This window comes from Hyla sarda, chromosome 11 (genome assembly GCF_029499605.1).
Source record: "Hyla sarda isolate aHylSar1 chromosome 11, aHylSar1.hap1, whole genome shotgun sequence".
NCBI classification, from domain to species: Eukaryota; Metazoa; Chordata; class Amphibia; order Anura; family Hylidae; genus Hyla; species Hyla sarda.
Window position 1 is genome coordinate 102,104,484 of NC_079199.1, and position 142,873 is coordinate 102,247,356.

At 44.9% G+C, this 142,873-nt stretch overlaps 6 protein-coding genes across 7 annotated transcripts in view; 3 read left to right on the forward strand and 3 right to left on the reverse strand.

Moving 5' to 3' along the window:
• SPINT1 (serine peptidase inhibitor, Kunitz type 1) overlaps positions 1-707 on the reverse strand; it is a 19,919-nt gene extending 19,212 nt beyond the window's left edge. The window contains exon 1 of the mRNA XM_056547088.1: positions 169-707. Coding sequence (XP_056403063.1) covers positions 169-559 — 391 coding nt within the window. The 5' untranslated portion in view covers positions 560-707. The remainder of the gene's footprint in view (positions 1-168) is intronic.
• A 27,347-nt stretch (positions 708-28,054) lies between these two features.
• PPP1R14D (protein phosphatase 1 regulatory inhibitor subunit 14D) lies at positions 28,055-39,457 on the forward strand. Its single transcript, XM_056547090.1, has 4 exons — positions 28,055-28,514; positions 36,953-37,042; positions 38,805-38,837; positions 39,083-39,457. Exons 1-4 carry the CDS (start codon positions 28,332-28,334, stop codon positions 39,149-39,151), a joined length of 375 nt encoding a protein of 124 aa, XP_056403065.1. The 5' UTR covers positions 28,055-28,331; the 3' UTR covers positions 39,152-39,457.
• An 8,685-nt stretch (positions 39,458-48,142) lies between these two features.
• Positions 48,143-65,646, reverse strand: ZFYVE19 (zinc finger FYVE-type containing 19). The gene is made up of 11 exons (XM_056547091.1): positions 65,471-65,646; positions 64,096-64,217; positions 63,509-63,565; positions 62,677-62,837; positions 60,250-60,398; positions 58,079-58,190; positions 56,113-56,331; positions 51,644-51,720; positions 50,918-51,028; positions 49,750-49,886; positions 48,143-48,320 (listed from the first exon to the last, which is right to left on the reverse strand). Exons 1-11 carry the CDS (start codon positions 65,522-65,524, stop codon positions 48,242-48,244), a joined length of 1,278 nt encoding a protein of 425 aa, XP_056403066.1. The 5' UTR covers positions 65,525-65,646; the 3' UTR covers positions 48,143-48,241.
• Positions 65,647-65,786: 140 nt separating this feature from the next.
• DNAJC17 (DnaJ heat shock protein family (Hsp40) member C17) lies at positions 65,787-85,580 on the forward strand. Its single transcript, XM_056547092.1, has 11 exons — positions 65,787-66,028; positions 69,921-69,990; positions 71,475-71,533; positions 73,092-73,179; positions 74,684-74,766; positions 77,595-77,691; positions 79,094-79,140; positions 79,960-80,037; positions 80,192-80,272; positions 81,739-81,873; positions 85,337-85,580. Exons 1-11 carry the CDS (start codon positions 65,936-65,938, stop codon positions 85,460-85,462), a joined length of 957 nt encoding a protein of 318 aa, XP_056403067.1. The 5' UTR covers positions 65,787-65,935; the 3' UTR covers positions 85,463-85,580.
• An 842-nt stretch (positions 85,581-86,422) lies between these two features.
• Positions 86,423-106,473, reverse strand: GCHFR (GTP cyclohydrolase I feedback regulator). Of its 2 annotated transcripts, none has more exons than XM_056547094.1 (3): positions 106,358-106,473; positions 89,439-89,533; positions 86,423-88,920 (listed from the first exon to the last, which is right to left on the reverse strand). In XM_056547094.1, exons 1-3 carry the CDS (start codon positions 106,370-106,372, stop codon positions 88,797-88,799), a joined length of 234 nt encoding a protein of 77 aa, XP_056403069.1. In that variant the 5' UTR covers positions 106,373-106,473; the 3' UTR covers positions 86,423-88,796. The 2 variants fall into 2 exon arrangements, with proteins under 2 accessions (XP_056403069.1, XP_056403068.1); XM_056547093.1 differs by lacking the exon at positions 106,358-106,473 and adding an exon at positions 100,997-101,242 and having other exon boundaries at positions 86,427-88,920.
• An 18,678-nt stretch (positions 106,474-125,151) lies between these two features.
• Positions 125,152-142,873, forward strand: part of RMDN3 (regulator of microtubule dynamics 3) — a 31,993-nt gene continuing 14,271 nt past the window's right edge. Inside the window, exons 1-7 of the mRNA XM_056547104.1 lie at positions 125,152-125,355; positions 128,807-128,999; positions 129,099-129,264; positions 130,905-131,048; positions 133,927-134,194; positions 137,354-137,456; positions 138,601-138,661. Of these exons, the coding sequence (XP_056403079.1) occupies positions 128,816-128,999; positions 129,099-129,264; positions 130,905-131,048; positions 133,927-134,194; positions 137,354-137,456; positions 138,601-138,661 (926 nt within the window). The 5' untranslated portion in view covers positions 125,152-125,355; positions 128,807-128,815. The remainder of the gene's footprint in view (positions 125,356-128,806; positions 129,000-129,098; positions 129,265-130,904; positions 131,049-133,926; positions 134,195-137,353; positions 137,457-138,600; positions 138,662-142,873) is intronic.

Here is a 142,873-nt window from a genome sequence, read left to right on the forward strand (position 1 = left end):
CAGACAAAACCTGTAGACAGGGGTGGCGCTGTTATAGCAAAAGAAGCAGTAGTGTTTATCTAATCCTGGACAACCCTTAAGATATTTGCTATGGGGCCCCCAATCTTCTATGTCCACCGCTGCACTCCATGGGCTATGATGGGCAATGGCTGACTACATAGCACTCACCTTCCTTCTCTTCCCAGCGGTGCAGGTATTTTTGGCTGACGTCCAAGGTGACGTAGTTGACGAATCCCTCCTTCCTGACAAACTCGCACACAAACTCCTGCTTGTAGACGCAGTTGAGGAGGAAACAAGACTTTATGATGTCATCCTGCCCATGATCTCGCTCTACCAGCGCCAAATTACACGCCGGTACCCGACAGCAGGCGGACAGGCAGTCCCTGACCCGGTCCAGGCTGGGTGACTCGAGGAAGGTGGCGCCGCTGCTCACCGAGTCGTTCAGTTCCAGCACGAAGTTGGGCATACCCTTTGTAAAGTTGTCCAGGCAGCTCTGGCCGTGGAGCTCGGAGCAGACGAGGCATATAGAGGCCGCCATGATGGCGAAGAGGAGGCGCATCTTGTAGACGGAACGGAGAGAATGGCGGTGATGCCCAACACGGGAGACAAGACAGGCACACGTTCCCGACAATGCCACACGCAGGGCGAATGGGAATCGGTGACGTTCCCTTATTATAAACCACGAGAAAGAATTCCGCTTCTACAGGGTTAACCCCCCTACAGTGGACACAAAAACAACATGTTTCCTCACAGGAAACCCACAAGCATCCTAAAGGGGAACTTCTCAAGATTTGTGCCATTCCTTTTTAAGGATGTTGTGGGTGGCACCGGGCCGAATAGGGATAGGTGCCACGGACAGCGGGGATGGGGATAGGAAAGGGTTAAGGCAGCCCCCCCCCCTTTTATTCTCTGTTCTGGGTGGCGAGGGGAGCCAGTTAGGAGTATAGGTGTCACATGGGGTGGAGAGGGTGGTCGCCCCCTCCTCTCTCTGTTATAAGGGGTGGTCGCCCCCTCCTCTCTCTGTTTAAGGGGTGGTCGCCCCCTCCTCTCTCTGTTATAAGGGGTGGTCACCCCCTCCTCTCTCTGTTATAAGGGGTGGTCGCCCCCTCCTCTCTCTGTTATAAGGGGTGGTCGCCCCCTCCTCTCTCTGTTATAAGGGGTGGTCGCCCCCTCCTCTCTCTGTTATAAGGGGTGGTCGCCCCCTCCTCTCTCTGTTATAAGGGGTGGCCGCCCCCTCCTCTCTGTTATAAGGGGTGGTCGCCCCCTCCTCTCTCTGTTATAAGGGGTGGTCGCCCCCTCCTCTCTCTGTTATAAGGGGTGGCCGCCCCTCCTCTCTGTTATAAGGGGTGGTCGCCCCTCCTCTCTGTTATAAGGGGTGGTTGCTCCTCTCCCAGATCCTTTTACTGACCGTTTAGTCCAGTGGAGACAGCTCCCCGCCCTCCCGCCTCTTTTGGTTGATTATGTGGTGTTTTTCCCTATTGTTTTATCTTTTTTTAACCCCGTTTATAAGGAAAAAAAATTATGTGGAAACTGTGGGCTTCCCCTGGTTGGGCTGGTTGAACGCGTTTGGTTACCATGTTATAGAGTAATATAACTAAATAAAAGGAACTGTCCAGAGCAGGAGAGGTTTGCTATGGGGATTTTCTCCTACTCTGGAAAGTTCCTGACACGGACAGAGGTGTCAGCAGAGAGCACTGTGGTCAGGCAGAATGGAAATTTAAAAAAAAAAAATAAATTCCTCTGTTTTATACAGCAGCTGATAAGTACTGGAAGGATTAAGATTTTTTTTAATAGAAGTAATTTACAAATCTGTTTAACTTTCTGGCACCAGTTGATTTAAAAGAACATATTTTCCAGTGGAGCACCCCTTTAATAATATATTAAGGAGTAGAGGCAAGAAAGGAGAGGTAGGTCATTGCACAGTGTCTTCTGTAGACGAGGATCTCGTCCGTAGGTTGGTGTTCCTGGTGGGTCCCCACCTGTCTGCACTCTGTAGGTTTCACGTGAACCTGTAAAAGGGCGATGCATACAGGTAGGAATCCACCTTTAACTCTTCACCTGCCAACCAGATGAGAAAAAAAAATAAATCCAACGCAGGAAGTGAAACCGTACACCTGAGTGTCCCCTCCCCCCCATGTGAGTCACGCAGGTAGATGCCATCGCCGCGGGGAGAGAAAGGAGAAAAAAAAAAAAGTGGTGACGTATAGATAGAGCCGAGCCCAGACGGGTAGGAGGCTCTAGTTATGGTCACATGATTGTAAATGTGTCACCGTCTCACGCACTCCAGGTACCAGGCAACAGCGGCGCAGAGGGAACCGGCAGAAATAGTCAAGGTATCACATCTATATAGGATCGTAATAGGCCAGGGTGCCTCCAGCTGTGTCGAAACTACAACTCCCAGCATGCCCGGACAGCCGAAGGCTGTCCGGGCATGCTGAGAGTTGTAGTTTCGCAACAGCTGGAGGCACTTTGGATGGGAAACAGTGTTAGGCAAAGGAGCCAACGCTTGCTCTATAGTGTGCGCTAAAAAAAAGAATCCATTCATAACAATTTCAGGCAGATTTAAAGGGGTACTCCGATGGAAAAAAAAATGTTTTTTATTTTTTAAATCAACTCGTGCCAGATACTTAAAGGGGTATTCCAGGAAAAAAAACTTTTATTTTATATATCAACTGGCTCCAGAAAGTTAAACAGATTTGTAAATTACTTCTATTAAAAAATCTTAATCCTTTCAGTACTTATGAGCTTCTGAAGTTAAGGTTGTTCTTTTCTGTCTAAGTAATCTCTGATGACACCTGTCTCGGGAAAAGCCCAGTTTAGAAGCAAATTCCCATAGCAAACCTCTTCTAAACTGGGCGTTTCCCGAGACACGTGTCATCAGAGATTACTTAGAAAATAACAAGCTAAACTTCAGAAGCTCATAAGTACTGAAAGGATTAAGATTTTTTTTAATAGAAGTAATTTACAAATCTGTTTAACTTTCTGGAGCCAGTTGATTGATATATATATATATATATATATATATATAGATATATATATATATATATATATATATATATATATATATATATATATATATATATGTTTTTTCCTGAATAACCCCTTTAAACTGATTTGTAAATTACTAACTAGGACTAGCGGTGCTACCGTTCGAGTGGTTACCGGTAAAACTACGCCCTGGCGTCACGAACATTTAGGTGTTAATAACATCTGCCCCATACACCTCCCCACATCTCCATTGGCAGCAATTTTTCTGCAGATTCCGCCGCAGCAGGTGGGTGAAATTCCGCCTGGAGATTCTGACCAGGGCCAGCACCACCTCCATCAGCACGTCCCGATAGACTAGACGGCAGCGTATTCCAGGCAGATTCCACTGAAAGAACGAGCTAAATTATTCTATGCGCAGTGGAATTTCAGCGGCGGAACGTCTGTCTGTCTGTGAAATTCAGTGGTGTGCACTGTGCACAGGAATCCCATTGCCAGAAATGGGATTCTGCTGCACTGGAATCTCAGTGGAATTTAAGGGTCTGTTCACACTATGTAATTTAGACGGAAATCCGCAAGTGGAGATTCCGTCTGGCACCCGCCGCCATGATGGCTATGCAGTGCTCGCGGCCTTCCGAGGTGCACAAGTGAGCTGCACAAAGAGAAGAGATTCCTCCATTGACACAGGACAAGAGAGATCGCCAATATATAGTCACATGACTAACCCAGGAGATCGTATCGGTGTCACCCGCTCAGGGTACCAGGCAACCGCAATGTAAAGAAGTGTAAAGTGGTCTCAAACTGTGGGCCCCCAGATGTTGCAAAACTTCAACTCCCAGCATGCTGGGAGTTGAAGTTTAGTAAAAGGGAAGCCTTGATTTACCTTTTGTGCTCAATGTGGATCCTCTGGAGGAGGCAGACAGGTGTTGTCATGTACCCAGCTGCCATTATTCCGCACCAACCACTTCCCTTATCCATACAGGTGATCCCTCGGCACAGTCCCTCATTTCCTGTAAACCAGCGGTCTCAAACTATGGCCCTCCAGATTTTGCAAAACTTCCACTCCCAGCATGCCTGGACAGCCAAACACCTGTCCGCTTCCTCCAGGGGATCCACACTGATCATAAAAAAAGGTAAATCAAGGCTTCCCTTCTGAAAAAAATCCCACTTCCAGCATGCCTGGACAGCCGTTGGCTATCCGGGCATGCAGGGAGTTGAAGTTTTGCAACATCTGGAGGGCCGCAGTTTGAGACCACTGCTTTTTATTTTTTTATTTTTATTTTTTTGTGGGGGGGGGGGGGGGGGAACTTTTACTGAACTTCTACACACTACTCGATCAGCTTTCTGAGGAAACCCAACCAGAAGCAATGGGGCACATTGCTTGGCTAATTCTGCCCTTTTGTTTTACCAAAATTGTTGGTGGTCTCAGCACTCGGACCCCCGACAGATTTAAACTTCTGACCTGGTGGATGAGGACACACAGCCTGCCCATGTACTGAGTTTACACACAGTTCTGCTTGCTTAAAAGGGGTACTCCACTGGAGACACTATTTACTTTTTTTATTTTAAATTTATTTTTTTTTTTTAAATCAACTGGTGCCTTTAATCCTTCCAGTACTTATCAGCTGCTGTATGCTTCACAGGAAGTTCTTTTCTTTTTGATTTTCCTTTCTGTCTGACCACAGTGCTCTCTGCTGACACCTCTGTCCATGTCAGGAACTGTCCAGAGCAGGAGAGGTTTGCTATGGGGATTTGCTCCTGCTCTGGACAGTTCCTAACATGGACAGAGGTGTCAGCAGAGAGCACTGTGGTCAGACTGGAAAGGTCAATTCAAAAAGATAAGAACTTCCTGTGGAGCATACAGCAGCTCGAAGGATTCATATTTTTAAATAGAAGTCATTTACAAATCTATTTAACTTTCTGGCACCAGATAAAAAAAAAAAAAAAAAAAAAAAAAGTTTATAGGGGTACTCCGCTGCCCTGCTTCGGAAGCTCTGCTCCCCAGCGTCCGGAAGTTTATTGTTCCAAACGCTGCGTGTTGTACCGAACAGGCTTCTGTGTATTGCGTATACGCTGCGTATTGTTCCGAACAGGCTGCCGTGTTCAGGACCGCCCCCTCGTGACATCACGCCCGCCCCCCTCAACGAAAGTCTATGGGAAGGGGGCGCGACGGCCGTCGCGCCCCCTTCCCATAGACTTTCGTTGAGGGGGGGCGGGGGCGTGACGTCACGAGGGGCGGTCCTGAACACGGAAGCCCGCACAAAGCGTTCGGAACAATAATCTTCCGGACACTGGGGAGAGGAGCTTCCAAAGCAGGGCAGCGGAGTACCCCTTTAATGACCAAGCTGTATTGACCCAGAGGTGGTCACCCAACCCCCTCCCTGCATTGTACATCTCCCTGAGGCTCCTATAAAGGATGGACAGGCATCGGCCTCTGGTCACTTGCATTGTTTTCTGTCCTGTGCTTTACAGGCACAAATGCACCCGGCACTGAAGGTGTTAAGCGGTGTAGGGTGACATCTCCAAGGAGCTAGTTATCCCCACCAAGACATTCATCCACTGTCTCCTGCCCTGGGGGTATTGACTTGTATAAGGGTCACAAGTCCGGCCAAATCCAGAATCGTCCAGCGAATCATTGGCATTCTAATAATCCCCCAGCCCTATTTAGGTCATGATGAATGAACAAGGAAAGCCATTTTTCCTGATGAAGAGGCATTGTGGCCTCGAAACGCGTTGTTGCACGGCTTAATAAAGAAGTATACCTACCTGAAACAGCTCCTGCAGTGGTTTGCGCTACCAGCACCGTTTTTTTCCCCCCTTATTCATTCATCCTGATATCTATCGGTCGGAGTTCCTCCATACCGATGCCAGGGAAGCAGCACCTTGGTCTTGAGTGACCCATGCGCATATAGTTGTTGCGGCTCTCTCACAACACCACCAGGTGAGCAGTGTTCCTTTGAGTGTATGCTCCCAATACCTGTAACAATACCGTCCTATGGGAAGCTCTGCCTCTCTTTTATTCTAGATATATTTACTATTTAGGTCATGTACTGCCTTAGATCAGTGGTGGTCCCACACCATACAGAGGCCGCACTACTGCGATCACAATGAAGGCCGAGTCACATGGACAGAACGCTCAACAGAGAGCTAGAGCGCAACTGTGAGGCCATGAGACATGTGAACCAGTCGGGCCTAGTGGAGGCCTTAAAGGGATACTCCACTGCCCCAGCGTCCGAACTATTTAGTTCCGAACGCTGGGTGTGGGGGTTGTGACGTCACACCCCCTCAATGCAAGTCTATGGGAGGGGGCGTCACGCCCCCTCCCATAGACTTGCATTGAGGGGGTGTGACGTCACAACCCCTACACCCAGTGTTCTGAACTAAACGTTCTGGACGCTGGGGCAGTGGAGTACCCCTTTAAAGGGGGTATTCCAGTGAAAAACTATATATTTTTTTTTTTTTCATATCAACTGGCTCCAGAAAGTTAAACAGATTGGAGGGGCAAGCTGTGCATAACTGGTGAGCAGTTAAGGGGTTAAGAAATATACAGGCAAGGTTTTTAGCCCCCTCCCCCGTCTGTAAAAACTTGTGGGTAACTATAGTGGTATGTCCCATGGGTGGGGGGAAGGAGTGCACCAATCAGGGGTGTAATAGTTTCCCGGGCTTTCAGGGGCCCTCCCCTGGGTATTTATAGCTGTGGTGTCTCCCTTCCCCCCTCAATCTGCCCAGGACCCAGAGTTTTGCCCTCCCTCCCTCCCTTTTTTGTATCTCTGTTTATTGTAAGTCACAGCTTGGCGGTAAGAAGACGGTGAAAGCGGGGTCAACCCGGGGTAGACCTCCACACAGGACAGTGTGGCAGCACCTCTCGGGTTGGTAAGAAGCCAATCGGTGTCTTTGTTACAGTTAAATTGTTATTTATATAAGTAATTTTATAAATAAAGCTGTGGCCGATCCCCACCCACGGAAAAGTTGAATTGTTGTTGTGTCAGTTATTATTTAATAAATTATTGTAATAAGGGGGAGGGGTAGTTATAGCCTGCTAGGAGCTAATTGGGTCTCAACAGTCTTGTAAATTACTTCTATTAAAAAAATAAATAAAATAAAAAAATCTTAATCCTACCAGTACTTATCAGCAGCTGAAGTTGAGTTGGTCTTTTCAGTCTGACCACAGTGCTCTTTGCCGACACCTCACAGGAACTGTTCAGAGTAGGGGCAAATCCCCACCAGCAAACCTCTCCTGCTCTGGACAGTTGATGAGACAGACAGAGGTGTCAGAAGAGAGCCCTGTGGTCAGACAGAAAAGACTGACTCAACTTCAGCAGCTGATAAGTACTGGTAGGATTAAGATTATTTTTTTTTTTTTAATAGAAGAACGGTAATTTACAAATCTGTTTAACTTTCTGGAGCAAGTTGATATGAAAAAAATTTTTTTTTCACCGGAGTACCCCTTTAACATTGTCTCGGTAAACCATTAAAGGGGATTTCCAAGAAAAGTTAAAAATGTTACTATAATTAAAAAAATAAATAAATAAAATTATGCATACTTACCTCCCTTGCTCCCCTGGCACTGCAGTTGTCTGATGTGGTGTTCTAGTCCACGCTGCACTCCTGATCTGACAGCTTCCAGTGATCTCTCCTGCTCAGTCAATCACAGAGCGGGATGTCATCAGAAGGAAGAAGAAGAAGAACACCACAGGAGTGAGGATCTGACAGCGGTAGCACCATGTGAATGGGAGGAGGTAAGTATGCAGTTTTTTTTCTTTGTATAGTTTTGTTAATGCAAACTAACTTTTGATATTTTCTGGAAAGCCCTTTAATTTTTCTGCCAGTAAGTATGGACCGCTCCAGTGTCACTGTTATGGGTGACAGGGCCTTCTGACTTGTTGTGATGTAACATTCAAGCTGAAGTGCCCTTTTGTGGAGTGACTCAATGTGAACATGTATCTATGTTGTTTGCACGGTAAATGTTTTTGATTCCTGAATTTCACTACATGTGCCCAGCTGCCATTATTCCCCTCCATCCAGAACCAGGCACATCCCTTATCCATACAGGTGGTCCCTCGACACAGTCCCATTCCCTGTAAACCAGTGGTCTCAAACAATGGCTCTCCAGATGTTGCAGAACTTCAACTCCCTCCTCCAGAGGATCCACACTGATCATGAAAGGTAAATCAAGGCTTCCCTTTTGCAAAACCTCCACTCCGAGCATGCCCAGACAGCCAAACACCTTTCTGATTCCTCCAGGGGATCCACACTGATCATGAAAAGGTAAATCAAGGCTTCCCTTTTGCAAAACCTCCACTCCCAGCATGCCCGGACAGCCAAACACCTGTCTGCGTCCTCCAGAGGATCCACACTGATCATGAAAGGTAAATCAAGGCTTCCTTTTTGCAAAACCTCCACTCCCAGCATGCCCGGACAGCCAAACACCTGTCTGCCTCCTCCAGGGGATCCACACTGATCATGAAAGGTAAATCAAGGCTTCCTTTTTGCAAAACTTCCACTCCCAGCATGCCCGGACAGCCGTTGGCTGTCCGGGCATGCTGGGAGTGGAAGTTTTGCACCATCTGAAGGGCCACAGTGTGAGACCACTGGTGTAAACAATGGAGGACCCCCCCACAATAATGGCTTCGGCCCTCCATCATAAGCGATGAGCAATTCATACATGCGTCACGTTTCGCTACGTTCAGTGGTAAATTCCCTTTAAATTACGATATTGTTTTGCCACTACCAATTGGCACGGTTGGGCATTCCAAAGTATGACTATGGAGATGGAGAAGCCGGATTTTTACAGCCTTCGTGGCATAAGCCATCCCACCACATTTATTAGCCGTCTTTAGATGGGTTACGTAGGGTCCGAGTCACCGGTTTATGAACCCAAACATCTTACCGTATAGGTTGTTGTTTCTTGGCACCGAAGGCAACCAATACATCCAACTGTTAACGGCAGTGAAATGTGTACGGCCAGGGCTGGCCCTACAACGGGTCCATTGGACCCAGGCAGCACCTTCACCGGGGCAGCAAATTGCCGCCCTGAGAAGATTTTTGACGCCTTCCCAACTCAACATACCGGTACGTCATGGGTTGGGTGAAGGAAATATGGCGCGGGCCGGCGGGTCTGGTCCGTGACTCCCATGTCGTCATTTCAATGGTTAAATAATCGGTCATCCCTGGTGTCTAGGGGGACCCATTTGCATGGGCTGCAGATTGGTTGCTGGGGAAAAACGGGGACTTACCCGTCCTTTCCGGTGTTCCATGGATCGGCAATTGCTTAAAGGGGTACTGCAGTGAAATTTATTATTATTTTATTTTATATCAACTGGCGCCAAAAGATAAAACAGATTTGTAAATTACTTCTATTAAAAATCTTAACTCTTCCAATACTTAGCTGCTGTATGCTCCACAGGAAGATCTTTCTTTTTGAATTTCTTTTCTGTCTGACCACAGTACTGCGACACTTAAAGGGGTACTCTGGTGGAATTTTTTTTTCCCCCTTAAGTAAACTGGTGCCAGAAAGTAAAACAGATTTATAAATTACTTCTATTAAAAAAAAAAAATAATAATAATCTTAATCCTTCCAGTACTTATCAGCTGCTGTATACTACGGAGTAAGTTCTTCTCTTTTAAAAAAAAATTTATTTTTATCTGACCACAGTGCTCTCTGCTGACACTGACTGTCCATGTCAGGAACTGTCCAGAGTAGGATAGGTTTGGTTTGCTATGGGGATTTGCTGCTACTATGGACAGTTCCTGAAATGGACAGAGGTGTCAGCAGAGAGCACTGTGGTCAGACAGTAAAGAAATTCAAAAAAGTAAGGAACTTCCTGTGGAGCATACAGCAGCTGATAAGTATTGGAAGGATTAAGATAAAAACATTTTAAGTAATTTACAAATCTGTTTAACTTTCTGGCACCAGTTGATTTAAGAAAAAAATAAAAACAAAAATGTTTTCCAGAGGAGTGCTCCTTTAAAGGAGTAGTCCAGTGGTGACTCAGTGGTTTACAACTTATCCCCTATTTTAAGGATGGGGGATAAGTTGCAGATCGCGGGGGGTCCAACCCCTGGGGCCCCCCGCGATCTCCTGTACGGAGCCCCGACAGCCCGCAGGAAGGGGGCGTGTCGACCTCCGCACGAAGCGGCGGCCGACACGCCCCCTCAATACAACTCAATGGCAGAGCCGAAGCGCTGCCTTCGGCAATCTCCGGCTCTGCCATAGAGATGTATTGAGGGGGCGTGTTGGCCGCCGCCTCGTGCGGGGGTTGACACCCGCTATCTCGGCGGAGAGCCGGGGCCCCGTACAGAGAGATCGCAGGGGGCCCCAGGGGTCGGACCCCCCGCGATCTCAAACTTATCCCCTATCCTTAGGATAGGGGATAAGTTTTTCACCACTGGACTACCCCTTTAAGGCAGCCCTTAGCAATTGAGCTCCGAAAACATATATCAAATTAATGCAATAGCATTATGTTGATTAAAGTAGGCCCTTAGGGGGGCCAAAAAAGTTTTTATTATTTTTTTTTTTTATAAAGGAGTCTCTTTTTACCAGTTTGGAATGTACTTTTTTTTTGGGGGGGGGGGGGGGGGGGGGGGGTTGTATCATTTCACTCTTGGACTCCGGCACCACAATGACTTGGGCCGGCCCTGGGTACGGCCTTACTATAACTATGGACAGAGACCTATGGGCAGGTTCTTGTTGTGTTGCTAGGCACGTTGACTTGTGTTGCTAGGCAGCTTTCTGTCTGGTGTTACCTATTAACAAGGGCTACAAACAGTATGTGACCCTGTCAGATCACCATACTCCTGTGTACACCGCCATAATCCCCCATTACAGAAGCCCTGCTGGTACAAGTTGGCTTCAGTAGGCCACCGTTCACATTAGACGATCAGCCGATCCTTCTAAAGTCAAATCTAGGGTAAGTTCACACGAGCGGATCCCCAGCGCGTATTATGCTGCGGATCGGCGGCTGAAGGACCAATGTATGCTGCCTTTACAGGTGCCTGTTCGGAGCGGAAATACGCAGCTACAAGCAGACACACTGAGGCGATGTGCGAGTTGCTGCGCATGCGCGGTGTACTCGCACACATCGCGCCCGCTTCCCCTGCTCTATGAGCTAGGCCAAGAGCTGCCGCGATGTTCGAGAATACTGCGCATGCGCACGGCAACTCGCACATCTCAGTGTGTCTGCTCGTAGCGGCGGATTGCAGCTCCGAGCAGGCACCAGTAAAGGCAGCATGCAGTGGTCCTTCAGTGGCAGATCCGCAACCTAGTACGCGCTGGGGATCCGCTCGTGTGAACGTACCCCTAATGTGCATTACCAACCTAAGCAGATGTCATAGAGGGGAGACTATGACCCAGAGAAGAGAAGAGCGCCTCTACAAAGTGCTACTGCCCCTTAGGCGGACATATTTGAATAGAAAATTTTTAGGGCTATACGGCTACTTTGGCCATGACCAATAATCGGAGTATCGCATCCAATGCCTGGATCACAGCTAAATACCGTGTTTGTAGTCACATCCCCAAAACCACCAGAAATCAACACATGGATGGATTTTCTGGTCACTGTAGGGTCGCAGTAACTTTAATGTAGTCAGTAACGTGACTACATTCACTTTTATTACTTGTGATGCACACAACGCACACTCTCTCGGCGTGCAACGTGTCACAGCTAACATCTCCCTGTAGGCCTAGCCTTAAAGGGGGTCCCCCCTAGACATCTTATCCCCTATCCAAAGGATGATCGTTGGGGTCCCACCGCTAAGGACCCCCACGTTCTCGGCTGTGGCACCCCGGACATCCGGTGCATGGAGGGAACTTTGCTCTGTGCCGGATGACTGGCGATGCGGGAAGGAGGCTCGTGACGTCACAGTCATGCCCCGCTCGTGACGTCACGGCCATGCCCCCTCAATGCAAGTCTATGGGAGGGGGCGTGACGCCGTCACGCCCCCTCCCATAGACTTGCATTGAGGGGGCATGGCCGTGATGTCACGAGCGGGGTGCGGCCGTGATGTCACAAGCCTCTGTCGCTGCCCCCGATGCTCTAAACAAACGTCGGGTGCCGCAGGTGTCCCCATCAGCGGGACCCCCGCGATCAGACATCTTATTCCCTATCCTTTGGACAGGGGATAAGATGTAAAGGGGCGGAGTACCCCTTTAATTTGGCCACACACATTAAATCAAAGTTGACTGAACCTACCAATTTCAGTATGCTTGGCCAACCATCTCATGTGTATGGGGGGGCGCAGCAGCTTTCTTTAGAGGCAGAGCCAAGCGTGCACGTGGGGGCCAGGAGCCATAGCTGCTGGCCAACACAATCTGAAATGTACGGTTAGGACAGGTCCTGTCTGTAAGGAACCACTTGAAATTCTGCTTGCAGCAGCGGATTCCGGTGAAAGAAGGAACATGTTCATTCTTATGGCAAAATCCGGATCAGCCCCTGAACTTCCGTAGTGTGTACAGTGCAGCAGACCCCCATTGGGGATTTCAGTAATAACTGTTGGTCCACTAAATAGGCCATAGCTAGCTTGGTGGGGTCCAACTACTGGGACCCCCCACTAAGCCACCTATAAAAGCGATCAAGTAGGCACACTGCTACCCCATATATGCCACAAATGCCGCACAGCTTTTTGTTTTGTTTTGGTGCTGTGGTGGCCCAGTATGGGAGTTTTTACCCCGTACCCTTGCTGTCCTATCAGGCAGCCTCCCTGCAGTGTCCCGTGGGCGCCCCCTGCATCTGTTCTATTGTAATTGTATATTATCCTCTATGTTATGTATATAAGAATGATGTATCTTTAAGAAAGGTTAACATGTGATTATCAGTTGTCATGTGATTGTTACCCAGGAGGTATCAGTGACCAGGTGACTTAAGGGTGACCAATGGGACCCCACCAAAGTCTCCCCCATAAAAGCCCTGGAAGGAGTCTCTTCTCTCTCATAATTTCCGAGTCTTTGCTGAGGGGCAGTCGAGCCTAAGGCTAGGTTCAGACTACGGAATCTCCGGGCAGAAAATTTCCGCTCGGACATTCCGAGTGCGGCCAGCGCTGACTGAATCAGTCGGCGCTAGGACCGCACGGACACTGCAGTCTCCAATAGACTGCAATGTGATCCGCTTGGAAATTTCCGCCTGAAGAATGGTGTTGCTCTTTCTTCAGGCAGAAATTTCCAAGCAGATTTTCCGTTGACAAATTCGGAAGTGTGAATTTGTCAACGGAAACCCATTCACTACACTATACATTTTAGCAAGCGGAATTTCCGCCTGCAATGTCAAAGCGGAATTGCAGGCGGAAATTCCGTAGTCTGAACCTAGCCTAAGAGTCTGGAGTCATAGGAGCCTCAAGTCAAGTCTGCAGCCACAAGATACAAGTAACTACAGTCACAGCTTAGTCTGTCTCCAGTCAAGTCACTGTCATCTATTGTCAAGTCAACGTGGCCTGCACTAAATTGAAGCCACTGCAAGTCCCAGCAAGCCCTTCAGGTCTCTGAAGTCACTGGTTACCTCAGTGGGCCTGGCTACACTGTATAGAATGTACCATCTGTCACTCAGTAAAGCTACCATTGTCCGTAACTTGGCGTCGGAGTCATTATCGTCCCCGTGCCTAGTCCAGGATCCAGCGGTATATCTTCGGGTGGTATTGAGGATAAACCACACTCTGGCGTCACGAATACAAGGGGTTAATGCCATCTGTCCCTAGGGTAACTCCATCTGCCCTGCATCACACCCCAGTGAAAAAAATTGCAGCAGCCAGATGTTAGCTTAAGGTCAATAGGGATTTATTTTTACCGACACTGCGTTCCTGCACCCCCCTACCCGTTAATTGTATCCTAGTGGACCCCATTACTTTCTATGGCCGAACGGAATCCCCTAGTGACTCCTTTCCGGACGTACGCCCATGTCAAAAGCGCAACAGGCCCTGTTACGTGTCCGATTAAAATAGAGGATACGTCCTGGAAGCAGTCACTGGGGGTGACTGTTAGGCCATAAAAGAAGACGGGGTCCGCTGCTCCCGTTAACAGTATACATCAAGATCCCGTTTTCGGTGAGATGCCGTCGGATACGATTAACTGGGACAGGAACTCTGTTATTGTACCCTATACATTTTGAATGGAGCAGCAGTGTACCAGCTTGACTGACGCTCCCTTCAAATTGGGTACAAGGGACCCTCATTGTGCCGACCAGTGGAGGGGTCTCAGCGGGTTGGTCCACTTACAGTTATCACCAATTCAGCAGATAGGCGATTGTTTGTTCTTACCGGAATACCCCTCTAAAGCAAAGCTAACGATGGTCCCGCCGGCAAGATAGGTTTTCAATTCGCGTCAACCTCTGAGCCTAAGAATTGAGACTATGGCAACCTGGAAGACGTATTTGCCGAGAGCCATGTGTAAGTCTATGGGACTTTCGGCAAACCAGTCACCAGATCGCGATAGTCTAGGGGCAAGTCTCGGGCACCAAATTTTTAAGGGAAATCCTGTCGTCGGGAACATCATTAGGAGGTTCCCCAAGCAACAACAGAAAATGGACATCAGATGATCGCGGGGTGAAGAAGATGCCTAGATGTGAACAACTACGTCGGTGCTTCCGAACTAGGGTGCCGCCAGCTGTTGCAAAACTACAACTCCCAGCATGCCCGGACAGCCGAAGGCTGTCCGGGCATGCTGGAAGTTGTAGTTTAAAACAGCAGGAGAAACTCTGATTTTGGGTACATTCCCACACGGCGTATTTGCTGCGTATTTGCTGCTGCGTATTTTATTTTCTCTGTTGAAGTCAATGGGTAGGAAAATACGCAGCACAAAATACGCAGCAAAATACGCCGTGTGGGAACGTACCCTTACATTGTACGTACTATGTCCAAAGATCACGTGATAAGTACCTTCCGATTTGTGGGGTCTCATTTGTGCAAGTGTCCAAATTGCTTTGCATATATAAAAAGCATAAAACGGTATAACCAGGGGATGGAAAACGCAACTCAACGATACACGACACAAATAGAAATACATTAATAACGAGATGTATCGTGAACATGACTAACCGTGCCGTCCATAGCTCGCCACGTAACACAGTTATGCTTTACAGTTGTGTTTCTGCTATAATAAGACTGGCACATGCCATTTTTGGCACAGCCCGTCATTACCGTCCCCGGTGAAGCACTCACCTTCCTTCTCTTCCCAGCGGTGCAGGTATTTTTGGCTGACGTCCAAGGTGACGTAGTTGACGAATCCCTCCTTCCTGACAAACTTGCACACAAACTCCTGCTTGTAGACGCAGTTGAGGAGAAAACAAGACTTGATGACGTCATCCTGCTCATGCTCTCGCTCTACCAGCGCCAAATTACACGCCGGTACCCGACAGCAGGCGGACAGGCAGTCCCTGACCCGATCCAGGTTGGGCGAGGTGAGGAAGGTGGCGCCGCTGCTCACCGAGTCGTTCAGTTCCAGCACGAAGTTGGGCATACCCTTTGTAAAGTTGTCCAGGCAGCTCTGGCCGTGGAGCTCGGAGCAGACCAGCCATATAGAGGCCGCCATGGCGGCGACGGCAAAGAGGAGGCGCATCTTGTAGACGAAACGGCCACCGAGATGGAAAGCAAAGACTCCGGCTTCTTTAGGGTTAACACCGGCGGCGGTGTCTAACACGGAAGACTAGACAAACACATGTTTTCCGATAATCCCACACGTAGGGCGAACGTGAAGCGGCGATGTTCCCTTATAGGTTCTCCGGTAAGGCGGCGTCTATGAAGGTCAGGAGCTCCTCTACGGTAGACCAAGCTTTGGGGTGCCTTTTCCGGTGGTTCCCAACGTGCAGCCGTCACCCCCCTTTGCCTGCGTCCTCCGAAGGTTTCACATGAAACTGAAATGGGTGTTTCCAGTCGCCAGGTATCCACCTTTAACCCCTCACCTGCCAGCTAGGTAGATGGAGGACACATCTGAAGCTTGTAGCCCAAGGAGGAGCCAGGAAGTGAAACTGTACACCTGAGTGCCCTCCCCCCACCACCATACCTGAGTCACTCAGAGGAGGAAGGTGCGGGGAAGGGGAGAGTTGTTTGTCTTTACTTTCGTGTTGGTCAGCTGACTGCGTCTTCATAGTCATCGCCCAGCAGGAAGGACGACTAACCCATGTGATGGACAGGAGAGGGGGGCGAGGGGTTTGGTTATGAATGGTTAACAGAGGGGGAACTGGTAGGGTACCCTAAAGGCGAATGGGCTAGAGGAGGCTGGCACTGACGGGGTATTGTTTTCAGCCTGCTGCGGTGGGGGTGGGTCTGTGTTGACATTATAAGGGCTCATTCACACTTCGGAATCTCCGCCTCGGAAAATCTGTAGTGTGAATGGGCCCTAAGGGTTAAAAAAAGTATATTTACCAACACTTAGGCCCTGTTCACACTGCGTTTTGTTTACTTTTCACCCGATTCTGTTTAACTCGTCCGCCTACGAAAATGTAATTGTATACGGCGAATAAAATTTTACGTTGCGATTTGGCGTTTTTCTAATATAAGTCAATGGGAAACGGGTTCTGCCCCGTGGCGTACGGCAGCGTTGTTAGCATATACGTTTAAGGGTAGGTTCACACTACGTTACCGCTCCCGTATTAGCTGTTGAAAATCCATAGGTATGTCCACGACCTTGGGACAGTGTTTTCCAACCAGTGTGCCTCCAGCTGTTGCAAAACTACAACTCCCAGCATGCCCGGACAGCCGTTGGCTGTCCGGGCATGCTGGGAGTTGTAGTTTTGCAACAGCTGGAGGCACACTGGTTGAAAAAACGTTGCTTTAAGGCCCCTTCACACGGCGGCAAAAATTTCCAGGTAGATATTGGAACAATCCGGCGCTAGGACCGATCCGAGCTGCGCCGTTTCCATTTTAAAAGCACAACGGCCCCCGCAGTAAGAGTATACGGACCCCGTTTTCGGCGATACGCCAACGGATACAATTAACGGGAGCATCGACGCAGTGTGAACCTACTCTTACCCTCTTTAAGAGCATAAAAACGTATACGCAACGTATTAAATGTAAACACAACGGGGAGATTGATCAAAACCTGTGCAAAGGAAAAGTTGCCCAGTTGCCCATAGCAACCAATCAGATCGCTTCTTTCATTTTCACAGGCCTTGTTAAAAATGAAAGAAGCGATCTGATTGGTTGCTATGGGCAACGAAAGTGGGAACCTTGTGTAGAGAGAGTGGTGCAGTTGCCCATAGCAACCAGATTTTTTTTTTTCACTTTTCACAGGCCTTTTCAAAACTGAAAGCAGCGATCTGATTGGTTGCTATGGGCAACTGAGCAACTTTTCCTCTGGACGGGTTTTGATCAATCTCCCCCAAAATGCCTACTAGTGTGACAGAATGGGGCTGAACCGTAACAACAAAAAACAAACAAAAAATGCAATAAAAAAAAAAATGTCTGCTGCGTAAATGGTGGCGTATTTTTTCGCCAGCAGTAAAATGCCACGTGCACATACCCTAAGGACAAGCTCACTCGTAAAATGTACTGACGAATTTTATGGAAAAATTATTTTTTGCTGGTTATGGACGAAAACACGTGGAAAATTAGTCAGTACATTTTTGCAAAGTGTGGACGTAGCCTATGGGTGCGTTCACACGCTCTTTGTTTTCGCGGGTTTTCCGCTGCGTATTTGAAAGGGTGCGGGCTCTTCTCGGCTATCCGCAGCAGATTTTCCATGGAGGAATTTACGCTGCGGAAAATCCGCCGCAAGCCCCATTAAAGTCAGTAGGGACTGCGGCGAATTTTCCGCAACGTAAATTCCGCCGCGGAAAATCTGCTATGGACAGCCGAGAAGAGCCCGCCCCTTTCAAATATGCAGCGGAAAACCCGCAAAAACAAAGAGCGTGTGAACGCACCCTAAGGGTACGTTCACACAAGCGGACCCACAGTGTATACGCCGCTGAAGGACCCCTGCATGGTGGCTTTGCATGTTCCCGCTCGGAGCGGCAATACGTCGCTACGAGCAGACACACTGCTATGTGCGCATGCGCAGTATACTCGCACATCGCAGCTGCTCTCTGCCTAGCTCATGAAGCAAGGGGAGCGGCCGCGATGTGTGGGAGTACAGCGCGTATGCGTGGCGACTCGCACATCGCTTCAGTGTGTCTGCTCGTAGCGGCGTATTGCCACTCGGAGTAGGCGCATATAAAGCCACCATGCAGCGGTCCCTCAGCGGCGGATCTGCAGCGTAAAATACACTGTGGGTCAGTTCGTGTGAACATACCCTAAGGGCCAGTGCACGCTAAGGGGGAGATTGTTGGTGGCGGGCATGCTGGGAGTTATATTTTTGCAACAGCTGGAGGCACACTGGTTGGAAAACGTTGCTTTAAAGCCCCATTCACACAGCGGCAAAAATTTATAGGTGGATATTCCGAAGCAAACCGCGCTAGGACCGCTCTGAGCTGCGCCGTTTCCATTTTAAAAGCACAACGGTCCCCGCAGTAACAGTATAGGGACCCCGCCTGTATGTCGACGGATATAATTAACGGGAGCACCGACACAGTGTGAACACCTACCCTTACCCTCTTTAAGAGCATAAAAACGTATACGCAACATATTAAATGTAAACACAACGGGGGAGATTTATCAAAACCTGTGCAAAGGAAAAGTTGCCCAGTTGCCCATAGCAACCAATCAGATCGCTTCTTTCATATCTGAAAAGGCCTTTGAAAAATGAAAGAAGCGATCTGATTGGTTGCTATGGGCAACTCAGCAACTTTTCTGCCCTTTCAATTTCCAACATTATTTTCCCAACCAGGGGTGCCTCCAGCTGTTGCAAAACTACAACTCCCAGCATGTTGGACTGTATAGTAATATATAGTATAGGTCAGTGTTTCCCAACCAGGGGTGCCTCCAGCTGTTGCAAAACTACAACTCCCAGCATGTTGGACTGTATAGTAATATATAGTATAGGTCAGTGTTTCCCAACCAGCGAGCCTCCAGCTGTTGCAAAACTACAACTCCTAGCATGCCCGGACAGCCGTTGGCTGTCCGGGCATGCTGGAAGTTGTAGTTTTGCAACAGCTGGAGGCACCCTGGTTGGGAAACACTGCTATACCCTATAGCAAGATAAGGCTGGGCATCTTATGGCAAACGTACCAACCATGATGGAATTCGCCTCCCCATGTCAAACTGAGCAATGGTTGGAAAACGTTGCTTTAAAGCCCCATTCACACAGCGGCAAAAATTTCCAGGTGGATATTCCGGAACAAACCGGCGCTAGGACCGCTCTGAGCTGCGCCGTTTCCATTTTAAAAGCACAACGGTCCCCGCAGTAACAGTATAGGGACTCCTTTTTCGGCAGTATGTCGACGGATATCATTAACGGGAGCATCGACACTACCTTTACCCTCTTTAAGAGCATAAAAACGTATACGCAACGTATTAAATGTAAACACAACGGGGGAGATTTATCAAAACCTGGGCAAAGGAAAAGTTGCCCAGTTGCCCATAGCAACCAATCAGAGCGCTTCTTTCATTTTGCAGAGGCCTTAGCGGTGTATTGCCACTCCGAGTAGGCGCATGTAAAGCCACCATGCAGCGGTCCTTCAGCGGCGGATCTGCAGCGTAACATACGCTGTGGGTCCGCTCGTGTGAACGTACCCTAAGGGCCGTGCACCCTAAGGGGGAGATTTATCTAGACCTGTGCAAAAGAAAAGATGCCTATAGCAACCAATCACATCGCTTCTTTCATTTTTAAAAAGGCCTCTGAAAATGAAAGAAACAATCTGATTGGTTGCTATGGGCAACTGCCCCACTCTTCCTCTACACAGGTTTTGATAAATCTCCCCCTAAGTGAGTTGGGAGCAGATTATGGGGGAGATTTATCAAAACCTGTGTAGAGGAAGAGTGGGGCAGTTGCCCATAGCAACCAATCAGATTGTATCTTTCATTTTCAGAGGCCTTTTTAAAAATGAAAGAAGCGATCTGATTGGTTGCTATGGGCAACTGCACCACTCTTCCTCTATACAGGTGTTGATAAATTTTCCCTGTTGTACCTCAAAATTTGCCTGAATTACATCTGAAATAATAGACAAACCAAAGGGACGAACAGGCGTCCTGCACTCACCTCATAAGATCCGGCTATTCAGCTCCCATCTCGGGCCGCTTCTCCGGCAGGGACGTCAAAAACAATGTGGAGCGCTCAGAGGCGACTGCCGGCGGTTTCACACATAGGAATGCGCCTCATCCTGCTTCAGACAGTTCCTGACATGGACAGAGGTGGCAGCAGAGAGCACTGTGGTCAGACTGGAAAGAACTACACAACTTTCTCTGGAACATACAGCAGCTGATAAGTACTGGAAAGACTATATGACTTCCGCCAGGACATACAGCAGCAGATAAGTACTAGAAAGATTACAAGACTTCCTCCAGGACATACAGCAGCTGATAAGTACTGGAAAGACTACCTGACTTCCTCTAGGGCATACAGCAGCTGATAAGTACTGGAAAAACTATATGACTTCCTTCAGGACATACAGCAGCAGATAAGTACTAGAAAGATTACATGACTTCCTCCAGGACATACAGCAGCTGATAAGTATTGGAAAGACTACATGACTTCCTCCAGGACATACAGCAGCTGGTAAGTACTAGAAAGACTACATGACTTCCTCCAGGACATACAGCAGCTGATAAGTACTGGAAAGACTACATGACTTCCTCTAGGGCATACAGCAGCTGATATAGAACTGGTACTACATGACTTCCTCCAGGACATACAGCAGCTGATAAGTATTGGAAAGACTACATGACTTCCTCCAGGACATACAGCAGCTGATAAGTATTGGAAAGACTACCTGACTTCCTCTAGGGCATACAGCAGCTGATAAGTACTGGAAAAACTATATGACTTCCTTCAGGACATACAGCAGCTGATAAGTACTTGAAAGACTACATGACTTCCTCCAGGACATACAGCAGCTGATAAGTATTGGAAAGACTACATGACTTCCTCCAGGACATACAGCAGCTGATAAGTACTGGAAAGACTACATGACTTCCTCCAGGACATACAACAGCTGGTAAGTACTGGTACTACATGACTTCCTCCAGGACATACAGCAGCTGATAAGTACTGGAAAGACTACATGACTTCCTCCTGGGCATACAGCAGCTGATAAGTACTGGAAATACTACATGACTTCCTCTAGGGCATACAGCAGCTGATAAGTACTGAAAAGACTACATGACTTCCTCTAGGGCATACAGCAGCTGATATAGAACTGGTACTACATGACTTCCTCCAGGACATACAGCAGCTGATAAGTACTGGTACTACATGACTTCCTCCAGGACATACAGCAGCTGATAAGTACTGGAAAGACTACATGACTTCCTCCAGGACATACAGCAGCTGATAAGTATTGGAAAGAACTACATGACTTCCTCCAGGACATACAGCAGCTGATAAGTACTGGAAAGACTACATGACTTCCTCCAGGACATACAGCAGCTGATAAGTACTGGTACTACATGACTTCCTCCAGGACATACAGCAGCTGATAAGTACTGGTACTACATGACTTCCTCCAGGACATACAGCAGCTGATAAGTACTGGAAAGACTACATGACTTCCTCCAGGACATACAGCAGCTGATAAGTACTGGAAAGACTACATGACTTCCTCCAGGACATACAGAAGCTGATACGTACTAGAAAGACTACATGACTTCCTCCAGGACATACAGCAGCTGATAAGTACTGGAAAGACTACATGACTTCCTCCAGGACATACAGCAGCTGATAAGTACTAGAAAGACTACATGACTTCCTCCAGGACATACAGCAGCTGATAAGTACTGGAAAGATTACATGATTTCCTCCAGGACATACAGCAGCTGGTAAGTACTGGAAAGACTACATGACTTCCTCCAGGACATACAGCAGCTGATAAGTACTAGAAAGACTACATGACTTCCTCCAGGACATACAGCAGCTGATAAGTACTGGAAAGACTACATGACTTCCTCCAGGACATACAGAAAGACTGGAAAAACGACAGGACTTCCTCTGAGAGAAGCTGGCTGGAGTTTACTGTGAGCCGGGGGAGTGAAGCGCACTGCTGCATGCTTCTCCCCACTCCTTCTACCAATCAAAACACGTCAAAATGTTTTATAAAACAATAGGGACACTAAAAAGACAGGCCAGCACAGGATTTGGTTACAGAACATTTCTCAAGGTACAAGCTGGTTGGAACTTGGTAAGTTTGGACGATCTGACCTATGACCTCAATCCCTGTGACCTCCCCCTCCCCCGCCCTCCATATAGTCAGGTCTGTATTGATCTGTTAACGACCTGTCGTACTACTGATAGGAAACAATAATACACATTAGACCAGTGTTTCCCAACCAGGGTGCCTCCAGCTGTTGCAAAACTACAACTTCCAGCATGCCCGGACAGCCAACGGCTATCCGGGCATGCTGGGAGTTGTAGTTTTGCAACAGCTGGAGGCGCACCGAATGGAAAACACTGGGTTAGGGGTGTCTTGTGGAGGCCTCTGCCGGTCTTGTGAGTAAAACTAGTCAGATTCCTGCCTAAGGGGATCAGTCACAGATAGTCGGAATTCTTGTAAGTCCTCATCCCCCTAAACCATTGGGTGTTGTTCAGTGACCTCCCCCTCCCAAACATGGCGACATTCCTCTACTGTCCGGCTCCATAATGTCCTCTGCCGGGCTCTTCTGCAGATCCAGACGAAAATCACTAGGACACCAGGATCACACATTTGTATTATATATATATATATATATATATATATATATATATATATATATATATATATATGTATATGTGTGTGTATATATGTGTATATATATATATATATATATATATATATATATATATATATACTGTATATTTACATATATATATCGAGGATAGTAAATCATGTACAGAATTCATGTACATGTTGTCCCATTCATCGACTAATCCAGACACGAAGAGGGGTATTTATGAAGCATTTTACCTTTGTTTTCTTGGGTAAAATTGTTCGCAAGATTTTGGCGCAGTGTGTTTCTTTGCGACTTTTCATATACACGCATACACGTATTTGAGTCGGGTTTTTGCAGTGGTCAGAAATTAAAAGTGCAACTTTAAAAATTAAAAAAAAAAAAAAAAAGCTAAATTTGCCCCAACCCTTTTAAAAGGGCGCAAATCATCACCATTAAAAAGTGGCTTAAAAGACACACATTACATAAATCAGTTTACACTACTTTAATTACATTAATATAAGCAAAAAAAATATATAAATAATAATATTATTTTTTTCTTCCCTAAAAAAAAACAAAAAAAACTTTTTTTTATTAATTAATTTATTTTAATTAGTTTTAATTATTATTATTATTATTATTATTTGTAGACATTTTTCAATATGGTTAGAATAAACATGTTTAAAAGTCTGGATATTTGGTACAATTAAGTTTACAAACCATTACTTGTTTATATGTTTATGCAAATTATTACTTTTTAAATTAAGATTACTAAGATTTTACGGATGCAAATTAGACATCTTTTGTAGTATGTTTGTCTCACAGTTTATCAAGAAAACAGCTCATCAGAATCCAACCACTAGGGGTCGCCATACCTACTGGGACACTTATCAGTTCTGCAGCAGCCTCAGGTTTGTCCATGAGTCAAGGACAAGAGATGACTCCTGGACAAGGCTTGCTGAGCAGGTTCACCAATCACATTCCACCACCACAAGGTGGGACACGCCCCCTCCCACCCCCACAAGGTAGGGACACCCCCCCTCCCCCCCCCCCCCCGTAGGATTTATAACTCTGTGAGCTAAAGAAAAGACGTAAAATGAAATGTAAAATAAAGGATATTCACAATGAAGCTGGTAACCTGCCCTGCAGTAACACACGAGGAATCACCTCACATTCACACATTCTGAAATTGCGCCAAATTTATAGCCTGACTTGCGCCTTTGTGTAAATTTGGTGCAGTGAGTGAAAAAGCCACCCATGAAAAAAAGGAGTAAAAAAAACACAAACCGAAAATCCCATTATAGTCTATGGGATTTTTCTAATATCCATTTTAATCCGTTATTGATAACGGACGTCATTTTGTTACGGAAGAAATAGTTCATGAACGATTTCTTCCGTACTATCTTCCGTCACAATATAATGTCCGTTATCAATAATGGTTTAAAATGGATATTAGAAAAATCCCATAGACTATAATGGGATTTTCTAACGGACGTATAGGATTTGGTTACTGCTGGTGACGGCTGATTTTAGGACGAAAATAGCGACGGAACTTGCAAAACGGAGTAATTTGCTAGTGTGAAAGAAGCCTAAATCCTTGAAGAAGCCGGTGGTGGGAATCTACTCCAAACCTTGTCCTCAGAATGTTCTTCCAACCAAGATCCGGCGCACACTGCTCGCACCGATCTGTGTGCCGGATCTTGGTTGGAAGAACATTGGATCTTGGGTCTTTCTGAGGACCAGGACCCCCTCCCATAGACTTGCATTGAGGGGGCGGGGCATGAAGTCACACTGGGCGGAGTCGTGACGTCACGATACTCCGTCCCCGTGGTCGGGAGGCATAACACAGAGCCTCCAGCGCTTCCTGCAGTGATAACAAGTGGCTGCTGCATGCTAGATTGCGGGGGTCCCCAGCGGTGGGACCCCCGCAATCAGACATCATATCCCCTATCCTTTGGATAGGGGATAAGATGTCTTGGGATGGAGTACCCCTTTAAGTGTAACACAGCAACACAGTTTCTTAGGTCAATACATAGACATCCAGCAAACCTGTAGCGTTTTCAATAGGTAGCAGCTGAGACTGGATGATACTGTTATAGCCCATGCATAGTACCCGGCCCCGTCTTATAATAGCGCATTATCCTCTATTACACACAACCTCCCGCTCCGCAGAATGTGCAGGCGCTGGGACTTGTTCTCCATTTACAGGCGGACCTTGGTTGATCTTTTACTCTCTATTCCTAAAATGATTAAACTCGGCTTGTCTATTAAGTCAGGCATTGTCCTATAAAGCAGTGTTGTCCAAACAGGGTGCCTCCAGCTGTTGTAAAACTACAACTCCCATCATGCCCGGACAGCCAACGGAAAACACTGTTATAAATGAACATGCCTCCTGTAAGAAACAGCCCTGGTATATACCCATGAAGGAATCATCAGTTATTGGATATACTTATGTATAGCCTCCTGCTAGGTAAAGTGCTGCACTGGAAATCCAAAGAGGAAAATGTGCAACGAATCCACAGTGAAAAATTTACAACACTGAAAATCCATGGTGGAAAATCCACAACAAATCCACAGTGCTGCACTGAAAATCCACAAAAAATCCACAACAAATCCACAGTGCTGCACTGAAAATCCACAACAAATCCACAGTGCTGCACTGAAAATCCACAACAAATCCACAGTACTGCACTGAAAATCCACAACAAATCCACAGTGCTGCAGTGAAAATCCACAACAAATCCACAGTACTGCACTGAAAATCCACAACAAATCCACAGTGCTGCAGTGAAAATCCACAACAAATCTACAGTGCTGCACTGAAAATCCACAACAAATCCACAGTGCTGCACTGAAAATCCACAACAAATCTACAGTGCTGCACTGAAAATCCACAACAAATCCCCAGTGCTGCACTGAAAATCCAAAACAAATCCACAGTGCTGCACTGAAAATCCACAACAAATCCACAGTGCTGGAGTGAAAATCCACAACAAATCCACAGTGCTGCAGTGAAAATCCACAACAAATCTACAGTGCTGCACTGAAACTTTACAATAGAAAATCCACAACAAATCCACAGTGCTGTACTGAAACTTTACAATCGAAAATTAGCAACAAATCCACAGTGCTGAGCTGAAACTCCACAACAAATCCACAGTGCTGCACTGAAACTTTACAATGGAAAATCCACAACAAATCCACAGTGCTGCTCTGAAAATCCACAACAAATCCACAGTGCTGCGCTGAAACTTTACAATGGAAAATCAGCAACAAATCCACAGTGCTGCGCCGAAAATCCACAGCAGAAAATCCACAGTGCTGCACTGAAAAACTGCAACAAATCCACAACAAATCCACAGTGCTGCGCCGAAAATCCACAGCAGAAAATCCACAGTGCTGCACTGAAAAACTGCAACAAATCCACAACAAATCCACAGTGCTGCACTGAAAATCCACAATAAATCCACAACAAATCCACAGTGCTGCACTGAAACTTTACAATGGAAAATCCACAACAAATCCACAGTGTGGCACTGAAAATCCATAGCAGAAAATCTGCAACAAATCCACAATGCTGCGCTGAAAATCCACTGTGGAAAATCCATAACAAATCAACAGTGCTGCACTGAAAATCCGCAACAAATCCAAAACAAATCCACAGTGCTGCACTGAAAATCCACAGCAAATCCACAACAAATCCACAGTGCTGCACTGAAACTTTACAATGGAAAGTCCACAACAAATCCACAGTGATGCGCTGAAACTTTACAATCGAAAATCAGCAACAAATCCACAGTGCTGCGCTGAAACTTTACAATGGAAAATCCACAACAAATCTACAGTGCTGTACTGAAAATCCACAACAAAATTCACACCCCTACCCCTTAATTCCCTGGTTGAACTTGATGGACATATGTCTTTTTTCGACCGTAATAACTATGTAACTATGTAACAAATCCACAGTGCTGCATTGAAAATCCACAACAAATCCACAGTGCTGCACTGAAAATCTACAACAAATCCACAACAAATCCACAGTGCTGCACTGAAAATCTACAACAAATCCACAACAAATCCACAGTGCTGCACTGAAAATCCACAACAAAACCACAGTGCTACACTGAAAATCCACAACAAATCCACAGTGCTGCGCTGAAACTTTACAATCGAAAATCCACAACAAATTCACAGTGCTGCACTGAAAATCTACAACAAATCCACAACAAATCCACAGTGCTGCACTGAAAATCCACAATCAAAACCACAGTGCTACACTGAAAATCCACAACAAATCCACAGTGCTGCGTTGAAACTTTACAATCGAAAATCCACAACAAATTCACAGTGCTGCACTGAAACTTTACAATCGAAAATCAGCAACAAATCCACAGTGCTGCGCTGAAACTTTACAATGGAAAATCCACAACAAATCCACAGTGCTGCACTGAAAATCCTCAACAAATCCACAATGCTGCGCTGAAACTTTACAATCGAAAATCAGCAACAAATCCACAGTGCTGCTCTGAAAATCCACAACAAATCCACAATGCTGCACTGAAACTTTACAATGGAAAGTCCACAACAAATCCACAGTGCTGCACTGAAAATCCACAACAAATCCACAGTGCTGCACTGAAACTTTACAATGGAAAATCCACAACAAATCCACAGTGCTGCACTGAAAATCCACAACAAATCCACAACAAATACCCAGTGCTGCACTGAAAATCCACAACAAAGCCACAGTGCTGCGCTGAAACTTTACAATCAAAAATCCGCAACAAATCCACAGTGCTGCACTAAAAATCCACAACAAACCCACAGTGCTGCACTGAAATTCCACAACAAACCCACAGTGCTGCACTGAAAATCCACAACAAACCCACAGTGCTGCACTGAAAATCCACAACAAATCCCCAGTGCTGCACTAAAAATCCACAACAAATCCACAGTGCTGCACTGAAACTTTACAATGGAAAGTCCACAACAAATCCCCAGTGCTGCACTAAAAATCCACAACAAATCCACAGTGCTGCGCTGAAACTTTACAATCAAAAATCCACAACAAATCCACAGTGCTGCACTGAAAATCCACAACAAATCCACAACGCTGCACTAAAAATCCACAACAAAACCACAGTGCTGCACTAAAAATCCACAACAAAACCACAGTGCTGCACTAAAAATCCACAACAAAACCTGTATAATTTCAAATTGAAATTTGAGAATCCCTTATGGGAGCCTAGGTGTCCATCCTGCGGCACCCGAGCTGTTGAAAAACTACAACTCCCAGTATGCCCGGACAGCCAACGGCTGTCCGGGTATGCTGGGAGTTGTAGTTTTGCAACAGCTGTGGGGCCAGAGGATGGACACCTAGGCTGCAGACCTCTCCTTTCTTTCTCCATGAATGAGAGTAGCGAAGAACCAATCGCTGACCTTCCCTCTATCTGGTGACGCGTCTCCGATGCGATAAGATAATCCGTGGACATTTGATCTCTATCCGCGGCCGGGATAGTGAAACCGGAGAAGCCGGCAGGCACTTTGCCTCCTGGCCGCCGCTCCTCTTGTACTTTCGCACCGGCTTTTTCACGCCCATCCTGATCCTCACCGAGATCTGGAGAACTCGTAGGGGCTCACCGGGGGCGACCATGGCTACCGGCGATGGCCGTCCGGCTCAGGTCACCTTCCTGGCTGTGGAAAAACAAGATGACAACGTGACACCCAAGAAGCTGGGGAAACTAACCGTGAAATACAACCGCAAAGAACTGCAGCGCAGGATCAAGCTGGAGGAGTGGATGGACGCGCAAATCCAAGAGCTCTACCGGAGCCAGGTGAGTGTGACCGCCGGATGTGCCGTCCCGGTGAACCTTACCAAGACAATGTTATGCCCGATAGGCAATGTTTACGGATACATAGCGTTCAGACGACACCTATCTCTCCTGATTGCCGCTATATACACGTGTGCATGGGGTCTGAATGGGGAAAGGGGGGGGGGGGGGTAAGCCGCTGCCAGACACCTCTAGAGGATGTCCCCCCACCCCCAAGAGCAAAAGGGTAGGTAAAAAAAACAACATGTCCGACCCATCTCTTCTCTGACATCTGCAGTCAGGAGGCCACCATGCACATTAGGTTATGTTCACACAGCGGGTAAATTTACGGCGGAACGTTCCGCCGTCAGCGGGGGGGTAGAGTATGGTGGCGCTAGGATCACTGGGAAATGGGCCGCCTCCATAAATGGCAGAGGATTTCCGACGGGATTTCATAGAAAGAATTGCCATGTCATGAATGGGCCATGTTTGCATGGCGGAATTTTTTGCGTGCAGAATTCCGTTAGAAATTCCGCCAAAATTTACTGTTCGTTCACGTCAATGGGATTCCGCTGTCCCAGTGACACGGTGGAAATTCCGCAAAAATATTAGACCAGTCAGATTTTTTACATAATTCCGTGGCGGAATCCCATTGAGGTCAAAGGAGCCTGAATTTCGACGGAATTCCCCGAAAATTCTGCCGGAAGTCCGCGATTGCGTTCAGCAACCTTAGTGGAACAGAATTTGTGCAGAATTTTGGAAATTCCGCCGTCTAAACATCAGCCTGTGGAGGCCCGGAATCAGAATTTCCGCAGCGGATATTCCGTCGTGTGCACGGTGCAGAAGAACCCCATTGAGAACAATAGGACCCTTCTGCAACGGAATTATCCGAGTGGAATTTTTTCTGCCGGATTTCGCTTGGAAATTCCGCAGTGTGAACGTTTCTCATTTCTATAGTATTTTCATGTTTAAAAGGGGTACTCCGCCGGAAAACATCGTATCGGGGATAAGATGTCTAATCTGGGGGGGGAGGGGGGGTTGCCACTGGGGACCGGACAATCTCTGCTGCGGGACCCCAGTCATCCGATGCACGAAGCGAACTCTGCTCCGTGCCAGATGACTGGCGACTACAGCCGCCACGCCCCCTCCATTCATGCCTATGGGAGGAGGCGTGACAGCTACGTAGTAGCTGTCACACCTCCTCCCATAGACATGAATGGAGGGGGCGTGGCATAGCGTCACAAACACTGAAGCTCCCTGCTACCAGCCCAGAGATCGCGGGGGGTCCCGCGACTTCCTTGATCAGACTACTTATCCCCTATCCAAAGGATGTTTTCCGGCAGAGTACCCCTTTAACCCCTTAAAGGGGTACTCCGCTGCCCTGCTTCGGAACTTTGCTCCCCAGCGTCCGGAAGTTCATTATTCCGAACGCTGCGTGCGGGCTTCCGTGTTCAGGGCCGCCCCTCGTGACGTCACGCCTGCCCCCTAGTGACGTCACGCCCACCCCCTCAACGAAAATCTATGGGAAGGGGCGCGACAGCCGTCACGCCCCCTTCCCATAGACTTTCGTTGAGGGGGCGGGCGTGACGTTATGAGGGGCGGCCCTGAATAAGGAAGCCCACACGCAGCGTTCGGAACAATAAACTTCCGGACGCCGGGGAGCGGAGCTTCCGAAGCAGGGCAGGGGTTAAAGGGGTACTCCGCCGGAAAACATTGTATTGGGGATAAGATGTCTAATCTGGGGGGGGGGGGGGGAGGGTTGTCCCCAGCATCCGGAAGTTCATTATTCCGAACGCTGCGTGCGGGCTTCCGTGTTCTGGGCCGCCCCTCATGACGTCACACCCACCCCCTCAACGAAAGTCTATGGGAAGGGGGCGCAGAAAACACTGGTAAATCCTGTTGTCCTTAAAGGGGTACTCCGCTGCCCTGCTTCGGAAGCTCTGCTCCCCAGCGTCCGGAAGTTTATTGTTCCGAACGCTGCGTGCGGGCTTCCGTATTCAGGCCTGCCCCGCATGACATCACGCCCGTCCCCTCAACGAAAGTCTATGGGAAGGGGGCGGGCGTGACGTCACGAGGGGGCGGGCGTGACGTCACGAGGGGGAGGGCGTGAAGTCACGAGGGGCAGCCCTGAACACGGAAGCTCGCACGCAGCGTTCGGAACAATAAACTTCCAGACGCTGGGGAGCAGAGCTTCCTAAGCAGGGCAGCGGAGTACCCCTTTAAGGACAACAGGATTTACCAGTGTTTTCCACGCTCCATTACTACAGGCTTCGGAGGTTTCCTGCACAAACGGAACGCCAATTGGATGGGACGTAGAACAATAAGGGACCTCGGCCCTTCCTCTCGCCTGATCAGGACCCCGCGATTCCTTTGCAGTGGTCCCCATCGGCTCCCTGAGCTAACCAGCTAACCTTAGATGCCGCATTCTACCTTGATCGCGGCATCTAAAGGGTTTATTACAGACAGTCCACCCCACGGAGGGCTTCTCCAGTTTCCGAAGGGTCACCGGGATACCTGGTGACCTGATTGAAGCGGGAAGTCACTTTTCCTAATGGCGTAGACCAAAACAACCGGAATCGGAAGCACAACTAAGCGATCGGTGAGGGTCTCAGCGGGACCTGATGGATCACAGCGCCCGACCTGTCAGAAGTTTTTATAAATCTTCAGGTCTCCTTAAAGTGGTATTCCAGGAAAAAACTTTTTTTATATATATCAACTGGATCCAGAAAGTTAAACAGATTTCTAAATTACTTCTATTAAAAAATCTTAATCCTTCCAATAATTATCAGCTGCTGAAGTTGAGTTGTTGTTTTCTGTCTGGCAACAGTGCTCTCTGCTGACATCTCTGCTTGTCTCAGGAACTGCACAGAGTAGAAGAGGTTTACTATGGGGATTTGCTTCTACTCTGGACGGTTCCCGAGACACGTGTCATCAGAGAGCACTTAGACAGAAAAGAACAACTCAACTTCAGCAGCTCATAAGTACTGAAAGGATTAAGATTTTTTTTATTAGAAGTAATTTACAAATCTGTTTAACTTTCTGGAGCCAGTTGATGTATAAAAAAAAGTTTTTCCTGGATAACCCCCTTTTAGGCTAAGTTTCTACTTGGTGCTTTGTCCTGCGTTTTTTTGGTTTGAAAAAAAAAACGCAAGAAAAAACGCCAAAGTTAAAACCACATATCGTTTTTCTTGGCGTTTTTTCACTCCCATAGACTTCTATGGGAGAATAACGCCACGATTTTGACTAAAAAATCGCCAGTGGCTCAACATGCTGCGATTTTAGAGCTGAAAAACGCCAAAAAAGAGTGAAAAAACACCAAAAGGATAAAAAAATAAAAAACGCCAAAGTGAAAAACACCAAGTGGAATAAGAATTTTGCGATTTCATATTGATTTACAGCTAACATCTGGCCGCAGTGTTTTTTGGCAAAAAAAAAAAAAGCCATAAAAAAAAAAAAAAAAAAAAAGTACAAACTTAGCCTTAAAGGGGTAATCCAGTGGTGAAAAACTTATCCCCTATCCTAAGGATAAGTTTGAGATTGCGGGGGGTCCGACCGCTGGGGCCCCCTGCGATCTCTCTGTACGGGGCCCCCGGCTCTCCGGCCAGATAGCGAGTGTCGACCCCCGCACGAAGCGGCGACTGACGCGCCCCCTCAATACATCTCTATGGCAGAGCCGGAGATTGCCGAAGGCAGCGCTTCGGCTCTGCCATAGAGTTGTATTGAGGGGGCGTGTCGGCCGCCGCTTCGTGCGGAGGTCGACACGCCCCCTTCCCGCGGGCTGTCGGGGCTCCGTACAGGAGATCGCAGGGGGCCCCAGCGGTCGGACCCCCGCGATCTCAAACTTATCCCCTATCCTTAGGATAGGGGATAAGTTGCTCACCACTGGGTCACCACTGGACTACTCCTTTAAGAGATCCGTGTCACCTGATCTACTCGTTATACTTTGATCTCTCTTTATCTAAAAATAATTTGTGTTTTTTTTCTTTTTTACTTCCTCGTAGTTTCTCAAAGAAATAAAACTGTTGTCGCGTGGTGGTATAGAGCAGCGGTCTCCAAACTGCGGACCTCCAGATGTTGCAAAACTACAACTCCCAGCATGCCCGGACAGCCAACGGCTGTCCGGGCATGCTGGGAATTGTAGTTTTGCAGCATGCTGGATATTGTAGTTTTTGCAACAGCTGGAGGCACCCTGGTTGGGAAACTTTGTCATAGCCAGTAAACCTAAAGCTGAGACGAGTGGCCAGACCACGCAACCGGAACGTGTACAGGTGGACATGTTCTCATGGGTCCCCCCAACATCCAGTAATGCCTTTAAAGGGGTACTCCGGTGGAAAACATTTTATTTTTTATTTTTTTTAAATCAACTGGTTCCAGAAAGTTATACAGATTTGTAAATTACTTCTATAAAAAAAAATCGTCATTCTTCCAGTACTTATCAGCTGCTGAATGCTCCACAGGAAGTTGTGTAGTTTTTTTCCAGTCTGACCACAGTGCTCTCTGCTGACACCTCTGTCCAGAGCAGGAGAGGGTTGCTATGGGGATTTGCTTCTGCTCCGGACAGTTCCTGAAACGGACAGAGGTGTCAGCAGCGAGTAGAGATGAGCGAACTTACAGTAAATTCGATTCGTCACGAACTTCTCGGCTCGGCAGTTGATGACTTTTCCTGCGTAAATTAGTTCAGCTTTCAGGTGCTCCGGTGGGCTGGAAAAGTTGGATACAGTCCTAGGAAAGAGTCTCCTAGGACTGTATCCATCTTTTCCAGCCCACGGGAGCACCTGAAAGCTGAACTAATTTATGCAGGAAAAGTCATCAACTGCCGAGCCGAGAAGTTCGTGACGAATTGAATTTACTGTAAGTTCGCTCATCTCTAGCAGCGAGCACTGTGGTCAGACAAAAAAAAAAAAAGAGCTACACAACTTTCTCTGGAACATACAGCAGGTGATAAGTACTGGAAGGATAAAGATATTTATAAATCTGTTTACGTTTCTGGAGCCAGTTGATATGGAAATAAATGTTTTTTACCGGAGTACCCACCTGGCGTATACGCAGCGTATTTCATGCTGCGTAAAATTTGCGGCAGCAGCGGGAAATACGCTGCGTACTCCTCGCTCACTATACACTCAGGGCTTTCCGGCGGCAGCCCTATGCGTGCAGTGAGTTTTAGAGGCGGAGCCGTGTGCCGGCGTGACAGTGACGCGCGGCTCCGCCTCCAAGTGAGTGAGAAATACGCAGCGTATTTCCCGCTGCTGACGCAAATTTTGCGCAGCGCGCCAGGTGGGAACGCACCCTTAAAGCTCACACTACGGAATCTCCACCCGGAATATCTCCATCTTCCATTCCATCTACAGCAGGTGGCAGCTTTAGGACCGCTCGGAAATGTGCCGTCTCCATAGAGATTCCTGAGCGCATTCCACCAGAGGAACGAACATTTTCATTCTTTCAGCGGAGAATGGGGTCTGGAATTTCCATGGTAGAAATTCTGTAGTGTGAATGGTGCGCTCAGAATCCTATTGAAAGTGATGGGAGGCTGCTGCACGGTATTTTCTGCCGCTGAGCTCTGGAGTGGAGTTCCACTCAGAAAATACGTAGGGGGGAGATTTATCAAGACCTTTCAAGAGGAAAAGTTGCGGAGTTGCCCATAGCAACCAATCAGATCACTTCTTTCAGTTTTGAAAAGGCCTCTGAGAAATGAAAGCAGCGATCTGATTGGTTGCTATGGGCAACTCCGCAACTTTTCCTCTGGACGGTTTTGGTAAATCTCCCCCGTAGTGTGAATGGGCCCTAAAGGTATGCACACTTTTGCAACTAAGGCCTGGTTGGTTTTGCCCATGACAACCAATCACAGCTCAGCTTTCATATCTGACCGAGCTCTGGTAAAGTGAAAGTTGAGCTGTGATTGGTTGCTATGGGCAACACCAGACAGTTTTGGCTGCAGGCAGATTGATAAATATGGGCCTAAGTATTTTATTACCCAAAGGCAGCTAAAAAACAAAAAACAAAACAAAAAACAACAACAACCTATACAAATAGAATGAGATTTATCAAAACCTGTTCAGAGGAAAAGTTGCTGAGTTGCCCATAGCAACCAATCAGATCGCTGCTTTCATTTTGCAAAGGCCTTTTCAAAAATGAAAGAAGCGATCTGATTGGTTGCTATGGGCAACTCGGCAACTTTTCCTCTGGACGGGTTTTGATAAATCTCCCGCCATAGTCTTTATTAAAAAAAATAAAACGTAATAAAAACGTAAACGTAATAGTTTACCGCTCCTGCACAGACTCATGTGTCTCCATGGTTACAGACTACAAACAGCCTTTGGCTGTCCGGGCATGCTGGGAGTTGTAGTTTGACCACAGCTGGTGGCCCCCTGGTTGGGAAACACTGCCCCACAGTAGATGTTTGTTATCTGTAACCATAGTGATGTGCAGGTCCGTATACAATATGGTAGGGGTAGCACGCAGGTGATCAGCTGTTTGAAGGGGCCGCAATCCTCTCGCCAGTGTTGCCGCCTCAGGTTGTACTTACAATCACCATACTGCATGTAGCGGCGGTGCAAGGTACTTTTCTGTCGAGTGCAAGGATTTTTGCCACCATAGGTGAAAGCTAATTTTGCCGCCCCTTGACATTGCCCACTGGCTCCTCCCGATGTATAGAGGTGCGCGATGTCAGGATGTTAGATGGACCTGATCTTAGTGATCGCCCCGCGCTCCTCCAGCAGATTATTATAGTACAGGTGGGGTGGGGGTAGCGTGGTGGGGTTTTGCTTGATTGGACGGTTCTTCGGATGGGCGGATGCTTCGGATGCTGGCTAACTGTATTGCAGCAGACAGAGCTGTGCCCCCATCATTACTACTGGGGTGACACACTGTAACAAACCTACTCCTCATGTAATCTCCTTACTACTGGGGTGACACACTGTAACAAACCTACTCCTCATGTAATCTCCTTACTACTGGGGTGACACACTGTAACAAACCTCCTCCTCATGTAATATCCTTACTACTGGGGTGACACACTGTAACAAACCTCCTCCTCATGTCATCACCTTACTACTGGGGTGACACATTGTAACAAACCCCCTCCTCATGTAATCTCCTTACTACTGGGGTGACACACTGTAACAAACCTCCTACTCATGTAATCTCCTTAGTACTGGGGTGACACACTGTAACAAACCTCCTCCTCATGTAATCTCCTTACTACTGGGGTGACACACTGTAACAAACCTCCTCCTCATGTAATCTCCTTACTACTGGGGTGACACACTGTAACAAACCTCCTCCTCATGTAATCTCCTTACTACTGGGGTGACACACTGTAACAAACCTCCTCCTCATGTAATTTCCTTACTACTGGGATGACACACTGTAACAAACCTCCTCCTCATGTAATCTCTTTACTACTGGGGTGACACACTGTAACAAACCTCCTCCTCATGTAATCTCCTTACTACTGGGGTGACACAGTGTAACAAACCCCCTCCTCGTGTAATCTCCTTACTACTGGGGTGACACACTGTAACAAACCTCCTCCTCATGTAATGTCCTTACTACTGGGGTGACACACTGTAACAAACCTCCTCCTCATGTAATCTCCTTACAACTGGGGTGACACACTGTAACAAACCTCCTCCTCATGTAATCTCCTTACTACTGGGGTGACACACTGTAACAAACCTCCTCCTCATGTAATCTCCTTACTACTGGGGTGACACACTGTAACAAACCTCCTCCTCATGTAATGTCCTTACTACTGGGGTGACACAGTGTAACAAACTCCCTCCTCGTGTAATCTCCTTACTACTGGGGTGACACACTGTAACAAACCCCCTCCTCGTGTAATCTCCTTACTACTGGGGTGACACACTGTAACATACCCTCTCCTTATGTAATTACTTATTACTGCACACACCAGAGGGGGGGGGGGGGGGTTACGGTGGTGCTGCTGGCTGAGCGAGTGGTTCAGATAGTGGCTGTCTAACTTTCTTGTGGCATCATGAGGGCGCTCTAGGCGGATGCCTATTTGGCCTATAGGCAGAGCGGTTCTGCTACACGTAGAGGATAGGTCATCAAACAGGAACAAAAGAAGATAAATTCCTCAGAAAGTTCCGTAAAATAAGAATTTTCTTTATTTAAAATAAAGAAAATTCAATGTATCATACCAACGCATTTCGAGCAGCTAAGTGCTCTTAGTCATAGTCTCGAAGCACTTGGCTGCTCAAAACGCGTCGGTCTGATGCGGTGTGCTACCATGATGCCCTGTACTTGCTGCACTATTCTGCTGAATTATTCTCTGAAATACAAATAAGTTACTACACCGCCGGAGGGGTGAGAAAACTTGGATTTTTTCGATAGGTCATCGAAGGCTGCCGATCCCTTTAATGCCCATAATAGCCTTAGACATCACATAGCGGTTCTATTCATGGTTTCCTGATCTATAACTTAAATAAAATGTTCTATAATAGGAGGAACTCCGGGACGAAGCTGCTGAGCCGGACGTAGAGATCGATGATCTACTGGATCTTTCATACGAGGAGCAGAAATCTCGACTGGAGGTACCTGATCTGTAGTTTCTGTCATAAGTCAGATTTCTCAAAGGGAAGACCCTAAATAGTGTTTCCGTTCCTAGGGAACCCCTTAGGGTCTATTCACATGCCAGAATTTCCGCATCAAATTGAGGCCCATCAACTTCTATGGGATTCCGCACTCCCATTCCCACTTCTGAATTTCCGCTTGCGGAAATTCAGAAGTGTGAATGGGAGTGCGGAATCCCATAGAGCTCTATGGGCTCTAATTTGAGACGAAATTCCCCAAGCGGAAATTCAGAAGTGTGAATGGAAGTGGGGAATACCATAGAAGTCTATGCCCAAGCGGAAATTAAGAAGTGTAAGGCTAGGTTCACACTGCAGAATCTCTGGGCAGAATTTCTGCCTGAGTTAGAGCTGGCGGCACTAGGACCGCGTGGACTACATTGCCGTCCGTGGCAATGCATTTCTGAGCGGATCTCCCAAAAGATCCACCCAGAAATGCATTGCAGTCTATGGGGGCAGCAATGCAGTCTGCTCGGTCCTAGCGCCGCCAGCTTGATCTCTGGCAGAAATTTGGCCCAGAAATTCTGCAGTGTGAACCCATCCTAATGGGAGTGCGGAATCCCATAGAAGTCATTAGGCTTTAATTTGAGGAGGAATTCCGCAAGCGGAAATTCTGCCGTGTGAATAGACCTTGCTCTTATTCCTATTATTCCCCATCATGATAAACCACCCCCTGCCTTTATTTTTAGAATTTTTTTAGTTTTCTACCTTGATATTACTCAGTATTTCCTGCTCAGTCTCAGTCAGATTCACAGACTGGGAAGGGGCGTTCCCCAGCAGGCGTGACATCATCTGAAGCCATACAGGGGAGAACTTCCTCCCTCACTCTGCTACACACAACCCAGAGCAGTTCAGTGATGAGCTATGATTGCCTAAGGCTGCACACACACCCTCAGCACTCCAGACTGCATTTCCAGATTTTGGACTTCTGCCAGGCCAGCAGGAGTCCAAAGTCTGTTCACGAGATGGGGGGGAAATGTGCTCTGGACAAGTAGGGAGACACCTAGTGGCAGCTTTTTTAAACACAAATAAAACATAGAAAACTTCTTTATTTTTTTTTATTTTTTTCACAAAGTACAATAGAAAGATTTTTTATTTGCCTCAAGGAGTGTATAGCAAAAACTAGTTTTAATGAGAGTGCCCATTTAACTCTTGTGCTGCAGTTAGTGCTTTGTGGCTATCATGACATGATCAACTTTAGCCTGCACCTTGCGATAGGGAATCGTGCCACACTTAACCGCAAGTTCTTCTCAACTATCTACACCACAAACATCCAACCTAGCTGGACTGTGTATACACCACCACCTGCAACACCAAAGTCCTGTGCCTGGAGTATTCCAGTTGACCAAAACCATCCCAAACAACCCCTCCTCCCCAAGTGTCAAGGACTTCCTATGTCGTGCAGACCCCCCACCCCCACTACACCCATTGACAGAAGTTTCAAGGGTTCACGGCAGACCCGATAGGGTTAACAAACCACAAAGTCATCCGTGACATTACCATAGAAACTACTACCCTCAGCTGCTTTGGATTACTCCACCCATCCTCCTTGTGGGCATCACAGGGCCCCTTTTCTGTGAAGCCTCACCCCTTTTTCAGCAAGGCATAAAAAGTGACAAAAACACTTTAATAAATATGACGCGTACATAAATGCCAATTGTTATACAATTTGATAAATCCTGTTCTCCATTATATTTGGATCACTGGTTTATGTTTCTATTCTCAGGAAATCCTTCAGGAGTGTCCGAGACCGACGGAGGTAAGTGCGAGAATAAGAAAGGTTTTCACAACTCTGTAGTTTGCCGTAGCGGTTCCATGGAGAGCCGGGAGGAGCACGCCCCCTTTCAAAACCCGCAAATAAATCCACCTGTGTGAATGTACCCTTATGGGAGGCTGCTGCACTGTATTTTCCAAGTGGAATTACACTCTGCAAACCCATAGTGTGAATGGCCCCTTAGAGAATCCGCATGGTGAGGATGCTGAATATGGCGCTTTGTATTGCAGGAATTTCTGACAGAGCTGCTGGAGCGTCTGAAAGGATTGCGGAAAATCTCGGATTTGCAGCACAAATGACATCAGACTGGGCTCAGAAGTGTGGACGGGAGGATCGCTAGATAGATTACTAGATCCAAGATGTATGAAAGAATCAACGAGATTCAGCTGGCTACACCGGATCACTGTTTGTTTCACTTTCACTTTCAGTTATTACCGGCCCTCACACCACCGGCAGTTTAACCGGCAAAACCATGACGCCATTATCCACCAGGAGAGGGCGCGGTGTCATCCACAGTGTGGCTAGGTTTCCACTTGTTTTTTTTAGGGCAAAAAAATGCCCCCCAAAAAACGCCACAATAGCCACATCGCCTTTTTCTGTTGAAATTTTGTCTGAAATAAAAAAAGGTTCAGCCAGATATGAGCTGGAAGTCAGTAGAGAATTAGGAAACGCCAAAACCCCGACATTTTTACCTTTGGCTTTCTTTATTACTTTTTTATTTTTTTTCCATTTTTGTTAGGTTTTTGGGCTCAGCAGCAGTTTTCTAAAATGGCAGCGGGTTGAGACTATGATGTTTTGTGTTTTTTTTTGGGCTGAAATCTTTGCCTTTCTCTTTCATAGAAGTCTAAGGTTAGGTTCACACGTAACACATCCACAGCGTATTTCACACTGTGGATGCGCCAATGACTGTCCCTAGAGTGAGCTCCCTGTTGTGCCCGCATGTCCTGAGTGTCTGCTCGTAGCAGCAATCCGCTGATACGAGCAGACACACAGGGATCTGCGAGTCTGTAGTAAACTGCCCGCACGTGCGCAGTTTACTCACATACATTCGCGGTCACGCCCCCTGCTCCCTGAGCTAGGCCGAGAGCGCCCGCGATCTAAACAGTGAAGTCGCAGTTTTACTACAGACGCGCAGATACCTGTGTGTCCCTACGTGTGACCCAACCCAACGTGTCCACTTTTTTTTGTCCTGAAAAAAACGTCACAAAAAATTGCCCTGTCCTTTTGCGTTTTTTTTCTTTGCCGCTTTTTTCTTCTGCATTTCGCTAACGACAGGTCATATGATTCTTTCATCATGTGACTTAAGGAATTCTATAGAAAAAATAGGGGGGGAAAAACACTGGAAAAAAAGCCAATGCTAAACCTACATGGCGTTTTTTATGCCTTTTTTATGCCCATAGACTGCTTTGGGAGAGAAACGTCAATATTTTGTCCCAAAAAAACCCACAAAAAAACGATAGTCTCAACACACTGTGATATTGGAAAACTGGCACTGAGCCAAAAACCGAGCCTAAAACCACAGAAAAACACCAAGTGGGTTTGGTGTTTTATAAATCCCTATTGACTTTCAGCTAACATCTGGGGTTTTTTTCCCTACAAAAAATGCAATGCAGCATTTGTGGCGTTTAAAAAAATAAAATTAAATTGGAAACCTAACTTAAAATTGCAGCATATTGAGACTATTACGTTTTTTTGGCTGAAATTTTGGCGTTTCATCTTGCGAGCACAAAATGACAGAGCGTTTTTTTATTTAAAAAAAAAAAGGCGCTTTCACACGGAATGTTTACGCGCAGAAATTTCAGGATATTCTGTGTATTCCGAGCAGAAATCTGTAGTGTGAATGCTCCCAAAAAAAACACTCATTTTATTGATGCTCAGATTTCAGACGCAATTTCAGCTGTCTTTGTGCCCATGTAGTCCCCTCTATATGGTAGGCTAATAAACTGTTTACAGATAACACAGATGAGTGTTTCCCAACGATGGTGCCTCCAGCTGTTACTAAACTACAAATCCCAGCATGTAGTAAACTCTAAAAGCTACAGCAGCATGAAAGACATTATAGAGCAGTACTTAGCAGTGTAAGCTGTGAATCCAGCTCTGGGGTCGAGATATAAAGCATACTAGAGCAGTGTTTCCCAAGCAGGGGGCCTCCTGCTGTTGCAAAACGACAACTCCCAGCATGCCCAGACAGCAGTGGAAATAATTCAGAGCATGCTGGGAGTTGTAATTTTGCCACATCTGGAGGTCCACATTTTCTAGACCACTGCACTAGAGGGACGTTGGTCATAATTCGGGAGGTGGAGAGTCGCTATATTCTTGCCAATACGTTTTCGGCCATATCTAGTTCTGTGTATACCGTAGATATAGCGCTATAATACATTCTATCTTTATTGTGATTTATATATATAATGTAATAAACGGAAACGACCGAATTGTTCCAAGTGTCGCCATCCAATCTGTCCTTCCCCCGCCATCAGGATGCCTTCGCAAGTCACCCAGGTTTAAGATTTTGCTTTATCTGTTGCCAAGTGGGTGGAGCCTGGCGTCGCGTGTGCACCAAATTTATTACAATTTACGCCTTAATTGTAGCTGACCTGATGCAACGTAAAGGGGAGATTACATTTGTGCCCCAAGTCGTCATGTGAACAGGGCTTAAATACATACACATTAGATCAATGTTTCCCAACCGGGGAGCCTCCAGCTGTTGCAAAACTACAACTGCCAGCATGCCCAGACAGCCGTTGGCGGCCATCATGTCATATATATAACTTGTTCATGTCTCATGTACTGTATGACTGATGAAGATCCCAGTTCTGCATCGAAACGCGTTGCGATATAATTAAATATTAACCACACATCTACTGGGAGAAGCGCCTTCATACAGAGGAACCACTTTCTACAAGATCGTATCAACTTTATGTAATGTCCTTAAAACAAGTCCCAATGAGGCTCAGTAGTGTGTGTGGCCTCCACGTGCCCGTATGACCTCCCTACAATGCCTGGACATGCTCCTGATGAGGTGGAGGATGGTCTCCTGAGGGATGTCCTCCCAGACCTGGACTAAAGCATCCGCCAACTCCTGGACAGTCTGTGGTGGATGGAGCGAGACGTCCCAGATGTGCTCAATCGGATTCAGGGGAACGGGCGGCCAGTCCATAGCATCAATGTCTTCCTCTTACAGGAACTGCTGACACACTCCAGACACATGAGGTCTAACATTGTCTTGTATTAGGAGGAACCCAGGGACAACTGCACCAGCATATGGTCTCACAAGGGGTCTGAGGATCTCGGTATCTAATGGCAGTAAGGCTACCTCTGGCAAGCACATGGAGGGCTGTGCAGCCCCCCCAAAGAAATGCCACCCCACACCATTACTGACCCACCGCCAAATCGGTCATACTAGAGAATGTTTCAGGCAGCAGAACATTCTCCACGGCGTCTCCAGACTCTGTCACATGTGCTCAGTGTGAACCTGCTTTCATCTGTGAAGAATTTGCCAATCTTGGTTCTCTAGCAAATGCCAAACGTCCTGCATGGTGTTGGGCTGTAAGCACAACCCCCACCTGTGGACGTCGGGCCCTCATACCACCCTCATGGAGTCGGTTTCTGCCCGTTTGAGTGGACACATGCACATTTGTGGCCTGCTGGAGGTCATTTTGCAGGGCTCTGGCAGTGCTCCTCCTTGCACAAAGGCGGAGGTAGCGGTCCTGCTGCTGGGTTGTTGCCTCCTACGACCTCCTCCACGTCTCCTGATGTACTGGCCTGTCTCCTGGTAGCGCCTCCATGCTCTGGACACTACGCTGACAGACACAGCAAACCTTCTTGCCACAGCTCGCATTGATGTGCCATCCTGGATGAGCTTCACTACCTGAGCCACTTGTGGGTTGTAGACTCCGTCTCATGCTACCACTAGAGTGAAAGCACCGCCAGCATTAAAAAGTGACCAACATCAGCTAGGAAGACTAGGAGCTGAGAAGTGGTCTGTGGTTATCACCTGCAGAACCACTCCTTTATTGGGGGTGTCTTGCTAATTGCCTATAATTTCCACCTGTTGTCTGTTCCATTTGCACAACAGCATGTGAAATTGAGTGGACAGTGGGATTTCACAGAAGTGTCATTGACTTGGAGTTACATTGTGTTGTTTGAGTCTTCCCTTTATGTTTTTGAGCAGTGTATATAGGTGTCTAGTAGAGGCTTTCCACTCCCCCATTCAGAATACATGCACGCTCAGCCGAACTGAGTGTTCATGTATATGTTGGCTGATAGTCTGCCATTAAGCTGGCCAAGCAATCGTATGATCGGCGGTGAATCACGTCTTTTATAAGATCTCTGCGGTTTCTATCCAGTTAAAGGAGGAGTGATTGGGAAATGCTTTGTCTGGGAGAGGAATATCCATAGACAGACGGCAGCGGCCGGAATAATGAAGGATTTTATCTCTGTGACCTGCGCCGTGACTAATGTCTATACAGAATGACTGACTAAGCGCTCCGGCCTGCCAAACAAGTCCCCACGCCAATATTGTATCAAGGGAGAGACGACACGTCCGGACAGGTAAAGAATCTCCTCATCGGTGTCCTGAGTGTCTATACCATGTCATATGGGGGAACTCTACCTCCCTGCCAAAATAATAAGAACAAGGCCGGCAGCGCGCAAAGATGGCGATTCGATACAAATCACCCAAAAGTGTGTCCTCCACACATCTCCCCCCCCCATAACAGTGTCATCTATAGATCCCCCATAACAGTGTGTCATCCACAGATCCCCCCCATAACAGTGTGTCATCTACAGATCCCCATAACAGTGTGTCATCTACAGATCCCCCCCCCATAACAGTGTCATCTACAGATCCCCCATAACAGTGTATACTCTACAGACTCCTTCCCACATAATGTGTCCTCTACAGACTCCCCCATAACATTATATCCTCCACACATCTCCCCCCCCCATAACAGTGTCATCTATAGATCCCCCATAACAGTGTGTCATCCACAGATCCCCCCCATAACAGTGTGTCATCTACAGATCCCCATAACAGTGTGTCATCTACAGATCCCCCCCCCATAACAGTGTCATCTACAGATCCCCCATAACAGTGTATACTCTACAGACTCCTTCCCACATAATGTGTCCTCTACAGACTCCCCCATAACATTATATCCTCCACACATCTCCCCCCCCATAACAGTGTCATCTATAGATCCCCCATAACAGTGTGTCCTCTACAGACCCCCCAATAACATTGTGTCCTCTACAGATCCCTCATAACAGTGTGTCATCCACAGATCCCCCCCCATAACAGTGTGTCATCCACAGATCCCCCCCCATAACAGTGTGTCATCCACAGATCCCCCCCATAACAGTGTATACTCTACAGACTCCTTCCCACATAAGGAGTCCTCTACAGACTCCCCCATAACATTATATCCTCCACACATCTCCCCCCCCCATAACAGTGTCATCTATAGATCCCCCATAACAGTGTGTCCTCTACAGACCCCCCAATAACAGTGTCCTCTACAGATCCCTCATAACAGTGTGTCATCCACAGATCCCCCCCATAACAAGTGTATACTCTACAGACTCCTTCCCACATGTGTCATCTACAGATCCCCCATAACAGTGTGTCCTCTACAGATCCCCCATAACAGTGTATATTCTACAGATCCCCCATAACAGTGTGTCCTCTACAGATCCCCCATAACAGTGTGTCCTCTACAGACCCCCCCCCCCCCCCCATAACAGTGTGTCCTCTATAGATCTCCACATTACAACTCTGATCTTTACAGTGTAGAAATATTGTTCGGCCCGTATCATCTGAAAAAATATGGTATTTAGGGCTGGTTCACACTGCGGACATTCCATTGGCAGAACTGAACCGCGCAAATCCGCTTGCAGCAGAGTCCCATTATTTTTGATGAGTCTGCTGCTCAGTTCAGACTGTGGATTTGCTGCCTGTGGAAAGTACATCCAACCTAACAATAAACATGTCCATTTTTCGGGTGAAATTGAACCGGACTGCATTGCCATCTACGAGACAGACATTCAGCCAGTGCAACTCCGACGGCTACATGTCCGCAATAAGGATAAGCCCTTATACACAGTAAGACTATCTTCTATACCGTTTCTCTCTCCTCCCCCCCCCAAACCTCATAAGTTGCAGCAGCATGGAAGACATAATAAAGCAGTACTGAGCAGTGGAAGCTGTGAATCCAGCTCTGGTGGAGAGATATAAAACATATTAGGGTAGTATTTCCCAACCTGGGATACAAAACTACAACTCCCAGCAAACCCAGCCAGCCTTTGGCTCTGCAGGCATACTGAAACACTCTGCAGCCTGACACTGAGCGCTCATACAGCTATATAAACCCCAGCCAAATACCACAAAATAAACCAAAAACGACGCTCCCCGCAGGTGTCACGCATTTTATTGTGCCTTCTGTATCCGCCCTCGTAGTGTCACAGCTGGTAAAGCTGGGTGGTGCCAGGAGGCATTCTTTGATGTAAATCTCTATACGCTCTGTGCAGTCTCACGGACGTCAATTATACATAGACAGTAATTAAAACATCGCTGAAACATTGTACCAACACCGCAGCATTAAAAGGTACTCCGGTGGAAAACCTTTTTTTTTTTTTTTTAGCAACTGGTGCCAGAAAGTTAAACAGATTTGTAAATTTCTTCTATTTAAAAATCTTAATCCTTCCAGTACTTATTAGCTGCTGAATACTACAGAGGAAATTCTTTTCTTTTTGGAACACAGAGCTCGCTGCTGACATCATGACCACAGTGCTCTCTGCTGACATCTCTGTCCATTTTAAGAACTGTCCAGAGTAGGGGAAAATCCCCATAGCAATCATATGCTGCTCTGGACAGTTCCTAAAATGGACAGAGATGTCAGCAGAGAGCTCTGTGTTCCAAAAAGAAAAGAATTTCATCTGTAGTATTCAGCAGCTAATAAGTACTGGAAGGATTAAGATTTTTAAATAGAAGAAATTTACAAAATCTGTTTAACTTTCTGGCACCAGTTGATTTAAAAAAAATATATAAATTAATAAATAAAGTTTTCCACCGGAGTACCCCTTCAAACAATACAAATATGGAGAGAACGGACCTACTGTAGTGATAGCATCGAACCACACGGCTTAACTTCCTTCCAGCAGTGCAATGTTTCCCCATCCAGGGTGCCTCCAGCTGTTGCAAAACTACAACTCCCAGCATGAGTTGTAGTTTTGCAACAGCTGGAGGCACCCTGGTTGAGGAAACACTGCTCTAGTAAAATAGTACGGGCATTGTTTCGAACCGGTCTTCTTTAGCTGTTACAAAACGAGACCGATAGCTGACATTGCATGCTGGGATTTGTAGTTTTGCCAGAGCTAAAGTGCCACAAGTTTAAAGGGGTACTCCGGTGGAAAACAATTTTTTTTTTTTACTCAACTGGTGCCAGAAAATTAAACAGATTTGTAAATTACTTCTATTAAAACATCTTTACCCTTCCAGTACTTTTTAGCAGCTGTATGCTACAGAGGAAATTCTATTCTTTTTGAATTTCTTTTTTGTCTTGTCCACAGTGCTCTGTGCTGACACCTCTGTCCGTATCAGGAACTGTCCAGAGCAGCGTAGGTTTGCAATGGGGGTTTTCATCTGCTCTGGACAGTTTCTGACACGGACAGAGGTGTCAGCAGAGAGCACTGTGGACAAGACAAAAAATAAATTCAAAAAGAATAGAATTTCCTCTGTAGCATACAGCTGCTAAAAAGTACTGGAAGGGTAAAGATGTTTTAACTTTCTGGCACCAGTTGATTTAAAAAAAAAAAAAATAGTTTTCCACCGGAGTACCCCTTTTAGGCAACTAGTTTAAAGAAGCACTATGTATTTATATATTTTTTCCCACATCATGCACACTTGCCATCACTAGTCCTACCGCACCATCTGTTTCATTCCAGCACAGCTGCATCTATAGGGTTTATTACTGTAACTGGGTCATGTAATCACCAGTCTGACTCACAGAAAATCAGTGTTTAATGTATCAGATGAAGTGGTGAATTCTGGGTTAGCTGACTTCCTGTAAACTATGGGATGAAATCATCACCTATCTGATCCCTTGTGACTACTCAGACCCTTCCAGCTCTATCTGTATACTGCTATGGCTGCTGCTCTATCTATGGGATCAGGATATATAGTAGTTATACACCTTCCCTCCCAGCTCTATCTGTATACTGCTGCTGCTCTCTCTTTGGATGAGGATATTAGTTATACACCTCCCCTCCAGCTCTATCTGTATACTGCTACTATCTCTAAGGGATCATGATATACAGTAGTTGTTGACCTCCTTTGAAGCGGTGATCATGTATTATTTTTTAATTTTTTTTAGTATTTGCCTTCAATAAGGCCGGGCTCACACCACGTTTTTGCAATACAGTTCCCGTATCAGGTTTTAGATTAAAAAAAAAAAAAAATGGATTCCTCAAAACCGGACTAAACTGTATCAAAACGTGTGTACAAATTTTAATCCGTATACGGTTTGAACAATGATGTCCGGTTGCATCTGTTTTTTTTAAGAAAAAAAAATGTATACGTTTTTATCTTTTCATTCCATTATGAATAAAGTTTCACTTGTTTGATTGAAATTCCAAGAAAAAAAAAAAAACTGTGCAAAGTAAAAAAAACCTTATGGTGAAAACCGGATGGAACCGTAGGCACATACCGTTCTGTACGGTTCACATTGACTCCCATGTTAAAAAAATAAATAAACACATGCGGTTTAATAAGGCTTTTCACCCGGACCAAAAACTATGGTAGGCTGCGGTTTTGGGTACGGGAAAAAAAACTGACACAACCTGATGCATCTTTTGGCAGACGGTTTTCAATGGAGAGTCAATGCATACGGTTTTCAATACGGTTCCGTACGGTTTTCACATAGATAACATATACGGGAACTGTATTGCAAAAACGTGGTGTGAACCTGGCCTAAGAAAAAGCATCAAAACTGCATGTAGTGTAAACTGACTTCAACTTACTTATGATCCACCTGGCTGAACCCCAGCAACATTATCAGACAACCAGGTGCAGTGATCAGACTCCACACCCTCTCTCTGCAAAGCCAAAAAGGATTCATATGAAAATTAAGGCAGCATTTGAAAATCATTACAGTGATCATATTGAAATCAGTATGGCTGCAAATTTCTGCATCAGCTAAAACAGGTAAGCACAAGGTAAGCACAAGAACCTCTATATTCTTCAATAACAGTCTATGCTGCACTATATAAGCACAATATATTAAAATTCTTGGGAGTGCTTCTTCAAGTAATCCTAAACTATACAATTTACTTCAATAAGAAGCAAGGCATGTGTGTCCTGCGTCAAGTGAACAGGTCTTTAAGCATTAACCCCTTTATCTCCCTTTCTTTTTCGGAGGGGGGCGATATACAGAGGTCTGATGCTCCTTCCGGTCAAATTCATCATGTCCTTCCCTAAAACAGAAAGAGAACAATCTATCACATAGGTGCAGGCAGCAGGACGACCATAAGCAAAGGCTAAAAGGTTTATTAAGAGATTACAACTTATCTATCCACAGGATAGATGAGCCAAGTGTCAAGAAGGCGGAGCCAAGCTGCTTAAGTGCCACATCCTGACACACCTACAAGCTCACCCTCACCTCTCAGACCTTGCTTGACTAGTGTACAGGGCTCTGAGTGTCAGTCAAGGAGGGGCTGGTATGTAAGGGCATGGGAGGAGGCGTGTCAGGCTGTGGCACCTAAGCAGCTTAGCTCCACCTTCTTGACACTTGACTGAGAAATAAAAAAAGACAATTTTATAAGTTTGGCCACCATTATCATCATTTCCAGAAAAGGTAGAGTTTGAGGGTTTTGCATTGGCATTTTTTATTTACATTTTTTTTATTAAGAATTCCGACAATTTCCGTTCTATTGTTTTCAATGGGTCCCATTCAGACAGTAGAATTACCACAGCGCAAATTCTGCATTCCACAAAAATATAGGACTAGTCTTCCCCCCTCCCCCTTATGCCAACTTTTCGGAGCAGATCTATGGCATTGTCTGTGGGATGGCGTTAGGGATTTATTATTGTCAATCTGGGGCTGCTCTGTACCACTCTCTCCACAACCGTATGTGTTTCATTCTGTACGAGAATCAGATCCCCCCGATCGTGGAAAGCTGTCTAAAGGGATTCATTTGTTATTACTGGTTGTGAAACAATGATTACTACGGCGCTGGCTGGTATCATCGGTTCCAAATAGAGATGAGCGAACTTACAGTAAATTCGATTCGTCACAAACTTCTCGGCTCGGCAGTTGAGGACTTATCCTGCATAAATTAGTTCAGCTTTCAGGTGCTCCGGTGGGCTGGAAAAGGTGGATACAGTCCTAGGAGACTCTTTCCTAGCTCTGTATCCACCTTTTCCAGCCCACCGGAGCACCTGAAGGCTGAACTAATTTACGCATTATAAGCCATCAACTGCCGAGCCGAGAAGTTCGTGACGAATCGAATTTACTGTAAGTTCGCTCATCTCTAAATAAAAAAAAAAAAAAAAAAAATTATATTATATATATATATATATATATATATATATATATATATATATATATATATATATATATATATATATATATATATGACTAGTCTTATAATTTTGTGGATTTCTGGGGCAGGAATCTCATTGAAGTAAATGGGGCACGAATTTCGGTGGAATGGGGGGGGGGGGGGCGTGACGTCATTAGGGGGGGGGGCGTGGCTATGACGTCACGAGTTCCCGGTGCCGAGAAATCCACTGCCAAACACAGCTGGTGGTGTTATAAATCTATCAGGCACTGGCCCGGACCATCCAAGTATAAGTCAGTCCTGATCGCGGACCATTCCAGGACACGGGATATGGAGACAGTACCTGAAGCATCTCTTGCAGTACAGATCATCATCGCAGTCGTGACACCGTATGGCGGCGTCCTCATTGCAGATACAGCACCAGGGCAGCTCCTCCTCATCACTGTCCGGCTCCTTCACTGGCTGGATCTGGGCTGCCGGCTTATAAAGCAAGATTAGGATATATTATTAACCAGAAAATCCTTGGATCTTAATTATTATGACAATTTCCTTTAATTAGATCAGCGTTTCCCAACCAGGGTGCCTCCAGCTGTTGCAATTACTCTCTCTTATATATCTATATCTATCAAGATGAAATAAAGTTATTAACGAGCCCAAAGTGGTAACAATAAATACTTAAATAATACTTCATTGCATGGGCTCTGAATGACGAGAAGGGTCTAAGCCGCTGCCAGATACCTCTGGTAGCGGTTAATTTCAAGGACAGAGGATGAAATACAATGTGTAAGACCCTTCTTTCTGCCCCTAATTTCTAAGGGCTCATTCACACTACTGAATCTCCGTTTTGAGATATTCTGGGCGGAGATTGCATCTGTGCCGCACGCGGGGAAAACAAGACAGCGCTAGGACCTCTTGGAAATGCGCCATCTCCATAGACGGCAATGAATTTGTAGTGAAATTTCGTAGTGTGAACGGTGCAGCAAAATCCCATTGAAAGCGATGGGAGGCTGCTGCACTGGAGATCTGCTTGGAAAATACATAATGTGAATGGGCCCTAACACCGCCAAAAGCTGTCTAGGCATGCTGAGAGTTGTAGTTTTGCAACAGCTGGAGGCACCCTAGTTGGAAAACACTGCTCTAGTATGCTTTATATCATCTTACCCCCAGAGCTGGATTCACAGCTTACACTGCTCAGTACTGCTCTATAATGTCTTCCACGCTGCTGCAGTTACTGAGGGTTTAATACACGCTGGGAGTTGTGGAAAAAAAAAAAATCTGAAAAAAGAATGCCCCCTAAAAATAAATAAATTGTGCCTTTCTTTTGCAGATTTTAAGACAACTTCCAAAATCTGCAACAAATCCGAGACATCTGAATGTGAAATGTTCCGGAATTGCTTTGTCCGCTTCCATAACTGACTTCCATGGAACACAGCCTTTTGCAATTACTTTTTTTTTTATTTTTTTTCTTATATCAATATCTGATCCCAAATAATACGATATTTTTCACCTACCCTTTGCGCTGGCGGTATATTTCCCGGCTTCACCTCTTTAGGGAGCGTTCTCTTTGGATCGGAGAGATCATTGTAACCGCTGGCTTTGTCTAGGAACGCTTCTTCAGAGAGCTGCAAAAAGGGAACAAAGTCACAGGACGGGGTTAATAGATAATGTAGCGATCGCTAAAAACAAGGCGTAAAAACAACGCGATTACAGAGCAAAATTTTGCAAGTGTTATCTTCCAGTTTCTACAAGAGATAACTCAGTGCTTCCTAACCAGCCTGTCTGCAGCTGTTGCAAAACTACAACTCCCAGCATGCCCGGACAGCCAACAGCAGTGTTTCTTAACTAGAGGGCCTCCAGCTGTTGCAAAACTACAACTCCCAGCATGCCCGGACAGCCAACAGCAGTGTTTCCTAACTAGAGGGCCTCCAGCTGTTGCAAAACTACAACTCCCAGCATGCCCGGACAGCCAACAGCAGTGTTTCTTAACTAGAGGGCCTCCAGCTGTTGCAAAACTACAACTCCCAGCATGCCCGGACAGCCAACAGCAGTGTTTCTTAACTAGAGGGCCTCCAGCTGTTGCAAAACTACAACTCCCAGCACGCCCGGACAGCCAACGGCTGTCCGGGCATGCTGGGAGTTGTAGTTTTGCAACAGCTGGAGGCACCCTGGTTGGGAAATACTTAGGTAACCTATATATATATCCCCATAAATTGTAAGCATTATTCTTGCAGTCTGACCTGCTTAAGAATCCTCTGGATGGCTTCTCCCTCTGTTTCTTCATCACTGTCAGGCGGCTCCATGTTGTTCATAGTCACTGGAAGTACATTAAAGAAAATACATATTATCCAACTATCAAAAAAAAGAAAAAAAAATTATATAAATATATATAAAAAAATAAAATAATAATAATTATATATTTCACTTTATATACTTCATAAAATATTATATATGAATGTTATATTTCACTGCTTTCATACATACACACATTATGACACACATAGGGGGAGATCAAAACTCTGTACCCCCAACAATTACCGCTTGTTTGTACTTTGTAGATTTTTATTAAAGTTTTTCATAAACAGTTTAAAAAAAACAAGAAAAAAAAAAAAACAAGGCCTCTGCAAAATGAAAGCAGCGATCTGATTGGTTGCTATTAGCAACTGGGCAACTCTGCCTCTCCACAGGTTTTGATAAATCTCCCCCATACACACATAATATAAATAAATATATATATATATATATATATATATATATATATATATATATATATATATATATATATATATATATATATATATATATATATATATATATATATATATATATATATATATATATATATTTCCTATATGGGGGAGATTTATCAAAACCTGTCCAGAGGAAAAGTTGCCCAGTTGCCCATAGCAACCAATCAGATCGCTGCTTTCATTTTGCAGGGGCCTTGTCAAAAATGAAAGAAGCGATCTGATTGGTTGCTATGGGCAACTTTTCCTCTGGACAGGTTTTGATTAATGTTCCCAATTGTGTTAATATAGTGCGTGTATGAAAGTAGTGAAACATTTATATATAATGTATATAAGTTACGAAATATATTATGGATTACCGTATATACTCGAGTATAAGCCGAGTTTTTCAGCCACGTGCTAAAAAACGCCCCCCTCGGCTTATACTGGAGTGAACTCTCCGCCTGTCAATCCCTTCATCAGTGGTCTTCAACCTGCGGACCTCCAGATGTTGCAAAACTACAACTCCCAGCATGCCCGGATCAGCAATCAGCTGTCCGGGCATGCTGGGAGTTGTAGTTTTGCAACATCTGGAGGTCCGCAGGTTGAAGACCACTGATGAAGGGATTGACCGGCAGTGATGATGAAGGGGGGATGATTACATGGGGGTCTGGATGATTACATGGGGGGGGGGGGGGATGATGTATTTCCCACCCTAGGCTTATAGTCGAGTCAATAACTTTTTTTTTTTTTCCCCTCCCTGGGTTTTTGGGGTAAAATTAGGGGCCTCGGCTTATACGGGTATAATATATATATATATATATATAATTTTTTTAAACTTTTATACTAATATATATATATATATATATATTATATATATATATATATATATATATATATATATATATATATATATTTTATAATGTATAAGTACTGAAATATGGTTACATTTTTAATATATATTGAAATAATTCATAATATTTCACTACTTTTATACATTAGAAAACACATATATTATTATATTCTGACACTATATAGCAACAATGACCAATATGATTCCAAACTTCAGCAACACCAAGGGGATCCTGTCCACAGCAGGTGCCAATACGAGGACATGCGCCATCACCATTAGAAGAAACCCAGTCCTCACGGAATTCCGCAACAAGATGACTGAACACGTCCATTATTTCGGGGGGAGAGCGTAATTTGAATTTCGGCAAATTCTGCAGCGTTTCCGCTCAAGAATTCTGTAGTGCGACTGCAGCGTTATACTCTGAAGCGCCACGTCCCTCAGTATGACGGCTCCATTACCGAATACTAACGGGATATTTTATCAAACCATAATAAACGCAAATTCCTCATATTCATATTCGCCGCTAAAAGGACTCTACTCCGGTAATATATCTCCCTATAAAGATCACGTCACCTCCATTTTGGAGACGCGGCTGCAGCTTCTCGCCCGTCACATATAATAAAACTCATTCTGAGCAAAGAAACGGGAACTTGAGACCCAGCGTGAAACCCGAGACTCCCCGATCCCGTGGGCTCCGCAGACCGGCTGTCACTGTAATCGGAGATCTACCTGAGCGACCAGAGGAGGGAGAAACCATGGCGGATACATTTACTACAGAAGAAACAACACATGGATCGCTATAGAAAACAAATACAATTTATTCAGGAAGTTTTCACTTTTTTTTAATTTAGTTATGTTAATTATTTATTTATATATAAATTATATAAATAATTATCCCCTTAAAGGGGTACTCCGCTGCTCAGCGTTTGGAACAAACTGTACCAAATGTTGGAGTCGGGAGCTTGTGACGTCATAGCCCCGCCCCCTCATGATGTCACGCCCTGCCCCCTCAATGCAAGCTCAGACACAGCCCTGCCTATATAAGGTCTCACAGCTGACAATGTATATCAGAGCAAACACCATGAGGGGGAAAGAACTGCCTTTAGAGCTCAGACACAGCCCTGTCTATATAAGGTCTCACAGCTGACAATGTATATCAGAGCAAACACCATGAGAGGGAAAGAACTGCCTGTAGAGATCAGACACAGCCCTGTCTATATAAGGTCTCACAGCTGACAATGTATATCAGAGCAAACACCATGAGGGGGAAAGAACTGCTTGTAGAGCTCAGACACAGCCCTGTCTATGTAAGGTCTCACACAATGTATATCTGAGCAAAAACCGAGCCATGAGGTGGAAATAACTGCCTGTAGAGCTCAGAGACAGGATTGCGTGGTATGCATGATGACTGCAAAATCCATGCATTCTGGGTAATAAATTATTTTGTTCTACTTACCTACTTGTGGATGTCTATTCAGCGCCTATTTGATCTATTTCCTTGGAGGAAAAGTATGTGCGTTGCTAAGTTTTAGTACAGGAAGGCTGCAGAGACGACCACCTTTTTACTATATACTTTGTCCATTATGTATTGGTTATCAGTGTTTCCCAACCAGGGTGTCTCCAGCTGTTGCAAAACTACAACTCCCAGCATGCCCGGACAGCCAAAGGCTGTCCGGGCATGCTGGGAGTTGTAGTTTTGCAACATCTTGAGGCACCCTGGTTGGGAAACATTGGGTTATGTGGACCCACACTCGTGTAGCATAACATCGCGCTGCTGCTCCAACAACACCAGAGGACAGCAATAGCGGAGTACAACAACATCACTAGAGGGAAGTGTCCAAAAGAAGAGACCACGGCTCATAGGAGATCAGTGGGGAAAACCAGGCAACTATGGACGATGATCCATATGGCTGCGCCAAAATGTATGAGCTTCTGTATTCCTGAGTGCAAGATATATAGCTTATCATTGGGTTATATTGGAAACAATGATTGTACAATGCCAACTGGATAGATAGAATATATCTATATCTATATATATATATATATATTCTATATAATCTATATATCTATCTATCTATCTATATATCTCTCTCTATCTATATCTATCTATATATATCTATCTCTCTATCTATCTCTCTATCTATCTCTCTATATCTATATACACACATACATATATACACATACACACACACACACACACACACACACACACACACACACAGTAGTCCCTCAAGTTACAATATTAATTGGTTCCAGGGCGACCATTGTATGTTGAAACCATTGTATGTTGAGGCCATAACTCTATGGAAACCTGGTAATTGGTTCTGAAGCCACCAAAATGTCATCCAAAAAAATAGGAAAAAGTGAGGATTAAAGAAAAATAAGTAGATAACTAATATAGATAAAGCAAATCCTTACATATAAAAGATCTGCTGGGAGCTGTAATCATTGTCTATGTCAGTGTTTCCCAACCAGGGTGCCTCCAGTTGTTGCAAAACTACAACTCCCAGCATGCCCGGACAGCCTTCGGCTGTCCGGGCATGCTGGGAGTTGTAGTTTTGCAACAACTGGAGGCACCCTCTTTGGGAAACACTGGTCTATGTAGAGGAAAGAAGCTTCTTCAGGGTCATGTACAGTACACAGTGTCCTGAAGGAAAATGGAGCCGCCCTCACCTGATGCCCAAAGGAGCAGCTAACCCTGGCAGAGATAAAGAGTACAGAACATGTAACACCTCCCTGTACTGTAGGGGGCGCTACCAGACACCAGTCAGTGCCTGCACTTTAGGAATACAGGGGTTTTACCAGTGAAATGTCCATTCTGATTGGTCGGTTCTTCCAGCCATTGACACGTTTCGCAGATTCCATAGCATTGTATGTTGAGTCTGGTTTCAAGTTACAATGGTCCAGAAAAGACCATTGTATGTTGAAACTATTGTATGTTGAGGCCATTGTAAGTTGAGGGATCACTGTATATGTGTGTGTGTGTGTGACTGAGCTCTACCCAGTATACAGAGTACAGGTGTCAATTCTAATTATTATTATTTTTTTAAATATTTTTATCAGTATGTAGATTTGTCATGCTTTTACGGTAGAGATCCCATATCAGACAGTGGTGGTACTCTGTAGATACCTGTATCCGGATCCCTCCCCTGTAACACAGCCAGCCTCTTCGCTATCTCCAGCGTTTTCTCTTGCCTCGTATTCTCGTCTTGTAGTTCTGCTGCCGCTTCGCTCAGGATTTTATCTTTTTCCTTCTCCAGCTGTGCGGCATCTAGTTCAGGATAAGGGGCGCTCCAGCCATCCGCAGCGTCAGCTGTACTAAGGTCAGTAACCGGCTGAGAAGGGAAATCTGGAAATGACGTACAATACGGGTGATTAAATATTTAGCTGATAATAATAATAATAATAATAATAATAATAATAATAATAATAATAATAATAATAATAATAATAATAATAATAATAATAATAATAATAATAATAATAATAATAATAATAATAATAATAATAATAATAATAATAATAATAATAATAATAATAATAATAATAATAATATTATTATTATTATTATTATTAATAATAATATATGCAAAAAAAAATAAAATAAAAAAATAAAAAAAAGAGGATTGCAGCGCGGAAAATGCAGTGAAAAAAACAGGTGGCAGCTTTATTCCATAGTAAAATACAGATGAGAGAGCGAGAAATCCTAAAGATAGGGGATAAGTTTCAGATCGCGCGGGGGGGGGGGGGGCCCAACCGCTGGGGCCCCTCGTGATCTCCTGTACGGGGCACTGACAGCCCGCTGGAAGGGGGCGTGTTGACCACCGCACGAAGCGGCGGCTGACACGCCCCCTCAATACAACTCTAAGGCAGAGCCGGAGCGCTGCCTTCGGCAATCTCCGGCCCTGCCATAGAGTTGTATTTAGGGGGCGCATCAGCCGCAGCTTAGTGCAGTGGTCAACACCCGCTATCTGGCCGCAGAGCCGGGGCCCCGTATAGAGAGATCGCGGGGGGGCCCCAGCGGTTGGACCCCCCCCCCACGATCTGAAACTTTTCACCACTGGACTACTCCTTTAAAGCGTTATTGTCATTAGAAACAACTTTTTTCCCCATTTAATGCTTCCTTAAAAACGAAGCATTTTCCTAATAATGCTCCAATAAAAAATTTGATTGTTAAAGATGTGTTTTCAATTTTGAAACGAATTCAGAAAATGCAGCCTTTTGTCCAAAAATATAAATAAATATTATCTATCTATCTATCTGAGGGGAGGGGGAGGGAGGTGTTGTTATCTCCATGCTGGGCCTCAGAGCACAGACAAGATCCAGACAGCCTGCAGTCCTTAAGACGAGAAGCATTCACATGCACAGTCACAAGCAATAAAAGGTGCTTTATTATTTATATGCAAAATGGTTTCTCTTTGGTCATTTTATGAACTTATGTCTTGTGTATGTGAACCATATAGGTATCACATGACTGCTTTAGGGTTATAAAAAGCATGCACTTTGGTTACAAAACTGTGAAAATGTAAAAACATTAATTTTTTGGCACAAAATTATTTTTTTTTTCCCCCTCTCCTTGCACCATATAGTTTCACATGGCTGCATTAGAGTTATATAGAATATGCATGGCTGCATTAGAGTAATATAGAGCATGCATTCAGGCAATGTTAAAAATGTTTGTGCAGACCTCATGACAGGGGAGAGGGGAGGAGAGGAGCTCATCATGCTCCAGGGGAGACACCCCCAGCCTCTGAGAGGAATTCAGAAGACTGATCACAGATATACATAGATCAATTGGTATTTTAGATATTCATACATGCATAGTTTTATGCATACAGGTCTTAGGGCACATTACATCACTGATTAAAAAAAAAAAAAAAAAAAAGGGTTCTTACTAATGACAGTAACTCTTTAAACCCCGATCAGTTTCTTAGACTCCATAACTGGAGCTAAAGCTGGTGTCCAGGGAATGTGATGAGCTGCTTTGCATATTCCCTTTCCCAGAAAGCCGATGGAGGCCTAATGGATTTTCCTGAATCTCCACACACCAGAAGTGGTGCCTCTCCCCAAGAGGAATAGGTGTTTCTTTTTAATACCTTGAGGGGAATCAGGATGACACTGTTGGTCTATGGCCACCTCCTCCTTCAGCTGGGATAGCAGGTCATTGACTTTTTGTGTCTGACTTCTGGTATCGGGGGGTTGATGTTGCTGCAAAGAAAGAAAAAAAAATCCATAAAAAAAAAATTAAAAATAGTAGTAAAGAGAGTGCAAAACTTAAAGTGGTACTCCGGCGCTAAGACATCTTATCCCCTATCCAAAGGATAGGGGATAAGATGCCTGATTGCGGGGGTCCCGCCGCTGGGGACCCCCCGTGATCTTCCACGCCGCACCCCGTTAGAATCAGTCCCCTGAGCGTGTTCGCTCCGGGTCCGATTACTGGCGATCACGGGGATAGAGCATAGTGACGTCACGGCCCCGCCCCCGTGTGACGTCATGCTCCGCCCCCTCAATGCAAGCCTATGGGAGGGGGTGCGGCAGCTGTCACGCCCCTCCAATAGACTTGCATTGTGGGGGCGGAGCGTGACGTCACACGGGGCGGAGCCGTGATATCACTATGCTCCGCCCTCGTGGTCGAGATGGACTCAGCATGAGGACCTGCAGCGGTTCCGGAAGCCTCTAAAGGTGGATGCTGCATGGTAGATCTCAGGGGTCCCCAGCAGCGGGACCACAGCGATCTGGCATCCTATCCCCTAGGGAATAAGGGATAGGGAATAAGATGTCTAGGGGCAGAGTACCCCCTTTAAAGGGGTACTCCGCTGCTCAGCGTTTGGAACAAACTGTTCCAAACGCTGGAGCTGGGAGCTCGTGACGTAATAGCCCCACCTCCTCATGACATCATAGCCCCGCCCCTCGATGCAAGTCTATGGGAGGGGGCGTGACGGCCGTCACGCCCCCTCCCATAGACTTGCATTGAGGGGGCGGGGCTATGAAGTCACAAGCTCCCGGAGCCGGCTTCAGCGTTCGGAACAGTTTGTTCCAAACGCTGAGCAGCGGAGAACCCCTTTAAATTTCCATTAAAGTTTTATATACATTTTTGTATAAATGCAGCACACCAAACAAGTATATCCGTGCGAGGGCGATTTATTCCATAGTGTATAGAAGAAATACAACGTTTCAGCAGTCTTGTTTACAAGACTTGAAAATGGTAGCGAGAGGTTACTGAAACATTGTATTTCTTCTATACACTATGGAATAAATCGCCCTCGCACGGATATACTTGTTTGGCGTGCTGCATTTATCCAACAAATATTGCTTTCTTGATTTTTTTTCATTGGGATATGTAAATTTGAATAAATGTTCATTGTTCTTTAATATTGTCAGTTTCGGTACATGTGACCCATTGTGTGAGATACATAATATACCGTATTTTTCGCCGTATAAGACGCACTTTTTCTTCCCTGGGGGGGGGGAAGTTGGTGCGTCTTATACGGCGAAAACACACACCTATCGCGGCGGTCCCTGCGGCCATCAACGGCCGGGACCCGCGGCTAATACAGGACATCACCGATCGCGGTGATGCCCTGTATTAACCCTTCAGACGCGGCGATCAAAGCTGACCGCCGCGTCTGAAGCGAAAGTGACACTAACCCGGCTGCTCAGTTGGGCTGTTAGGGACCGCCGCGGCGTCCCGAACAGCTTACAGGACACCGGAAGGGACCTTACCTGCCTCCTCGGTGTCTGCTCCGTGCCGGGATCCCCTGCACGGTCGGCACTCTCCTTCGACGTCGCCGCGCACACCGTCCCGTCATCCAATAGGAGCGGCGTGCGTAGCGACGTGATGACGGTGACAGAGAGCGTGGATCTGGGGAAGAAGACGTCCGGAGCGGCGGGGACACCCCTGGGACGCAGCGACAGAGCGACATCCAGGGCAGCAGTGACGGGTCCAGAGCGGCGGGGACAGGTGAGTATAACCTCCTATACCAGTGGTCTTCAACCTGCGGACCTCCAGATGTTGCAAAACTACAACTTCCAGCATGCCCGGACAGCCAACGGCTGTCCGGGCATGCTGGGAGTTGTAGTTTTTGCAACATCTGGAGGTCCGCAGGTTGAAGATCACTGTTGGGTTCAGAATCTTTTTTTTCTAGATTTTGCACCTTTAAAATTGGGTGCGTCTTATATGCCGCTGCGTCCTATAGGGCGCAAAATACGGTATGCTGTGACATTAAACATAAAGATAACCTGATGGTCAAAAGAAAAACATTTATACCGGCTTGGTGGCTCTAGATGGCGGAGGCCTCCCCTGTAACGCAGCCAGCCGATCCTCCATTTCTTGTAAGGACGGGGCAGGCGCTTGTGTGTCCTTAAGTAAAGCCTCTATCCTGGACTCGATTTCAGCCGTGGAGGGGATTGCAGCTTCTGTAAAAGAAATATATTTATCATTAGATCTGCAATTTCTGCTGGACATCACGTGAACGGACTGAACTTTTTATTTTTGACGCCTCTACGCCCTCCTGATGAAGCCTCAGCGAAACGTGCGCCGGTGTTTGTAGGTGCATGGTGATAGACTGCAGACACGGCAGGCATTGTTGTTCTCATATCTTTTTGATTTACGTCTCATTATGTAGGCCATTTTTGCCCATTCGGCTAGGTTAACACTGCGGAATTTCTGCCGGAGATCGAGCCGGCGGCACTAGGACCGCGCGGACTACATTGCCGTCCCCATAGATGGCAATGCATTTCTGAGCAGATCTCCTTAAAGATCCACTTAGAAATGCATTGCAGTCTATGGGGCAGCAGTGTAGTCCGCGCGGTCCTAGCGCCGCCGGCTCAATCTCTGGCAGAAATTCCGTAGTGTGAACCTATCCTTATTGCGTGTCCCACTTTGCCCAAATATTCTTCTGGTTCTCTTTGACATTGCTGTGGCTTTCATGACATTTTTTCCGGTATCTTTTACCTACCTGTTCTCTACTAGAGTTGAGCGAACTTACAGTAAATTGGCTCGTAGCGAACCTCACAGCTCGGCGGTTGATTACTTTAGTCTGCGTAAATTAGTTCAGCTTTCCAAGGGCTCTGGTTGCCTGGAAAAGTCCGGGATGACAGTCTTAGGTCTCCTAGGTCTGTATCCACCTTTCCCAGGCAATCAGAGCCCTTGGAAAGCTGATTTAATTTATGCAGACTAAAGTAATCATGCCCCTCCTGTCACGCCATCCTTTCATAGACTTGCATTGAGGGGGCGGGGCGTGACGTCACGAGGGGGCAGGGCGGTGATGTCAGGAGTAGCGTTGAGTGAATTTACAGTAAATTGACTCGTTACAAACCTTGCAGCTCGGCTGTTGATTACTTTAGTCTGCGTAAATTAGTTCAGCTTTCCAAGGGCTCTGGTTTCCTGGAAAAGTCCGGGATGACAGTCTTAGGTCTCCTAGGTCTGTATACACCTTTTCCAGGCAACTGGAGCCCTTGGAAAGCTGAACTAATTTACACAGACTAAAGTAATCAACAGCCGAGCTGCAAGGTTTGTAACGAGTCAATTTACTGTAAATTCACTCAACGCTACTCCTGACATCACCGCCCTGCCCCCTCGTTATGTCACGCCCCGCCCCCTCAATGCAAGTCTATGAAAGGATGGCGTGACAGGAGGGGCATGATTACTTTAGTCTGCATAAATTAAATCAGCTTTCCAAGGGCTCTGATTGCCTGGGAAAGGTGGATACAGACCTAGGAGACCTAAGACTGTCATTCCGGACTTTTCCAGGCAACCAGAGCCCTTGGAAAGCTGAACTAATTTACGCAGACTAAAGTAATCAACAGCCGAGCTGCGAGGTTCACTACGAGCCAATTTACTGTAAGTTCATTGAACTCTATTCTCTACCATTGTTTGCACTTTTACTGTCTTCGCGTCTTCTGTACCTGTCACCTGAGTGCCTTGTGTTTATATTTGGGGAATTGATCGCGTAGATTAAGTTTATAACGTGGGTGGCAGCGCAGTTCCTAAAATGTGAGAGAACACCCCCCCCCCCCCCTTGAATTATGTAGTTTTCAATTTAATTTATTGCCTCTCGACAATTGATTTGAATTTGAAGTTGTATGTCTCCTTCCTGTCTTTTTCTTGTTTCCTGTATGCATATTGTAATACCAAAAAATATAATAATAATAAATAATAGTATTAATAAATAATAATATAGTATTCATAAATAATAAATCATAAATAATATAGTATTCATAAATAATAATATATTAATAGTAATAAACAATAATAATTATTATTATTATTATTATTAATACTATTATTTATTAATTAATACTATAATATTATTATCATTAGAGATGAGCTTAATTTACTTACAGTAAATTCGATTCGTCACGAACTTCTCGGCTCGGCAGTTGATGACTTTTCCTGCATAAATTATTTCAGCCTTCCGATGCTCCGGTGGCTGGAAAAGGTGGATACATTCCTAGGAAAGAGTCTCCTAGGACTGTATCCACCTTTTCCAGCCCACCGGAGCACCGGAAAGCTGAACTAATTTATGCAGGAAAAGTCCTCAACTGCCGAGCCGAGAAGTTCGTGACGAATCGAATTTACTGTAAGTTCGCTCATCTCTAATTATCATTTAATAATAATAAATCATCATCATAATAATAATAGTCCCAATAAATAAATAAAGTCCCATATATAGATTTATTTGCACCTACTCACTGGGTTTGGTTTCCTGTTTTAGTTTCTCCAGTCTTTCGGCTATAGCTCGATCTTCCGGCGCCAAACCCTGATACCCGGATTTGTTTCCAACCTGCGACGCCCCTTGACCTTGTTGCGTCTCTTTGCGCTGACTTTGCTTGGCTTCCAAGGCCGCCATTCTCCTGTAATAAAGTTTATTATTATTAGAAATATATAAAAGAGCGTCCCAAGGGTTAGTGCTGTGGGGCCTGTAAAATTTATATGGCAAAAAAAAAGTTTATCCCCTTCTCCATTTCTGTGCCTTTATGCAATTTTGTCTCTGAGCTCTACAGGCAGTTCTTTCTCCTCATGGCTTGTTTTTTTTTCCCCTTTGATATTCATTGTCAGCTGTGAGACCTTATATAATTGTTTCCCAACCACCATGACTACAGCTGTTGCAAAACTACAACCCCCACAGCATGCCCGGACAGCCTTTGGCTGTCCGGGCATGCTGGGGGTTGTAGTTTTGCAACAGCTGGGGGCACTCTGTTGGGAAACACTGGCCTATATTGACAGGGCTGTGTGTTTTGAAATCATGTCCAATCAGCTGAATTTTGTCCCCTTCTCCATATCTGAGCATCCACACAATTCTGCCTCTGTTCTCTACAGGCAGTTCTTTCCTCCTCATGGCTTTGAATTTTGCTCTGATATATATTATCAACTGTGATTTCCAACCAGGGTGCCTCCAGCTGTAGAAAAATTACAACTCCCAGCATGCCCGGACATGGGATGTGCAGAAAAAGGAGAGACGGTGGCATCACCGAAACAGATCAACACTGGAGGCCGCACAACACATACACGGGGTCCGACTTACTTCTTGTAATTCTCCGGTGGAGACCATTTAGACGTATCGTTTCTTGGCGCGTTGGCACTAATAAATTTTAAAAAAAAAACAGTAAGAGCCGTTATTCCAGGAGTAAATATCTTTTTTTTTTTTTTTTTTTTTTTTTAAATCACAGCTACACGCTGACCATTAAAGGGGTACTCTGCCCCTAGACATCTTACCCCCTATCCTGCTGATTTCCTTTAAGGCAGCGCTTCCCAATCAGGGTGCCTCCAGCTGTTGCAAAACTACAAATTCCAGCATGTAGTAAACCCTAGGAAGCTGCAGCAGCACGGAAGACATGATAGAGCAGTACTCAGCAGTGTAAGCTGTGAATCAAGCTCTGGGGGTGGGATACAAAACTTACTGGAGCAGAGTTTTCCCAACCAGGGTTCCTCCAGCTGTTGCAAAACTACAACTCCCAGCATGCCCGGACAGTAAAAAGGCTGTCTGGGCATGCTGGGAGTTGTAGTTTTTGCAACAGCTGGGGGCACCCTGGTTGGTAAACAGTGATCTGAAGGATAGGTCATTATTTATAAAAGCCCTGAATAACCCCCGGTCTCTTCCCAAGGACTCACTTGCTGATACTGTCATGACATTTCTTGCAGATCTTCTGCTTGGCGTTACCGTACGCAGGTAAAACCGCGGTGAAGGGCAGGCACCCCGCACAGAACGAGCGCCCGCAGGATTTACAGCCGCACTGCGGAGGAGAGAGAGAGAATAAAATACGTCTTGATCATCACATGGTTAAAAAAAAAAATAAAAAATAAAAAAAAAAAATTAATACAGTTTTTATATTCTTTACATGTCTTTCCTATGTGTCTAGCTTCTGTATTTAGCTCACAAATCCCTCTGATCTGTTGCTCACTCATTCTGACATCCACTGCTCAGAAAGGGGCATGTCTAAGACTGCCCTCACTCACCATGCATTCACTTCCTCCCCGAGTCTGCTGTGCTGTGTCTCTTCATCCAACCACTGCAGGCTGCTCTGTAACCCCCTCCTCTCTGTTTTCATGCTGCAGTCTGATAGGACAGGAGTGAGCACAGGACAGTATTCCATCATTTAGAAAGGTTTTTGAGCCTTTTTCCCCCCAATAAGGGAAATCTCTCAATAACGGACACTTTTTTATTCCCCTATAGGGAGATTACAGCTCTGAAGCCTGCAGAACTGTGAACGCAGCTGTAGCCTAGTTTCTAGTTGTCTAACACCCTCCCGCTGCTGCAAAACTACAACTCCTAGCATGCCCGGACAGCCAACGGCTGTCCGGGCATGCTGGGAGTTGTAGTTTTGCATCAACAACTGTGTGTGTATGCTGGGAATTGAAGCTTGGCAACAACGACTGTGCATGCTGGGAGTTGTAGTTTTGCAGTATAATACACCCCTATAGAGTCATGGCTGTGTGGGCATGCTGGGAATTGTAGTCTTGCAATACATTACACTTCTATACAGTCTTAGCTGTGTGTGCTTGCTGGGAGTTGTAGTCTTGCAATACAATACATCCCTATAGAGTCTTAGCTGTGTGGGCATGCTGGGAGTTGTAGTTTTACAATACAATACACCTCTACAGATTCATGGCTGTGTGGGCATGCTGGGAGTTGTAGTTTAGCAGTACAATACACCCCTATAGAGTCATGGCTGTGTGGGCATGCTGGGAGTTGTAGTTATGCAATACAATACACCCCTATAGAGTCATGGCTGTGTGGGCATGCTGGGAGTTGTAGTTTTGCAGTACAATACACCCCTATAGAGTCATGGCTGTGTGGGCATGCTGGGAGTTGTAGTTTTGCAGTACAATACACCTCTATGGAGTCATGGCTGTGTGGGCATGCTGGGAGTTGTAGTTTTGCAGTATAATACACCTCTATAGAGTCTTAGCTGTGAGTGCATGCTGGGAGTTGTAGTTTTGCAATACAATACACCCCTATGGAGTCATGGCTGACATTCGTACTCACCTCTTTCTTGAATAAAGAAAATTTGGAAGCACAACTGAAGCACCTCCCGTCCATAGCCGGCACAGACACCCATCAGCCCCGCACTATAACTCGCAATACTGACTGTTTCCCTCTCCCCTCCAGCCTCCACAACTATCAGGAAATGTTCTAGCCCCGCGGGACGCTGGGAAATGCAGTCCGCGCGCTGTTCACTCTCTATCAGCTACGCGCATCCTCGGACCACATTTCCCATAGTGCAATGCGCGGCGAGCGTCTCCGTGACCCTGTACGTCCTCCCCGCGTTGCCTCCTGGGAGTTATAGTTTCTTTCACTGACGCCGTGCGCACTCGCTCCTGCAGTTTGAGCCTTATAAGAACTACACATCCCAGCATGCCGCGTATACAGGAAGCGGACCGGAGCTCACAGCGGTGATTTCTTTTTTTCTAGCTCATGGGGTAATATTGTCGTTCAGTAGGATTTACCGGGATGGCTGCGGGGAAGATGGCGGCGTCCAAGGAGCTGATGGATATGGATCTGTACGGACTGCTCGGTGTGGAGGCGGGGGCCACGGAGAAAGAGGTGAGAAACGCAACGGACGTGTGAACAGTGGCCAATGAACCTGGTGCAGGGAGAGGAGCCGTTACCTATAGCAACCCCTCAGCCTACAGCTCCCCTGTACTGACACACGATTAACCCCTTCAGTACCAGCCTCATTTTTGCCCTTCTGGTTTTTCCTCTTCGCCTTCTTATAGCCAAAACGGTTAATTTCCCCCCTTCAGACCCATACGAGGCTTGTTGTCGATGGTTTTTACGCCACTGATCTTACTTAATAATGACATCACTGATATTACCATAAAATCTATGACGGAACAAAAAATATGTGGGGGCGCAATTGAAAAATAAAAAAAAAATGTAATTTTGTAAATTTTTGGGGCCTCTGTTTCAACACCGGGCACTTTGTGGTAAAAATGACATTCTATGTTTATTCTGTAGGTCCATACGATCACAAGGATACCCGATTTATATAGATTTTGCTTTATTTTACAAAAAAAATTCCCAAATTTTTTTACGAAAATTGATATCCATAAGATTGTCTCTTCTGACCCCTATAACTCGCTCTTATTTCTCCTTATATGGGGATGTATAAGGGTCATTTTATGCTCCGTGATCTGTAGTTTTCATCGGTATCATTTTTTTTGTTTTGATAGGAAAACATGTGGAGACGAGGGGACAGTAATGACTGTGACACGGGGAAAGATGAGGGGACACTAATGACTGTGACACAGGGAGAGATGAGGGGACACTAATGACTGTGACACGGGGAGAGATGAGGGGACAGTAATGACTGTGACACAGGGAGAGATGAGGAGGACACTAATGACTGTGACACAGGGAGAGATGAGGGGACACTAATGACTGTGACACAGGGAGAGATGAGGGGACACTAATGACTGTGACACGGGGAGAGGCGAGGGGACACTAATGACTGTGACACGGGGAGAGGCGAGGGGACACTAATGACTGTGACACAGGGAGAGATGAGGGGACACTAATGACTGTGACACAGGGAGAGATGAGGGGACACTAATGACTGACACGGGGAGAGATGAGGGGACAGTAATGACTGTGACACGGGGAGAGATGAGAGGACAGTAATGACTGTGACACAGGGAGAGATGAGGAGGACACTAATGACTGTGACACAGGGAGAGATGAGGGGACACTAATGACTGTGACACAGGGAGAGATGAGGGGACACTAATGACTGTGACACGGGGAGAGGCGAGGGGACACTAATGACTGTGACACAGGGAGAGATGAGGGGACACTAATGACTGTGACACAGGGAGAGATGAGGGGACACTAATGACTGACACGGGGAGAGATGAGGGGACAGTAATGACTGTGACACGGGGAGAGATGAGGGGGACACTAATGACTGTGACACAGGGAGAGACGAGGGGACACTAATGACTGTGACACAGGGAGAGATGAGGGGACACTAATGACTGACACGGGGAGAGATGAGGGGACAGTAATGACTGTGACACGGGGAGAGATGAGGGGGACACTAATGACTGTGACACAGGGAGAGACGAGGGGACACTAATGACTGTGACACAGGGAGAGACAAGGGGACACTAATGACTGTGACACAGGGAGAGACAAGGGGACACTAATGACTGTGACACAGGAATAGATGAGGGGACACTAATGACTGTGACACAGGGAGAGACGAGGGGACACTAATGACTGTGACACAGGGAGAGACGAGGGGACACTAATGACTGTGACACAGGGAGAGACGAGGGGACACTAATGACTGACACGGAGAGACGAGGGGACACTAATGACTGACACGGAGAGACGAGGGGACACTAATGACTGTGACACAGGGAGAGACGAGGGGACACTAATGACTGACACGGAGAGACGAGGGGACACTAATGACTGTGACACAGGGAGAGACGAGGGGACACTAATGACTGTGACACAGGAATAGATGAGGGGACACTAATGACTGTGACACAGGGAGAGATGAGGGGACACTAATGACTGTGACACAGGAATAGATGAGGGGACACTAATGACTGTGACAAAGGGAGAGATGAGGGGACAGTAATGACTGACACCGGGAGAGATGAGGGGACACTATTTACTGTGACACAGGGAGAGACGAGGGGACACTAATGACTGTGAGACAGGGAGAGATGAGGGGACACTAATGACTGTGACACAGGGAGAGATGAGAGGACACTAATGACTGTGAGACAGGGAGAGATGAGGGGACACTAATGACTGTGACACAGGGAGAGATGAGGGGACACTAATGACTGTGACACAGGGAGAGATGAGAGGACACTAATGACTGTGAGACAGGGAGAGATGAGGGGACACTAATGACTGTGACACAGGGAGAGATGAGAGGACACTAATGACTGTGAGACAGGGAGAGATGAGGGGACACTAATGACTGTGACACAGGGAGAGATGAGGGGACACTAATGACTGTGACACAGGGAGAGATGAGGGGACACTAATGACTGTGACACAGGGAGAGATGAGGGGACACTAATGACTGTGACACAGGGAGAGATGAGGGGACAGTAATGACTGTGACACGGGGAGAGATGAGGGGACACTAATGACTGTGACACAGGGAGAGATGAGAGGACACTAATGACTGTGAGACAGGGAGAGATGAGGGGACACTAATGACTGTGACACAGGGAGAGATGAGAGGACACTAATGACTGTGACACAGGGAGAGACGAGGGGACACTAATGACTGTGACACAAGGAGAGATGAGGGGACAGTAATGACTGATCAAAGACGACAGTGACCTGCAGCATTCTGGCTATTAACTTTTTTTTTTCTGGCTTCCATATCCAGGACCTATATCTCCAGCCCCTCCACCACCAGATCTTTCAGGGGGGTCTGATGATTTCTTGTTAATATTGTTTTGAGTGTTTTATTTTTTTAATTTAGGAAAGACATTAAAGGGGTATTCCAGGCCAAAACTTATTATATATAAACTGGCTCCGGAAAGTTAAACAGATTTGTAAATTACTTCTATTAAAAAATCTTAATCCTTCCAATAGTTATTAGCTTCTGAAGTTGAGTTGTTGTTTTCTGTCTAACTGCTCTTTGATGACTCATGTCCCGGGAGCTGTGCAGTTCCTATGGGGATATTTTCCCATCATGCACAGCTCCCGGGACGTGACATCATCATTGAGCAGTTAGACAGAAAACTTCAGAAGCTAATAACTATTGGAAGGATTAAGATTTTTCTAATAGAAGTAATTTACAAATTTGTTTAACTTTCCGGAGCCAGTTGAGAGATAGATAGATAGATAGATAGATAGATAGAGATAGTTTTGTCTGGAATACCCCTTTAATGATAAAAAGTAAATAATAAAGAAATAGAAAAAAAGAATACTGCAGTTCTCATTTTGACCACTAGATGGTAGCATATAACTGACATTTGAATTACTTATTTATTTCCCTATTAAAGTCAATAAGGAAAACCTGCAGTATATCCACAGTGGCCTCGTTATGTAAGTAATTACAGTGCAGTTATATCCAGTGACTACAGGGGGCGTCTGGTCAAAGTAATTCCCTTTCTTTTGCTGCTCAGCGTTTGGAACAAACTGTTCCGAATGCTGGAGCCGGCGCTGGGAGCTTGTGATGTCATAGCCCCGCCGCCTCATGCCGTCACGCCCCACCCCCTCAATGCAAGTCTATGGGAGGGGGGCGTGACAGCCGTCACGCCCCCTCCCATAGACTTGCATTGAGGGGGCGTGATGTCATGAGGGGGCGGGGCTATGCCGTCACGAGCTCCAGGGTTCAGAACAGTGTGTTCCAAACGCTGAGTACCCCTTTAACTATCTGTAATGCTTCTTTTGTAATCACTTTATGTTTTATGCAGATTCAAATATGTATCATTTCTTCCTACTTCTTTTTCTTCAGATTAAGAAGGCGTACAGACAGAAAGCGCTGACCTGTCACCCCGACAAAAACCCCGATAACCCCCGAGCAGGTGAGATCCCTATGGCTGCCATAATACAGACCCCTGAATGGTTGGAGGTGGAGACTGGGTCTGCTATGTATCTGCCGCAGACATTGCACCGTGCGCACCATGAGATCAAGGAGACTTTTTCAGCCAGAATCTGATCTGGATCAGTGGTCTTCAACCTGCGGACCTCCAGATGTTGCAAAACTACAACTCCCAGCATGCCCGGACAGCCAACGGCTGTCCGGGCATGCTGGGAGTTGTAGTTTTGCTACATCTGGAGGTCCGCAGGTTGAAGACCACTGGCCTAGATGCCACGGTTGCCACTAACTGCAGTATTTCACTGGGTAAGATTGTCTACAATCCTGACCTCTGCTGGTGGGTGTCAGCTATAGCACCTGCAGTGTGGGGAGCAGGCTCAGCTATATACATATACATGAATCATAGGCCATTGTTACCCCAGTGTTCTGGTCAATATTTGGAGTAGATCCAACCCAGCCAAGAACTATAATGTTCTGAGTCTTACTGACCAACATCGCTCCGTGTGAGTGTGGCCATTCTTAAAGGGGTACTCCGCCCCTAGACATCTTTTCCCCTATCCAAAGGATAGCGGATAAGATGTCAGATCGCCGCGGTCTCGCTGCTGGGGACCCCGGGGATCGCCGCTGTGGCACCCCACCATCATTACAGCACAGAGCGAGATCGCTCTGCACGTAATGACGGGCAATACGGGGGCCGGAGCATCATTACATCAAGGCTCCGCCCCCTCGTGACGTCACGGCCCGCCCCTGTCAATACAAGTCTGTGGGAGGGGGGCGTGGCAGTCGTCATGCCCCCTGCCATAGACTTGTATTGCCCGTCATTACGCACAGAGCGAACTCGCTCTGTGCAGTAATGATGGTGGGGTGCCACAGCGGCGATCCCCGGGGTCCCCAGCAGCGGGACCGCGGATAAGATGCCAGGGGCGGAGTACCCCTTTAAAGGGGTACTCTGGTGGAAAACAAATGGTTTTTAAATCAGCTGGTGCCAAAAAGTTAAACAGATTTGTAAATTACTTCTATTAAAAAAAATCTTAATCCTTCCAGTACTTATCAGCTGCTGTATGCTCCAGAGGAAGTTGTGTAGTTCTTTCCAGTCTGACTACAGTGCTCTCTGCTGACATCTCTGTACATGTCAGGAACTGTCCAGAGCAGGAGCAAATCCCCATAGCAAACCTATTCTGCTCTGGACAGTTCCTGAAATGGACAAAGATGTCAGCAGAGAGCACTGTGGTCCGACTGGAAAGAACTACACAACTTCCTCTGGAGCATACAGCAGCTGATAAGTACTGGAAGGATTAAGATTTTTTTTATAGAAATCATTTACAAATCTGTTTAACTTTCTGGGGCCAGTTGATTTGAAAAAAAAAACAAAATGTGTTTTATCACCGGAGTACCCCTTTAAACTTAATTGTGTGAGTAAATGTAGTTTCTACCTATTAATTCTCCTGTCTCCTTTGCTTTCTTCCGCAGCCGAGCTCTTTCATCAGTTGTCCCAGGCTCTAGAGGTTCTGACTGATGGAGCGGCCCGGGTAAGTGCATCCTATAATATGAGGGGCGCACAGGGGGCTTCTGCTTCTCCAAAGGAGATCCTTAGGCGAGGTTCAGACTACGGAATTTCCGCCTGCAATTTCAAAGCGAAAATTCCGCTTGCTAAAATGTATAGTTGTAGTGAATGGTTTTCCGTTCACAAATTCTCACTTCGGAATTTGTGAACGGAAAATCCGCTTGGAAATATCCGCCTGAAGAATGGCGTTGCTCTTTCTTCAGGCGGAAATCCTCGCGGAACACATTGCGGTCTATTGGAGACGGCAGTGTCCGTGCGGTCCTAGTGCCGACTGATTCAGTCAGCGCTGGACGCACTCGGAATCTCCGGGAGGAAATTTTCTGCCCGGAGATTCCGTAGTCTGAACCTATCCTTACTGTTGTCCCGATTAGGTCAAAGGAAAATCTGGTTACTGAGACTTTAACCCCATCCTGCCACACTAATTTTCAGCATAACTTATTATTTTTCGTCACAAATTTATTTTTACATTTTTTTTTTAATTTATTTTCTGACACTCATTTATTTATTTATTTATTCCGTCACTTATGTTTTTACATTTTTTTTTATATTAGATTTATTTTCTGTCACAAATTTATTTTGACTTTTTTAAAAAATTTTCTGTCACTACTTTATTTTTATTTTTTTAATTTTATTTATTTATTTTTTCCGTATCTCTTATGTTTACATTTTTTTATATTCTATTTTCTGTCCCTCATTTTTTTTATTTTATTTTTTTATTTTTTTCCCCATCATTTATTTTTCAATTTCTTTTTATATTTTCTGTCACTACTTTACTTTTATTTATTTTATTTTTTTCCGTCACTTATGTTTACATTTTTTTTATATTCTATTTTCTGTCACTCATTTATTTTTATTCTTTTCCATCCATAATTTTTTTTCCCTCGTCATTTATTTTTCAATTTCTTTTTATATTTTCTGTCACTTGTTTATTTTTACATTTTTTATTTTCTTTCACTACTTTGTATTTATTTATTTTATTTATTTATTTTTTCCGTCACTAATGTTTAAATTTTTTTTTTATATTCTATTTATTTTCTGTCACTGATTTATTTTTATTCTTTTCTGTCCCTCATTTTTAAATTTTTATTTTTTTCTCTGTCCTTTATTTTTCCATTTCTTTTATATTATATTTTCTGTCACTAATTTATTTTAAAATTTTCTTTTTTTCGTCACTTATTTATTTTTAAAAAAAATTTTATATTCTTTTTATTTTCTGACACTCGTTTACTTATTTTTTATTTAAAAAAAAAAACAATTCTGTCACTCTATTTTTAGTTCTCCTAGGATACTACAATTCGCTGCAATACGTTCTATTGGTTCTTCCGATGCCAAGTGCTTGGTCGCATCTAGTTGGCTGAATAGATGGGATCAGAGTTATCTCTGATCCCGGTGCTGATGGAAGATACCAGCTGTAGTTAGCAGCCTACACCCGCCGTGTATGTGTCAGATTAAGGTTTTGTACTTTTCACATCAGGACTCTTTTACAATAACACCTCTACTTTGTCTGCTTTGTTTTTCCTCAGGCGGCTTATGACAAACTCAGGAAAGCCAAAGAGGCCGCAGCGAAGAGAACGCAGAAGCTGGACGAGAAAAGGAAGAAGGTGAAACTTGGTGAGGAACTCCGCAGTTGTTCCTCTATTGTTGTGCCCCCACATAAGACTGTGTTCACACCTCCAGACTTCCAGTGTGTACGCTGATCCCATGTGTGCCCCACGATCTGACGTTTTTGCTCTAGTTTTTGATTTTATATCTGAATTATCTGCCATTAAAGGGGTACTCCGGTATCAGAAATGTGTATCTAAATAAAACAATCACCCCAAGATATATAACTTACTAATATAGTGTTCTCACACACTGTACTGGTTTTAGCATGTTTTCGCTTGATTTACCCCTGACAGGAAGTTGTGTAGTCCTCTCATTGTCAGTGTGGTGTTGTCTCAGCAGTGCCTCAACCCCTCCTTCTCACATGTCTCTGAGCTCTAGCCCTGCCCCCCTGATAGATGTCACAACTTCTGACCAGCCCCTAAAGCTGTATTATGCAAACTGTGTGCCTCCTGCTGTGGCAAAACTACAGCTCCCAGCATGCCCGGACAGCCAAAGGAAAATCTCTGATGTCATGACCACAGTGCTCTGTGCTGACCTCTGCTGTCCATTTTAGGAACTGTCCAGAGCAGGAGAAAATCCCCATAGCAAACATATGCTGCTCAGGACAGTTCTTAAAATGGACAGCAGAGGTCAGCAGAGAGCACTGTGGTCATGACATCAGAAAAATCTAAAAAGTAAAGCATTTCCTCTGTAGTATACAGCCCCTAAAAAGTACTGGAAGGATTAAGATTTTTAAAATAGAAGAAATTTACAAATCTGTTTACCTTTCTGGCACCAGTTGATTAAAAGGAAAAAAAAGTTTTCCATGGGAGTACTCCTTTAAGGCCCAAATGGGCTGAGTCCTTAAAGGGGTACTCCGCCCCTAGACATCTTTTCCCCTATCCAAAGGATAGGGGATAAGATGTCAGATCGCCGGGGTCCCGCTGCTGGGGACCCCGGGGATCGCTGCTGCAGCACCGCGCTATCATTACTGCGCAGAGCGAGATCGTTCTGCACGTAATGACGGAGCATCGTGACGTCATGGCTCCTCCCCTCGTGACGTCACGTCCCGCCCCCGTCAATACAAGTCTATGGCAAGGGGGCGTGGCGGTCGTCACGCCCCCTGCTATAGACTTGCATTAAGGGGACGGGCCGTGATGTCATGAGGGGCGGAGCCATGATGTCACGCTGCTCCGGCCCCTGTATTGCCCGTCATTACGCACAGAGCGAACTCGCTCTGCGCAGTAATGATGGCGCGGTGCTGCAACGGCGATCCCTGGGGTCCCCAGCAGCGGGACCCCGGCGATCTGACATCTTATCCCCTATCCTTTGGATAGGGGATAAGATGCCAGGGGCGGAGTACCCCTTTAAGGGGTTAAACTAGTCTGAAAAGTGGCCAAGAAATGTATTCTAGCTGCAGACACAACCCCACATGTACAAGTGCAACAGATGTCACACAGGTATTGTCTGGTATTGTCTGTGCAGGAAAGGAATTATGAAAAAAATGAACATTTTGTATTTTCCACTTAAGATCTTGAAGCCAGAGAGAAGGAGGCGCAGACCCGCGTCACCGAGGAGGAGGAGATTCATGTCGCGCGGACGTTGGAGCAGGAGGTGAAGCTTTTTAATTAATACTTCTATATGTTACTCACTAGGTCAGTGTTTCCCAATCAGGGTGCCCCCAGCTGCTGCAAAACTACAATTCCCAGCATGCCCGGACAGCCTTCGGCTGTCCGGGCATGCTGGGAGTTGTAGTTTGGCAACAACTGGAGGCACCCTGGTTTGGAAACACTACACTAGGTCATGCAAATGCTTTAAATGTCTTTTCTATGTGTCTAGCTTCTTTATTTGGCTCAAAAATCCCTCTGTTCTGCTGCACACTCATTCTGACATCCACTGCTCAGGAAGAGGAGGGCATGTCCGAGGCAAGCACTGAGCCCGCCCTCACTCACCATACATTCACTTCCTCCCTGAGTCTGCTGTGCTGGGTCTCTTTATCCCATCACCACAGGCTGCTCTGTAACCCCTTCCTCTCTGTTTTCATGCTGCAGTCTGATAGGACAGGAGTGAGCACAGAGGAGAGTCCCGCCCTCACTTCCTGGACTTTGTCCCTGCCTGTGCTTCAGCTGGGACAAAGATGATGGTATGGGGACCCCTAGTAATTATATATTTTATTTATATTTGTTTTTTATTTATATATATATATATATAAAAACTAGGATGAGTTGGCCAGCACTATTGATTCCAAACTATTATATGGACCTGGCTTCTGTTGATATATATATCAACATATATATATATCGATATATAGATATAGATATAGATACATATAGATATATATATATTAAATTCGATTCGTCACGAACTTCTCGGCTCGGCAGTTGATGACTTTTCCTGCATAAATTAGTTCAGCTTTCAGGTGCTCCCGTGGGCTGAAAAAGGTGGATACAGTCCTAGGAGACTCTTTCCTAGGACTGTATACACCTTTTCCAGCCCACCGGAGCACCTGAAAGCTGAACTAATTTATGCAGGAAAAGGCATCAACTGCCGAGCCGAGAAGTTGGTGACGAATCGAATTTACTGTAAGTTCGCTCATCTCTAATTATATTATATTTTATATATATATATATATATATATATATATATATATATATATATATATATATATATATATATTTTTTTTTTTTTTATAATATAAAAAAGCAAAAACATTTTTATAAAGTATATTAGAAAGGTTAATATTTCTCCAAGACGTCCAATATATAAAATGTTTTTTTCTAATTTTCCATTTTACTATCTATATTTCAAAATAATCCAGATTATAATAATTCCGGCCACTAGGTATATAACTAAGCTGAGATTTCGTTTTTCCTTTTCAGCTGCTGTCTATTGTCACCTATGTCCACAGCATATCTCTAAATGTTGTTAGAAACAGCTCAGGCAAGATGGCCGCTACACAATCTAAGAAATAACTAAAATTCAAGAAGCGACTACGATATTTTACAATAGAAACAGAATAGAAAAAAAAGGACATGTTTAGGTGATACATTCCCTTTAACTTGATTGACAGCCCCCTGTGCTGCCCTGGGTGGAGATGGAGGAGAGTGGGGACACTTAAAGGGGTACTCTGGCCCTAAGACATCTTATCCCCTATCCAATGGATCCACCGCTGGGGACCCCCGCAATCTCTCATGCAGACACCCACCTGTGGCAACTGCACAGAGCAATGTTCGCTCCGTGTCTGAAGGGTCACGACTACAGGGCTGGAGTTTCGTGACTTCACGACTCCGCCCCTTTGTGATGTCACGTCCCGCCTCCTCAATGTAAGTCTATGGGAGGGGGCGTGGCGAGTCATGACCCCCGCGATCAGATATATTTGGATAGGGGATATGATGTCTTAGGGCCGGAGTACCCCTTTTAGAGGGGTACTCCAGTGGAAGAGATATATATATATATATATATATGTGTATATATATGTATGTATGTATATGTATATGTATATATATATATATATATATATATGTATATATATATATATATGTGTGTATATATGTATATATATATATATGTATATATATATATATATGTATATATGTGTATATATATATATATATATATATATGTATATATGTATATATGTATATATATATATATGTATATGTATACATATATATATATATATATAAATAATTTTTTTTTTTTTTTTTTTTTTTTTAATCAACAGGTGCCAGAAGGTTAAAAAGATTTGTAAATTACTTCTATTTAATAATCTTAATCCTTCCAGTACTTTTCAGCTGCTGTATGCTCCACAGGAAGTTGTGTAGTTCTTTTCAGACTGACCACAGTGCTCTCTGCTGACACCTCAGTCTATTTTAGGAACTGTCCAGAGCAGGATAGGTTTGCTATGAGTATTTTCTCCTGCTCTGGACGGTTCCTAAAATGGACAGAGGTGTCAGCAGAGAGCACAGTGGTCAGGCAGAAAGGAAGTTTAAAAAAGAAAAGAACTTCCTGTGGAGCATACACCAGCTGATAAGTACTGGAAGGATTTAAGGGGTACTCCGGCGCTTAGACATCTTATCCCCTATCCGAAGGATAGGGGATAAGATGCCTGATCGCCGGGGTCCCGCCGCTGGGGACCCCCGTGATCTTGCACGCCGCACCCCGTTAAAATCAGTCTCCGGAGCGCGTTCGCTCCGGGTCTGATTACTGTATATCACGGGGTCGGAGCGTTGTGACGTCAAGGATCCGCCCCGTGTGACGTCACACTCCGCCCCCTCAATGCAAGCCTATGGGAGGGGGCGTGACAGCTTAGCTGAGCATACATGTGTTTGGAGCAGAGGAAGCGGTCTACCCTTTGCTTTGTATGGCCACTTTATGAAGACGCACCAATCTGTCTCTCTTTCACATTTGTAATGATGTCTGGTGTTTTATATGTTTTCTAGATAATACGACTGCGTGAAGAAGGGTCGAGACAATTAGAGGAGCAGCAGAGGTTGGTGCGGGAGCAGGTCAAGATGGAAATGCTGCAGAAGACACAAGGTATTGCTGGGTGTCCTACACTATCTAGCACAGTGAGTGCCTCCAGCTGTTGCAAAACTACAACTCCCAGCATGCGCGGACAGCCTACTGGGGAGTTGTAGCTTTCCAACAGCAGGAGGCACCCTAGTTGGGGAAACACTGCTCTAGTAAGTTTATCTCACCCACAAAGCTGGATTCACTGCTTACACTGCTCAGTTCTGCTCTATAATGTCTTCCATTCTGCTGCAGCTTCTGAGGGTTTGCTACATATTGGGAGTTGTAGTTTTGCAACAGCAGGAGGCCCCCTAGTTGGGAAACACTGATCTAACTTTTATCATCCATCCTGTGGCTAGGCAGTAAGGGCTTCTGGTTGGAATACCCCTTAAGGGCTTTGTTCACATGTAATTAATCGGCTGTGGAATTAGTGCTGAAAATGTAATCAATATAAATAAATAGCTGAAATCTGCAGCATCAAATCCACAGTTGGTTCAGTAAGTGTGAATATACCCTTAATGTGTTTTTGTCTTAAAAAAAAATTAAAAAAATCTACTTTAAATTTTGATTTGGTCCGGGTCTGGATGCTGAGACCGGCACTGATCATGGAACGAGCAGGGAGAACCACACAGCTGCGTGCTTCACTCCCTATTTTTCTCCTAGCTGCAAGAGTTGGATTCCTTGGAAAGTGTATGGAGTTATATGCAGGTAGAGAAGTGCATTTTCCCTTTTTGTTTGAGTGATTGATGGGGGTCTGAGCACCGAAACCCCGACCGATCAGAATGTTTGACATTTTATTTATTTACTTATTTATTTATTTATTTATTTATTATTTATTTTGTAAAGTGTACCTGTTGCTTAAATAAACTGTTTATATGTCCTAGGGTAGTGTTCTCCAAATGCCGGGTCCCCAGCTGTTGCAAAACTACAACTCCTAGCATGCCCGAACAGACTATAGGGGTATTCCAACCAGAAGCCCTTATTGCCTAGCCACAGGATGGATAATAAATGTTAGATTAGTGTTTTCTAACTAAGGCACCTCCAGCTGTGTCAAAACTAAAACTCCCTGCATGTAGCAAACCATCAGAAGCTGCAGCAGAATGGTAGACATTATAGAGCAGAACTGAGCAGTGTAAAGTAAAACTTACTAGAGCAGTGTTTCCCAACTAGGATGCCTCCCGCTGTTGCAAAACTACAACTCCCAGCATGCCTGGACAGCCGAAGGCTGTCCAGGCATGCTGGGAGTTGTAGTTTTGCAACAGCTGGAGACACGCTGTTTGTAAAACACTGTCCCGGAGACATGTCAAAAGTTTTAGGTCGTTCGGGGTCTAAGTGTTCTGTTATAATATTTGGGATACATATCCTTATGACACAAGTAGCTTTCATAAAGTATCGGTGGTAATTCCCGTGGCTGTCTTGTATTTTTCAGGCCACAGAAATAATAACTCGGACACTGCAGGACCTGCGAAGCTGAAGGTACGTGCGTCATGTGCTCCTACCGTCTCATGTTAAAATCCCCTGAGGGTGCATGCACACCATGTTTTCAGCCTCCGGGAGCCGGATCTGGGGGGGCGAATTTGAAAAAACGTCGTCTGCCGGGGCCCTGCGGTACCCAATTCAGTGAGCCGAACAGAGTCCGCTAGTCACTCTGGTTGGATCCTTTTATGACCGTATCAGGCTTTTGGCCCAGACTAAAACCGCAGCAGACCGCCCCTTGAAGACGCAAGACAGGATTAAGAATTTTTTTAATAGAACTAATTTACAAATCTGTTTAACTTTCTGGCACCAGTTAATTAAAAAAAAAATTGTTTTCAAACGGGAGTACCCCTTTAAAGGACAACTGCAGCGGTATGACACTTATCCACAGGGATCAGGGAGCCTGTCTGCTTCAATGGGCGGAGGGATCGCTTGGTGGGAGAGAGATCAATCTGCAATGAATGCACCAGCTGTAGGCACCCTGATTGAAAACCACAGGTCTTTTGAATAGATGCAGCTCATTTATGAGTGGGAGGGAGGACAATGGAATGATGGGATTTGTAGTCAAAAAAAGAAAAAAAATCAAACCGGAAATACCAGTTCACAAAAAGCTAGCCACAGTGTTATGGTAATCTCACAGCATAGCCATTTATCCCCAAGACAAGCGCAGATCCTTCCTAAGCCATGTCCATTACTGTCTGCCAGGTACGTACTAAAATCCCCTTATGGTGGAGGACCCCTTTAAAGTTATCGTCATCTGTTCTGCTATCTTTGGTCTTGGTTGTGCCTGACACATGACTGATCCATTACTCTTCACAGCTGAAATGGAAATGCAAAAAGGACGACGAGACGAGAGGAGGATACTCCGAAGATGTTCTGCAGAGGCTGCTACAAAAGGTTAGAAACCCCCCCAAAAAAATAAAAAAAATATTTAAAATATCTTGTTTTTATATCTGCCTCCAGCTCAGCCTTGGCTCTGTTCACACTGCTGTCAGCGCTTCCATAATGGCTCCCATGACTAATACTGACCGGGCTATCCTTTCTGTTGCAGTATGGAGAAGTGTTGAATGTCATCGTGTCCAGTAAGAAGAGGGGGTCGGCCATTGCTGAATTTGCTACCTTCAGGGCTGCGGTAAGTTTGCATAATTTCTGATCATCCGGGACTGCGGTCATTGAACTGGAAAAGGACAATGCTGGAGAGAAGAAAATCCCTGGATACTGTGTTGAAAAACCCTCTACTGCAGTGTTACCCAACAGGGTGCCTCCAGCGGTTTCAAAACTACAACTCCCAGCTCCAGCAGCATGGGAGACATTATAGAGCAGTGCTAAGCAGTGTAAGCTGTGAATCCATTATAATACTTATTAGAGCAGTGTTTCCCAACCAGTGTACCTCTAGCTGTTACAAAACTACAACTCCCAGCATGCCCGGACAGCCAAAGGCTGTCCGGACATGCTAGAAGTTGTAGTTTTGCAACAGCTTAAAGGGGTACTCCAATGGAAAGCTTATATATATATATATATATATATATATATATATATATATATATATATATATATATATATATATATATATATATATATTTATTTTAATCAACTGGTGCCAGAAAGTTAAACAGATTTATAAATTACTTCTATTAAAAAATCTTAATCCTTCCAGTACTTATTAGCTGCTGAATACTACATAGGAAATTCTTTTCTTTTTGGAACAAAGAGCTCTCTGCTGACATCAACGAGCCCGGTGCTCTCTGCTGACATCTCTGTCCCTTTTAGGAACTGTCCAGAGCAGCATATGTTAAGGGATTTTCTCCTACTCTGGACAGTTCTTAAAATGGACAGAGGTGTCAGCAGAGAGCACTGTACTCTTGATGTCAGCAGAGAGCTCTGTGTTCCAAAAAGAAAATAATTTCCTCTGTAGTATTCAGCAGCTAATAAGTACTGGAAGGATTAAGATTTTTTTTTTATAGAAGTAATTTACAAATCTGTTTAACTTTCTGGCACCAGTTGATTAAAAAAAAAAAAAAAAAAAAAATAATTTCACCGGAGTACCCCTTTAAGGCAACCTGGTTGGGAAACACTGCTCTAATAAGTGTTCTAATGGAGTCACAGCTTACACTGCTTAGCACTGCTTTATAATATCTATCTAGCTGTTGTAGTTTTGAAACAGCTAGAGGCACCCTGGTTGGGAAACACTAAAGGTTATTAATCTGTCAAGTGATGTCTGTGGGTTTTTCTGAGCAGTATCCAGAGATTCCCTTCTCTCCGTTGGGAGGCTTCTGTCGACGCCGACCTGCCATTTTGGTCAGGTGTTATGAACCTAGTCGATAAGTACCATAGGTGGGCAATGTTTCAGTTGCTGTGCCTTCCATCCTATTCCAAATAGTGTCACACTATGAGACGCTCTGCCTTTTTCCTTTTGCCTATATATAGGCAAAAAGAACATTGAGCCAGTGGCTACTATGCACCCAACTGAGTGCCAAGTCAGTACCGGCATCCAGATTACGGTAAGATCAAGTGTACTGGTGGGTCACAATGCCAAATATAGGGTGAGGTCTGTCATATTGTAGATGGTGGGTATAACGTATTGTATGTGTTTTGTAGGAACTCGCTGTGAAAAATGAAGCCGGCTTGTTGAATAATCCCCTACAAATCACCTGGCTCGATGCCCCCCCACCATCTGCTGGGCCGGAGACCCTCAACAAGATGGCCACAAATGTCTCCGGTCACGTGGCTCAGGTAAGGAGGTATTAACCACATCGTCTCTGCAGGGACTGTGTGCACTCGGATTGTGTCCCATACAAAAGGTTTGGTTTAAAGGGATAGTCCCCCCCCCCCCCCAACAAAAGGTTCAGTTTAACCCCTTAAATGGACATTGTCATTCAGGGTACATTCACACACGGCATATTTGCTGCTTATTTGCTGCTGCGTATTTTATTTTCTCTGTTGAAGTCAATGGGTAGGAAAATACGCAGCACCAAATACGCAGCAAATACGTAGCAAAATACGCCGTGTGGGAACGTACCCTAAAACTCATTTTTGCTAATGCACTCCTTATGGTAAAAAAAAAAAAAAAACTTATGTACTTTGTTTAAAAAAATAAAATAAAAATGAAGTTTTATTTGTGGATTGGTCGTCATGGGCCAGTTGAATGGCCCCCAAGGTCTCCCGATCTTTGGGGTCATCTGAAGGCAATTGTCTATGCTGTGAAGATACGAGATGTGCAGCACCTGAAACTCCTGGAAGCCTGTGCTAGCATTTCTCCTGCGGTGTATATAGTAGTATATAGCAGTGTATACAGAGACTGGAAGCCTGTGCTAGCATTTCTCCTGCGGTGTATATAGCGGTGTGTGTATATAGCAGTATATAGCAGTGTATACGGATACTGGAAGCCTGTGCTAGCATTTCTCCTGCGGTGTATATAGTAGTATATAGCAGTGTATACAGATACTGGAAGCCTGTGTTAGCATTTCTCCTGCGGTGTATATAGTAGTATATAGCAGTGTATACGGATACTGGAAGCCTGTGCTAGCATTTCTCCTGCGGTGTATATAGTAGTATATAGCAGTGTATACAGATACTGGAAGTCTGTGCTAGCATTTCTCCTGCGGTGTATATAGCAGTATATAGCAGTGTATACGGATACTGGAAGCCTGTGCTAGCATTTCTCCTGCGGTGTATATAGTAGTATATAGCAGTGTATACAGAGACTGGAAGCCTGTGCTAGCATTTCTCCTGCGGTGTATATAGCAGTATATAGCAGTGTATATGGATACTGGAAGCCTGTGCTAGCATTTCTCCTGCGGTGTATATAGTAGTATATAGCAGTGTATACGGATACTGGAAGCCTGTGCTAGCATTTCTCCTGCGGTGTATATAGTAGTATATACGGATACTGGAAGCCTGTGCTAGCATTTCTCCTGCGGTGTATATAGCGGTGTGTATATAGCAGTGTATACGGATACTGGAAGCCTGTGCTAGCATTTCTCCTGCGGTGTATATAGTAGTATATAGCAGTGTATACGGATACTGGAAGCCTGTGCTAGCATTTCTCCTTCGGTGTATATAGTAGTATATAGCAGTGTATACTGGAAGCCTGTGCTAGCATTTCTCCTGCGGTGTATATAGTAGTATATAGCAGTGTATACGGATACTGGAAGCCTGTGCTAGCATTTCTCCTGCGGTGTATATAGTAGTATATAGCAGTGTATACGGATACTGGAAGCCTGTGCTAGCATTTCTCCTGCGGTGTATATAGTAGTATATAGCAGTGTATATGGATACTGGAAGCCTGTGCTAGCATTTCTCCTGCGGTGTATATAGCGGTGTGTATATAGCAGTATATAGCAGTGTATACGGATACTGGAAGCCTGTGCTAGCATTTCTCCTGCGGTGTATATAGTAGTATATAGCAGTGTATACTGGAAGCCTGTGCTAGCATTTCTCCTGCAGTGTATATAGTAGTATATAGCAGTGTATATGGATACTGGAAGCCTGTGCTAGCATTTCTCCTGCGGTGTATATAGCGGTGTATATAGCAGTGTATACTGGAAGCCTGTGCTAGCATTTCTCCTGCGGTGTATATAGTAGTATATAGCAGTGTATACTGAAAGCCTGTGCTAGCATTTCTCCTGCGGTGTATATAGTAGTATATAGCAGTGTATACGGATACTGGAAGCCTGTGCTAGCATTTCTCCTGCGGTGTATATAGTAGTATATAGCAGTGTATACGGATATTGGAAGCCTGTGCTAGCATTTCTCCTGCGGTGTATATAGTAGTATATAGCAGTGTATACGGATACTGGAAGCCTGTGCTAGCATTTCTCCTGCGGTGTATATAGTAGTATATAGCAGTGTATACGGATACTGGAAGCCTGTGCTAGCATTTCTCCTGCGGTGTATATAGTGGTGTGTATATAGCAGTATATAGCAGTGTATACGGATACTGGAAGCCTGTGCTAGCATTTCTCCTGCGGTGTATATAGTAGTATATAGCAGTGTATACGGATACTGGAAGCCTGTGCTAGCATTTCTCCTGCGGTGTATATAGTAGTATATAGCAGTGTATACTGGAAGCCTGTGCTAGCATTTCTCCTGCGGTGTATATAGTAGTATATAGCAGTGTATACGGATACTGGAAGCCTGTGCTGGCATTTCTCCTGCGGTGTATATAGTAGTATATAGCAGTGTATACGGATACTGGAAGCCTGTGCTAGCATTTTTCCTGCGGTGTATATAGTAGTATATAGCAGTGTATACGGATACTGGAAGCCTGTGCTGGCATTTCTCCTGCGGTGTATATAGTAGTATATAGCAGTGTATACGGATACTGGAAGCCTGTGCTGGCATTTCTCCTGCGGTGTATATAGTAGTATATAGCAGTGTATACGGATACTGGAAGCCTGTGCTAGCATTTCTCCTGCGGTGTATATAGTAGTATATAGCAGTGTATACGGATACTGGAAGCCTGTGCTAGCATTTCTCCTGCGGTGTATATAGTAGTATATAGCAGTGTATACAGATACTGGAAGCCTGTGCTGGCATTTCTCCTGCGGTGTATATAGTAGTATATAGCAGTGTATACGGATACTGGAAGCCTGTGCTAGCCTTTCTCCTGCGGTGTATATAGTAGTATATAGCAGTATATAGAGAAGAGGGTTGCATTGACAATCCAACACAATGGGCAGCACATTGAACACATTTTATAAGTGATCAGACACTTGTAAATAACTCATGAAAGAATAAAGTTACGGTAAAACCAAGCACATCATTGTTTTTCTTGTGAAATTCCCAATAAGTTTGATGTGTCACATGACCCTCTTCCTAATGAAAAAACAAAAGTTGGATTCAAAATGGCCGACTTCAAAATGGCCGCCATGGTCACCACCCATCTTGAAAAGTTTCCCCCCTCACATATACTCATGTGCCACAAACAGGGAGTTATCACCAACCATTCCCATTTTATTACGGTGTATCCATAGAAATGGCCCTCCCTGTATTCATACATTTCCAGGAGGAATAATAGAGGAACAGTACAAGGAGAATTCTCCAGAATTATTATTTATTGGGGATACTAAACTTTACTAAAGCAGATGGGTGAGGAGAGCGGACAGCCCCTACTATTGTTGTATCTCTTTATTATCTCTATTTAGTGTTTCTCCTTGTGATGTTCCTGTTCACACTGATGGGTTTGTCCCCGCAGGACTCCTCCTCCGTGCGATCAGACCGGGACTATGAGAGTTTAGTGCTGATGAAGATGAGGCAGGCGGCAGAGCGTCAGAGGTTAATAGAGCAGCTACAGCGAGAAGATGAAGAGGCCGACACGTAAATTATTATTTTAATAAAATTCTCTGGTTTTTTAGTACCCGGTGTATTAAATTTATTTATGGGCATCACTATGGCTGGCACTACATGGGTGCACTATATGGAAGACGGTTATGGGCATCACTATGGCTGGCACTACATGGGTGCACTATATGGATGACATAGTTATGGGCATCGCTATGGCTGGCACTACACGGGTGCACTATATGGATGACACGGTTATGGGCACTACACGGGTGCACTATATGGATGACACAGTTATGGGCATCACTATGGCGGACACTACAGGGGGTGCAATATATGGATGACACGGTTATGGGCATCACTATGGCTGGCACTACACGGGTGCACTATATGGATGACACTGTTATGGGCATCACTATGGCTGGCACTACATGGGTGCACTATATGGATGACATGGTTATGGGCATCACTATGGCTGGCACTACATGGGTGCACTATATGGATGACACTTATGGGCATCGCTATGGCTGGCACTACATAGGTGCACTATATGGATGACACTGTTATGGGCACTACACGGGTGCACTATATGGATGACATGGTTATGGGCATCACTATGGCTGGCACTACATGGGTGCACTATATGGATGACATAGTTATGGGCATCGCTATGGCTGGCATTACACGGGTGCACTATATGAATGACACTGTTATGGGCACTACACGGGTGCACTATATGGATGACACTGTTATGGGCATCACTATGGCTGGCACTACATGGGTGCACTATATGGATGACACGGTTATGGGCATCACTATGGCTGGCACTACATGGGTGCACTATATGGATGACACAGTTATGGGCATCACTATGGCTGGCACTACATGGGTGCACTATATGGATGACATGGTTATGGGCATCACTATGGCTGGCACTACATGGGTGCACTATATGGATGACATGGTTATGGGCACTACACGGGTTCACTATATGGATGACAGTTATGGGCATCACTATGGCTGGCACTACATGGGTGCACTATATGGATGACATAGTTATGGGCATCGCTATGGCTGGCACTACACGGGTGCACTATATGGATGACACAGTTATGGGCATCACTATGGCTGGCACTACATGGGTGCACTATATGGATGACACGGTTATGGGCATCACTATGGCTGGCACTACATGGGTGCACTATATGGATGACACAGTTATGGGCATCACTATGGCTGGCACTACATGGGTGCACTATATGGATGACACGGTTATGGGCATCACTATGGCTGGCACTACAGGAGTGTGTAATATAGCTGAAAGAGCTATGGGCATCACTGTGCCTGGCACTACATGGGTTCACTATATTAATGACTTAGTTATGGGTATGACTTATGTGGCTGGCACTACATGGGTGACACATTTATGGGTATCACTGTGTGGCTGGCACTACATGGGTGACACATTTATGGGTATGACTTATGTGGCTGGCACTACATGGGTGACACATTTATGGGTATGACTTGTGTGGCTGGCACTACATGGGTGACACATTTATGGGTATCACTGTGTGGCTGGCACTACATGGGTGACACATTTATGGGTATCACTGTGTGGCTGGCACTACATGGGTGACACATTTATGGGTATCACTGTGTGGCTGGCACTTTTATGGGGCCGTATGAGGTTCTTCTTTGTTCCGTGTATCAAGTCAAAACTGTTATTCTGAGTAGAGGCTTGAGGGGGCGACACATAACAGGTATTCTCCTTGGTACTGAGTGCCGCCCTAGACATCTTTAGGGGATGATTAATGGGGGAGTCCGACCTCTGGGTCCTGGACTGATCATGAGAATTAAGGGGATGCAGGCACTTGTAGTACTCGACCACTGCTGATGTAATTTTTTTACCTGCACAGCAGCACTCCCCCATCCATCTGGTTGTGCAGAGAACTGCAACCGGACTCGTCTATGTGCAGTACTCCTCTACACCACCAGATGGCATGGGACAAAACTGTGAGCCCAGCGCCGCATCCCCTTCATATTAGTATTAGACTAGGAGAGGCCGTTCTGTCCCTCAGCTGACTCCTCTTTTCCTGGAAATAATAAAACAGTGACCCAATCGAGAGGTGTCCCTGCCGGAGCACAGGATACAGAGGATACTTAGAACAATGTTTTCCCAAACGGGGTGTCTCCAGCCCTTGCAAAACTACAACTCCCAGCATGCCCTGCTGTAGTTTTGCAAGGGCTGGAGACACACTGTTTGGGCAACCCTACTTTGTACACACAGAGGGAGGAGTAATAGATAGAAACTCTGCCCCCCCAAGAAGCGAGGGGGAGGAGCAGGAGCTGCAAACTCTTCCCCAAAGGAGCCAGAGGGAGGATTTCCTTGAGGGGTGTTGTTTGCCAAATAGTATGCCATGTGGGTTTTGTTTTTTTTTGCTGTTCTGGCACCACAGGGGCTTCCTAAATGCCCCCCAAAAACAATTTCAGCAAAATTTGCTTTCAAAAAGCCAAATGTGACTCCTTCTCTTCTGAGCCCTGTAGTTCGCCCGCAGAGCACTTTACATCCACACATGGGGTATTTCCATACTCAGAAGAAATGGGGTTACAACTTTTGGGGGGCATTTTCTCCGATTACTTCTTGTAAAAAAATAAAATAAAAGTGAAATTTTTTGGGAAAAAAAAAACATAATTTTAGTGATTTTTTTTTTTTTCATTTACACATTTGACTTTACCGAAATCTCGTCAAACATGTGTGGTGTGTTAATGCTCACTGTACTCCTTGTTATGTTCCTTGAGGGGTGGTGTTTCCCAAATAGTATGTCATGTGTTTTTTTTTTTTGTTTGTTTTTTTCTGTTCTGGCACCATAAGGGGTAAATTGAACAGTTCTGTGCCATCTGTAGCGAAGTGCGCCATAGTTCTCATCTTTACCCCTAGAAATAATGTGATATTCCTTGCGCACAGTTGGCGAAATTGTATTTTTTTTTTAATTTTATTTATTTATTTTTATTTGTTTAAATTATTATTTTATAGTTTATTTATTTTTTTTTTTTACGCAAAATGTTCCCACTCTGCCCTGGTGCAGGAAAGGATGCATTTCCCCCTGGGGGGGGGGGGTTCACACGCAGCGGACTTGTTGCCGATACTTTCCGTACTGTCCCGTACACAGTCACAGACCTCAATGCTCCGGCACCGACCACATGTAAATATATGGAAATGATTTTCGGTTGTTTCAGCAACAAATCTTCCCCATGTGAACATCGCCCTATAAGATGTGCGCGGCGCCTCCGTGTAGTCAGGTCCATGGAGTCTCAGCTGTCCAGATCTGTCGCTGATCCGCTGTGATGTAACATGAAGCCGTTCTCGTTGGTTCCTACTCTTTATGGAGACACCAGACCAGTGTTTGCCCTACGCCCGTCATGCTGATCACCCGGAATCCCAGAATTTCAAGTTTGTCCAACGTCACCCGTGGGGGCTCATTCACCACGTATTCTGCACTAAGGAAGGAAAGAGACAGATGGCTGTACATGAGAAAGCAGAATTCCTGCGATTCCTCCCCTCCCAGCTCTGTCTGTATACTGCTGCTATCTCTATGGGATCAGGATATATAGTAGATATATACCTACCCTGCAGCTCTATCCGTATACTGCTGCTATCTCTATGGGATCAGAATATATAGTAGTTATACACCTCCCCTCCAGCTCTATCTGTATACTGCTGCTATCTGTATGGGATCAGGATATATAGTAGTTATAACCCCCCCCCCCCTCCAGCTCTATCTGTATACTGCTGCTATATCTATGGGATCAGGATATATAGTAGTTATACCTCTCCCCTCTAGCTCTATCTGTATACTGCTGCTATCTCTATGGGATCAGGATATATAGTAGTTATCCAGCTCTCTGTATACTGCTGCTATCTCTATGGGATTAGGATATATAGTAGTTATACCTCTCCCCTCCAGCTCTATCTGTATACTGCTGCTTTCTCTATGGGATCAAGAAAAAATCCTTACAAGTTATTCCCCAGCACGGTCCTTTTGACGGCTCCAAGTTGCGCCATTAACTGTGGATCGGAGCCTTCATCGCCGACAATCGTAGGCCCGATTTCCTAGAATAAACAAAAAATCCTTGTCACTTTTGGAATCGTACTACGGCCGAGACATCTCAGTCACATTCTCCTCCATAGGGCGACATGATATGGATGGGAAGAGGAGCTACAGAATTATAGGATGGAACCGAAGACAGGGAGGGGGAGCACGTTACCTACAGGGAGTCGGCCCCACATATGGAGGGGGGGAGCACGTTACCTACAGGGAGTCGGCCCTACATATGGAGGGGGGGAGCACGTTACCTACAGGGAGTCGGCCCCACATATGGAGGGGGGGAGCACGTTACCTACAGGGAGTCGGCCCTACATATGGAGGGGGGGAGCACGTTACCTACAGGGAGTCGGCCCCACATATGGAGGGGGGGAGCACGTTACCTACAGGGAGTCGGCCCTACATATGGAGGGGGGAGCACGTTACCTACAGGGAGTCGGCCCTACATATGGAGGTGGTGAGAACTACCAGCAGGGGGTCGGCCCTATATATGGAGGGGGGGGGGGGGGGGGACTACCAGCAGGGGGTCGGCCCTACATATGGATGGGGGGGGGGGGGGGACTACCAGCAGGGGGTCGGCCCTACATATGGAGGTGGTGAGAACTACCTACAGGGAGTCGGGCCTACATATGGGGGGGGGGGGGGACGACCAGCAGGGGGTCGGCCCTACATATGGAGGTGGTGAGAACTACTAGCAGGGGGTTGGCCCTACATATGGAGGGGGGGGGGGGGGGGGGGCAAACTACCAGCAGGGGCAGCCCTACATATGGAGGGGGGGGGGGGGGGGGGGCAAACTACCAGCAGGGGCAGCCCTACATATGGAGGGGGGGGGGGGGGAGAACTACCAGCAGGGGCAGCCCTACATATGGAGGAGGGGGGGGGGGGGGGGAGAACTATCAGCAGGGGGTCGGCCCTACATATGGAGGGGGGGGGGGGAGAACTATCAGCAGGGGGTCGGCCCTACATATGGAGGGGGGCAAACTACCAGCAGGGGGGGTCAGCCCTACATATGGAGGGAGGGGGGGGGGCAAACTACCAGCAGGTGGTGGGCCCTACATATGGAGGGGGGGGGGGGGGGGAAACCAGCAGGGGGTCGGCCCTACATATGGAGGGGGGGGGGGCAAACTACCAGCAGGGGGTCGGCCCTACATATGGAGGGGGGGGGGGAACTACCAGCAGGGGTCAGCCCTACATATGGATGGAGGGGGGGGGGCAAACTAACAGCATCGGTCGGCCTTCCATATGGAGGGAGGGGGCAAGCTACCAGCAGGGGGTTGGCCCAACATATGGAGGGGGGGGGCAAGCTACCAGCAGGGGGTTGGCCCAACATATGGAGGGGGGGGGCAAGCTACCAGCAGGGGGTCAGCCCTACATATGGAAGGGGGGGGGGGGCAAGCTACCAGCAGGGGGTCAGCCCTACATATGGAAGGGGGGGGGCAAACTACCTGCAGGGGTCGGCCCTACTTATGGAGGGAGGGGGGGGCAATCTTCCAGCAGGGGGTCAGCCCTACATATGGAGGGAAGGGGCAAGCTACCAGCAGGGGGTCGGCCCAACATATGGAAGGGGGGGGGGGGGGCAAGCTACCAGCAGGGGTCGGCCCTACATATTGAATTGAGAGGAGTGAGCTACCTACGGGGGGTTAATCCTACATATTGTTGGGGCAAGCTACCAGTAGTCTCCAAACTAAGGACCTCTGGATGTTGCAAAACTACAACTCCCAGCATGCATGGACAGCCTTCGGCTGTCTGGGCATGCTGGAAGTTGTAGTTTTGCAACAGCTGCATGCACCCTGGTTGGGAAACACTGCCTTAATCCACTTGGAGACGTTCTATACCAGAACAATGTAATGGGAGAATAATGACTTTATTGTTTTTCTAAGTCACAGCTGTGAGCTCGGATACATGAGATACGTGAGACAGTGGGGGACGTTCCTACACACAGATGTTTCAGGCTCGCACCCCCGACGCTGGAGAATTAATAACTGGACGGAGGTGACAACAAGGGACTCGATGTCGTAAGTCACGGACACCATGTTACCGCCGACCAGGTCATAGTACAGTCCACATGGGACGCCGGAGCTGGAAGTGAGCGAGGGTCACCATGGGGGCCCCTATACTAATCTATACGTTATCTGGATATTAACCCATTGACGGACGGCCTGTTTTCTGCTTTTCTCATTGTTTAATTCCAAGAGCCACAACTTTTTTTTTGCCATCTACAAACACATGACGCTTCGGGTAAAGACATTTTTATTTCACGTATTAGGCAGTGACGTACATGTATATAGCGTATCATCGAGTCACCTGACCAGAGACCCTACCAGGCTGCTCCTCTACCTCGTACTACAAGAACAAGGCTGCTCCCCTACCTCTTACCACAAGAACCGGGCTGCTCCTCTATATCTTACCAGAAGAACCAAGCTGCTCCCCTACCTCTTACCACAAGAACCAGGCTGCTCCTCTATATCTTACCACAAGAACCAGGCTGCTCCTCTATATCTTACCAGAACACCAAGCTGCTCCCCTACCTCTTACCACAAGAACCAGGTTGCTCCTCTATATCTTACCACAAGAACCAGGCTGCTCCTCTATATCTTACCAGAACACCAAGCTGCTCCCCTACCTCTTACCACAAGAACCAGGCTGCTCCTCTATATCTTACCGCAAGAACCAGGCTGCTCCCCTATCTCTTACCAGAAGAACAAGGCTGCTCCCCTACCTCTTACCACTAGAACCAGGCTGCTCCTCTATATCTTACCGCAAGAACCAGGCTGCTCCCCTATCTCTTACCAGAAGAACAAGGCTGCTCCCCTACCTCTTACCACTAGAACCAGGCTGCTCCTCTATATCTTACCAGAAGAACCGGGCTGCTCCCCTACCTCTTACCACCAGAACCAGGCTGCTCCTCTATATCTAACCAGAACACCAAGCTGCTCCCCTACCTCTTACCACAAGAACCAGGCTGCTCCTCTTTATCTTAGCAGAAGAACCAGGCTGCTCCCCTAACTCTTTCCAGAAGAACCAGGCTGCTCCCTTACCTTTTACCAGAACACCGGCCGCTCCCCTACCTCTTAACACAAGAACCAGGCTGTTCCTCTATATCTTACTAGAAGAACCAAGCTGCTTCCCTACGTCTTACCAGAAGAACCAGGCTGCTCCTCTATATTTTACTAGAAGAACCAGGCTGCTCCCCTACCTCTTTCCAGAAGAACCAGGCTGCCCATCTATATCTTACCAGATTAACCAGGCTTCTCCCCTACCTCTTTCCAGAAGAACCAGGTTGCTCCTCTATATCTTACCAGATTAACCAGGCTGCTCCCCTACCTCTTTCCAGATTAACCAGGCTGCTCCCCTACCTCTTTCCAGAAGAACCAGGTTGCTCCTCTATATCTTACCAGAAGAACCAGGCTGCCCCCCTACCTCTTACCACCAGAACCAGGCTGCTCCTCTATATCTTACCAGAAGAAACGGGCTGCTTCCCTACCTCTTACCACAAGAACCAGGCTGCTCCTCTTGATCTTACCAGAAGAACCAGGCTGCTCCTCTATATTTTACTAGAAGAACCAGGCTGCTCCCCTACCTCTTTCCAGAAGAACCAGGCTGCCCATCTATATCTTACCAGATTAACCAGGCTTCTCCCCTACCTCTTTCCAGAAGAACCAGGCTGCTCCCCTACCTCTTTCCAGAAGAACCAGGCTGCTCCCCTACCTCTTTCCAGAAGAACCAGGCTGCTCCTCTATATCTTACCAGAAGAACCAGGCTGCTCCCCTAACTCTTTCCAGAAGAACCAGGCTGCCCATCTATATCTTACCAGAAGAACCAGGCTGCCCATCTACATCTTACCAGAAGAACCAGGCTGCCCATCTATATCTTACCAGAAAACTAGGCTGCTCCCCTACCTTTTAGCAGAAGAACCAGACTGTGGTGCTACACATCCAATAAAAAGGTGAATACCTGGAGCACTCGCCATAGGCTTTTCTTTTTATACACAGTATACAGGGAGCACTCGCCATAGGCTTTTCCTTTTATACACAGTATACAGGGAGCACTCGCCATAGGCTTTTTCTTTTATACACAGTATACAGGGAGCACTCGCCATAGGCTTTTCCTTTTATACACAGTATACAGGGAGCACTCGCCATAGGCCTTTCCTTTTATACACTGTATACAGGGAGCACTCGCCATAGGCTTTTCCTTTTATACACAGTATACAGGGAGCACTCGCCATAGGCTTTTCCTTTTATACACAGTATACAGGGAGCACTCGCCATAGGCTTTTCCTTTTATACACAGTATACATGGAGCACTCGCCATAGGCTTTTCCTTTTATACACAGTATACAGGGAGCACTCGCCATAGGCCTTTCCTTTTATACACAGTATACAGGGAGCACTCGCCATAGGCTTTTCCTTTTATACACAGTATACAGGGAGCACTCGCCATAGGCTTTTCCTTTTATACACAGTATACATGGAGCACTCGCCATAGGCTCTTCCTTTTATACACAGTATACAGGGAGCACTCGCCATAGGCCTTTCCTTTTATACACAGTATACAGGGAGCACTCGCCATAGGCCTTTCCTTTTATACACAGTATACAGGGAGCACTCGCCATAGGCTTTTCCTTTTATACACAGTATACAGGGAGCACTCGCCATAGGCTTTTCCTTTTATACACTGTATACAGGGAGCACTCGCCATAGGCTTTTCCTTTTATACACAGTATACAGGGAGCACTCGCCATAGGCTTTTCCTTTTATACACAGTATACAGGGAGCACTCGCCATAGGCTCTTCCTTTTATACACAGTATACAGGGAGCACTCGCCATAGGCCTTTCCTTTTATACACAGTATACAGGGAGCACTCGCCATAGGCTTTTCCTTTTATACACAGTATACAGGGAGCACTCGCCATAGGCTTTTCCTTTTATACACTGTATACAGGGAGCACTCGCCATAGGCTTTTCCTTTTATACACTGTATACAGGGAGCACTCGCCATAGGCTTTTCCTTTTATACACTGTATACAGGGAGCACTCGCCATAGGCTTTTCCTTTTATACACAGTATACAGGGAGCACTCGCCATAGGCTTTTCCTTTTATACACAGTATACAGGGAGCACTCGCCATAGGCTTTTCCTTTTATACACAGTATACAGGGAGCACTCGCCATAGGCTTTTCCTTTTATACACAGTATACAGGGAGCACTCGCCATAGGCTTTTCCTTTTATACACTGTATACAGGGAGCACTCGCCATAGGCTTTTCCTTTTATACACAGTATACAGGGAGCTTCCGGTTCCTGTATTGTCACATTGAAACCTTCTCATATCTATGATCAGCACAGAAAGAAACAACTCTTCTCTGGCCTAGACTACCAGGGATAAAACATTAACCCCTTCTTTGCCGTAGAAAGGCCGACCTTAATCCCTCTTTTGTCCTAGACCACAAGGGAAGCCGACATTAACCCCTCTTCTGCCCTAGACCATTTTTAAAACATTAACTCCTTCTCTGCTGCAGAACACTAAGAATGCCGACATTACTCCCTTTTTTACCCTTGACCACCAGGGATAAAACATGAACCCCTTTTTTTTGGTGTAGAACACCTGAAATGCCGACATTAACCCCTCTTCTGCCCTAGACCACCAGGGATAAAACCATAATCCCTCCTCTGCCCTAGACCACCAGTTTTAAAATGTTAACTCCTTCCCTGCCATAAAACACTACGAATGCCACCATTACTCCCTCTTTTACCCCTAGACCACCAGGGATAAAACATTAACTCCTTCTCTGCCCTAGACCATCAGAGATGTCGACATTAACCCCTCTCCTTCCCTAGACCTCCAGGGATGCAACATTTACCCCTTCTCTGCCTTAGACCACAAGGAAAACCAACATTAACCCCTCTTCTGCCCTAGACCACCAGGGATAAAACCTTAACCCCTCCTCTGCCCCAGACCACCAATTTTAAGATGTTAACTCGGCAATAGAATACTAAGAATGCCGACATTACTCCCTCTTTTACCTTAGATCACCAGGGAGAAAACCTTAACCTCTCCTCTGCCCTAAACCACCAGAGATGTTGACATTAACCCCTCTTCTGCCCTAGACCTCCAGAGATGCCGACATTTACCCCGTCTCTGCCTTAGACCACCAGGGATGCGGACATTGGTCGGGAGAGAGATCACACCTCGTGCATCGGTACAGTTGCCCATAGCAACCAATCAGATTTCATATATATATATTTTTTTTAAACGTGAAGCCTATAATCTGGTTGCTATGGGCAACTGCTCTGCCGATCCTCTGCACAATGATTGACAAATCTCCCCCCATTGACCACTTGTCAATGTCTCTGGTTGTCTAGGACAGCGTTTCCCAACCAGGGTGCCTCCAGCTGTTGCAAAACTACAACTCCCAGCATGCCCGGACAGCCAAAGGCTGTCCGGGCATGCTGGGAGTTGTAGTTTTGCAACAGCTGGAGGCACCCTGGTTGGGAAACGCTGTCATACAGGAAGACAGACCCTTATTCTAACCTCATACACCCCCCCCCCCGGACGGACATCACTGCGGCACACCACCCCCGAGGGGACTGCAGCCGAAATGTAATAAGACGAGATGGTTATAAGATACGGAGCGTCTGGTCCATCCGGGATATGGGGAAGAGGAGTAAATGTCGTTATCAAGGACCCGAGGCCTCTCCTGACCTGGTGTTCTGGAGAATATTCCGTAATAGCTCTGCTTTGTGTTCCTCTGTTATTCCTCTTGGAAATTAATGACTAAATCATATATATATCAGTATATACAGGTATAGATGCCGTATACTGTGTGTAGTGATATATCAGTATATACAGGTATAGATGCCGTATACTGTGTGTAGTGATATATCAGTATATACAGGTATAGATGCCGTATACTATGTGTAGTGATATCAGTATATACAGGTATAGATGCCGTATACTGTGTGTAGTGATATATCAGTATATACAGGTATAGATGCCGCATACTGTGTGTAGTGATATATCAGTATATACAGGTATAGATGCCGTATACTGTGTGTAGTGATATATCAGTATATACAGGTATAGATGCCGTATACTGTGTGTAGTGATATATCAGTATATACAGGTATAGATGCCGTATACTGTGTGTAGTGATATATCAGTATATACAGGTATAGATGCCATATACTGTGTGTAGTGATATCAGTATATACAGGTATAGATGTCGTATACTGTGTGTAGTGATATCAGTATATACAGGTATAGATGCCGTATACTGTGTGTAGTGATATATCAGTATATACAGGTATAGATGCCGTATACTGTGTGTAGTGATATTAGTATATACAGGTATAGATGCCGTATACTGTGTGTAGTGATATTAGTATATACAGGTATAGATGCTGTATACTGTGTGTAGTGATATATCAGTATATACAGGTATAGATGCCGTATACTATGTGTAGTGATATCAGTATATACAGGTATAGATGCTGTATACTGTGTGTAGTGATATATCAGTATATACAGGTATAGATGCCGTATACTGTGTGTAGTGATATATCAGTATATACAGGTATAGATGCCGTATACTGTGTGTAATGATATCAGTATATACAGGTATAGATGCCGTATACTGTGTGTAGTGATATATCAGTATATACAGGTATAGATGCCGTATACTGTGTGTAATGATATCAGTATATACAGGTATAGATGCCGTATACTGTGTGTAGTGATATATCAGTATATACAGGTATAGATGCCGTATACTATGTGTAGTGATATTAGTATATACAGGTATAGATGCCGTATACTGTGTGTAGTGATATATCAGTATATACAGGTATAGATGCCGTATACTATGTGTAGTGATATATCAGTATATACAGGTATAGATGCCGTATACTGTGTGTAATGATATCAGTATATACAGGTATAGATGCCGTATACTATGTGTAATGATATCAGAATATACAGGTATAGATGCCGTATACTATGTGTAATGATATATCAGTATATACAGGTATAGATGCCGTATACTGTGTGTAGTGATATCAGTATATACAGGTATAGATGCTGTATACTGTGTGTAGTGATATCAGTATATACAGGTATAGATGCCGTATACTGTGTGTAGTGATATCAGTATATACAGGTATAGATGCCGTATACTGTGTGTAATGATATTAGTATTTACAGGTATAGATGCTGTATACTGTGTGTAGTGATATATCAGTATATACAGGTATAGATGCCGTATACTGTGTGTAGTGATATATCAGTATATACAGGTATAGATGCCGTATACTATGTGTAGTGATATATCAGTATATACAGGTATAGATGCCGTATACTGTGTGTAGTGATATATCAGTATATACAGGTATAGATGCTGTATACTATGTGTAGTGATATATCAGTATATACAGGTATAGATGCCGTATACTGTGTGTAGTGATATCAGTATATACAGGTATAGATGCCGTATACTGTGTGTAGTGATATTAGTATATACAGGTATAGATGCCGTATACTATGTGTAGTGATATATCAGTATATACAGGTATAGATGCCGTATACTGTGTGTAGTGATATATCAGTATATACAGGTATAGATGCCGTATACTGTGTGTAATGATATATCAGTATATACAGGTATAGATGCCGTATACTGTGTGTAGTGATATCAGTATATACAGGTATAGATGCTGTATACTATGTGTAGTGATATATCAGTATATACAGGTATAGATGCCGTATACTGTGTGTAGTGATATATCAGTATATACAGGTATAGATGGTGTATACTGTGTGTAGTGATATACATCCGGCATGTACACAATACACAGGTCAGGATAATAACGCGGCATGTACACTATACACAGGTCAGGATAATAACGCAGCATGTACACTATACACAGGTCAGGATAATAACGCGGCATGTACACAATACACAGGTCAGGATAATAACGCGGCATGTACACTATACACAGGTCAGGATAATAACGCTGCATGTACACAATACACAGGTCAGGATAATAACGCAGCATGTACACTATACACAGGTCAGGATAATAACGCGGCATGTACACTATACACAGGTCAGGATAATAACGCAGCATGTACACAATACACAGGTCAGGATAATAACGCTGCATGTACACTATACACAGGTCAGGATAATAACGCAGCATGTACACTATACACAGGTCAGGATAATAACGCAGCATGTACACTATACACAGGTCAGGATAATAACGCGGCATGTACACAAGTCAGGATAATAACGCGGCATGTACACAATACACAGGTCAGGATAATAACGCGGCATGTACACAATACACAGGTCAGGATAATAACGCAGCATGTACACAATACACAGCTCAGGATAATAACGCAGCATGTACACTATACACAGGTCAGGATAATAACGCAGCATGTACACAATACACAGGTCAGGATAATAACGCAGCATGTACACAATACACAGGTCAGGATAATAACGCAGCATGTACACTATACACAGGTCAGGATAATAACGCAGCATGTACACTATACACAGGTCAGGATAATAACGCGGCATGTACACTATACACAGGTCAGGATAATAACGCAGCATGTACACTATACACAGGTCAGGATAATAACGCGGCATGTACACAATACACAGGTCAGGATAATAACGCAGCATGTACACAATACACAGGTCAGGATAATAACGCAGCATGTACACAATACACAGGTCAGGATAATAACGCAGCATGTACACTATACACAGGTCAGGATAATAACGCGGCATGTACACTATACACAGGTCAGGATAATAACGCGGCATGTACACTATACACAGGTCAGGATAATAACGCGGCATGTACACTATACACAGGTCAGGATAATAACGCGGCATGTACACTATACACAGGTCAGGATAATAACGCAGCATGTACACTATACACAGGTCAGGATAATAACGCAGCATGTACACTATACACAGGTCAGGATAATAACGCAGCATGTACACTATACACAGGTCAGGATAATAACGCAGCATGTACACTATACACAGGTCAGGATAATAACGCAGCATGTACACAATACACAGGTCAGGATAATAACGCAGCATGTACACTATACACAGGTCAGGATAATAACGCGGCATGTACACAATACACAGGTCAGGATAATAACGCGGCATGTACACTATACACAGGTCAGGATAATAACGCGGCATGTACACTATACACAGGTCAGGATAATAACGCAGCATGTACACTATACACAGGTCAGGATAATAACGCAGCATGTACACTATACACAGGTCAGGATAATAACGCAGCATGTACACAATACACAGGTCAGGATAATAACGCGGCATGTACACTATACACAGGTCAGGATAATAACGCTGCATGTACACAATACACAGGTCAGGATAATAACGCAGCATGTACACTATACACAGGTCAGGATAATAACGCGGCATGTACACTATACACAGGTCAGGATAATAACGCAGCATGTACACAATACACAGGTCAGGATAATAACGCTGCATGTACACTATACACAGGTCAGGATAATAACGCAGCATGTACACTATACACAGGTCAGGATAATAACGCGGCATGTACACTATACACAGGTCAGGATAATAACGCGGCATGTACACTATACACAGGTCAGGATAATAACGCGGCATGTACACTATACACAGGTCAGGATAATAACGCGGCATGTACACAAGTCAGGATAATAACGCGGCATGTACACAATACACAGGTCAGGATAATAACGCAGCATGTACACTATACACAGGTCAGGATAATAACGCAGCATGTACACTATACACAGGTCAGGATAATAACGCAGCATGTACACAATACACAGGTCAGGATAATAACGCAGCATGTACACTATACACAGGTCAGGATAATAACGCAGCATGTACACTATACACAGGTCAGGATAATAACGCAGCATGTACACAATACACAGGTCAGGATAATAACGCAGCATGTACACTATACACAGGTCAGGATAATAACGCAGCATGTACACTATACACAGCTCAGGATAATAACGCGGCATGTACACTATACACAGGTCAGGATAATAACGCAGCATGTACACAATACACAGGTCAGGATAATAACGCAGCATGTACACTATACACAGCTCAGGATAATAACGCGGCATGTACACTATACACAGGTCAGGATAATAACGCAGCATGTACACTATACACAGGTCAGGATAATAACGCAGCATGTACACTATACACAGGTCAGGATAATAACGCAGCATGTACACTATACACAGGTCAGGATAATAACGCAGCATGTACACTATACACAGGTCAGGATAATAACGCAGCATGTACACTATACACAGGTCAGGCTAATAACGCAGCATGTACACTATACACAGGTCAGGATAATAACGCAGCATGTACACAATTGTCCTCTTACCATGCGGATCTGGGTGCTGATCAGTATATAGGGCATATCGGTGCTGATGCCGCTGATCTCCGCTGTCACTGCAGGCACCTGTACACACCGCTGACCTTCGGCATCTAGCCCCGCCCCTCCGCTCCACCAATAGAAGAGCTCCGGCCACAGTGACGTAGGGGGGGCGTCTCCGGAAGTTCCCGGGTGGGCGGGGCATGAGAGCGTGTATCGGAGTCCTCCCGGTGTGAGGTGGAAGTTCTCGGATCTGCAGTAAAATGTCACCGGGCGCGGACGGGAGAGGATAATCCGCTATAGATATTGTACATGACAGTGGTGTGAACAGGACTGCGATATATACGGCGGTAATTCTCTACAACTGATAGAAATACTGGACCGAAACCACTAAATACTGCAAAAACTACAAAACTACCGCTAAACCTACAAGACTACTGCAAAAACTACAAAATCTACTGCAAAAACTACAAACCTACTGCAAAAACTACAAACCTACTGCAAAAACTACAAAACCTACTGCAAAAACTACAAACCTACTGCAAAAACTACAAAACCTACTGCAAAAACTACAAACCTACTGCAAAAACTACAAAACCTACTGCAAAACCTACAAAACTACCGCTAAACCTACAAAACTACCGCTAAACCTACAAGACTACTGCAAAAACTACAAACCTACTGCAAAAACTACAAACCTACTGCAAAAACTACAAAACCTACTGCAAAAACTACAAAACTACCGCTAAACCTACAAAACTACCGCTAAACCTACAAGACTACTGCAAAAACTACAAACCTACTGCAAAAACTACAAACCTACTGCAAAAACTACAAAACCTACTGCAAAAACTACAAAACTACCGCTAAACCTACAAGACTACTGCAAAAACTACAAACCTACTGCAAAAACTACAAAATCTGCAAAAACTACAAACCTACCGCTAAACCTACAAAACCTACTGCTAAACCTACAAAACCTACTGCAAAACCTACAAACCTACTGCAAAAACTACAAAACTACCGCTAAACCTACAAGACTACTGCAAAAACTACAAAACCTACTGCAAAACCTACAAAACTACTGCAAAATCTACCGCTAAACCTACAAAACCTACTGCAAAAACTACAAAACCTACTGCAAAAACTACAAAACCTACTGCAAAAACTACAAAATCTGCAAAAACTACAAACCTACTGCAAAAACTACAAAACTACCGCTAAACCTACAAGACTACTGCAAAAACTACAAAACCTACTGCAAAAACTACAAAACTACCGCTAAACCTACAAAACTACTGCAAAATCTACCGCTAAACCTACAAAACCTACTGCAAAAACTACAAAACCTACTGCAAAAACTACAAAATCTGCAAAAACTACAAACCTACTGCAAAACCTACAAAACTACTGCAAAATCTACCACTAAACCTACAAAAACCTACTGCAAAACCTACAAACCTACTGCAAAAACTACAAAACTACCGCTAAACCTACAAAACTACCGCTAAACCTACAAAACCTACTGCTAAACCTACAAAACTACCGCTAAACCTACAAAACTACCGCTAAACCTACAAGACTACTGCAAAAACTACAAACCTACTGCAAAAACTACAAAACTACCGCTAAACCTACAAGACTATTGCAAAAACTACAAAACCTACTGCAAAAACTACAAACCTACTGCAAAAACTACAAAACTACCGCTAAACCTACAAAACCTACTGCAAAAACTACAAAACCTACTGCAAAAACTACAAACCTACTGCAAAAACTACAAAACTACCGCTAAACCTACAAAACCTACTGCAAAACTACAAAACCTACTGCAAAAACTACAAACCTACTGCAAAAATGACAAAACTACCGCTAAACCTACAAAACTACCGCTAAACCTACAAAACTACTGCTAAACCTACAAAACTACTGCTAAACCTACAAAACCTACAAAACTACTGCTAAACCTACAAAACTACCGCTAAACCTACAAAACTACTGCTAAACCTACAAAACTACTGCTAAACCTACAAAACTACCGCTAAACCTACAAAACTACTGCTAAACCTACAAAACTACCGCTAAACCTACAAAACCTACAAAACTACTGCTAAACCTACAAAACTACCGCTAAACCTACAAAACTACCGCTAAACCTACAAAACTACCACTAAACCTACAAAACTACCGCTAAACCTACAAAACTACCGCTAAACCTACAAAACTACCGCTAAACCTACAAAACTACTGCTAAAACTACAAAACTACCACTAAAACTACAAAACTACCGCTAAACCTACTCCACCTACCGCTAAACCTACAAAAATACAAAACCTACAAAACTACTGCTAAACCTACAAAACTACTGCTAAAACTACAAAACTACTGCTAAAACTACAAAACTACTGCTAAAACTACAAAACCTACTGCTAAACCTACAAAACTACTGCTAAACCTACAAAACTACCGCTAAACCTACAAAACTACTGCTAAACCTACAAAACTACCGCTAAACCTACAAAACTACTGCTAAACCTACAAAACTACTGCTAAACCTACAAAACTACTGCTAAACCTACAAAACTACTGCTAAACCTACAAAACTACTGCTAAACCTACAAAACTACCGCTAAACCTACAAAACTACCGCTAAACCTACAAAACTACTGCTAAACCTACAAAACTACCGCTAAACCTACAAAACTACCGCTAAAACTACAAAACCTACTGCTAAACCTACAAAACTACTGCTAAACCTACAAAACTACTGCTAAACCTACAAAACTACTGCTAAACCTACAAAACTACCGCTAAACCTACAAAACTACCGCTAAAACTACAAAACCTACTGCTAAACCTACAAAACTACTGCTAAACCTACAAAACTACCGCTAAACCTACAAAACTACTGCTAAACTTACAAAACTACCGCTAAACCTACAAGACTACTGCAAAAACTACAAAACTACTGCTAAACCTACAAAACTACCGCTAAACCTACAAAACTACCGCTAAAACTACAAAACCTACTGCTAAACCTACAAAACTACTGCTAAACCTACAAAACTACTGCTAAACCTACAAAACTACTGCTAAACCTACAAAACCTACCACTAAAACTACCGCTAAACCTACCCCACCTACCGCTAAACCTACAAAACTACCGCTAAAAGTACAAAACTACCGCTAAACCTACAAAACTACTGCTAAACCTACAAAACCTACCACTAAAACTACCGCTAAGCCTACCCCACCTACCGCTAAACCTACAAAACTACTGCTAAACCTACAAAACTACTGCTAAACCTACAAAACTACTGCTAAACCTACAAAACTCCCGATAAACCTACAAAACTACCACTAAAACTACCGCTAAATCTGCAAAACTACTGCTAAACCTACAAAACTCCCGATAAACCTACAAAACTACCACTAAAACTACCGCTAAACCTGCAAAACTACCGCTTAACCTCCTGCACCTACTGCTAAACCTTCTCCACCTACCGCTGAACCTACACCTACTGCTAAACCTACTGCACCTACCGCTAAACCTACTGCACCTACCGCTAAACCTCCTACACTTACTGCTAAACCTCCTGCACCTACCGCTAAACCTCCTGCACCTACCGCTAAACCTCCTACACCTACTGCTTAACCTACTCCACCTACTGCTAAACCTACTCCACCTACCGCTAAACCTACTGCACCTACCTCTAAACCTCCTGCACCTACTGCTAAACCAACTGCACCTACCGCTAAACCTACTCCACCTACCGCTAAACCTCCTCCAGCTACTGCTAAACCTACTCCACCTACCTCTAAACCTACTGCACCTACCTCTAAACCTACTGCACCTACCGCTAAACCTACTCCACCTACTGCTAAACCTACTGCACCTACCGCTAAACCTACTCCACCTACCGCTAAACTTACTCCACCTACCGCTAAACCTACTCCACCTACCGCTAAACCTACTGCACCTACCGCTCAACCTACTCCACCTACCGCTAAACCTACTCCACCTACCGCTAAACCTCCTGCACCTACCGCTAAACCTCCTGCACCTACCGCTAAACCTACTCCACCTACTCCACCTACCGCTAAACCTACTGCACCTACCGCTAAACCTACTCCACCTACCGCTAAACCTACTCCACCTACCGCTAAACCTACTGCACCTACCGCTAAACCTACTGCACCTACCGCTAAACCTACTGCACCTACCGCTAAACCTCCTACACCTACCGCTAAACCTCCTACACCTACCGCTAAACCTACTCCACCTACCGCTAAACCTCCTCCACCTACCGCTAAACCTACTGCACCTACCGCTAAACCTCCTACACCTACCGCTAAACCTACTACACCTACCGCTAAACCTACTACACCTACCGCTAAACCTCCTAAACCTCCTCCACCTACCGCTAAACCTCCTCCACCTACCGCTAAACCTCCTACACCTACCGCTAAACCTCCTACACCTACCGCTAAACCTACTACACCTACCGCTAAACCTACTACACCTACCGCTAAACCTCCTAAACCTCCTCCACCTACCGCTAAACCTCCTCCACCTACCGCTAAACCTCCTCCACCTACCGCTAAACCTCCTCCACCTACCGCTAAACCTTCACCTACCGCTAAACCTCCTCCACCTACCGCTAAACCTCCTCCACCTACCGCTAAACCTCCTCCACCTACCGCTAAACCTTCACCTACCGCTAAACCTCCTACACCTACCACTAAACCTCCTCCACCTACCGCTAAACCTCCTCCACCTACCGCTAAACCTCCTCCACCTACCACTAAACCTCCTCCACCTACCGCTAAACCTCCTCCACCTACCGCTAAACCTACTCCACCTACCGCTAAACCTACTCCACCTACCGCTAAACCTACTCCACCTACCGCTAAACCTTCCTCCACCTACCGCTAAACCTCCTCCACCTACCGCTAAACCTCCTCCACCTACTGCTAAAATTAGTTGTCAAGTTGTAATACCGCACACAGCTTGAGGACAGGGGTGGCGCTGTTTCAAATAGAAATTAGCTCTTTTTTTTATTCCTACATAGCCTTTTTTTTAACCCCTTTCATGACATCCGGTGTAACTATGCCCTAGTCCCGCTCCCGTTGTATGAAGGGCGCTCAGGAGCTGAATGTGCTTCATACCGGGTGGGTACCGGTGGCCAGGACCCACAGCCAATACTGGACTGCACCAATCGGGCGGATGATTCGGCATTAACCCTTTAGTTAGCGGTGTCAACAATGGGAAATAAATAACGTTGCTGGCTAGCTCAGTGGAGCTGAATTGGGACCAACGTGAAAAGATCTCGGGGTCCTGATTGAAGAGGGCGGGTGGAGGTCTCTTACCTTCCTCCTGCTCATCCAATCAGAGAGTCCTGCTGGCCCCGCCCACTCTCTGTTCTGACAGCAGGACTCTCACAGTCTCTCTAACGAGTCCTGTCAGGATTTCTACATCGAGGGGAGGAGATTCATCAAAACCCGTCCAGAGGAAAAGTTGCCCATAACAACCAATCAGATCGCTGCTTTCATTTTCCAGAGGCCTTTTCAAAAATGAAAGAAGCGATCGGATTGGTTGCTATGGGCAACTGGTCAACTTTTTCTCTATTCAAGTTTTGATAAATATTCCTGCGGCAGTGGTCATGACATCACGGCCACGACCCCTCATGACTTCACGCCCCCTCCAGTCATGTCTATGGGAGGGGGCGTGTCTACACGCCCCCTCCCATAGACAAGAATGGAGGGGGCGTGGTGTGACATCACAATCCCAGCATCCATTGCTTGGAGCACCGAAGTATCCCTTAAACGATCGGACATGTTTTTAATCCATCGATGGGTTAATAATGTTCTGCGGACATTTTCCCAGCGCCGGAGCTCCTCCTATAAAGCATCTGCCGCTCAGCAGGACGTCGGCGCGGCTGGTTCTCACCAGTCTGACCACCCACCGCCGCCGGCTGCGCTAGACTCTTAGTGTTCCGTAAAAATAATTCCTGACTAATATATAAACCAGCTAAATGGCGTCACGCTGAGTCGGGATCGGACGTGTAGCTCCATATGCCAAATGGGCTGAATGAGGACACAAGTGTAAAGGGAAACTCCACCCAGAAATAAAGATTCCCATATGTTCATTGTTATTATGTGCAGACACAGGATTTATAAATGGCGTAACCCCGGACGTCTGCGGTAGACTTCAGTTTATTATCTTCATTTATTAGGGCTAATCCAATATGGCTTCCACCTCATCACCGATTCCCATTAAGGGGGGACTCTGCCCCTAGACATCTTATCCTCCACCATCGTTTAGAGCGTTGGGTTCAGCGCTGGAAGCTCGTGATGTCACGGCCACGCCCCCTGAATGCAAGTCTATGGGAGGGGGCGTGACGGCCGTCACGCCCCCTCCTATAGACTTGCATTGAGGGGGAGTGGCCGTGACGTCATGAGCCTCCTCCCCACATTGCCAGTCATCCGGCACGGAGCGAAGTTGGGTGCCGCAGCTGAGATCGCGGGTGTCCCAAGCGGCGAGACCCCCGCAATCAGACATGTTATCCCCTATCCTTTGGCTAGAAGATAAGATGTCTAGGGGCGGAGTACCCCTTTAAACACAAAGAGATGCAGTTTTCACATAGATATTAAAGGGGTACTCCGGTGGAAAACTGGTGCCAGAAAGTTACACAGATTTGTGCATTACTTCTATACAAAAATCTTAATCCTTCCAGTACTTATCAGCTGCTGTATGCTCCACAGGAAGTTGTGTAGTTCTTTCCAGTCTGACCACAGTGCTCTCACACATTTGCTGGTGTCAGCAGCACTGTGGCCAGCACTGTGTGAGAGTACTGTGGTCAGACTGGAAAGAACTACACAACTTCCTGTGGAGCATACAGCAGCTGATAAGTACTGGAAGGATTAAGATTTTTGACACCTCTGTCCATATCAGGAACTGTCCAGGGATTTACTCCTGCTCTGGACAGTTCCCGACATGGACAGAGGTGTCAGCAGAGAGCACTGTGGTCAGACATGCAAAAAGAAAAGAACTTCCTGTGGAGCATACAGCAGCTGATAAGTACTGGAAGGATTAAGATTTTTTTAATAGAAGTAATTTACAAATCTGTTTAACTTTCTGGCACCAGTTGATTTAAAAAAAAAATAATAATAATAATAATGTTTTCCAGTGGCGTATCCCTTTAAGATTTTTATATAGAAGTAATTTACAGACCTGTTTAACTTTTTGGCACCAGTTGATTAAAAAAAATTTAGTTTTCCCCCGCAGTACCCCTTTAATCACATAACATAACCCTAAGGAACGCCATGTGCACAGTCTCCTATCTGTCCTTTTTCATCTGCTGCTGATTTTGTTCTACGCTACCCTCTAGGTATGAACCATTATTTTAATCTTTTCATTCATTTCTGATTCTGTTCTTTTGGTTTGACCCTTGCTATCCCTGATGATGCTTCTGATTCTGTTCTTTTGGTTTGACCCTTGCTATCCCTGATGATGCTTCTGATTCTGTTCTTTTGGTTTGACCCTTGCTATCCCTGATGATGCTTCTGATTCTGTTCTTTTGGTTTGACCCTTGCTATCCCTGATGATGCTTCTGATTCTGTTCTTTTGGTTTGACCCTTGCTATCCCTGATGATGCTTCTGATTCTGTCCTTTTGGTTTGACCCTTGCTATCCCTGATGATGCTTCTGATTCTGTTCTTTTGGTTTGACCCTTGCTATCCCTGATGATGCTTCTGATTCTGTTCTTTTGGTTTGACCCTTGCTATCCCTGATGATGCTTCTGATTCTGTTCTTTTGGTTTGACCCTTGCTATCCCTGATGATGCTTCTGATTCTGTTCTTTTGGTTTGACCCTTGCTATCCCTGATGATGCTTCTGATTCTGTTCTTTTGGTTTGACCCTTGCTATCCCTGATGATGCTTCTGATTCTGTTCTTTTGGTTTGACCCTTGCTATCCCTGATGATGCTTCTGATTCTGTTCTTTTGGTTTGACCCTTGCTATCCCTGATGATGCTTCTGATCCTGTTCTTTTGGTTTGACCCTTGCTATCCCTGATGATGCTTCTGATTCTGTTCTTTTGGTTTGACCCTTGTTATCCCTGATGATGCTTCTGATTCTGTTCTTTTGGTTTGACCCTTGTTATCCCTGATGATGCTTCTGATTCTGTTCTTTTGGTTTGACCCTTGCTATCCCTGATGATGCTTCTGATTCTGTTCTTTTGGTTTGACCCTTGTTATCCCTGATGATGCTTCTGATTCTGTTCTTTTGGTTTGACCCTTGCTATCCCTGATGATGCTTCTGATTCTGTTCTTTTGGTTTGACCCTTGCTATCCCTGATGATGCTTCTGATTCTGTTCTTTTGGTTTGACCCTTGCTATCCCTGATGATGCTTCTGATTCTGTTCTTTTGGTTTGACCCTTGCTATCCCTGATGATGCTTCTGATTCTGTTCTTTTGGTTTGACCCTTGCTATCCCTGATGATGCTTCTGATTCTGTTCTTTTGGTTTGACCCTTGCTATCCCTGATGATGCTTCTGATTCTGTTCTTTTGGTTTGACCCTTGCTATCCCTGATGATGCTTCTGATTCTGATTTTGTACCGTGCTGATCTCTCTGACTCACTTTGGATTTAACCCTTGTTTGCTACCTTTGTACCTGTTCTGCCCGTTTGTTACCCACCTGGCCTGTCTGACTTTCCTAATGTCCCTGCACTTTGGGAGTGTTGTTTACTGCGCATTGTCCATATTGGGGCGAGCACTAGTCTGCACTGTTCCCTACTGATGTGACCGTGGTGCCGTGAACAGTACATACAGGAGCAGGGATTTTTTGCAACGTTCTGTGCTGCTCTACAGTAACCATGGTAACTGCGCCCCCTTTGATGATTAACATATCCGTAACAGTCATCAGCAGAACTCATTCGCTATAAGGGTAGGGTCACACCTAGCGCACCTGCTGCGTATTTGATGCTGCAGATCCGCTACTGCCCATCCCTAGAGTGTGCCTCCAGCTGTTTTCCCCGTGTCCTGCTCGCAGTAGCAATCCGCTGCCACGAGCAGTGGGATAAGGGGATAAGATGTCTAAGTGCCGGAGTACCCCTTTAAATACGCAGTAGATTTGTATGCAGTTTAGGATTTGTGTGCAGTTTAGGGTTTGTATGCAGTTTAGGCTTTGTGTGCAGCTTAGGGTTTGTGTGCAGTTTAGGATTTGTGTGCAGTTTAGGATTTGTGTGCAGTTTAGGATTTGTGTGCAGTTTAGGGTTTGTGTGCAGTTTAGGGTTTGTGTGCAGTTTAGGCTTTGTGTGCAGTTTAGGGTTTGTGTGCAGTTTAGGATTTGTGTGCAGTTTAGGGTTTGTGTGCAGTTTAGGGTTTGTGTGCAGTTTAGGATTTGTGTGCAGTTTAGGGTTTGTTTGCAGTTTAGGCTTTGTGTGCAGTTTAGGCTTTGTGTGCAGTTTAGGATTTGTGTGCAGTTTAGGGTTTGTGTGCAGTTTAGGGTTTGTGTGCAGTTTAGGCTTTGTGTGCAGTTTAGGCTTTGTGTGCAGTTTAGGATTTGTGTGCAGTTTAGGATTTGTGTGCAGTTTAGGGTTTGTGTGCAGTTTAGGATTTGTGTGCAGTTTAGGGTTTGTGTGCAGTTTAGGGTTTGTGTGCAGTTTAGGGTTTGTGTGCAGTTTAGGGTTTGTGTGCAGTTTAGGGTTTGTGTGCAGTTTAGGATTTGTGTGCAGTTTAGGATTTGTGTGCAGTTTAGGATTTGTGTGCAGTTTAGGATTTGTATGCAGTTTAGGATTTGTATGCCGGTAGACCCCAGGGATTACACAAAACAGGGAGGCAGGACTTCTATATAACTAACCGATGATGGTTTTGCCGGTATCTCATGGTTTAGAACAATGACATTGGTCACCGTGACCTGGGGTGGGTGGAGAAGATGTGCTCCTTGTTCACAGTGACTGAGGCATACAGTGTACAGGAGCAGGGACTTCTATTTTTTAGACAGGAGTCCTTGCTCCTGTAGGTAGTTTCCATGGTGCTCTCTAAGGGTCTATTCACACATACAGTATTCTGCACAGATTTGATGCGCAGGATTTTCTGCTGCAGATTTCAATGTAAACTAAATGACTGAACACAGCTGGAAATCCTGCGCATAAAATCTGCGCAGAATACTGTACGTGTGAATAGAACCTAAAAGTACAAAAAACTAAAACACCGGGGCACTCCGTAGTGTAGTATTTTAAGGGGGTAGGTGATGGAAGTGTCACCTATGGTGTGGTACTAACCTTTTCTGGTTCTGCAGTAGGGTGGGCACAACACTACGGTAGGCTTACGGTAAAGGGGACTGATACAGTCTGTTGTTCAGTGGTCCCTATCCGTGTCCCCGAGGGTACGGAATGTGAAACAAAGGTAATAAAAAGCTGAAAAATTGGGTCTTGGTAGAGCGTTACTGTTCAAGCAAGAATACTCGAAACGCCACAGGTGCACGGGGCAATTTATTCACAAACAGATACTGAACAACGCGTTTCGGCACTAACTTGGGCCTTCCTCAGGTCCACAAGAGGTTATGGCTTGAGGGTCCTGATGCGGCTCTCTGTGCAGCGGTTGCAGAACATTTCAGTCTACAAATCTTCAGCACTTGCTGTATTCATTGCCTGTCTGCTCTTCTGTCTGTGGCATTACTCAGCACAAGGCAGCATACTGTAGACGCCTCCTTCTTTCCTAAATGTCCCAATAAAGATATATATGTGTAGGATAGTGATGTAGTCTCAGGGGGTGGAGCTAGAGCTCAGAGACAGGATCCAGACACGCCCCCTGAGACAGCAGAGCATGATGCGTTGTCTCAGGAGAGAGGGAGGAGCCGGGGAGCTGCTGAGACAACACCACACTGACAATGAGAGAAGTATATGACTTCCTGTCAGGAGTTAGGGAGGAGCTAATGAGCTGATGAGACAACACCATACAGAAACGAGAGGACTACACAACTTCCTGTTAGGAGAGTGGGAGGAACCAGGAGCTGCTGAGACAACACCATACTGACAATGAGAGAAGTATATGACTTCCTGTCTAGGAAGGGGGAGCAGCTGAGAGCACACCACACTGACAATGAGAGGACTGCACAAAATCCTGTCAGGAGAGAGGGAGGAGCCAAGAGCTAGGGAGACAACACCACACTGACCATAAAAAGATTACACAACTTCCTGTCAGAAGAGAGGGAGGAGCCAGGAGCATCTAAATCTATACCACACTGACTATAAAAGGACTACACAACTTCCTGTCAAGAGAGAGAGAGGGTGGAGCTGGGGAGCTGCTGAGACAACACCACATTGACACTGCAAGGACTACATAACTTCCTGTCTGTAGTAATTCAAACAAGAACATACTGAAGCCAGTACAATTAGTGATAACACCATATAAGTAAGTTATATGTCTTGGTGTAATCCTTTTATTGAAATACATTTTTCAGTATTCCATACTGTATAGCAGTGGTCTCCAACCTGCGGCCCTACAGATGTTGCAAAACAACAACTCCCAGCATGCCCGGACAGTCAAAAGCATGTCTGCCTTCTCAAGAGGATCCATACTGTCCCTTAAAGGTAAATCAAGGCTTCCCTTTCATCTCATCTCTTACCAGTAGTCTCAAATTGTGGGCCTTTGGATGTTGCAAAACTTCAACTCCCAGCATGCCTGGACAGTCAAAAGCATGTCTGCCTTCTCCAGAGGATCCATACTGTCCCTTAAAGGTAAATCAAGGCTTCCCTTTCATCTCATCTCTTACCAGTAGTCTTAAATTGTGGCCCTCCGGATGTTGCAAAACTTCAACTCCCAGCATGCCCGGACAGCCGTTGGCTGTCCGGGCATGCTGGGAGTTGTAGTTTTGCAACATCTGGAGGTCCGCAGGTTGGAGACCACTGCTGTATGGGCTGTAACAATATTGTAGACCAGAGTTATAGTCCAGGATAACGCTGTATATTTGGCAATTTGTTTTCCTGTTCCCGTGCATTACGGTCTATGTCTGCGCTGTAATAGCGTGCGAGCGAGCGGTAACATTTGGAGTAATAAATCTGGGGGTGCAGCTTATCACAGGGATGGGGTCACTTGGCCGGGGCCCCCGGGGGCCTCAGATGGGGCTGACGTGTGAAACAGGACCTCAGGGCTGCTGGGGGGGGGGGGGGGGGGGCTGTTTGCTTTTTGCTCTGTTTTCTTTGTTTCGCAGCGTTCCGAACAAGGGAACAAAGGTTATTTGGCTCTTTATTCTGCTCCATGTCTCCTCTGACTGAGTCCAGAACATCCAAATGTAATGATGGAAGTCACTGGAACTGATGTGCAACGTCTCCTGCCATATCCTGATATCGTGATAACGTCTCCTGCCATATCCTGATATCGTGATAACGTCTCCTGCCATATACTGATAACGTCTCCTGCCATATCCTGATATCGTGATAACGTCTCCTGCCATATCCTGATATCGTGATAACATCTCCTGCCATATACTGATAACGTCTCCTGCCATATCCTGATATCGTGATAACGTCTCCTGCCATATCCTGATATCCTGATAACGTCTCCTGCCATATCCTGATATCGTGATAACGTCTCCTGCCATATCCTGATATCCTGATAACGTCTCCTGCCATATCCTGATATCCTGATAACGTCTCCTGCCATATCCTGATATCGTGATAACGTCTCCTGCCATATCCTGATATCCTGATAACGTCTCCTGCCATATCCTGATATCCTGATAACGTCTCCTGTCATATCCTGATATCGTGATAACGTCTCCTGCCATATCCTGATATTGTGATAACGTCTCCTGCCATATCCTGATAAGTATTAACCCTGTAACCGAGGCCTCATTCATACGTAAGGAAGATGACGACATGAACCAAACTGTGAACCTCCAGCTGTTGCAAAACTACAACTCCCAGCATGCCCGGTGTTGTAGTTTTGAATTAGCTGTAGGTCCTCTCCATTTGCCATATATATATCATTTATACACCTCCCCTCCAGCTCTATCTGTATACTGCTGCTATCCCTGAGATCAGGATATATAGTAGTTATACACCTCCCCTCCAGCTCTATCTGTATACTGCTGCTATCTCTACGGGATCAGGATATATAGTAGTTATATACCTCCCCTCAAGCTCTATCTGTATACTGCTGCTATCTCTATGAGATCAGGATATATAGTAGTTATACACCTCCCCTCCAGCTCTCTCTGTATACTGCTGCTATCTCTATGGGATCAGTATATATAGTAGTTATACACCTACCCTCCAGCTCTATCTGTATACTGCTGCTATCTCTATGGGATCAGTATATATAGTAGTTATACACCTCCCCCTCCAGCTCTATCTGTATACTGCTGCTATCTCTATGGGATCAGTATATATAGTAGTTATACACCTCCCCTCCAGCTCTATCTGTATACTGCTGCTATCTCTATGGGATCAGTATATATAGTAGTTATACACCTCCAGCTCTATCTGTATATTGCTGCTATCTCTATGGGATCAGGATATATAGTAGTTATACACCTCCCCTCCAGCTCTATCTGTATACTGCTGCTATCTATGGTATCAGGATAAAGCCTTATGGTGTAGTCCTCCCCCCCATTACCAAAATGTCCATATTGACCATGCTTCAGGTTCTTCATCTTTGGGAAGCCTCAGGTGACCCCGGGTTCTACAATAGTATTTGGGCTGGGTGCTGTATACAGTGACTTGTGAACTATATTCATTCTCTTTCTTATGTCTTCTTGGAATCCGAAAGCCTAAAGTATTATTGGGTCCCGTCCATTTGGCAGGCGGCTGACCCTTCGCACCACGACGGATCGGGTTGCGGTAGTACGAGCGGATTGTTCCGGCCTGACCGCAGTCGGAGAGCACATCGGGATCCCATAGGCTCACATGGCTCTGAAGTGATTTAGACTCGGTGTAACGTTGCGAGGCCTCGGTGCCTGGATTGTGGTTTCTGTAGTGTCGGGGCCCGGAGTGATTTAGTGCAGATTTTATGAGTTGTCTATAAAGTCCACGGTTATTAATAACATACGTGTTACAGCCCACACGTTAGATGTAACGTGCGCTGCGAGTCCATGGAGCCAACTGTTTCCTGCCAAAAAGTAAGAAGACGCTTCTGGCAGCCGGAACGTTTACTGGGTCTGTGAGCGGAATTTAAGGGAAGAGGCGAAAGATTCGGAACATTTATACCTAGAAATAATCTGCTTTAAAGGGGTACTCCGGTGGAAAACTTATTTTTTCTTTTTTAAATCTACTGGTGCCAGAAAGTTAAACAGATTTGTAAATTACTTCTATTAAAAAAATCTTAATCCTTCCACTACTTATTAGCTGCTGAATATTACAGAGAATATTATTTTCTTTTTGGAGCACAGTGCTCTCTGCTGACATCACGAGCACAGTGCTCTCTGCTGACATCTCTGTCCATTTTAAGAAGTGTCCAGAGTAGGAGAAAATCCCCATAGCAAACATATATGCTGCTCGGGACAGTTACTAAAATGGACAGAGAGCACTGTGTCAGCAGAGAGCACTGTGGTCATGATGTCAGCAGAGAGCTCTGTGTTCCAAAAAGAAAAATAATTTCCTCTGTAGTATTCAGCAGCTAATAAGTACTGGAAGGATTAAGATTTTTTAATAGAATTCATTTACTAATCTGTTTAACTTTCTGGCACCGGTTAATTAAAAAAAAAAAAAAATAAATAAATAAATAAATAAAAAGTGTTCCACCGGAGTACCCCTTTAACAGGACAGCTGCAAAAAACTGCACGAGTGTCAGGCTTCGCAACAAAAATCGGTATTCATGTCGCCGTTATTCAGTCAGATTTTTTAGGCAAAGTCCAGCAAAGTTCTTCAGATCAGGTGTGGAGCGACACAGTGGGCACCTAGGTGACTGTACGATACCCAGAGAGTTCCGTTCACGAGTCCATTTCTTATTACTAGGACCCATGCACAGAACTCACTTTTGTTCTGGCAACGGCACCAGCCAGTGTGAACTGCGTCGTTCCACAACTATACAATACCCAGTGAGTTCCGTGCATGACTCCGTTTCTTATTACTAGGACCCATGCACAGAACTCACTGTTGCCTTGGTGACGGCACCAGCCAGTGTAGACTGTGTCGCTCCGTAACTGTACGACACTCAGTGAGTTCCGTGCATGACCTTATTTCTTACTACTAGGACCAGTGCAGGGAACTCACTATTGTTCTGGCAACTGCACCAGCCAGTGTGAACTGCGTCGTTCCACGACTATACAATACCCAGTGAGTTCCGTGCATGACTCCGTTTCTTATTACTAGGACCCATGCACAGAACTCACTGTTGCCTTGGTGACGGCACCAGCCAGTGTAGACTGTGTCGCTCCGTAACTGTACGACACTCAGTGAGTTCCGTGCATGACCTTATTTCTTACTACTAGGACCAGTGCAGGGAACTCACTTTTGTTCTGGCAACGCACCAGCCAGTGTGAACTGCGTCGTTCCACAACTATACAATACCCAGTGAGTTCCGTGCATGACTCCGTTTCTTATTACTAGGACCCATGCACAGAACTCACTGTTGCCTTGGTGACGGCACCAGCCAGTGTAGACTGTGTCGCTCCGTAACTGTACGACACTCAGTGAGTTCCGTGCATGACCTTATTTCTTACTACTAGGACCAGTGCAGGGAACTCACTTTTGTTCTGGCAACGCACCAGCCAGTGTGAACTGCGTCGTTCCACAACTATACAATACCCAGTGAGTTCCGTGCATGACTCCGTTTCTTATTACTAGGACCCATGCACAGAACTCACTGCTGCCTTGGTGACGGCACCAGCCAGTGTAGACTGTGTCGCTCCGTAACTGTACGACACTCAGTGAGTTCCGTGCATGACCTTATTTCTTACTACTAGGACCAGTGCAGGGAACTCACTTTTGTTCTGGCAACGGCACCAGCCAGTGTGAACTGCGTCGTTCCACAACTATACAATACCCAGTGAGTTCCGTGCATGACTCCGTTTCTTATTACTAGGACCCATGCACAGAACTCACTGTTGCCTTGGTGACGGCACCAGCCAGTGTAGACTGTGTCGCTCTGTAACTGTACGACACTCAGTGAGTTCCGTGCATGACCTTATTTCTTACTACTAGGACCAGTGCAGGGAACTCACTATTGTTCTGGCAACTGCACCAGCCAGTGTGAACTGCGTCGTTCCACGACTATACAATACCCAGTGAGTTCCGTGCATGACTCCGTTTCTTATTACTAGGACCCATGCACAGAACTCACTGTTGCCTTGGTGACGGCACCAGCCAGTGTAGACTGTGTCGCTCCGTAACTGTACGACACTCAGTGAGTTCCGTGCATGACCTTATTTCTTACTACTAGGACCAGTGCAGGGAACTCACTTTTGTTCTGGCAACGCACCAGCCAGTGTGAACTGCGTCGTTCCACAACTATACAATACCCAGTGAGTTCCGTGCATGACTCCGTTTCTTATTACTAGGACCCATGCACAGAACTCACTGTTGCCTTGGTGACGGCACCAGCCAGTGTAGACTGTGTCGCTCCGTAACTGTACGACACTCAGTGAGTTCCGTGCATGACCTTATTTCTTACTACTAGGACCAGTGCAGGGAACTCACTTTTGTTCTGGCAACGCACCAGCCAGTGTGAACTGCGTCGTTCCACAACTATACAATACCCAGTGAGTTCCGTGCATGACTCCGTTTCTTATTACTAGGACCCATGCACAGAACTCACTGCTGCCTTGGTGACGGCACCAGCCAGTGTAGACTGTGTCGCTCCGTAACTGTACGACACTCAGTGAGTTCCGTGCATGACCTTATTTCTTACTACTAGGACCAGTGCAGGGAACTCACTTTTGTTCTGGCAACTGCACCAGCCAGTGTGAACTGCGTCGTTCCACAACTATACAATACCCAGTGAGTTCCGTGCATGACTCCGTTTCTTATTACTAGGACCCATGCACAGAACTCACTGTTGCCTTGGTGACGGCACCAGCCAGTGTAGACTGTGTCGCTCCGTAACTGTACGACACTCAGTGAGTTCCGTGCATGACCTTATTTCTTACTACTAGGACCAGTGCAGGGAACTCACTTTTGTTCTGGCAACTGCACCAGCCAGTGTGAACTGCGTCGTTCCACAACTATACAATACGCAGTGAGTTCCGTGCATGACTCCATTTCTTATTACGAGGACCTGTGCAAGGAATGTGGGAGTCGCCCACAGCTTTTTAGTGGTATCCTCCCTAAGGTTGTAAATTTATAGCATCACATTATGTTCTGCACTTGTACCGCGTGCGGAGGACCCCCGACCACTAACATCCCCAGATACAAAACCTGTGTCTCAAACCTTGTACTTGCCTAATCCTCATCTCCAACACCTCAAACCTCAATATATCCAAAGACCAGTGTTTTCCTAACCAGGGTGCCTCCAGCTGTTGCAAAACTACAACTCACAGCATGTACACATAAAAATATACTTATATAAGACCCCCGACTATACACAGGCAAGTATTTATATAAGACCCCCGACTATACACATACAAGTATTTATATAAGACCCCCGACTATACACATACAAGTATTTATATAAGACCCCCGACTATACACATACAAGTATTTATATAAGACCCCCGACTATACACATACAAGTATTTATATAAGACCCCCGACTATACACATACAAGTAGTTATATAAGACCCCCGACTATACACATACAAGTAGTTATATAAGACCCCCGACTATACACATACAAGTACTTATATAAGACCCCGACTATACACATACAAGTAGTTATATAAGACCCCGACTATACACATACAAGTATTTATATAAGACCCCCGACTATACACATACAAGTATTTATATAAGACCCCCGACTATACACATACAAGTAGTTATATAAGACCCCCGACTATACACATACAAGTATTTATATAAAACCCCGACTATACACATACAAGTAGTTATATAAGACCCCCGACTATACACATGCAAGTATTTATATAAGACCCCCGACTATACACATGCAAGTAGTTATATAAGACCCCCGACTATACACATGCAAGTATTTATATAAGACCCCCGACTATACACATACAAGTATTTATATAAGACCCCGACTATACACATACAAGTATTGATATAAGACCCCCGACTATACACATACAAGTATTTATATAAGACCCCCGACTATACACATACAAGTATTTATATAAGACCCCGACTATACACATACAAGTATTGATATAAGACCCCGACTATACACATACAAGTATTTATATAAGACCCCCGACTATACACATACAAGTAGTTATATAAGACCCCCGACTATACACATACAAGTATTTATATAAGACCCCCGACTATACACATACAAGTATTGATATAAGACCCCCGACTATACACATACAAGTATTTATATAAGACCCCCGACTATACACATACAAGTACTTATATAAGACCCCCGACTATACACATACAAGTATTTATATAAGACCCCCGACTATACACATACAAGTAGTTATATAAGACCCCCGACTATACACATACAAGTAGTTATATAAGACCCCCGACTATACACATACAAGTAGTTATATAAGACCCCGACTATACACATACAAGTATTTATATAAGACCCCCGACTATACACATACAAGTATTGATATAAGACCCCCGACTATACACATACAAGTATTTATATAAGACCCCCGACTATACACATACAAGTACTTATATAAGACCCCCGACTATACACATACAAGTATTTATATAAGACCCCCGACTATACACATACAAGTAGTTATATAAGACCCCCGACTATACACATACAAGTAGTTATATAAGACCCCCGACTATACACATACAAGTATTAATACAAGACCCCCGACTATACACATACAAGTACTTATATAAGACCCCCGACTATACACATACAAGTATTTATATAAGACTCCCGACTATACACATACAAGTATTAATACAAGACCCCCGACTATACACATACAAGTATTTATATAAGACCCCCGACTATACACATACAAGTAGTTATATAAGACCCCCGACTATACACATACAAGTAGTTATATAAGACCCCCGACTATACACATACAAGTATTTATATAAGACCCCCGACTATACACATACAAGTATTAATACAAGACCCCCGACTATACACATACAAGTATTTATATAAGACCCCCGACTATACACATACAAGTAGTTATATAAGACCCCCGACTATACACATACAAGTACTTATATAAGACCCCGACTATACACATACAAGTAGTTATATAAGACCCCGACTATACACATACAAGTATTTATATAAGACCCCCGACTATACACATACAAGTATTTATATAAGACCCCCGACTACACACATACAAGTATTTATATAAGACCCCGGACTATACACATACAAGTATTTATATAAGACCCCCGACTATACACATACAAGTATTTATATAAGACCCCCGACTATACACATACAAGTATTTATATAAGACCCCCGACTATACACATACAAGTAGTTATATAAGACCCCCGACTATACACATACAAGTATTTATATAAGACCCCCGACTACACACATACAAGTATTTATATAAGACCCCGGACTATACACATACAAGTATTTATATAAGACCCCCGACTATACACATACAAGTATTTATATAAGACCCCCGACTATACACATACAAGTATTTATATAAGACCCCCGACTATACACATACAAGTAGTTATATAAGACCCCCGACTATACACATACAAGTATTTATATAAGACCCCCGACTATACACATACAAGTACTTATATAAGACCCCCGACTATACACATACAAGTAGTTATATAAGACCCCCGACTATACACATACAAGTATTTATATAAGACCCCGGACTATACACATACAAGTAGTTATATAAGACCCCCGACTATACACATACAAGTATTTATATAAGACCCCCGAGCTTGTAAACATTTCACCCCAAACATACATTGTCCAGTATTACATAGTTATTCTATAAAATCTATTTTTTTCTAGGAAACAAAGAACAATTTCAGCCACATTAATATTTTTTGTAATATAGTAATAAAGGTTCTGCTCATATATTAGCGGATATTAAAGATCCAATCAGTATCAGTATCAGACCCACAATGTCCTCACTATATAACCCGACGCATCTCATATCCTCAGTGTTATCAGAAAATCTTCAATAAACGAGAGCAGAAAGATTACACATCGCTCCGGAACACAAAGGGTTCTCGTCCTGTAATGGGATCATTATTAATGTAATGTACACAGTGACCTCACCAGCAGAATAGTGAGTGCAGCTCTGGGGTATAATACAGGATATAACTCGGGATCAGTACAGGATAAGTAATGTAATGTATGTACACAGTGACCTCACCAGCAGAATAGTGAGTGCAGCTCTGGGGTATAATACAGGATATAACTCGGGATCAGTATAGGATAAGTAATGTAATGTATGTGCACAGTGACCCCACCAGCAGAATAGTGAGTACAGCTCTGGAGTATAATACAGGATATAACTCAGGATCAGTACAGGATAAGTAATGTAATGTATGTACACAGTGACCTCACCAGCAGAATAGTGAGTACAGCTCTGGGGTATAATACAGGATATAACTCGGGATCAGTACAGGATAAGTAATGTAATGTATGTACACAGTGACCTCACCAGCAGAATAGTGAGTACAGCTCTGGGGTATAATACAGGATATAACTCAGGATCAGTACAGGATAAGTAATGTAATGTATGTACACAGTGACCTCACCAGCAGAATAGTGAGTGCAGCTCTGGGGTATAATACAGGATATAACTCGGGATCAGTACAGGATAAGTAATATAATGTATGTACACAGTGACCTCACCAGCAGAATAGTGAGTACAGCTCTGGAGTATAATACAGGATATAACTCAGGATCAGTACAGGATAAGTAATGTAATGTATGTACACAGTGACCTCACCAGCAGAATAGTGAGTACAGCTCTGGAGTATAATACAGGATATAACTCTGGATCAGTACAGGATAAGTAATGTAATGTATGTACACAGTGACTCTCCCAGCAGAATAGTGAGTACAGCTCTGGAGTATAATACAGGATATAACTCAGGATCAGTACAGGATAAGTAATGTAATGTATGTACACAGTGACCTCACCAGCAGAATAGTGAGTACAGCTCTGGAGTATAATACAGGATATAACTCAGGATCAGTACAGGATAAGTAATGTAATGTATGTACACAGTGACCTCACCAGCAGAATAGTGAGTACAGCTCTGGAGTATAATACAGGATATAACTCAGGATCAGTACAGGATAAGTAATGTAATGTATGTACACAGTGACCTCACCAGCAGAATAGTGAGTGCAGCTCTGGGGTATAATACAGGATATAACTCGGGATCAGTACAGGATAAGTAATATAATGTATGTACACAGTGATCTCACCAGCAGAATAGTGAGTACAGCTCTGGAGTATAATACAGGATATAACTCAGGATCAGTACAGGATAAGTAATGTAATGTATGTACACAGTGACCCCACCAGCAGAATAGTGAGTACAGCTCTGGAGTATAATACAGGATATAACTCAGGATCAGTACAGGATAAGTAATGTAATGTATGTACACAGTGACCTCACCAGCAGAATAGTGAGTGCAGCTCTGGGGTATAATACAGGATATAACTCGGGATCAGTACAGGATAAGTAATGTAATGTATGTACACAGTGATCTCACCAGCAGAATAGTGAGTACAGCTCTGGAGTATAATACAGGATATAACTCAGGATCAGTACAGGATAAGTAATGTAATGTATGTACACAGTGACCCCACCAGCAGAATAGTGAGTACAGCTCTGGAGTATAATACAGGATATAACTCAGGATCAGTACAGGATAAGTAATGTAATGTATGTACACAGTGACCTCACCAGCAGAATAGTGAGTACAGCTCTGGAGTATAATACAGGATATAACTCAGGATCAGTACAGGATAAGTAATGTAATGTATGTACACAGTGACCTCACCAGCAGAATAGTGAGTACAGCTCTGGAGTATAATACAGGATATAACTCTGGATCAGTACAGGATAAGTAATGTAATGTATGTACACAGTGACTCTCCCAGCAGAATAGTGAGTACAGCTCTGGAGTATAATACAGGATATAACTCAGGATCAGTACAGGATAAGTAATGTAATGTATGTACACAGTGACCTCACCAGCAGAATAGTGAGTACAGCTCTGGAGTATAATACAGGATATAACTCAGGATCAGTACAGGATAAGTAATGTAATGTATATACACAGTGACCTCACCAGCAGAATAGTGAGTACAGCTCTGGAGTATAATACAGGATATAACTCAGGATCAGTACAGGATAAGTAATGTAATATATGTACACAGTGATCTCACCAGCAGAATAGTGAGTACAGCTCTGGAGTATAATACAGGATATAACTCAGGATCAGTACAGGATAAGTAATGTAATATATGTACACAGTGATCTCACCAGCAGAATAGTGAGTACAGCTCTGGAGTATAATACAGGATATAACTCAGGATCAGTACAGGATAAGTAATGTAATGTATGTACACAGTGACCTCACCAGCAGAATAGTGAGTACAGCTCTGGAGTATAATACAGGATATAACTCAGGATCAGTACAGGATAAGTAATGTATGTACACAGTGACCTCACCAGCAGAATAGTGAGTGCAGCTCTGGAGTATAATACAGGATATAACTCAGGATCAGTACAGGATAAGTAATGTAATGTATGTACACAGTGACCTCACCAGCAGAATAGTGAGTACAGCTCTGGGGTATAATACAGGATATAACTCAGGATCAGTACAGGATAAGTAATGTAATGTATGTATACAGTGACCCCACCAGCAGAATAGTGAGTACAGCTCTGGAGTATAATACAGGATATAACTCAGGATCAGTACAGGATAAGTAATGTAATGTAATGTACACAGTGACCTCACCAGCAGAATAGTGAGTACAGCTCTGGGGTATAATACAGGATATAACTCAGGATCAGTACAGGATAAGTAATGTAATGTATATACACAGTGACCTCACCAGCAGAATAGTGAGTGCAGCTCTGGAGTATAATACAGGATATAACTCAGGATCAGTACAGGATAAGTAATGTAATGTATGTATACAGTGATCTCACCAGCAGAATAGTGAGTACAGCTCTGGAGTATAATACAGGATATAACTCAGGATCAGTACAGGATAAGTAATGTAATGTATGTACACAGTGACCTCACCAGCAGAATAGTGAGTACAGCTCTGGAGTATAATACAGGATATAACTCAGGATCAGTACAGGATAAGTAATGTAATGTATGTACACAGTGACCTCACCAGCAGAATAGTGAGTACAGCTCTGGGGTATAATACAGGATATAAGTCAGGATCAGTACAGGATAAGTAATGTAATGTATATACACAGTGACCTCACCAGCAGAATAGTGAGTACAGCTCTGGAGTATAATATAGGATATAACTCAGGATCAGTACAGGATAAGTAATGTAATGTATGTACACAGTGACCTCACCAGCAGAATAGTGAGTACAGCTCTGGGGTATAATACAGGATATAACTCAGGATCAGTACAGGATAAGTAATGTAATGTATGTACACAGTGACCCCACCAGCAGAATAGTGAGTACAGCTCTGGAGTATAATACAGGATATAACTCAGGGTCAGTACAGGATCAGTAATGTATGTACACAGTGACCTCACCAGCAGAATAGTGAGTGCAGCTCTGGAGTATAATACAGGATATAACTCAGGATCAGTACAGGATCAGTAATGTAATGTATGTCCACAGTGACCTCACCAGCAGAATAGTGAGTACAGCTCTGGAGTATAATACAGGATATAACTCAGGATCAGTACAGGATCAGTAATGTAATGTATGTCCACAGTGACCTCACCAGCAGAATAGTGAGTACAGCTCTGGGGTATAATACAGGATATAACTCAGGATCAGTACAGGATAAGTAATGTAATGTATGTCCACAGTGACCTCACCAGCAGAATAGTGAGTGCCGCTCTGGAGTAGATAGAGAAGCCTCTACATCACTAGTTCTGAGCAGTAAGCACGAGCCCCTCCACATCCCGCCCATTCTACCGAGTCACGTGACTGGACGGTGTCACGTGTCTGTGTGACGTCAGAAGGTCCTTCCATGCCGTAGTAGTTATCTTTCACCCTCTGCCCTGCTGCCGGGGCCGCCATTCTGGACGGGGTCGCTGTACGGCAGTGACGTGAAGCCGGCTTCTTTCTGGTGAGGATCCTGTATGTCGGTATATAGAGGGGGACAGGGAGGCTGGCGGGCTGTAGGGGGCGCTCCTCTCTGTATAGGACCCACATGGCTGACAATTGTAATGTCAGGTTGGATAACACTGCAGTCACTTCATGTCCTCCATTATGTCCTGTACCTGACACTGCCTAGAACAGTCTTTCACAACCAGGGTGCCTCCAGCTGTTGCAAAACTACAACTCCCGCTGTCCAGCCATGCTGGGAGTTGTAGTTTTGCAACAGCTGGAGGCACCCTGGTTAGGATACACTTGCAAGTCCTTTACCTATAGAGGGCGCTCCCATCTTCATCACTGGGTATTCCCATTATCACATGTGACCCCTTAATTACATTATAGGAGATATATCTACTTGATCACTGGGACCACCACTGATCTACAGGATAGGAGATATCACTGGGACCACCACTGATCTACAGGATAGGAGATATATCTACCTGATCACTGGGACCACCACTGATCTACAGGATAGGAGATATCCCTGGGACCACCACTGATCTACAGGATAGGAGATATCACTGGGACCACCACTGATCTACAGGATAGGAGATATATCTACCTGATCACTGGGACCACCACTGATCTACAGGATAGGAGATATCCCTGGGACCACCACTGATCTACAGGATAGGAGATATCACTGGGACCACCACTGATCTACAGGATAGGAGATATATCTACCTGATCACTGGGACCACCACTGATCTACAGGATAGGAGATATCCCTGGGACCACCACTGATCTACAGGATAGGAGATATATCTACCTGATCACTGGGACCACCACTGAACTACAGGATAGGAGATATCACTGGGACCACCACTGATCTACAGGATAGGAGATATCACTGGGACCACCACTGATCTACAGGATAGGAGATATCACTGGGGCCACCACTGATCTACAGGATAGGAGATATCACTGGGACCACCACTGATCTACAGGATAGGAGAAATCACTGGGACCACCACTGATCCACAGGATAGGAGATATCCCTGGGACCACCACTGATCTACAGGATAGGAGATATATCTACCTGATCACTGGGACCACCACTGATCTACAGGATAGGAGATATCACTGGGACCACCACTGATCTACAGGATAGGAGATATATCTACCTGATCACTGGGACCACCACTGATCTACAGGATAGGAGATATATCTACCTGATCACTGGGACCACCACTGATCTACAGGATAGGAGATATCACTGGGGCCACCACTGATCTACAGGATAGGAGATATCTCTGGGACCACCACTGATCTATAGGATAGGAGATATCGACCTGATCACTGGGACTACCACTGATCTACAGGATAGGAGATATATCTACCTGATCACTGGGACCACCACTGATTTACAGGATAGGATATATCACTGGGACCACCACTGATCTACAGGATAGGAGATATCACTGGGACCACCACTGATCTACAGGATAGGAGATATCACTGGGACCACCACTGATCTACAGGATAGGAGATATCACTGGGACCACCACTGATCTACAGGATAGGAGATATATCTACCTGATCACTGGGACCACCACTGATCTACAGGATAGGAGATATCCCTGGGACCACCACTGATCTACAGGATAGGAGATATCACTGGGACCACCACTGATCTACAGGATAGGAGATATATCTACCTGATCACTGGGACCACCACTGATCTACAGGATAGGAGATATCCCTGGGACCACCACTGATCTACAGGATAGGAGATATCACTGGGACCACCACTGATCTACAGGATAGGAGATATATCTACCTGATCACTGGGACCACCACTGATCTACAGGATAGGAGATATCCCTGGGACCACCACTGATCTACAGGATAGGAGATATATCTACCTGATCACTGGGACCACCACTGAACTACAGGATAGGAGATATCACTGGGACCACCACTGATCTACAGGATAGGAGATATCACTGGGGCCACCACTGATCTACAGGATAGGAGATATCACTGGGACCACCACTGATCTACAGGATAGGAGAAATCACTGGGACCACCACTGATCCACAGGATAGGAGATATCCCTGGGACCACCACTGATCTACAGGATAGGAGATATATCTACCTGATCACTGGGACCACCACTGATCTACAGGATAGGAGATATATCTACCTGATCACTGGGACCACCACTGATCTACAGGATAGGAGATATATCTACCTGATCACTGGGACCACCACTGATCTACAGGATAGGAGATATCACTGGGACCACCACTGATCTACAGGATAGGAGATATATCTACCTGATCACTGGGACCACCACTGATATACAGGATAGGAGATATATCTACCTGATCACTGGGACCACCACTGATCTACAGGATAGGAGATATCACTGGGGCCACCACTGATCTACAGGATAGAAGATATATCTACCTGATCACTGGGACCACCACTGATCTACAGGATAGGAGATATATCTACCTGATCACTGGGACCACCACTGATCTACAGGATAGGAGATATCACTGGGACCACCACTGATCTACAGGATAGGAGATATCACTGGGACCACCACTGATCTACAGGATAGGAGATATCACTGGGACCACCACTGATCTACAGGATAGGAGATATATCTACCTGATCACTGGGACCACCACTGATCTACAGGATAGGAGATATCACTGGGACCACCACTGATCTACAGGATAGGAGATATCACTGGGACCACCACTGATCTACAGGATAGGAGATATCACTGGGACCACCACTGATCTACAGGATAGGAGATATCACTGGGACCACCACTGATTTACAGGATAGGAGATATCACTGGGACCACCACTGATCTACAGGATAGGAGATATCACTGGGACCACCACTGATCTACAGGATAGGAGATATCTCTGGGGCCACCACTGATCTACAGGATAGGAGATATCTCTGGGACCACCACTGATCTATAGGATAGGAGATATCGACCTGATCACTGGGACCACCACTGATATACAGGATAGGAGATATATCTACCTGATCACTGGGACCACCACTGATCTACAGGATAGGAGATATCACTGGGACCACCACTGATCTACAGGATAGGAGATATCACTGGGACCACCACTGATCTACAGGATAGGAGATATCACTGGGACCACCACTGATCTACAGGATAGGAGATATCACTGGGACCACCACTGATCTACAGGATAGGAGATATCACTGGGACCACCACTGATCTACAGGATAGGAGATATCCCTGGGACCACCACTGATCTACAGGATAGGAGATATCCCTGGGACCACCACTGATCTACAGGATAGGAGATAACACTGGGACCACCACTGATCTATAGGATAGTAAATAACTTTCTGATAGCGGGGTCTCTGTGATAAGATATAATATAATGGTTGATTATTATTGCGGTGTCTTTGCGTTCCAGGGCGGAGTCATGTCTAAGCTCATCCTGACCCACCGCGTGGGCTTCGGTCTGGTCGCCGGAGTGACCGCTGGGGTAATAGTTTATATGGTTTACCGGGAACGCCACCGGAATTGTAATAAGAAGGAAACCAAGCAGAATGGGTATCACGTCCATGTGACCTCCGATCGCCCCGTCAGCGCGGCTTATTCACAAGGTTCGTCGTATTCTATCATATTAATCCGGTGTGTATCACCTGAGCTGCTGCAGAACCTCAACTCCTGTCAGAATGTAACATTGTGGCGTTTCGTTTTAGCCGTGTCGGCTGGCGCAGATCTGGTAGCCGCGAGCCGTGGTGAACCGCTGGAGCTACTGAACCGTCTGGACTACGTCCTCGGCAGCATCGTGGAGCTGCGGCAGGAGATCGAGTCTCTGCGGAACAGTCTGCACGGCCTGGCGGAGGACATCGTCGGTGAAGTTCGGTGGGTGAATGTTTGTCCGATGATTTCAAGCAGTTTAAAGGGGTACTCCAGTTTAAATGTTTTTTAAATCAACTGGTGCCAGAAAGTTAAACAAATTTGTAAATTACTTCTATTAAAAAATCTTAATCCTTCCAGTACTTATTAGCTGCTGAATACTACAGAGGAAATTATTATTTTTTTGAAGCACAGAGCTCTCTGCTGACACCTCTGTCCATTTTAGGAAATGTCCAGAACAGCATATGTTTTCTATGGGGATTTTCTCCTACTCTGGACAGTTCCTAAAATGGACAGAGATGTCAGCAGAGAGCACTGTGCATGTGATGTCAGCAGAGAACTCTGTCTCCAGCTGTTGCAAAACTACAACTCTTAGCATGGCAGGACCGCCATCACCCAGCATTTAATAAACCCTCAGAAGCTGCAGCAGCGTGAAGGACATTATTTAGCAGTACTGAGCAGTGTAAGCTGTGAATCCAGTTCTGGGGGTGAGATATCACTTACTAGAGCAGGGTTTCCCATCCAGGCTGCCTCCAGCTGTTGCAAAACTACTTCTCTCAGCATGCCCGGACAGCCTTCACTTAGCATTTATTAAACCTTAAAGGAGTACTCCCCTGGAAAACATTTTTATTTAAATCAATTGGTGTCAGAAATTTAAGTAGATTTTTATATTACTTCTTCTATTTAAAATATCGTAATCCTTCCAGTACTTATCAGTTGCTGTATGCTCCACAGGAAGTTCTTTTCTTTTTGAATTCCCTTTCTGTCTGACCACAGCGCTCTCTCCTGACACCTCTGTCCATTTTAGGAACTGTCCAGAGTAGGAGCAAATTCCCATAGCAAACCTATCCTGCTCTGCACAGTTCCTGACATGGACAGAGGTGTCAGCAGAGAGCACTGTGGTCAGACAGAAAGTAAATTCAAAAATACAAGAACTTCCTCTGGAATATACAGCAGCTGATAAGTACTGTAAAGGTTAAGATTTTTAAATAGAAGTAATTTACAAAAATGTTTAACTTTCTGGCACCAGTTGATTTAAATAAAAATGTTTTCCAGGGGAGTACCCATTTTAAGAAGCTGCAGCAGCATGAAGGACATTATTTAGCAGTACTGAGCAGTGTAAACTGTGAATCCAGTTCTGGGGGGTGAGATATAACTTACTAGAGCAGTGTTTCCCAACCAGGGTGCCTCCAGCTGTTGCAAAACTACAACTCTCAACATGCCAGGACAGCCGTCACTTAGCATTTAATAAACCTTTTAGAAGCTGCTGCAGCAGGAAGGACATTATAGAGCAGTACTGAGTTGTGTAAGCTGTGAATCCAGTTCTGGGGATGAGATATACTCTGGGAGTTCTGGGTGTGAGATATCATTTACTAGAGCAGTGTCTCCCAACCACGGTGACTCCAGCTGTTGCAAAACTACAACTCCCAGCATGCCCGGACAGCCGTTGGCTGTCCGGGCATGCTGGGAGTTGTAGTTTTGCAACAGCTGGAGGGACCATGGTTGTGAAACGCTGAAACAGAGATCAAAGCTGGCTGTAGTTTTGCAACAGCTGGAGGCGCACTGTGTGGAAAACACTACAGTAGTTGAGAATGAATCTATGGCCCCAGGCAGTCCCATGTAATTTGTATTTTTTTTATATCCAGGTCACATTTGGAGGAGAACCAAAGGGCCAATCGACGGCGGAGATTCCTGCCCCCCCGGGAGAGGACGGACTCCACAGGCTCCAGCTCCATTTACTTCACTACTAGTTCTGGTTTTGCTGCAACTGACGTGGAAAGTGAAGGAGGGTGAGTGCCACAAGATGGCGCAATTGTCGTCTTTTTTTTTTTTTTTTCCGATCCCAAATTTTAAAGGATAACCACAATGTGTTTTGCGGCTGGAGACGCAACTACGGAATTCTACATGCATGGGACTTCTTTCAGTTCCGTAGACCGCTCACTTTGGCAGCAGCCTACGCAGTTGCCGGTAGTTCTAAACGTGTCTCCCGACACCGCGGCAACACGGCAGCTTCATTCACTTAACACAATTATGATGAAAGAGGATGGGGGCGTGGCTTGATGTCGCCACCACGGCCGCCTGAAGCCAACGTTCAGAACGCCGGAGTGCCTGCACGGAGATTGCAGGGGGGCCGATGTCTTTTATGGAGTATGTTGAGTAAACCTCTATAGTGCAGGGAGAAAAGGTCATTCCATTCACTTACGTTTTTTTTTTTTTTTGTTTCTCTTACAACCGTACTTGATCTGCTAGAATGTTCTATCATCACCAGTACAATGATCAGCAGCCAGAATCCGATATATGTGTGCAATCAATATGTATATAGTAATGATATAAAACATATTTACATATATATATATATATATATATATATATATATATATATATATATATCAATAATTATGCTTTAATAATAATTATATATAGATGACATAATGGTATGATATATGAAAGATATATATACATATATACACATATATATATATATATATATATATATTTATTATTATTACAAATGACATAATGAAATATATATGAAATTAATAATAATGCTTTAATAATAATTATATATAAAATGATTAACTATTAATATTAATTCAAAATATTATTATTAATAAATGTGTATATGTGTGTATATGTGTATATATATATATATATATATATATATATATATAAATTAGTGGTAAGGCAAAACAATACGTGATATCCAGCTCACCCCTTGTCGCTGTGCCGGCCACACATGACTTGAACCCCCCCAAAAAAATCAAAAAATATCCAGCCGCTCTTGGTTAAGATGCTTCTTTATTTATTCTTTGCAAAATACATAATCACATGATGTGGGTGGCAGACTGGCGCGTTTCGACCGTAAACCCCGTCTGTCGTACAGTACGCCATCCACACCATGTGATTGTGTATCTTGCAATTTATTATTAAAATAAAATAAAAATAACACATTAATAATCAATTTTTTTTATTATTAATAATAAAAATAACTTTTATGTATACATTTTTATAATAATACTAATATATAATAATAAAATTATTTATTATTATTAAAAAGCATATATAAATGATACAAATATTATTTAGGATTATAATAAATATTTTTAATATATATTAATAATAAAAATATTGTTGTTATTAATAATACATAAGAATAATACATAATATATCATTATATATATAATAATAAATATTATTGCTAAATGTATTTAATAATAATACAAATATGATGTATTAATAATAATAATATTTTTAATATATATTTATTAATTAAAATGTTATTATTAATATATAATATATAATTATATATAATAGATTTTATTATTATTAGCAACAATATTTTTATTATAATATTATAATTAATAATTATATTTTTTATTATATATATACTTATTATTAAGTATATATATATATATATATATATATATATATATATATATATATATAGATATATATGATACAAAATGTTATTTATTAAAATACTGTATATATAATAAAAAATTTGTTTCTATTAATAATAATAATATAAATATTATATATAATATATTATGTATCAAAAGCTGTACAGACAATGAGACATTATAGGTCAGTGTTTCCCAACCAAAGTGCCTCCAGCTGTTGCAAAACTACAACTCCCAGCATGCCCGGACAGCCGTTGGCTGTCCGGGCATGCTAGGAGTTGTAGTTTTGCAACAGCTGGAGGCCCCCTGGTTGGTAAACGTTGCCATAGATGATCACAGTAAAAGGTTTGAGAATCGCAGAAAATAATCTAGAAGTTGAGCAAATAACTAAAACCAAACAATTTTAGCAAATATCTTGGCTCCGGAGACGACCAGCGCGAATGTTTTCTTTGGCCGGGGCCGCGGCAGGAGGTCACGTCTTCCCTCCCCTGATTTACATGATGATCCTCAAGGTCCTTTTTGACGGTTTCGTTTTTCAATTTTTTAGCAAAACCAAAAACCCCAGAGATCACATTGTTTGTAGCGTCCAAATCCTGACATGAGCAAAATATATAAAAAACCTGCAAATCAGCAATGAACGGGCCAAGGAACCCACCCCAGACCCCGCGCTATTGTAACTGGACCGCGCGGTCAGCGCTCTGGGTGTCGGGGGTGCAGCCAATACAGGATTTAGGCACCGCGTTTTAGACGTGTTTTTACCATGATTTGCTAAATTGTGGTAAATAGCACAATTTTTGCACAATGTTGCGTCAAGAGAGCCTCAGGAAAGGTGTAAACTACTATATAACCTGATCCCATAGAGAGAGCAGCAGTATACAGATAGAACTGGAGGGGAGGGGAATAACTGCTATATATCCTGATCACACAGAGATAGAGCTGAAGGGGAGGTATATAACTACTATATATCCTGATCCCATAGAGATAGCAGCAGTATACAGATAGAGCTGGAGGGGAGGTGTATAACTACTATATATCCTGATCTCTTAGAGGTGTGTGTGTATGTATATGTGTATATATATATATATATATATATATATATATATAATGTGTGTGTGTGTATATAATGTATGTATATGTCGGGTGTGTGTGTATATGTGTGTATGTATGTATGTATATATATATAATATATATATCTCTATATCTGTGTGTGTATATTTTGATATAAATATTTATATTTCTGGTTATAACCTATTTATTCCTCTTCCAGTTACACCACAGCTAATGCCGAATCGGATTATGACCGGGAAAGCAGTCGGGCGAGTGAGGAAGAGGAGGATGAAGTCAGCTGTGAGACCGTGCGGACCATGCGGAAGGACTCCGATGTGGTGACGGATGATGAGGAGGAGACCATGTTGGCCGCAGAGACAATAGACGAAGAGTTAACGCTTCTGCTCCAGAAGTCTGATACCCTGCACGATGGAGACGACGAGCAGAAACGGGAAGGATTCCAACTGCTGTGTAGTAATAGATTAATGGTAATGTCCATCACTCATACTAATATCCATACCCTCACTCATACTAATATCCATACCCTCACTCATACTAATATCCATACCCTCACTCATACTAATATCCATACCCTCACTCATACTAATATCCATACCATCACTCATACTAATATCCATACCCTCACTCATACTAATATCCATACCCTCACTCATACTAATATCCATACCATCACTCATACTAATATCCATACCCTCACTCATACTAATATCCATACCCTCACTCATACTAATATCCATACCCTCACTCATACTAATATCCATACCCTCACTCATACTAATATCCATACCCTCACTCATACTAATATCCATACCCTCACTCATACTAATATCCATACCCTCACTCATACTAATATCCATACCCTCACTCATACTAATATCCATACCATCACTCATACTAATATCCATACCCTCACTCATACTAATATCCATACCCTCACTCATACTAATATCCATACCATCACTCATACTAATATCCATACCCTCACTCATACTAATATCCATACCCTCACTCATACTAATATCCATACCCTCACTCATACTAATATCCATACCCTCACTCATACTAATATCCATACCCTCACTCATACTAATATCCATACCCTCACTCATACTAATATCCATACCCTCACTCATACTAATATCCATACCCTCACTCATACTAATATCCATACCATCACTCATACTAATATCCATACCCTCACGCATACTAATATCCATACCATCACTCATACTAATATCCATACCATCACTCATACTAATATCCATACCCTCACTCATACTAATATCCATACCCTCACTCATACTAATATCTATACCATCACTCATACTAATATCCATACCATCACTCATACTAATATCCATACCATCACTCATACTAATATCCATACCATCACTCATACTAATATCCATACCATCACTCATACTAATATCCATACCATCACTCATACTAATATCCATACCATCACTCATACTAATATCCATACCGTCACTCGTACTAATATCCATACCGTCACTCGTACTAATATCCATACCCTCACTCATACTAATATCCGTACCCTCACTCATACTAATATCCGTACCCTCACTCATACTAATATCCGTACCATCACTCATACTAATATCCATACCGTCACTCATACTAATATCCATACCGTCACTCATACTAATATCCGTACCCTCACTCATACTAATATTCATACCGTCACTCATACTAATATCCATACCGTCACACATACTAATATCCGTACCCTCACTCATACTAATATCCATACCCTCACTCATACTAATATCCATACCCTCACTCATACTAATATCCATACCCTCACTCATACTAATATCCATACCCTCACTCATACTAATATCCATACCCTCACTCATACTAATATCCATACCCTCACTCATACTAATATCCATACCCTCACTCATACTAATATCCATACCATCACTCATACTAATATCCATACCCTCACTCATACTAATATCCATACCCTCACTCATACTAATATCCATACCATCACTCATACTAATATCCATACCCTCACTCATACTAATATCCATACCGTCACTCATACTAATATCCATACCGTCACTCATACTAATATCCGTACCCTCACTCATACTAATATCCGTACCCTCACTCATACTAATATCCGTACCCTCACTCATACTAATATCCGTACCCTCACTCATACTAATATCCGTACCCTCACTCATACTAATATCCGTACCCTCACTCATACTAATATCCGTACCCTCACTCATACTAATGTCCGTACCCTCACTCATACTAATGTCCATACCCTCACTCATACTATATAGTAATGTCCATACCCTCACTCACACTATATAGTAATGTCCATACCCTCACTCACACTATATAGTAATGTCCATACCCTCACTCACACTATATAGTAATGTCCATACCCTCACTCACACTATATAGTAATGTCCGTACCCTCACTCACACTATATAGTAATGTCCGTACCCTCACTCACACTATATAGTAATGTCCGTACCCTCACTCACACTATATAGTAATGTCCGTACCCTCACTCACACTATATAGTAATGTCCGTACCCTCACTCACACTATATAGTAATGTCCGTACCCTCACTCACACTATATAGTAATGTCCGTACCCTCACTCACACTATATAGTAATGTCCGTACCCTCACTCACACTATATAGTAATGTCCGTACCCTCACTCACACTATATAGTAATGTCCGTACCCTCACTCACACTATATAGTAACGTCCGTACCCTCACTCACACTATATAGTAATGTCCGTACCCTCACTCACACTATATAGTAATGTCCGTACCCTCACTCACACTATATAGTAACGTCCGTACCCTCACTCACACTATATAGTAATGTCCGTACCCTCACTCACGCTATATAGTAATGTCCGTACCCTCACTCACGCTATATAGTAACGTCCGTACCCTCACTCACGCTATATAGTAACGTCCGTACCCTCACTCACGCTATATAGTAATGTCCGTACCCTCACTCACGCTATATAGTAACGTCCGTACCCTCACTCACACTATATAGTAACGTCCGTACCCTCACTCACACTATATAGTAACGTCCGTACCCTCACTCACACTATATAGTAATGTCCGTACCCTCACTCACACTATATAGTAACGTCCGTACCCTCACTCACACTATATAGTAACGTCCGTACCCTCACTCACACTATATAGTAATGTCCGTACCCTCACTCACACTATATAGTAATGTCCGTACCCTCACTCACACTATATAGTAATGTCCGTACCCTCACTCACACTATATAGTAACGTCCGTACCCTCACTCACACTATATAGTAACGTCCGTACCCTCACTCACACTATATAGTAATGTCCGTACCCTCACTCACACTATATAGTAATGTCTGTACCCTCACTCACACTATATAGTAATGTCTGTACCCTCACTCACACTATATAATAATGTCCGTACCCTCACTCACACTATATAGTAATGTCCGTACCCTCACTCACACTATATAGTAATGTCCGTACCCTCACTCACACTATATAGTAATGTCCGTACCCTCACTCACACTATATAGTAATGTCTGTACCCTCATACATATTTTTATTTCTCAGTACGGCGGCCGCCAAGACTTCCTGTGGAGATTAGCGCGATCCTACAGCGATATTTGTGAGATTACTGAAGACCTTCTAGAAAAGAAGTCCTACGCCTTGGAAGGTGCGTTGCAGAAAAGAATGTATTCACTAGCTGTGTTTTTTTTATTTTTATTTTTAGGGTAAAGTTGTGTAGAAAGAAAATTCAGTGAATGGTTTCCCATTAAAGGGGTACTCCGGAGGAGGAGAAAAAATAAAATCAACTGGTGCCAGAAAGTTAAACAAATTTGTAAATGACTTCTATATAAAAATCTTAATCCTTCCAGTACTTCTCAGCTGCTGTATGCTTCAGAGGAAGTTGTGTAGTTCTTTCCAGTCTGACCACAGTGCTCTCTGCTGCCACCTCTGTCCATGTCAAGAACTGTCCAGAGTAGGAACAAATCCCCTTAGAAAAGCACTTGGTGCTTTGAGTTAAAAATTATTTACAAATAAATAAATCTATAAAATAAAAATAAATCCTGGTCACAAAAATAGATGATATTTGAGTCACTGAATGAGAAGAAACATAAAGCGCTTCTAAAACCTTCACAAAATCCACCGTATGGCGCATGTACAGCGCAGCCGCGCTAGAGGTGTATGAAGCGTGCTCAGGAGCCGCGCTCACTTCATAGCTGGTGAATAGTGGCTGCTGTCAGCAGCCTGGAGTCACCACTAATCACACCAATGTCTGGAGTTCACCCTTAAAGGGGTACTCCGCTGCTCAGCATTTGTAACAAACTGTTCCAAACGTTGGAGCCTGCGCCGGGAGTTTGTGATGTCATGCCCCGCCCCCTCATGATGTCACACCCCGCCCCCTCAATGCAAGTCTATAAGAGGGGGCGTGATACTCCCCCTCCCATAGACTTGCATTTAGGGGCGGGGCGTGATGTCATGAGGGGGCAGGGCTAGGACATCACGAGCTCCCGCCTCCAGCGTTCGGAACAGTTTCTCCAAACGCTGAGCAGCGGAGTACCCCTTTTAAGATTCCGCGGTTGAGTCTAAAAGCCTCAAAATAGATTGAAACTACATGTACTACAAAGAAAGTGTCTGACCCTGAAGGGGAAAACTGGGTTAAAAAAAAGTGTCCTCCCCTTTTGGGCCACGGCGGAGATATAGGAGGGATATTTATACTAGATGGCGACCGGCGGGGAATGTATGGACGCAGCAGCGGGAGATTTCTGGCCATTAATTCTATTATCTAAGGAAACATTTTTGCTGTTTTTTTTTAGGGAGAGAAGAAGTCGGAGTTGTGCTTGAAAATGAAGGACAAACTGCGGAGTGTCACAAATGGTATGTGTGGGGGAGGGGCTCGGCGTGACGGCGACATTTATCACCATAGACAGAACACGCAATAGAAGACGTTATCTGTGCCGAAATGTTCCCAGGAGATTATTCCGGATTCTTACACTTTATACACATAAGAGGTGTGTTCTGTTTTCTTTGTTAATACCAAAGCAAGAACTAGAATATAACTCAATGTGTGTGTATATATATGTAATTGTGTGTGTGTGTGTGTGTGTATATATATATATATAATCTCTTTCTGTATCTATCATATATACACACACACACATATATATACACACAATTAGAGCGAGATATAGAAAGAGAGATAGATAAGAGATAGATACAGAAAGATATAATGTATATGTGTGTATATATGTATTTGTGTGTGTGTGTATATATGTATTTGTGTGTGTATATATATGTATTTGTGTGTGTGTATATGTATTTTTTTCCCGCGTCACTTCCAAATGTCTGGAGATATTCTGATGAGACTTGGTCACATGTTACTTATTTGTCAACTAAGAATCTATAGGGGTGGAGATTTGGTCTGAAGTTCTATACAAGTCTAAGGGACTTCTGGTCCATCTCCTGATCACATCTCTGGGGCTGCAGAAATTACCGGGGACCGACATCCTGATGGCAAGTGCAGAAAACAGTTTGTACAATGGATGGGGCATCAGGACGGGGAGGCGAGGACGGGGAGGTGAGGGTGAGGTCGGGGACGTGAGGACGGGGAGGCGAGGACGGGGAGGCGAGGACGGGGAGGTGAGGGTGAGGTCGGGACGTGAGGACGGGGAGGCGAGGACGGGGAGGCGAGGACGGGGAGGCGAGGACGGGGAGGCGAGGACGGGGAGGTGAGGGTGAGGTCCGGGACGTGAGGACGGGGAGGCGAGGACGGGGAGGCGAGGACGGGGAGGCGAGGACGGGGAGGCGAGGACGGGGAGGCGAGGACGGGGAGGTGAGGGTGAGGTCCGGGACGTGAGGACGGGGAGGCGAGGACGGGGAGGCGAGGACGGGGAGGCGAGGACGGGGAGGCGAGGACGGGGAGGTGAGGGTGAGGTCCGGGACGTGAGGACGGGGAGGCGAAGACGGGGAGGCGAGGACGGGGAGGTGAGGACAAGAACGTCGTTGCTTTTCCTCTCCCACAAGGGAGTTGTAGTTTTGCAACAGCTGGAGGCACACTAATTAGGTAACTCTGCCCGAGGACAAGGGTATCCCATACAGCTCTTGGAAAAATCTTGCCAACGGCCTTCCAGGCATGCTGGGAGTTGTAGTTTTGCAACAGCTGGAGGCACCCTGGTTGGGAAACACTGCCCATATATTCAGAGGTGACTTTGTGGAGCTCGTGTGTCGTATTTCGTGTCGTTCACCACAGATATCGTGCGTGCCGCGGATTGTGTGGACACTCCGGGTGATGTCACGGTGCGGTGTGCGATGATCCCGCCCCTCGCCATGCTTTTCCACTTAAGCGCTCGGATTGTTATAAGCCGTAATGTAAACGCTCTCTGCTGCGCATTATACACATTTGGTATTGATGGGAAGCCGGTCCGGAGTGTTACCACAAGTTGGGAGCCCACATCTGTTGTACGTTACGATGCTCTTGTTTTGTGGACTCTTACACACGAGCGGAGCGCAGCGGTCTGGAGTTATCACCGTTCTCTTTCTATGGCTGTGAGAGTATAGACGGCGGATATAACCCCCCATACAGGGGGCAACAAAGGATTTAGTCACCACCAAATGTACAAGTTCTCCCCCTTATAAAGATGAGGCTGTAATTATCATCATAGGTTATAACCTCAACTATGAGACAGAATGAGGGGAAATCCATAAAATCAAAGAAAGAATTTATTTACAAATTATGGTGGAAAATAAGTATTTGGTCAATAAGAAACAAGTAAGAAGAAGATACAGGTCTGTGAGAGTCAGAAATCTTAGTCTCCTCTGTCCTCCTCTCGTTACCTGTATTAATGGCTCCTGTGTGAAATTATCAGTATAAAAGACACCTGTCCACAACCTCAAACAGTCACACTCCAAACTCCACTATGGCCAAGACCAAAGAGCTGTCGAAGGACACCAGAAACAAAATTGTAGACCTGCACCAGGCTGGGAAGACTGAATCTGCAATAGGCAAGCAGCTTGGTGTGAAGAAATCAACTGTGGGGGGCAATTATTAGAAAATGGAAGACATACAAGACCACTGATAATCTCCCTCCATCTGGGGCTCCACACAAGATCTCACCCCGTGGTGTCAAAATGATCACAAGAACGGTGAGCAAAAGTCCCAGAACCACACGGGGGGACCTAATGAATGACCTGCAGAGAGCTGGGACCAAAGTAACAAAGGCTACCATCAGTAACACACTACACCGCCAGGGACTCAAATCATGCAGTGCAGACGTGTCCCCCTGCTTAAGCCAGTACATGTCCGGGCCTGTCTGAAGTTTGCTAGAGAGCATTTGGATGATCCAGAAGAGGATTGGAGAATGTCATATGGTCAGATGAAACCAAAGTAGAACTTTGTGGTAAAAACTCAACTTGTCGTGTTTGGAGGAGAAAGAATGCTGAGTTGCATCCAAAGAACACCATACCTACTGTGAAGTATGGGGGTGGAAACATCATGCTTTGGGGCTGTATTTCTGCCAAGGGTCCAGAACGACTGATCCTTGTAAAGGAAAGAATGAATGGGGCCATGTGTCGTGAGATTTTGTGTGAAAAACTCCTTCCATCAGCAAGGGCATTAAGGATGAAACGTGGCTGGGTCTTTAAGCATAACAATGATCCCAAACACACCGCCCGGACAATGAAGGAGTGGCTTCGTAAGAAGCATTTCAAGGTCCTGGAGTGGCCTAGTCAGTCTCCAGATCTCAACCCCATAGAAAACCTTTGGAGGGAGTTGAAAGTCCGTGTTGCTGTATTAACCCTGTACTGTGACATCACTGTGTATTATCTCTGTACTGTGACATCACTGTGTATTATCCCTGTACTGTGACATCACTGTGTATTATCTCTGTACTGTGACATCACTGTGTATTATCCCTGTACTGTGACATCACTGTGTATTATCTCTGTACTGTGACATCACTGTGTATTATCCCTGTACTGTGACATCACTGTGTGTGTTATCCCTGTACTGTGACGTCACTGTGTGTATTATCCCTGTACTGTGACATCACTGTGTGTATTATCCCTGTACTGTGACATCACTGTGTATTATCTCTGTACTGTGACATCACTGTGTATTATCCCTGTACTGTGACGTCACTGTGTGTGTTATCCCTGTACTGTGACGTCACTGTGTGTGTTATCCCTGTACTGTCACTGTGTGTGTTATCCCTGTACTGTGACGTCACTGTGTGTGTTATCCCTGTACTGTGACGTCACTGTGTGTGTTATCCCTGTACTGTCACTGTGTGTATTATCCCTGTACTGTGACGTCACTGGGTATATTATCCCTGTACTGTGACGTCACTGTGTGTATTATCCCTGTACTGTGACATCACTGTGTGTTATCTATCTTGTCGGATATAGGAGAAGACGCGCGGTTCTCTGTATCACTACCTGGTGACCTCCCCTGACCGGACCTGATTTGGGTTTTTTATCTTCCCCCCCCGTCTGTTGGTATCAGCAGGGGGCGCTCCCGTCACGCTCTCCATCTCTTTAGTAGTAAAGTTTTCTTCTCTGTGAATACATTAGGATTGTTCTATATCCCTGAGCTGCTGTATGTGCAGTAATTGTAGGAGGTGTCAGGACCTGAGTGAGGGTCCCGGTGAGTGCGGAGGGTTTATGGTTACAAGACCAGGACCCCCAGGAATAGTGCGGAGGACGACGTGTTGTTATTTCAGGTTTATTCCTGTCTCATTTACATAAATAGATTCCAGCTCCACGTTCTGTAGAGTTTTTGGCAAAATCCAGTGTATCCGGATAATACTAAAATCTTTATATATCAAAACCGAAAAAGTATCCAGTACCTGCACCCCATGTCATTATAGATAGATAATCTATAAGTGGTCTTCAACCTGCGGACCTCCAGATGTTTCAAAACTACAACTCCCAGCATGACCGGACAGCCAACGGCTGTCCGGGCATGCTGAGAGTTTTAGTTTTGAAACATCTGGAGGTCCACAGGTTGGAGACCACTGATATATATTCTGCAGTATTCTTCCCTCATGTTTCCATTTTTACACACACCTATATACACACACATGGCCGTAAATG

Bases quoted from the DNA above. Each gene is read 5' to 3' on its own strand.
- PPP1R14D (XM_056547090.1), top strand. From the start codon at position 28,332: ATGGCTACCGGCGATGGCCGTCCGGCTCAGGTCACCTTCCTGGCTGTG. The intron at 37,043-38,804 runs GTACCTGATCTG...TTCTATTCTCAG, and splicing joins AGCAGAAATCTCGACTGGAG to GAAATCCTTCAGGAGTGTCC. The intron at 38,838-39,082 runs GTAAGTGCGAGA...TTTGTATTGCAG, and splicing joins AGTGTCCGAGACCGACGGAG to GAATTTCTGACAGAGCTGCT.
- ZFYVE19 (XM_056547091.1), bottom strand. From the start codon at position 65,524: ATGGACGGGAGGTGCTTCAGTTGTGCTTCCAAATTTTCTTTATTCAAG. The intron at 51,029-51,643 runs GTCAGACTGCAA...CCCTTTTTGCAG, and splicing joins TCCAGAGGATTCTTAAGCAG to CTCTCTGAAGAAGCGTTCCT. The intron at 48,321-49,749 runs GTACTGTCTCCA...TTTCTGTTTTAG, and splicing joins TACTGCAAGAGATGCTTCAG to GGAAGGACATGATGAATTTG.
- DNAJC17 (XM_056547092.1), top strand. From the start codon at position 65,936: ATGGCTGCGGGGAAGATGGCGGCGTCCAAGGAGCTGATGGATATGGAT. The intron at 71,534-73,091 runs GTAAGTGCATCC...GTTTTTCCTCAG, and splicing joins TGACTGATGGAGCGGCCCGG to GCGGCTTATGACAAACTCAG. The intron at 80,273-81,738 runs GTAAGTTTGCAT...TGTGTTTTGTAG, and splicing joins TTGCTACCTTCAGGGCTGCG to GAACTCGCTGTGAAAAATGA.
- GCHFR (XM_056547093.1), bottom strand. From the start codon at position 101,032: ATGCCCTATATACTGATCAGCACCCAGATCCGCATG. The intron at 89,534-100,996 runs GTAAGAGGACAA...TGTTTATTCTAG, and splicing joins TCAGCACCCAGATCCGCATG to GAAATCGGGCCTACGATTGT. The intron at 88,921-89,438 runs GTAAGGATTTTT...TTCCTTCCTTAG, and splicing joins ACCGTGCTGGGGAATAACTT to TGCAGAATACGTGGTGAATG.